This window comes from Oryx dammah, unplaced genomic scaffold (genome assembly GCF_014754425.2).
Source record: "Oryx dammah isolate SB20612 unplaced genomic scaffold, SCBI_Odam_1.1 HiC_scaffold_25, whole genome shotgun sequence".
Classification (NCBI taxonomy): Eukaryota; Metazoa; Chordata; class Mammalia; order Artiodactyla; family Bovidae; genus Oryx; species Oryx dammah.
This window is the reverse complement of record NW_024070209.1, coordinates 10,481,742-10,621,776: the sequence shown is the minus strand read 5'-3', so window position 1 is coordinate 10,621,776 and position 140,035 is coordinate 10,481,742. Positions and strand designations below refer to the sequence as shown.

The 140,035-nt window shown below is 46.9% G+C and overlaps 1 protein-coding gene across 3 annotated transcripts; it reads left to right on the top strand.

Annotated features, from left to right (window-relative positions):
* Window positions 1-21,831: 21,831 nt before the first annotated feature.
* On the top strand, window positions 21,832-132,541 carry TET3 (tet methylcytosine dioxygenase 3). 3 transcript variants are annotated; one of them, XM_040223847.1, is made up of 12 exons: window positions 21,832-22,249; window positions 24,249-24,973; window positions 40,263-40,319; window positions 74,653-76,774; window positions 100,235-100,325; window positions 107,257-107,350; window positions 114,601-114,809; window positions 116,270-116,420; window positions 118,921-119,010; window positions 119,517-119,654; window positions 123,886-124,222; window positions 124,722-132,541. In XM_040223847.1, exons 2-12 carry the CDS (start codon window positions 24,671-24,673, stop codon window positions 126,506-126,508), a joined length of 5,379 nt encoding a protein of 1,792 aa, XP_040079781.1. In that variant the 5' UTR covers window positions 21,832-22,249; window positions 24,249-24,670; the 3' UTR covers window positions 126,509-132,541. The 3 variants fall into 3 exon arrangements, with proteins under 3 accessions (XP_040079781.1, XP_040079783.1, XP_040079784.1); XM_040223849.1 differs by lacking the exon at window positions 21,832-22,249 and having other exon boundaries at window positions 23,920-24,973; XM_040223850.1 differs by lacking the exons at window positions 21,832-22,249; window positions 24,249-24,973 and adding an exon at window positions 39,865-39,952.
* Window positions 132,542-140,035: the final 7,494 nt, after the last annotated feature.

Below are 140,035 nucleotides of genomic sequence, written 5' to 3'. Positions count from 1 at the left end.
CTGCAGTTCAAGCGTCAAGGACAGTTTACTGTAAAGAGAGAAAAATACATGACTGTCTAGAATTGAAGTGCTTCACTGAAAGAAGCCTACAGATCCACGATTCATCAGGATCGGGATTCCTGCACTGAGCCCTTAATAGCTGCACAGGCCCACGAGAAAATGAATGAGCTTGGGACCCAGAGTGTCCCAGAAGACACAAACCTGCGTTTCCCCTGATACTTGGGAAAACAAATGTGAGACTGGTTTCTAATAGATGTGTGATGTTTTGAAATAGCACAGCATTTCTTTATGCTACTTAAAAAAATTTTTTAACAGCTTTATTGAGGCAATTCACATACCATACAATTTACCCATTTAAAGTGTTCAATTCTGGAGTTTTTAGTGTTGTCATAGAGTTGTACCACCATCACCACAATCCCAGAATGTTTTCATCACCTAAAAAAGAAATGCCATGCCAATTGCAGTCACCCTCTATCCCCCACTTTCCCACAATCCCCACCCACCTACACCCTGCTCTGGGCAATCAGCAGTCTACTTTCTATCTCTACTGACTGGCCTGTTCTGGACATTTCATGTAAACAGTCACATAATGTGTGGCCTTTTGTGACTGGCTTCTTTCATTTTCAAGGTTTTCAAGATTCATTAAAGTTGTAAAACATATCAGTACTTCATTCCTTTTTATGGCTAAGTATTTTGTAAATATACATTTTATTTATCCACTTATCCATTGATGGACATGCGGGCTCCACATTTTGACTATTAGGAATAACGCTGCTATGAAAATTCATCTACAGGTTTTTGTGTGGACATATGTTATAATTTCCCTTGGGTATATACTGAGGAATGGAATTACTGGGTCAGATGACAACTCCACGTTTCACTTTTTGAGGAACTGCTAGACTTCCGAAATTCCGTGTTACGTTCCCTCCAGCAGTGTGTGAGTGTTCCACTTTCTTCACGTCATCGCCATGTCATTTTGACTATAACCATCCTAATAGGAGTGACGCTGTATCTCACTGCACTTACACTGCACTAACGGCTAATGATGTTGAATGTAACTTTCGTGTACTTACTGGTCATTTGTATATCTTTGGGAAAAACCGTCTATTCAAATCCATTTTTTCAATTGTGTTTTGTGGCTTTTTATTGTTGAGTTGTAAGACTATATATCCTGGATACAAATCCTTATTACATAGATAATTTATTCATATTTTCTCCCACTCTTGTGGGTTATATTTTCAATTGATAGTGTCCTTTGAAGCATGAACGTTTTTAATCTTTATGAAGTCAGATTTATTTTTATCAACTTACTTTGGCATCATGTCTAAGAAAGTTTTGAATAACCCAGGGTCACAAATATCTGCCATGTTTTCTTCTAAGAGTTGTATAGTTTTAGCTCTTACATTAGGTCTGTGATCCATTTTGAGTTAATTTTTGTGTAGAGTTTAAGGAAGGGATTCAACATTGTTCTTTTGCATGCATATATCCAGTTATTCCAACACTATTTGTAGAAAACATGACTCTTTTCTCCCATTGAATTGTCATGGCCAAAAAAAAAAAAATAGTCTTGGCACCATCTTGGAAATCTGTCCCACTTGTTTGTGTGTTTATTTGCCGCTTCAGGCTTTGGACAAGACCAGGGATGAATACAGGATATTAAGTGTGTTTGGAAAGTCAATGGTTTTGGTATTTGAGCTCTGAGGGGCTCAAATGTTTCATTCCTATTTAAGTTTCCAGGAGGCACTAATGTAGAAATCACCTGTAAACCCGGAGTAAGAGCACTAGGTCCCCACCCTTCATTCATTTATTCAGTCATCAACAAATATTTGAGTATCTCCCATATGCTAGAGACCAGGAAGGTAACAGTGAACACAGCACAAGGCAGACCTCATCCTCACCTCACAGAAACTGTCAGCTAACGGAGAGGGTGACAGTCACGGACCAAGTGGTGCAGGTGTAGTGACCATTTCCAAAGATGTGCAGGTGCTCTGTGGCGGCCACAGCGGAGACAGCCAACATAGTCCGGGAGTGTCCCCTACACAAGTGACAACTGCCCTGAAGAGTGAAGTAGCCAGGCAGAGAAAATGTCCTGTGCCAAGGCTTTCGTGTGAGAATGAGGCCTTAGGCCCAGATTGACAAAACTTGAGGTTAATGAGCTTATTATTTAAGAATGCTTTCCTCTCTACACACTTAAAGTCTGAAAATCTGCAAATACAGTGTTTCTTTCCATTTGTAAACATTGCCTTTAGAATGTAAATATTCTCTGAAATGATCAAAGCTGTCAACAGTCTCACCTGAAACAATTTGTCATTTTCCAAATTGGTAGCTGAGCTGGTCTGGTGAGAGTATATATTTTACTTAGGAGTAGTTTGGAACTTTAAGAATGTCGGTAGGGGTAGGTCTGGGTGAAGTGTTTAAATATGGAGATTAGGTCTTCACTGGCAGGCCAGACTGGGTGGGCTGTTCTCAGTCTTGGATTAGACAGGCCCCCAGAGTCAAGTAACTGGGATTAACACATAAAACACATAACACAGCTACATTTCTCTCTGGCTTCAGTTCAGTCCAGTCACTTAGTCGCATCTGACTCTTTGCAACTTCATGGACTGCAGCATGCCAGGCTTCCTTGTCCATCACCAACTCCCAGAGCTTACTCAAACTCATCCATTGAGTCGGTGATGCAATCCAGCCATCTCATCCTCTGTCATCCCCTTCTCCTCCTGCCTTCAATCTTTTGCAGCATCAGGGTCTTTTCAAATGAGTCAGCTCTTTACATCAGGTAGCCACAATATTGGGGCTTTAGCTTCAACATCAGTCCTTCCAGTGAATATTCAGGACTGAGTTCCTTTAGGATGGACCAGCTGGATCTCCTTGCAGTCCAAGGGACTCTCAAGAGTCTTCTCCAACATCACAGTTCAAAAGCATCAATTCTTCAGCACTCAGCTTTCTTTGTAGTCCAACTCACATCTATACATGACCGCTGGAAAGACCATAGCCTTGACTAGATGGACCTTTGTTGGCAAAGTAATGTCTCTGCTTTTGAATGTGCTGTCTAGGTTGGTCATAACTTTCCTTCCAACGAATAAGTGTCTTTTTATTTCATGGCTGCAGTCACAATCTGCAGTGATTTTGGAGCCCCCAAAAATAAAGTCAGCCACTGTTTCCCCAGCTGTTTGCCATGAAGTGATGGGACCGGATGCCATGATTTTAGTTTTTTGAATGTTGAGCTTTAAGCCAACTTTTTCACTCTCCTCTTTCACTTTCATCAAGAGGCTCTTTAGTTCTTCACTTTCTGCCATAAGGGTGGTGTCATCTACATATCTGAGGTTATTGATATTTCTCCCAGCAATCTTGATTCCATCTTGTACTTCTTCCAGCCCAGCTTTCTCATGATGTACTCTGCATAGAAGTTAAATAAGCAGGGTGACAGTATACAGCCTTGACATACTCCTTTTCCTATTTGGAATCAGTCTGTTGTTCCATGTCCAGTTCTAACTGTTGCTTCCTGACCTGCATACAGATTTCTCAAGAGGCAGGTCAGGTGGTCTGGTATTCCCATCTCTTTCAGAATTTTCCAGAGTTTATTGTGAGCCACACAGTCAAAGGCTTTGGCATAGTCAATAATGCAGAAATAGATGTTTTTCTGGAACTCTCTTGCTTTTTCCATGATTCAGCGGATGTTGGCAATTTGATCTCTGGTTCCTCTACCTTTTTTAAAACCAGCTTGAACATCTGGAAGTTCACGGTTCATGTATTGAGCCTGGCTTGGAGAATTTTGAGCATTACTTTACTAGCGTGTGAGATGAGTGCAATTGTGTGGTAAGTTTGAGCGTTCTTTGGCATTGCCTTTCTTTGGGATTGGAATGAAAACGGACCCTTTCCAGTCCTGTGGCCACTGCTGAGTTTTCCAAATTTGCTGACATATTGAGTGCAGCACTTCCCAGCATCATCTTTTAGGATTTGAAATAGCTCAACTGGAATTCCATCACCTCCACTAGTTTTGTTCATAGTGATGCTTCCTAAGGCCCACTTGACTTCACATTCCAGGATGTCTGGCTCTAGATGAGTGATCACACCATCGTGATTATCTGGGTCGTGAAGATCTTTTTGTACAGTTCTTCTGTGTATTCTTGCCACCTCTTCTTAATATCTTCTGCTTCTGTTAGGTCCATACCATTTCTGTCCTTTATTGTGTCCATTTTTGCATGAAATGTTCCCTTGAAGAGATCTTGAAGATCTTGAAGAGAAGTTCCCTTGAAGAGATCTTGAAGAGATCTCTAGTCTTTTCCATTCTATTGTTTTCTTCTATTTCTTTGCACTGATCATTACCATGTGGTAAAACCTGCTCTTCTGGAACCAGAATAATTACCTTAATGGGTTTATAATGCGGATTGAAGTTGTGAAAATTCTCAAACTCTCAGGCTTTTAACATGAGGGAGAAGGTGATAGTTTCAGGTGAAAATTGTTTGTTATATACAAATACAAGAATCACTGGGAATATGAAGCAAGAAATAACATATACTTTGAAAGACTACTACTTAATCTTCAGCTGTCACTTTAAAGAGTAGGCAGTTTCAGTCTCTGGACCACTTTCTCCTTCTTGAAACTTTCCTTTGTTGGTCTCTTCTGGCCTTTCCAGTGCTTGTATCGCCCTTTCTGTCTCTGACTGCCTCGCCTTTCTTTTTCTAGTCTGAAATGTTGGTGCTGCCCGAGGCACCCTTGGCTCATCCCTTATCTCTGCTCACTCTTGTGGGTGATCTTGCATTGGTTTCTATTGCTGCCATACCAAATTACCACCAAGGTGATTTAAAGCAGTACAGATTATTATCTCACAGTTCTGAAGGTCAGAACTCTTACATGGGTCTCACTGGGTTAAAATCAAATTATCTACATGGCTGCATTCCTTTCTGGAGGTTCTAGAGGAGAACTTGTTCTCTTACCTTTTTTGGTCTTCTAGAGGCTGCCCACATTCCTTGGCTTATGGCCCCTTCCTCTTCAAAGCCAGCAGTGTTGCATCTCTGACTCTTCCACCATCTCATCTCTTTCTGACCACAACCAAGAAAGGTTCTTTGCTTTTAAGGGCCCACTTGATTACACTGGGCTCATCTGGATAGTCCAGAATACTTGCCGTCTCAAGGTCTTTAGCCTTCCTTACATCTTCAGAGTCCTTTTTGCTAGTGAGGTAAGATTCACAGGTGCCAGGAATTAGGGTCTGTACGTTGAGGGGAGGAGCATCATTCTGCCTTAGACCTCAAACACTGTCATGGTGCACACTGCTAACATGGGGTGAGGACTCTTTAAAAACTTGGAAATGTTATGGAAAACGTGGATCATTTACAATAGTATAATAGTATAGAGAATTCCTGTATCCCAGTTGCTCATGACATAATCAATCAGCCTAAGATCACTGGGAACAGACCTGTATTTTGGCAAAATCAGATTTATTAACTCACTCAAATGAAGGAACCCACATACCAGGGAAACTATGGGGTGTCTCACCAAACAGACAAGGAGTTAACAGGATTTAGGGTAAGGATAGAATTTAGGTAAAATTTAAAAGAAGCCATGTTTTGATAGACTCAAAGCAAAGCAGGAGTCAACATCTGGTCTGAACTGCACACTAGAGCCAGGTTCATTTCCTTAGGAAGTGCAAAGTTAAGCTAAACATGAAATGTGTTCAGAAGCCCCTTATCTGAGGCTCTGAACCTGGGTTGCAAATCAAGACTGCTTCCCTGTGTCAAAGTGACTTAGATCCTCCTGGCAACAGAAGGGTGTTTCATTTTTACTGCTAAAATTTCAAACAGCAAAGTTTCTGATCCATCATTTTAGAGAACAAGGTTTCCCAGTGAATCAGAAAGCAGTAGTCACACAAAGGAGGGGGGTGGTTATGACACTTTAGCTGCAGCGTGCCCTTGGGGGGAATATTGTTTCATGGTAACTTTGTAGCTAGCCTGGCAGATGTCTGTCCTTCCAGCCTGATGAATGGCAGGGCAGCTTTTTTTCCCTTAGCATGAGCTAATTTTTACTTTTTCACCCACTTCAGTTATCTACTAATAGCCAATTCTGTTTCACTTATAGCCTACTCACCTGGTTTTGACACATGGTTTTGAAGCAAATTACAGGCAGGAAGAGGACTTCTAAAGCTACAGCTATACTGACCTCTGGATATCATGACCTGGACATCCATCATGCTCAGTGTGTATGAGACAGCATCTCATCCCCACCCACACGCTACACCCACCCCCAACCTGAGCTAACAACATCCATTTCTCCTGCTCCCCCATTCACCTAGTTGACTCACCAGACTCTCTGGAGTCATCTTTGCCCCTTCCAGCTACCATCATGCCCTCCTTTTTCACCAAAGTCTACCTGTTCATCCCCGAAACAGTGCAGGTCTTCTCCACACCTTGGTTGTTTCTCTAGTCGCAGGTGTAGTGGATATCGTGGTTGACTCATTCACTCTACCTGCTCTGTCATGGCGCTTACATGGCTTCTTCTCTGCATGGGCATGCCAGGAGTGGCTGGAATGCCCACTCCCTGCCCACACCCTGCCCATCACTACTGCCAGTAATCATCTCTTGCCCAAGATACCTCAACTAAAGTGTGTGTGTCCGGGCTCAGTTGCTCAGTCGTATCTGACCTATTGTGATCCCCCTGGACTGTAGCCCACCAGGCTCCTCTGTCCATGGGATTTCCCAGGCTAGAATACTGGAGTGGGTTGCCATTTCCTCCTCCAGGGAATTTTCCCAACCCAGGTCTCCTGTGTCTCTTGTATTGGCAGGCGGATTCTTTACCACTGAGCCACCTGGGAAGCCCTCCCCTCAACTAAACCATGTGTTAAAAAAGCAGTTTCTAGTTGGGTCTCGGGCCCCACCCCCACACAGCTCTTCCTGTGCAGAAGTATTCCAGCTGCCATGTTTTGATAACCTCATTTCCCACCACTCATTCCATACAAGACTAACATAGGTTCCACAATATGACCTGTGTTTCCCACATAATGCAATTCTCTCTCTCTCCTTCTCACTTTTTCCTCACTCTTTTTGTACTGGAAGACCTACTTATTTTCCCAGTCCCAAGTTCTCTTCCTCCTCTCTCTGTGAGGCTCTTCCCTCACCCCTCACACAAGTAACCAGCCTTTGTACCTTGGGCCCTCTGCTTATTAAACTATGTCAGACTATGTATCAGACCTGAATAAAGTTCTCTCTCCCTCCTGGGCTTTGCCATTCTTGACGCAAACCATCTTAGTCACTTAGCACAGAGCCTGGCAGTTACCTATTTATTGATATTTAGTGAGTGACTAATAGAGACTTGCTCAATAAATGAATGCTGTGGTTGGAGTCATGATCTGCTCTTTCAGAAGTCATTGGGTTTGTGAGCTCCATATCACAATCATCAATGTATGAATTGCTTCGCAAATGTTAAGCACTTTGAGGATATGCAAGAAAATTATGGGCTCAGCCCTCACCTTCCTGTTGTCAAGGGAGCCAATTGATTACTGAATGCCTATTGTGTGCCAGGCCCCCTACTGAACACTTTGTAAATGTTAATCAATCCTCTAAATAATCTTATGAAGGAAGTTTAATATACCAGTTATTATCAGTGAGGAAACAAGCTTGGAATTCAGTAACTCACACATGAGTTGAGTTACTGAATAAGTGGTGGAGTCAAGACTTAAATCCTGGGCCATCCTGATCCTAGAGCCTGTTCTCTTTCCACAACATCAAACTGAATTGTAAGGGAGACAAGTCTAGACTTTCAGAAAAGAAGGCAAACACTCATTTCTTTGGCTACCTGTCTGGGTTACCAGCCAACTTTGGGTGCCTAGGCAGGAAGACCTTCTAGCTTGCCTCACTGCTAGGCGGAGGCTCCCAGGTGTCTTTCTCTCTCTCTTTTTTTTTTTAGTTTTCCAACCAGGGATCAAACTTGGACCCTCAGCAGTGAAAGCATGGTGTCCTAACTACTGGACTGCCAGAGAATTCCCAAGGAACGAGTTTTCTTTTTTTTGGCTCCCAAGTGTATCCTAAATATATATTTGGCCCCCTGGACCCTGAAGAGGCACAGAGATGCTTCCAATGGCCCAGGTTTCCTCTTCCTGGCAACTGCACTTTCAAGGTGGTGAGCCCCTTCAGATGCTGGGCAGTGGGATATATTTAGAAGTTCGAAGGTTCTGGAATGCCTTCCTATCTCACTTACTGGACCATTGCTGTCAGATGGTTCTCCTAAAATGCCTTTAATAATGTTAATATTCTCCTTTAAAAAGGTTGGTGTCTAAATATAGAATGCTATCCTGGAGAGGACTGTGGAATAGAAAAGAAAATTTTAGTGGAAAAACTAGTGAAATCCGAATTAAGTCTGGAGTTTGAATAATAGTAATGCAGCAATTTCAGCTTCTGAGTTTTAACAAATGTGCCATACACTATAAGATGTTAGCACTAGGGAAAACTGGGTAAGGGATATATGGAAATTCTCTATGGAGTTTCTGAAACTTCTCTGTAAATCCAAAATTATTCCCAAGGAAAAGTTCATTTTTCAAAAATGTTGGTGCTCCTTATAAGATGATGACCAGGTTCCTTAACTGGGATTTTGAGGTCCTCCAACCTCATCTTCTCCTACCTCTATGAAAGAACTCTCTGTGCCAGCTCAATGGTTTTCACTGTCCTCTGAACAAAGCCACGCTCTCCTGGTCCCCACGTTTGCCATAGCCCAGCCCTCTGCTGGACTGATGGCAGCCGAAGACTCCATCATGGTCCTAAACTGCAGTGAGGAGCAGGTCACTGTGAACCTGATGAAGCTCTCCTCAGACAAGAAAGAAATGCTAAGTGACTGTTGTATGGGATGTTATCACTATGTACAGCTGTGACTCTGAACTTGTTGCAACTTCCTCTCCTGTCTAATTTGGAGCCCTGTTGCCAGGCAGTTGTGTCAGATGGCTTGCAACTGGGGACCCCAGGGAATGTTACCTGGTATTAGGGACCACTGCAGCTGACAGATGGTTTCTGGGAGATATGAGGAAAGCAGGTAGGAAGAAACCGTGTCACCTTGGGCAAGTCATGACACCTTAGGTTTCCTGCATTGAAAATAAAGATAATCTTCAAGGTCCTAACAGTCTTATGCTTAAAATATTTGCCCTGTGAATGAAGAAGTTGCATGGAATGGAAGGAAGGCTTGGGTTCCAGTGTCACACAAGCCTGGGGTCTAATCCTGGCTGGGCCACAAGGTAGCAGTGCAACTCAGACACTTTCTTAACCTCTCAGAGCTTCTTTTCTTACCTCTGAAAGTGAGACTCTGCACCTACTTTGCAGAGACGTTCCAAAAATTAGAAATACCAGAGATAAACTTCTGGGCACTGAGTAGCCACTCAAAAAATGGAGCCCGCATGTCTGTGGGTGGAGAGATGGGGAGAGCTGGAAAGTCCTTCACAGTCTGTTTCTGAGCTGAGCCTCAAAGGGTGAGGTGAGGGGTGTGATGGTGGCAGGACCTCAAAGATGTGTAGGCAGGTGGGCAGCACAGAGCTAGGAGGGAAGTCACATGAGGCCATGGTGAGGAGTGGATATGATGCGATTCCAAACCTGGGCGAGAGAGACAACATGGCCCACCTGTGATGCAGAACAGACAGTAACAAGTGCTGCTTCCAGCTCTGGGGGGGCTTCATGGGTCACGTGGCTTTCCAGCTGGGCATTAAATGATAGTAGGATTTTCAGAGCAAAAGTTGTTATGAGAATGACTTTGGGGTAAACACCAATGGCAAAGGCAGGGAGCTAAGAGAGAATCCTGTGTCTAGGGGAGGGGAGGCCGTGAGGCTGGAGGAGGACAGCAGTGGACGACGAACTCTCTAAGGCTTTCAGGAGAGCGCTGCAAGAGGCCAAGACTCGGCCGGCCGGCACCGCCTGGGTGTTCGCACCTGCTTCTCCCAGCCCTCAGCACGGGCTGTGTCTGCAAGGCCCAAGCCAGGTGGCCGGGGTCCGGAAGGAGGCTCCGAGGTTCCTGAGGCGCCCTGGCAAAGGGGCTGGCACGAGACTCCGTGTTCAGAAGGCGAAAGGCTGGGAGAGCAGGCGGGCATTCACTGCAGCTTCCTTCCCGCCTGGCGGCTGGCTGCGTTCCCTGAACTTGACCTCAGATGACCTGTGTATTCCCTTCTTGGAAACAGTTGCATTGCCAGGAGCAATTGAGCTCTGTCTGGCTTTCTTTCTCCTTCAGAGCAGGGACTTCGTCTCAGCAGAGTCTGCTCTTTTGCTCTTTCGGCAGCACCCAGCTTTCCCTCCACTGCCCTGCCAGCAGGGTGCCTGCTGTTAGCAACCTGCTCTCCTTGCTTCTTGTCCCCTTTCATTGTTCTTAGGATTGATGGCTTTTAGAGTGTGAGATCATTGATGGATAAAGACCAAGGAGGGGAGGTGTGAAGTCCCCTCCGCCCCCCAGGCCACACAGCTAGTTACCCACTGAGCAAAACCAACTCAGGAGTTCTGACTCACAGGCAATGTTCTCAGTCCTGGCTGTGAGCTGCTTAATTCTGTACTTCTCAAATTCATTAGTGTGTCGAGGTGTGGACCTCGGCTTATCTGCAAGTCTTAATTTGGATTCATGTCAGTGTCTTGAAATTCTTTTGTGAAAAAGTATTTTGGGTATTGTCCTTATTGACAATACCACGTTTGTGTGTTTTGTGGATTGGGTTGGCATGAAAAATAATTCCAAAACTGCCTGGATTTGCCCAGTGTTGCTGATTAGTGTTGTCTTAGGAGACTAAATCCAGTATTAGCCCCAATAAGGGGAAGGAACTGCACCATTTTCTCCTTAGTCAAATGCGTAAGGTATACCCACAGCATACTTATCAAAAGAAAGGGACAGATTTCTAATCAGCATACAATCTAGAAATTAATCCCAAACAGGTGGCTTTGTTCAAAACCTTTTTCAGACTTACCTATTGAGTCAGTTTCTGGGTCCCGGTAGAGAACCAGGCTCTATTCACCACTCAGAAGATTCTGTTGACTGCGCCATAGAGGGTGCTGGGAATAACCCTGGAGAGCAAGACAGACACACACTTACAAGTGACGGCTTCACTTAAAAAATCAACTGTCTTCACTCTTTCTTCAAAAGCTGAATCTCTCTCCTTGTTTCTACAGTTGAGTGATCTCCCATCTCCCAGTCACTCCCTCTCATTCACTGAAGTCTTGGCACTACTCATCTTTCTCTTCAACCCTACTCTTATCATTTTTGTCCAAACAGTCTCCTATCTAATACCTCGGTTTCTCTAATCCACTGACCCCACTACTTATAAAAAAATTCTCTATAATGTTTTCCTTGCCTTTATTCTGCCCTTGTCTACCTTTGATTCCTTGACCCATCATTATGAAAAGCAGCTCTGTGTGTGCCCAGTCACTCAGTCGTGTCTGACTCTTTGTGATCGTGTGGTATTTTTCAGGCAAGAATACTGAAATGGGTTGCCATTTCCTCCTTCAGGGGATCTTCCTGATCCAGGGGTTGAACCCACATCTCCTGAGTCTCCTGCATTGCAGGTGGATTCTTTATCACTGTACCACCTGGGAAACCTATGGAAAGCAACTCTAGTTCTTTTATATTCACTTACCCTGCTGGGTATAACTCCAGACCTTCTCTAGGCCTACAGCCAACTAGCTGAACACGGAAACAGTGCCTTAAATTTATGACAACAACATAATACTCCTGGATACAAGCAGCCAAATCCAGAATGTAACATTCTATAGGGAGAATGAGTTGATTTCATTAACAAATAACTGGTGATTGCTGCTGCTGCTAAGTCCCATCAGTTGTGTCCAGGCTCTGTGCGACCTCATAGACGGTAGCCCATCAGGCTCCCCCATCCCTGGGATTCTCCAGGCAAGAACACTGGAGTGGGTTGCCATTTCCTTCTCCAATGCATGAAAGTAAAAAGTGAAAGCGAAGTAGCTCAGTCGTGTCCAACTCCTCCAGACCCCATGGACTGCAGCCTACCAAGCTCTTCCGTCCATGGGATTGTCCAGGCAAGAGTACTGGAGTGGGTCACCAGTGAATCTGCAAATTAAAAGAAATTTAAGAGTCATAAAAATAGTCTTACCTAGGCTTGAAAACCTTCTTACTTGTCAGGTTTGGTTCTGAACTATATTTCTGGCTGCTTTCTAAAGTTAAACTTATTTTTAAAGGATGGCGAATGAATTCACTGATTGAAAAATACTCAGAAAATAATGTATCTTAGACAAAACCAGTCTCAAAAGAGGAATTACTAAGACATTTAAGCAATAGCCACATAATCTCCCAAGGAGATGGTTTAGATAAGAACATTTATTTTGAGGTGACAGTCTGGGGTATTTGTGTAAAAGGTGCAGGCACATTTTCATGAGAACAAAATTTTAGCTTCCAGAGGCCAGCCACCTTTCAAAGCAAGATGACCAAATGGTCTGAACCAACTCAAATCTATTGGCTACTGTCCACAGCCCATGAGCCCTCAGGCTAGGACTGCCCCAGGCACCCACATTTGAAAACACCTGTCTATAGCATCTCTGAAAACAAGACTGATACAGCTTAGAAAAAAACCTGTCTATTTGCATGAGCTCCCGAGTTGCCAAGGATATTTCATTGATCAAAGATAATTGCTATCATCTGAGTTTCCAGGTTCTCACAAAGAGCACATTCTAATATGCTTTCTATTTCACACAGCACTTTCTCATTTATTCCTTCCTTGAAGCCAGACTTCAGATATTGCATTAAATATTCCCATTTTACAGACAGACTAAGATGCAGTTAATGACTCAGCTAACGCACACAGCTAGAGAGGCCACGTGGGTCCTCCTGAGGAGACCGGCAGCTCCTCCTCCACCAGACCACAGTGGCCTAACTCTTGAGGAAACTTGTGATGACTTATGCAAGTGCATCCCAGCCTGGCTGCACATTATATGCCCACCCAAGAGTGACTAGATATTGCCAACGGCATAAAGCCCAGACCTGGCTCAGCCCATCCCACTGGAATCTCTGGGAGCGGCTTCCTTAAGTTCTCTAGGGCAACTCCAGTGTGAAAGTCAAAACCATTCTGTTAATTGTCATTATTTGCATCCTGCTCTCTCAACAACCTGCTTTCAGGCAGGTTCACTTGTCCTTTTACAGAAATAGTTTTCTATCAATATTTCTCAATTACAGGATTAATATCTATTTGTTGTAGAAATTTTAGAATATGAACAAAAATCATCCAGAGACCCACTGTTAATATTTTTATGTATTCCCTTCCAATCTTTATGCATATTTACTTACAAATTCTTAATAGTTCCATATATACTGATTACTTTGTTTTGACTTCATATGGTAAATATTTTCCAATGTTCCCAAATATTTTTCAAAACACTTTTTTAATATTAAGATATAACATTTTTTTAAAGAGATAGTCCACAATGTTAATGGTGATTAATATTGGACTAATGCAGGTTCTTCTTAGATTTTTCTTTTTGCTCATTTGTGTATTCTTATTTTTCTATAATTAACTTGTGTTTAATTTTAATTTTTAAGTTAATGAAATTATAATAGCTGCATCATGTTATACTGTGCTTATATCTTATGAATTAATCATTCTGTAATGTTGGACATTTAGGTTGTTCCTAATTTTGTTGTTATAAATAAGCCTTCCATGAAGACTCTTGTACCTTGATTTTTGTGCCCCATTTTCCTACCAGTGGGATTATTGAGAGAATGTAAACATTTTGAAGATTATTGATAAGCATGCTAAATTGTTTCCCAAAGGGCATGTGAGTTTATGATCCCATCAGTGGCATATCTTGGGGATGAAAACTGTTAACAATATTTGCAAAATTGAGTACAGTTGACCTTTGAACTACACGGGCTGGGGGGGAGGTTAGGGTACTGACACCCTGGTAAGAAGTCCAAAATCACAATATAGTGTAGTCAACCCTCTGTATCCTTGGTTCTGCATCCTCAGATTCAACCTACCACTGCTGCTGCTAAGTCGCTTCAGTCGTGTCCAACTCTGTGCAACCCCAGAGACGGCAGCCCACCAGGCTCTCCTGTCCCTGGGATTCTCCAGGCAAGAACACCGGAGTGGGTTGCCATTTCCTTCTCCAATGCGTGAAAGTGAAAAGTGAAAGTGAAGTCGCTCAGTTGTGTCCGACTGCTAGCGACCCCATACACTGCAGCCTACCAGGCTCCTCCATCCATGGGATTTTCCAGGCAAGAGTACTGGAGTGGGGTGCCATTGCCTTCTCCGCAACCTACCACAGATGGCGCTATACTATAGTACTGTGTGTGTGTGTATGCGCTCAGTTGCTCAGTCGTGTCCAGCTCTTTGTGCCCCCATGGACTGTAACCCGCCAGGCTCCTCTATCCATGGGATTTTCTTGGCAAGACTACTGGTGTGGGTTGGTATTTCCTCCTCCAGGGGGTCTTCCCGACCAGGGATTGAACCTGGGTCTCCTTTATCTCCTGCATTGCAAGCAGATTCTTTACTGCTAAACCACTAGGGAAGCGCAAAACTATAGTACTTACTACTGAAAAAAATATAGGTTAAGTGGACTTGCTTCATTCAAACATCCTGTATTTTCAAGGGTCAAATGTATTTTCATTTTGTGATCTGTCAGTTTGCTATAATTAATGATGCTGGACTTTTTATATCTTTACCGGTCATTTGCATTTCTTCTTTTGTGAGTGTTGCCTTCTCCCCATCCTTGTGGGTGTCTTTTTTATTATATATCAACACTATAACACTTTTTCTTTTCATTTGTTTTGTAAGTATTTTCCCTGAGTTTATAATTTAACTTGGGTTGTTGACATGCAGAAGGAGTCACTGATTTTATGCTTAGAAATACTTTTTGATTGCTTGATCAGGTAAATAGTTCCATTTTTCTGCTACAGGTCTCAATGAATAAATGCCTGCTTAAGTAAGAGCAATTTTTCTGGTTAAGCAGGATTTTATTGGTCTAGACTAAGAAGCAGCCCAGGATTCCTTGGTGGCTCAGACAGTAAAGAATCTGCCTCCAATTCGGGAGACCTGGGTTCGATCCCTGGGTGGGGAAGATCCCCTGGAGAAGAGAATGGTTACCCACTCAATATTCTTGTCCGGAGAATTCCATGGACAGAGGAGCCTGGTGGGCTACAGTTCATGAGGATGACTCACAACTAACACTTTCACACAAGAAACAGTCCATCTCCTATAGGAACCAGACTTGGAAGTATCAAAACTACTTTAATGGTATACATTCCTTGAACCACCTCACCAATACATGTAAAAAAAACATGTTGGTAGTTCCTACTTTGTAGGAAAAAACTTTTAAAAAGCAAACTAAGACTGCCCCACCCCAAAACTAACAAAAGCCCATTTCCACTCTGTATTAAAAAACAGGGTGGGTCTTAGGATAGAAACTGGGCCTCAGGTAGAAACTTTCTTTCAGGTCAACCCCTATACCTCTACCCTGCCCACTCCCCTGGTCCCATGCCTTGAGTACAGACTCTAATCCTGGGCAGAGTTGCTCTGGCATGTAATATGTGGGGCATACATACACTAGTAACTTACTTGTTGTTTCTGACTTTTGAATTTAACTGGATGCTCTGTATTTTTATTTGCTAAATCTGGCAACCCTAATCCTGAGGTTTCCTTTTGGAGTTGATATTGGAGCCCAACTCCCAGGAGAGCCCACAGAAAACAGTAGATAAACCTGGCATCTCTGGCATACACATGAAGGAATTTACCTACCTGTGTCCAAAGAGGGCTCTCACAGCCAGGAGGCCCCAGAGATGTTCTCCAGAAACCCTACTCATTGACTTTTCTACAGAGATCAGCATCTGTTTGTAAATCTGCTCTCTAAGCCAGGCCGCTGGGGTGGGGATGGGGGGGTGTGTCCACACTTCCCGTACTGAATTGTTCTTCTTCCTCCTTTTTGCAGCAGCTCTGAGGCTCCTCTTGGGCCTGTGGTTCTGGGCAGGCCCTGTTGAGTGCCCACCACTGCCTCACTTATGTACCCTTCCCCCGCTGCACATCCCTGTTCGAATGGGCAATCTGTTTGTTCCCTGTGGCTTCTTTTGCCTTAATGTTCATTTTCTCTCTTATAGGCTTTTGAGTCACTATAAATAATTTGATTGCTTTCCAAAGGCTGGATATTCAAATTCAAGTTTTATTGTGTTTTGAGATGGCTGAATATCATCAGGTGGATGTAGGTGATGACCTAGTCATGCCACCATTAAGACAGTCCTAGAGATTGGCAAGAAGACTGAGACATCAGCTGATAACACCCTGCCTGGTTTAGCAGATAAATAGTGCAATGTTGGGAACATAGAATAGCTCCCCAGGAACAAGGCTAGAGTGACCTGGAATGACTCGATCTATTAGCACAGGTGTTTCAAAGAATGCCTTGCCCAGCTTGAGGGACACCCGTGTCCTTTTTCTCTCTAACCTTCTTATCCCTAGTCCTTGCAAACTTCTATTAATAAGGCAGAGCTTCTCAATCTTTAGAGCACCTATGAATCGCAATGGCTGAGTGGGAAGAATGTGGTCTCTGGTAGGGGTTTTGAGGATTTGTCCCCCTGCATTGCACAGTTCGAGCAAATGGGGCTTGACCTTCACCCGTAAGAGGATTTGGGGAAGGGGTGTCTCAAGGACAAAAGGAGTTGATATCAAGTTCAGGTCTCAAATGGGACAAGTAGGCCCCTGCTCAGCAGGAAGTGGGATGGGAGGAACATACAGAAATAGTTAATGAGACAAACTGGTGGAAGTTGAGCCAGCTCAGCTCCTTCTGTGAAACCTTTGCTCTTCTCTAACTAGATTCTCAGGATCTGTAGTTCAGGAATTTCATGATTTTTATACCACACGTATATTCTGTGGCTTCCTCCCCTGTTCAAGGATTCGATGCTGACATTTAACCAAGAGGCAGATCTAGGAGCTGGGTGCAGCCACTCTCTACTCCTGAACCCTGGCCTCTATGTGCACTGCTTCCAGGTCTCTCTGTGGACCAGTCCCACAGGGGCCCCAAATGGAACATGTCCTTGCTGACCTGATGTAGCAAACTGCTCCTCCTCTGGGCCCCTTGATGCTACCGTCTACCCTACTACTCTTCCAGAAACTTCCTTGCCACCTCTCCTCCAATCAGTCCCTTCCTGTTATTTGATTCCCTAAATCTCTCCTATACATACTTCTCTTTACCCTACTCCCACTACCCTAAGGGAGACCATTGCTTTTTTGTCACCAGGGATCCTGCAACCGCCTTCCAGCTCATTTCTCTGCCTCTGTTCCAAGACCCCAGACAGCAGCTGGCACTGGTCAAGATATGGTCCCTGTCCACTGCACTGTGGATGGGACAGACTGACTCATGATGTGATCGGTGGGCTCAATCTTGAAAGATCAAAGGCTTCCTGGAGTGCCACCCGAGTTTAGCCAGGAAGGATGAGGGGGAATGAATGGCAAGAAGCAGGAAATGCTTCAGCTGAAGCTATGCTGTCTTAGTAGTTTTATGAGGCAGGCCCTTAATGACACATATACCCTGAATCTCTTCCTTTTCTGGATTCTTTTTCTATTTACACACTAATTTCTACTGAGTTTGCCCCACTGTCACTTACGTCTCCCACCATGCTTCCCTCAACTCAGGTTTCTTTCACCCTGGCCTAAATCTCTGAACACGCGTAGTGGGAGGAATGACAAACCATTAGAGTGGAAATCTCAAATATATGTCCGTAGGAGGCAGAAATGCTCCAGAAATGGGCAGCACTCGTTTCATTAACACATACCTCAAAGGCACACACATCTATCTCACACATCACACACATACTTTTCCCCATGTATTAGCTATTAGTGTTATTAACCAAGTATTTCTGCTTCTCCTTCCAGGCACATGAAAGCATCGCACTATGGCATTCCCCTGCCCCATTGTGACTTGCTTTGGCCAATGAAATCAGAGCAAAAGTGATCTATGTTACTTCCAGGTAAGTGCTTTAAGAGTTCACTCTCAATTTGCCCCACCCCCATCTCCTGCTTTCTGAGTTGAGGAGGCAGCACTTCTAGTAGCAGCAGCCAGAGTCCCTAAGTGGCTATGGAAAACAGAGCTCCTGTTGATCTCCAGAAGATACATTTCGTGATGGAAACAGAAAACTGTCAGACCAGTGAGACCTGGGGATTGCTTGTTACCCTACCACAATCTAACTGATCCTGATTGATACACACAGTCAAACCAAGGTTTGGGGGCACCAAGGCCTTTATTCCTGTTGGGTATTCAGCATCTTGAGTCTCTGAGTCAATCAAAGTTCCCATTCTCCTGCCCAGTTCCCTTAGGTTGGAATATTTTTAGGTTATTTAATCTCTTTTCCATTATGAAGGGGACCCTTGCATGTTCCTTGTAAGAGTAGAACAAGGAGTCTATTTGATTGAACCTAAATTCAAAATGAAGTCACAGAAATAGCTGTAAAATACAAAAGCAGGGTTTCCCTGGTGGCACAGTGGATAAGAGTTCGCCTGCTAATGCAGGGATCATGGGTTCGATTCTTGGTCCAGGAAGATTCCACATGTCGTGTGGTAGCTAAGCCCATGCACCACTGAGCCCCTGCTCTAGAGCCTGTACTCTGCAACAAGAGACGCCATGCAATGAGGAGCCCGTGCACTGAAACCAAGAGTAGGCCCCGCAACTAGAGAAAGCATGCACAAAGCAATGAAGACCCAGTGCAGCCATTAATTAATTTAAAAAGACACGAAAGCATTTGCTGAGTTATCCAAAAGCATATGTCACACTAACTAGTGCACATCTGAAAGCAACCCACTAACAAATCTCCCTTTCACCAAGAGCGAAATGCCAGTTTCTTCCCCGGAATAGCCCTAGCACCAGTAGGCTAATTTCAAAGGTCCCAGATTGTAGGCCTAAATTACCTCTTTGAGGCCTAGTTCCCTTATCTGAAAATGGTTATAGTAACAACCGGCTTCTCTGGTAGCTCAGATAGTAAAGTATCTGCCTGCAATTTAGGAGAGTAGGGTTGGATCCCTGGGTTGGGAAGATCCTCTGGAGAAGGGAATGGCTACCCACTCCAGTATTTTTGCCTGGAGAATTCCATGGACAGAGGAGCCTGGTGGGCTACAGTCTACAGGGTTGCGAAGGGTCAGATAAGACTGAGTGACTAAGACACACACATAACAATAATAACTATGTCATAGAAAGAGAAGGAAAGTTACATTTACACATCTGGTATACTCTTCAAACAGACTGAGAAAGGGTATGGAAAGGAAAGCTCTATGCAAATGTAAGTTGATAATGTTTTTAACCAACACATGACCAAAGAAGAAACATAAAATGAACTCCCCAGTGCCTTCAGTCTTTAAAACCAAGCTAAAGTGTGGACATTGGGGTGTATTTACATTTCTGCAAAAGGGCCCATAATACAAAGCTCATTCTTCAAATAGGACAAATTGCTTATTACCTAAAAGGGAACGAGTGGTGTCAAATGCCTCAGAGGAGGTCAGTCACATTCAATCATTTGCTGGTTGGGCAAACACCCAGCAGTGGTGCTTCCACGCAGTGACTTCCGGAAGAACCGCGCGCGCACATCCAATTATACCTCTTGTGCCCTTTGCTCAGTGCTGAATTAAGTTCAGTTCATCAGTGGAAGCCCTACTTATTCCCCAGCCCCACCTCCATCCTTCTCCAGCGAAACGCCCCCTGCCAATTATGTAGTGCCAGCAGCCCTTTAGGCTTTTCCCTCTCCAGACGGTATCTCCCTTTCTAGCCCTCCGGCCAGCGGCGCAACCAGGTCCTGACCATATCTGAGCGATTGCCTAAAAGGCTCAGCCCTCGGCCCCTAGGGGTGGGGCCCGCCAAGCCGGTTTATAAATGGAGCCTCCGTGGGTCCGCCTCCTCTAAGCACCTCCGGCGTGATCTTGGCCGGCGCCTAGGTGCTGAAGTAGTTTCTCGTCCGCTTCGCAAAGTTGAGGGTGCAACACCTGAAGGGCTTGTTAAAACAGAGCGCTGCGCCCCACCCCCAGAGTCTCTGCCTGAGTAGGTTTAGGGTGGGGGCCAAGAGCGGGCATTTCTAACAAGTGCCCAGCTGTCGGTGACGCTGCGCAACAGGGACCGCACTTAGCTTCCAGGCTGCCTGGAGACGGAGAGGCTCGCCGGCCACCTCCCCGCCGGTCCCAGCTGCGCTACTGCCCTGAGCGCTGCTGGTCTAGTAGGAATAACCCGGCAGCACAGGAGGCTGCAGCCCTGGGTAGGCAGGGCCTGAGGAATTTGGATTTTATCTTAGGGGCCCCTGAAGGGTTCCTGCAGGTAGGAAAGCAAGCAGGAATAAACCTCGGAAGCCTGTGGGTGTTCGGTGATACCAGGATATTTCATTCATCAGGATCTCCTGACCTCCTTTCTGCATTGAACACATATTGTCTAGGTTTAGGGTTACAACGGTGAAAAGACAGGGTCCCAACCCTCCAAGGGCTCATAGTAACTAGGAGGGAAATGTGCAAACGATTGCAATACAGGTAAGACAACTGATTCTAGGGAGGCAGCGTCGAACTTTTGGGGAGGGAGAGTTGGGTTGGACTCGGAGTCTGAGGAGCTGGAAGCTGTTTCTTGTAAGAACTGGCATTTATGCAGAGACTTGCAGAATGAATGGGAATTTGGCAGGTAGAAGGAGAAACTGGGAAGGGGTTAAAGTGGGAAGGGTTAGGCAGACGGAATGAGCGACAAGACTGCTCAAATAGAAGATTCCAGAGGGAGACTGGGAGCTTGTCTGGTGGGCCCGGTTTCCCTCCCACCTCTCTGGTTGCGCTTCTGTCTCCTTTCTTTGCTGGCCTCTCGTCGGCTGCTGTCCCTCACGAGCTGGTGTTTGCCAGGGCTCAGCCTGGCTGCCTTTCCCTCTCACTCTCCATGTCCACTCCTCCAAACGTGAGGCCTCCTGAGCTGCTCCCTGTTGGGGCCCACGTGTTTCCAGCCCTGGCCTAGCCTCCTCAGCACCACACAGATGTCCTCAGTGCCTCCTGTACTCTATCTTGGTGAGTGGGGCCCTCATCCACCTTGTTACCTAAGCCAGAGGATTTTGTGAAACGCCTCTTCCATATATAGCTGGTGAAGAGTGAGCTGGCACAGTGAATTGCTGGTGCCATTCACCAAGATAGAAAACAAGAGGAAAGATGCTGGGCTCAAATTCTGTCTACAATTCACTAGCTGAGTGACCTTGAGCAAATTAATCTATTTCTTTACCTGTAAAGTGGGTTTCAAGATAGGACCTACCTCACAAGGTTGTTATACGGATTTAACAATAATTGTTATTTATTAAGCACTGTGTTAAGTATTTTATATGGATTCCTTCAGAGTTGATGAGTCCAAGGTCACTCTGCTATTACGTGCCACCTGAGTTTAGCCAGAGCTAGGTCTGGAACCCACAGTTCGCCACCTTCTTCATTGTCACACTATCTGGAGATTGTCTATCAAATAGGGAAATACAATATAATGTTAAGTAAAAAATGGACAACCAATTGCATAACCAGTGTGAGTGCAGCCATCTTTTAAAAAAAGGAAATACTCTCAAGACTAGAAAATGCTAGAAGGAAATACAGCAAACGGTTAAATGTTGTATTGAGGTTATTTTTGTCTTCTAGTTTTCTATTTCCTGTGTTTTCTTCAATATATATAATTTTTACTAAAAATAAAATATTTAAAACATTAAACATTTATTACATTAAAAACAATTACAAGTCCACAAACTGTTCTGTTTGACTGGAAATTACACTCTTCTCAGTTCCAGTCTTAACTTCCCTGAACAGAAATTTTTTCCTACTCTCAAAGGCCAGAGTAGGAAGTAGGTATTGCAGCCCCACCACCCTCCCCACAGCTGACAACCTGGCCCCTCGAGGAGGCTGTCAAAATCAGGTCTGTGGGGAGGGAAGTTCCAGACAGAACGCGGGCTTCTCCTACCGCCTAGGGCTTTCTGGACAGCGCTGCTTGAGATCAATTACTTTTTTCTTCCTCTAAATAAGCGGCCGAATGCTCTTTTTCCAGTTCTGGCTGAGTTGTTAGCTTCAGCCCAGTGGTGACGCCTGCCAGGTACCTGGCTCGGTGAACACCGCCCAAACTGGTCAGGCCAGTCCTTCCGTGGATGTTTCTGCCAGGACTTGCCTGTGTTTGTGTGTGTGTGTGTGTGTGTGTGTTGTGTTAGAGACCCACCCTTCTCCCCAGCAACCTAGGTAGGTGGAAGGTAGCTTCGGGGACCAGCCTGGCAGTGTGGCCAGATGGGTGGAGCTGAATTAATCTAACCTGGAATTTCAACTTGGCCTGCACAACAGGTGAGAGGAAAAAAGCAGCAGAGAGAACGGGCAGTTCGGCAACTTAGAAATACTCTTATGCCTTGCCCCTTGCCCCCTGGCTGGAAAACAGCCCGGGGTGACTTTTCAAAGTCTTTGCGATGGGTTATAGGGCTCGACCCCTCGGAGGCTGTCCGAGCCCCTCCTGAACGCTGTCCTCCTCGGTTACCCTCCGCGACGCGCCCGTTCCCCCTCCTCTGGGAGGCAGGGCGGGGGTATCGGATTAGTCTTTGTTTTCGACGCGAAAGAGCCGAGAGCGGCGCAGGGGAGGCTCGCGATGGCAGGGCCCCGGGGTCCGCCTGGGTAGGGCGCTGGGCTGCGATCCCGGCGAAGGTTCCTGCCGGCTGGCCCTTGGCCTCTGCTCGCGGGGTATCCCCTCCTTGCCCGCTAGGCTGACTCGGTACGCAAACGCGCGATGTCCCCCATTGTCCTGCCTCGGAATGAGCGAGCGGCGGCCAAGAGAGGGGGGTCAGTGGGGCCCGGAGTTCAGAACTCCCAGGGGCACCGGGGCCGTCCCAGGCCGCTCGGCCCGCAGGGAGTGGCAGGAAGTGGGGACACCGAGGCCGGCTCGGCCGAGGGCCTAGGCTGGGAGCTCTGCGTGCCCCACCCCGCGCCGCCCGCCGCGCCCGCTCGGCTGCAGAAGCGCCGGAGGGCGGGGGCGGCCAACCCGAGGAGGGCGGCCGGGTCCCGGGAGGACCGACCGCGGGGGAGGGGAGGTACTGCAGGTGCAAAGGCGCGGCGTCCGGGCCGGGCCCTGCCCCCATCCGCTTCAGGACCGCCCGCGCCGTCCCCTCCCCCTCCACGGAACTCCCCCCCTCGCGCAGCCCCGAGCCCGGCGGAGGGGGCGGCGGCGGGGCCGGCGGGGCTCGGCGGGGCCGCACGTGCGCGCCCTCCCGGGCGGGGGAGTCCCCGGGCGAGCACGTGCCGCGGCGCGCGGGGGGCGGGGAGTCCCGCGGACGCCTTCATTGCTGCTGCTGCTGCCGCCGCGGCCGCCGCTGCCTCTTCCTTCCTCCTGCGCCGTCCCCTCATCGGCCCGGGCGGGGGGCTCCGTGCGCCGAGCTCGGTCGGGCCAGGCGCTCCAGGAGGCGGGCGCCCCAGGCGGCGGCGGCGGCGGCCGCGACGGTGGTGGCGGCGGCGCGGGCCGGGAAACTTTGCCCCTTTGTGCGCTCCGCCCCGGAGGCGGCGGGCAGGTCGGTGCAGTCGGTGCCTTTCCGGCTCCGGGGTGGGGGAGGGGAGGCCTGGGGGGGGGGTCCCGCAGGGGAGGGGACGGTCCGGGGGGTCCCCGCTACTTTGTTGCGGGAGACGAGGCGGGGGTGCTGCGGGTCACGGTGTGGCTGAGCCGGGCGGGGGCGGCGGGGCGGGGCGGGGGCTGCGGAGCCGCCGAAGCCGAGCGGCCGAGGCCCCAGAACAAAGGAGCCCGAGCGGCTGCGCGCGCGCGGCCGGGCCTGAGCCGGAGCGCGCCCCCCTCCCCGCGCCCCCTCGCTGGAGCGGGCTGCCCTCCAGGGTCCGGCCCGCTGGCTGGGCGGCCGGCGCGGGCTACCCCGGGCGCGCCCCACTCCAGGCCGCCTCAGTGCCCGGGGCGCCCGGGCAGCCCCGCCGAGTGAAGCTCTCGGCAAACTTTATTTTGAAAGCTGTGCTCCCTTGGGGAAGGCCCGGCGACCTCCAGTGAGGGGCGTGTGGGAATTTAGGCAAAACTCTCCCAAGCCCGTGGGGGTGGGGAAAAGGACAACTTTCTTAGATATCTCACCTTGACCGCCCCCTTAAATTCGCCGTCCAGGTTTCCTTAACACCCCGTCAGGCCCTCGTCCTGCTCCATCAGGGAGCGGGTGCCTGCCAGAGGTTCTGGACAGAATTTCATGAGAGCAAGCCCGTTCTCTTCCCCCAACTTCTCTTTTCCCAGAAGCAGGAAGAGGGAGCAGAAAGAGTGAAAGTTGTCCCCCAGCCCCGAGTGATGCGCTTCCCCTTTCTGTCTCTTTTCCAGGCTGCGCGCTGCCTTCTCCATCATTCTGACCCGGGAGAGGAAAAGCCAGGAGAACCTCCTCACCCTACCCTGCCCCCGTCACACACCCACCTGCTCACCTCATGCCTGGGTCCAGGGTGGGTGAGGGTGAAGAGCCCACCCAGCCAAGATGATCCCTTCTCTGGGGACTGCCGCTGGTGTCCTCCCCCAGATCCCGGGCCCCGGCAGGTGGGAGAGTGGCCCCCAACTGAGTCCTGTCAGACTGCTGCAGAGGAGGTGAAGAGGGGTTGAGAAGAGGTTCCCGTCCCGCGGCCTGGAGCTACTTGCCTTCGCTCTGTAGATTTTGACTGCGTTAGGAAGAAGGACTTGTTGGTGGCCTTTGCAGGCAGGAAGCTGGACTGTGGCTCTGCCCCAGCACCTATGCCCCCACCTCTGGCAACGTCATGAGTCAGTTTCAGGTGCCCCTGGCAGTCCAGCCGGACCTGCCAGGCCTTTATGACTTCCCTCAGGGCCAGGTGATGGTAGCGGGCTACCCAGGGCCTGGGCTTCCAGTGGCCAGGAGTGAACCCCAACTCCGAGGGGGTGGAGATGGGCGGAAGAAGCGGAAACGGTGTGGTACTTGTGAGCCCTGCCGGCGGCTGGAAAACTGTGGGGCTTGCACCAGCTGTACCAACCGCCGCACACACCAAATCTGCAAACTGCGCAAGTGTGAGGTGCTGAAGAAAAAAGTGGGGCTTCTCAAGGAGGTAAGCTGGGTCTTGCTTGACAGCCCTGTTCCTTCCTTGAGGGTGCTGCATTCACAAGAGTCTTGCTGAAGATCGTTAAGCCCATTCTCCCGTTTTGATCCTCCTGGTCCAACTTTGAGTGGGGCTGTGAATAGGAGCATAGCTGTCTTTAGAAGCTGGTTCGAGCTAGTTTGCCGCGCTTACAATTGGTGGGAGGGTAATCAGGTTGCACAGGGCTTTGAGCTAGCCCTCTCATCCCGGATGTTTGCATTTGACATGGGACAATGGTATCCAGCTTTATCTTTAGAAGTTTTTTGTCTGCTTGAAGCCTCAGATATATTTCAAGGTCATGCTAATGCTTGGGTGATATGGGAGTGATGGTGTCAGGTAAGGGTTGGAGGCTGATGGGTTTGGAAGGAAAAATTTGGAGTGACAGGATGGTCTTATGCTGCCCTGATGGAGTGGGATGTTTCTTTCCCTAAATCTCTTTTTGAGTGCCATCCTTTTGGGGATGGTACCTAAAAATGTTTGGGAATTTAATGAGAAACCCATGGTTTGAGTTCCCATACTAGACAGTACTTGAGGTCAAGGACTTTTTATGCCTTGTGTTCTTAGGGCCTGGCTCAGTTCTTTGGTGTGTAGGAAGCCCTCAGATGCTAATGGCATGAATGAATGTTGTGTGTTTGAGATGCTATCAACCCCAGGAAGGAGTGCTCCCTTAATTGGGAGTTGGGAGGGCAAGGGGAGGAGGAGTTGGAATGAGAACAGAGAGGGGAGAGGAGAGGCCGTGGCACTGCACCGGCCGTCTTTCCTTTGCATGCCGGTGATGGGTTGCCGGCCGTGAGGCTGGTGGCAGCCGCCACAGTGGAGAGTTGGCAGAAGTAGGGACGAGTGAAGTGAAGCAGCTTGGGAGGAGCGCTGTAGCGGCTGAGGTCGCTTCAGGCAGCGGGACTCGCGCTGGACAGAGACGGAGGCCTGCGCTGTCCGTGGGGCTTCCCCGGTTTGCCCCGGATTTGTCCAAGGGTTCGGACGACTCAGGTCCCCTCTCTGAGTCTGTCTTCTCCCTGGGGATGTGGAGGGACTGTGCTTCTTGGCCTTTGAAGCCCTTTCCAGCTGGGCTGGAAACCGCTGTGCTTCTGGGAGCCGGGGCACCTGTGGCTTCGATGGGCTGGCGCCTTGCACTTGGGATTTCCCTGACCGCTGAGTGTCGGAGCTGTGCCGCCAGTTTGGTGGGGCTGTGGTCTTGTGGCTGGGAAGACAGATCCAAGTGTTTTGGTCAGGAAAGTGGCCGTTGCTGGGATGTTTCTGCCCCTTCTCTCCTCTTGTCTGCTCCCTGTGGAAGCTGCATATCACGGGCCAGGGACAGCGATGGGTGCCCTGTTTCCCCAGTCTAAGGTTAAAGTGGACATCTGGATCACATCTGTAGCTCCCCACCCCAGCCTGGGAGGCTGTGTGCAGCCCCTTTATGTTGCTGCTGTTTACGGGGGAGTTGGTATCCTGCTGGCCCAGTGCCCTGTGGTTCGTTTCTGAAAGGGGGCTTGGACCAGGGGTAGGCTTCAGTCCGGGGCATGAGAGCTTTTGTTTCGGTATAAGGAGGACATGCCCCGTCTACTTTGTAAGGCTTGGTTCCTTTGCTTGCTTCCTTCTAGGGTTTATCTCCTTCTTTGCTGCCTTCCTCTCACTTCATTCCTCTCAAACCCTGGGGGATGAGCTTTCTGGGCTGGATGTTCCTAGAGTGCGTGGCTCTTGTGAACCGTGTTTAAGTTCTTCTTTTGGCAGCAAGGAGGTGCACCTGAGTAAAAGGGGCTGGGAGTGTAGCCAGGGGCCTGTCATTCTTGTGTGTAAGCTGCTGCCCTGGGTTGCCAGTGGTCGCGGTTAAGAGAGGCGGAATCTGGCTTGGCTGAGGCTTAGAGTCAAGCCCCTGGATGTTTACATCTCTGTGGACCTTGCCATGGCCGGCTGGCTCTCAAGGCCTGCAGGATTGGGGAAAACGCAGCTGGTGTCCAGTGGTTCCCCCAGACAGAGGGTCCACATGCTGATCTGTGGACCAGTGCGGCCCCATGACAAGTTCTCTGGGTTCCTGCAGAAATGGGAAGGGGACAACGGAGTGAGCTTTGTCTTGAAGCTAACTTTGTTTGATTTAAAGAGCAGAACTTTGTTTTAGGGATAGGTACTTTCTACTTTTTGATGATTGAAAATATACTTTCTTTTATGGAATGGAAATGTTGATAGAAAGTAGATCTATTTTTTTTTTTTCTAAAAAAGAGTCTTTACTTGGCAAAATACAGAATAGTAACGAGTGTCTCTCACCATAATTTTTTTTCTTTAATTGGTCTGTGAAGGCTAAGAGCGTGGGAACCACTGTCCAGACAACACTGCATTTGACAAATGTATTGCTGGCAGAGCTGACAGGCCCTCTCGGCTGTTCCTGAGTGAGAGCCCAGGGAACCACCCGGCATTTACAGCCCCTAGGGGACTGCTGAGACCTTCACCACCAGGTCTGAGCAGCCATGTAAAAGAGGGGACATGTCCCAGTATTTGGGAGGTTGGGAAAGGAGGAAAGCTATACCTTGGAAACAGAACTTTAGATCTTAGCCCCTGCTCTTCAGGTGGGACAAGACAGCATCCCAGGAGCCTCCTGGGGATCAGGCCCTCTCCTTGCATCCGTGCTTCTCCTCTTTGGGCATCCTTTCTTCATGTCCGTCCTGTCTCCACCTCCTCCAGCTTCCTTTGGGACTTCCGCAGAGCTGTCTGCTGACAGCTGCTTTGTGTCATCCTGTAAGAGGGGGAACATTATCTTGATTTTCTTGTCTCCTTCCCTGCTCCTCACTTTTTTACCCAGTGTGGGTAGGTGGTGCTACAGAGCCCCCCTAGTCAGAGACATTCCATATTTTAATACTAGAGGCGACTCCCAGGCCTGTTCCTGTCCACCACAGAGGTAAGTGACTACTTACTCCTCTGGGCCCTAAAGAGAGGTAACACACCTAAAGGAGTTCATTTCTGCAGCTGTGGTCTTCCTTTCTAGTTCCGGGAAGGATTTAGATCCTAGGCTGATGTCAGAGGCTGTTCCACATCCTTTTTTACCTGAGTGGTGGCTTGTAGCACAGTGAAGATGGCTGATTAGAAAAGTAGGCTTTGGTGAGTGTGGAGATGCAGAGCCCAAAGTAAGTGCTGTGCTGCTTGCTCTTTGGAGCATTGGTTTCTCCCCCCCCGCCCTTCACATGTCAGATGGGGTAACCCTTCTTTGTGGGGATTAATTGAGATAAAATATGCAGAATGTCTAGTACATGGTAGGTAATCAGTGCATGGTGACAAAACATTCCTAGAACACCTAGAAGAGAATTAATCTTTATGCATAAAAATTATATATGTTAGTCTCTGAGCTGTAACTGTTTATTAAATGTTTATTTCAAGACATCCCAGCTTACTCATAGAACTGTGGGGCCAGGCAATAGGAGGGAGGAGTTTGCCAGCCTCTTTCCTCGGGGAGGAGGCTGGACATCCAGGAGCAAGGAGCTGGTATGGCCCAGGGCCTGACTGAAAAGTTGCCCATGGGTGAGGGAAGTGAAGGTTTGATAAAGAGGGTAGGAGAAAAACTCCTTGTAAAAAAAACTTTCTGGAAGTATGTATACATGAGGTTAGAAGCGTGAGTGAGAAGTAGAAATATATATGGTGTGTCTAGCCCTCAGCCAGGTAGATTTTGTGGCTGAAACAAAGCTCCATGCCTGTGTTGAGGAAAGATACTTTGGAATTTGGGATCTCTCAACAGTATTGGAACACCTGACCAATTCTTGCCTCACCTGCTCCTGGTTCTGTCTTCCTGAAGATGGGCTGTGGGTGGGGTGTGGTGGGGTGCTGTGGGGTGCGGTGGGGTGGGGGATGCTATCAGGAGGGTAGCGGTTTCCACCAGTGAAGGGAGAATTGACTGGTAAAGTAGAAGTGATGAGACTTTAGAGACAGGGAGCCCATCTCAGCATTTGTGAATCCAGGGAGACACCTGGGCAAGGAGAGATGTTAACCGTAGACCTCAGAAGATTGTTTTTCAGATGTAAACAGTTTTAAACCCCATGGCTACAGACTCTAAAAGGGAAGTTAGCTGGAGGGATAGGACTGCTGACTCAGCAGTCCTAAATGGGGCCCTAAGGAGGAAGGTGGTGGGGGCTAAGAGCTGGACCATCTGTGTGGCTGCTTGGGCAGCTGTCTAGGGAGTGCAGATGGTGAAAGATCATGCTTTTTACATGGAAAGGGGGTGCGAGTCAAGGGTAGTCTGACCCTTTAAGAAGAATATTAGAGTCCAGTGGTCAGAATGTGCTGAGGTGGTGGAAGATGCTCAAGACAATAATAGTGTTTTACATGTTCCCAGTAAGAACATAGAAGGAAAGGGTGGTCTTACAGCTTTGGAGCAGAACTGTGACCGAGAGAAGCCTCTAAGTCCCTGTTTTGCCATGGAGTATAAACTGGGGAAAGGATAAACCATGGCATGTGTGGTTAGGGAGGGAGAGCCAGCTACCCTACCTGAATCTGAGTCCCTACTACACACCTTCAGGTATGCCCAAGGAATGGCATCGTTGTGGAATTAGATGATGACTGGGAGAGAGCCAGAAGACCAGAGACAGGTAGAAGGTTCAGTTTTTCAAAGATATGCTGGGAATTGTAAACCAGTGTCAGTTTTTGCCTATCCTAGAGCAGACTTCTAAATTAGTTATCTTTCATTTCTGCCTGTGCTGGGTCTTTGCTGCTGCACGCGGGCTCTTCTCCAGTGGTGGGCGGGGGCTGCTCTCCAGTCGCGATGCATGGCTTTCTGACTGCAGTGGCTTGCTTTGTTGTGCAGCACGGGCTCCAGGGCCTGTGGGCTCAGTAGTTGTGTCTCATGGGCTTAGTATATGGAATGTTCCCGGATCAGGGATCAAACCCCTGTCCCCTGCATTGGCAGGCAGACTCTTAACCACTGGACCACCAGGTCCTAGAGCAGATTTTTAAAAAGGTGGTTCATGAGATTTAGAAAGACAAACGGTGGGGTCGGGGATACCTGTGGTTCTCTACAAAGCAACTCAAGTTGAACCAGTGGGCCTGGATTTCTGCAGATAAATGATAGTGCTTCCTTCCAGCATCATAGATCAGAGGGCCAGTTTTTTATTTAAAGTTATTCTGAAGAGGTGGAGAAGGCAATGGCACCCCACTCCAGTACTCTTGCCTGGAAAATCCCATGGTCGGAGGAGCCTGGTGGGCTGCAGTCCATGGGGTCGCAAAGAGCCCGACACAACTGAGCGACTTCACTTTCACTTTTCACTTTCATGCATTGGAGAAGGAAATGGCAACCCACTCCAGTGTTCTTGCCTGGAGAATCCCAGGGATGGCGGAGCCTGGTGGGCTGCCGTCTCGGTTCTCACAGAGTCGGACACGACTGAAGCGACTTAGCAGCAACAGCACCATTCTGAAGAGGACACAGGTATAATTATCCTGTTTAGAACTTTTACCAGCCAGTGTGGATCAGGGATTCCATGTTGGGATCACCTGGATCCTACTCCCAGGGATTGTGTCAGTAGTTTGATTGTTCCGGGGAGGACTCCAATTGGGCTGGCGCTCCCCAGGTATATCTAATGTGTAGTTAGAGTGGAACTCCTCTGATACAGATGAAAGCTGATTTGATGGGCACTCGCTTGGACTGCACATCGCTCACCTGAATCTTAGGGGACCTGAATGGATTCCAACCATATTTCCCCCTTGCTGATCAGTGGACTGGCGAAATCAGGATCACCTGGGAGCTAGTTAGAAACACAGAATCTCAGACCTCACGTCAGACTTACTGAACGAGAGCCTGCACCTGAACCACATTCCCAGGTGGTTTGTACGTCCTTGAGAGTTTGAGGAGCCAGTCTGTGGCATCTCTGTGAGTGGGGAAGGGCGTGAGGCGTGGAAAAGGGGACAGAAATAAGTCTTGATGAACACAGGTAAAGTACTCCCATTGCCAACAAGAGTAAGGAGGGTGACCCAACCTATTTTTTACCCTGCAGGCCAGGGAGACAAGAACATCTTGAGATTTACTCCATGTTTGTTCTTGTTTTTCTGGAGTCCTTTTCAGTCTAGTCTTACGAGCTATCAGTAACCCCTTTAAGAACTTGTGTGTGTGTGTGAGTGTGTCTATCTGTGTGTTCTGAGAACAGTTGGGGAAGGGCTCTCAGAAGATGTTTGCTGCTCAGCAGCCTGACTTGGGACGTGCGAGCCCTGTGAGGGAGTGGTAGCTGGTGGTAGTTGTGAACGGCAGGAGCACATCCACAGAACTCTGGGTTTCATGGAACGGCCTGGAGGCTTAGGAGCAGAAGAGATGTGTGCCCTCTCCCTCGGATGTAGGTGGGAGCAGCTATGATCAGTGGGTAGCTGTGTGGTAGTCGCAGTAGTAGTGGTGATGCGATATTGAAGTTGAATGGTGAAACATGGGTAAAGGAGATTGGAGCAGTCTGGAACAGTGGGATTCAGCAAAACTCAATGGAATTGAATCGGAGTAAATCCAAAGTCCTGCACATATTTTTAAAAAAGAAAGAAGTGTACAAGTAAGGATTCCTGGCTTCCCAGCAGGTAGGAAGAGCTGAAACTCTAAAAGGTGTGTTGAAAGCCTGTCTCTAGGAGCTCTGTCAAAGTGGTCACATGCAAAGCAACTGAAAAAGATGGTGTTCAGCTTGGAAACGAGTAAGTAGGGGAACTCAGGCTAAGATGAATCCTGTGTGGAAGAGGGAGTTAGTTCCTTCGTGTCAGGGAATGTGCAGAACTTTTATTCAGTTCAGTTCAGTTGCTCAGTCGTGTCCGACTCTTTGCGACCCCATGAATCGCAGCACGCCAGGCCTCCCTGTCCATCACCAACTCCCGGAGTTCACTCAGACTCACGTCCATCGAGTCAGTGATGCCATCCAGCCATCTCATCCTCGGTCGTCCCCTTCTCCTCCTGCCCCCAATCCCTTCCAGCATCAGAGTCTTTTCCAATGAGTCAACTCTTCGCATGAGGTGGCCAAAGTACTGGAGTTTCAGCTTTAGCATCATTCCTTCCAAAGAACACCCAGGACTGATCTTTAGAATGGAGTGGTTGGATCTCCTTGCAGTCCAAGGGACTCTCAAGAGTCTTCTCCAACACCACAGTTCAAAAGCATCAATTCTTTGGCACTCAGCTTTCTTCACAGTCCAACTTTCACACCCATACATGACCACTGGAAAAACCATAGCCTTGACTAGATGGATTAGTCAGCAAAGTAATGTCTCTGCTTTCGAATATGCTATCTAGGTTGGTCATAACTTTCCTTCCAAGGAGTAAGTGTCTTTATTTCATGGCTTCAATCACCATCTGCAGTGATTTTGGAGCCCAAAAAGATAAACTCTTACACTATTTCCACTGTTTTCACATCTATTTCCCATGAAGTGATGGGACTGGATGCCATGATCTTCGTTTTCTGAATGTTGAGCTTTAAGCCAACTTTTTCATTCTCCTCTTTCACTTTCATCAAGAGGCTTTTGAGTTCCTCTTCACTTTCTGCCATAAGGGTGGTGTCATCTGCATATCTGAGGTTATTGATATTTCTCCCGGCAGTCTTGATTGCAGCTTGTGCTTCTTCCAGCCCAGCGTTTCTCATGATGTACTCTGCATAGAAGTTAAATAAGTAGGGTGACAATATTAGAGCATAGCAATTACAAGCAGGTAGACTGAGTTCATGTGTAAAAAAAAATAGTTGTCTAACATTTATAGCTGTTCCAAGGCTGAAGACCTGGTCTTGTGCCTGCATGGGTCTTTGTAGAGGCTGGGATGTTATGAAGACGTCCTCTATCAGGTGGGGGCTTCCTCATGTGGTGGTCTCTTGCTCAAACTATGTCAAGTGTAGCATATCGCTTAGACAACTACATTGCAGATAAAACCTTGTTCTTAGGCCATGAAGTTTTTGGTCAATCTCTAGACCTAATCTCAGAGCTGGGTGGGAATACGGTCTGTGAACTTTCTGAAAATTTCAGCCAAGTGTGTGAATGTGCAGGGGTGTTTTTCCTCAGGGGAGAGGGTTCGTGGTTTTCAGCAAATTCTCAGGAGTGTTTATGACATCCCAGATTTAAAAAGTATGCTCTACCTGTGCTCTCTGATAGGGATGCCATTAGTCATGTGTTGCTACAAAAATTAAATTTAATTAACATGAAATTCAGTAACTCAGTCACACTGGCTGCCTTTCAAGTGGCTTGTGTGTTATATATATGTGTGTGTGTGTGTGTTTTATCTGTGTGGGTAATTCTACTGGACATGTAGTTGTCCTCCATGGTCTCTAAACCCTCAGTGAAGCCTGTTTCTGGGTTGGGCAAGTAGCTGTCCTGGTTGGCTTATTCTTGGGAGGATTTTTTGGGTTAGGGTCCTTGTTCCCCCCGCCCAAGGTAAGTGGTGAGAGGGATAGGGAAGTTGGGTTAGGGTCCCTGTTCCCAGGGGCAGTGCTCTTTTTTGGGGGGGGTTCTAATCCAAAGCAAAGCTTATTGCTTCTCATTGAAGGCTTGAGCCAAGTTTAAATTATCTGCTGTGGGGAAAAACAATAGGAATGAGGGGTGGCTTCCTATTCGAAGACACTTTCTGAAACTCCCTGGGGGGATGACTCTCCCACCCTCACTCGTGCCCAGCAGCCCTGATGAACCCTGTCTCAGTGTTCTTGCCCTGGCGCAGACCCCACCCTGAGTCAGCGGCTGCCTCTCTGCTTTGGGCCTCTTGTTCTGGAGGAGGCAGTGTGGGGAGTGGGTGAGCTGAAAGACCACTCTGGGGGGTGGGGTCTCAGGAGTTGTCACTGATTCCCGTCCCCCATCCCTTCTTTACAGCCTCCCTGTGGATTGAGGGCGGCATGCTCAGCAGGACAGAAGGTGCTGGAAAGGAATAGGACTCCTTTATGTGCCTTGAGCCCTGCTGCACTTTGGCTGGGAGGGTCCTTTAGGCCTCCGCCTGAGTATGTCCGTGCAGGGCCCAGCTTGCTGGCACACCTGGGGTGGATGCACCCCCCTGTGGCCTTGTCTCCTGTCATTTGCCTAAGAGATCTGATAACCCGAGTTTTTATTAGTCACTGAGGGAGGGGAAAATAAAAGTTGGCACTCAGTGTGGGGTAACTGGCCAGGCCTCTGGTGACCACTGGGGGGTTGCTTGCTTGCTTCAGGGCGCACGAGCTCTGTTCCTGAACTGCTGGTTCTGACCTGTACGCATTCCAACTCCATTGTGCCCACCTCTCCACAGCCGGCCGGGGCGTCTGTGGACAGAATGGTGCGCCTCCCACTACTGGTACAGAGCAATTCTTGATGCTCCACGTGAAAAGGGAGTTGCATGAGGCAGACTCATTTGGGCCCGTTTGTCAGAATGCATGTACCCCCTAGACCCCCACCCCATTTAATTACTGCCAGAGGAATCCTCAGGAAGGGGTGTGGAGATGCCGGGTCAGGAATAAATGACAATGTACCAGACTAGAGTCTGTCCCCTTCTGAGTCTTTCTTGTGGGAAGGACACTGAGTGGCTCTCTCTGGTCTCATTTTGGTTTTTTTATTGTTTTTATTTTATTTTATTCTTTTGGCTGTGCTGCATGGCATGTGGGATCTTAGTTCCCAGACCAGGGGTGGAACCTGTACCCCTTTCATTGGAAGCACAGAGTCTTAACTGCTGGACTGCTGGGGGAGTCCCAGTCTTTTGACTGACTGCTCTGCTCTTTAAGGGTAAGCTCTGGGTGTCCTGGTTCCCTGGTTGATGCTGGGAATGACCCTGGAGCCCTGGAGAAGAGAGAGAATGGCATCTTCTCATGGGGAGGCTGGGTCCAGTCCGGACGGTTGACAGTGCAGGATGGGGTGGGGTGCTGAGAGCCAGTGAGAGGAGAGCTGCTGCTAGAGGGATACGGAGGAGAGGCGGCTTCCTGGAGTGTCTCCTCGGTCCCTGGACCTCGTGTGTCCCCTGTGCCGGGGGAGGGCACTGGCGTCACTTCAGTTTCTGGAGGCAGGATGTCACCTGCTTTGACTGCTAGACCTGCAAGTTGCCTTCCCAGCCTCCTCCTGCACATCTCGCTTGGGACCGGCTGTGTGTGAGGCGCTGCGCTGAGCCCGAGTTGGCGGTAAAGGGGAGGCAGCGTTTACTCTGTCCTTAATGAGCTCACAGTCTGGGCAGGGAGACAAGCGTGGCAACAGATAATTACAGAGCAGTCTGGTAGGGCTACAAGGGAGGGATGCCTTGAGGGCAGAGACCAGTCTTAGTCACTGTTAGGCCAAGAGAGCCCATCATGGAAGGAAAGGGACCTGTTTTGAGAGTTTCAGCAGAGTGATACGTGAAGGATGAGGTGGCGCTTCCGGGAGGAGGAAGGCATCTCCCCTGAAGCTGAGTTGTACAGAGATGCTACTCAAATGCTCGAGACTGGTGGCAGGAGTGTGAAAGGACAGACCACAGGGCACCAGCTGAGGGTGTTCATGAATCTTCAAGGTGGAAGGTAAGACGCTTTGTGTTAATTACTCTTAGAAGGCTTCCCCTGGGGCTGTCCCCAGGTTTCTAAACCACTCAGTATTCCTGTCTCACCTTCTCAATAACCAATTAAGTTTCTGTTATTCTGTCATTCCAATTATTTGCTTGGATCCTGGGACACTTGATGGTCCAAAACTGTTGAATATGGAGTGGGGAGACCCTGACGAAGTTCACAGAATGTAAGATCTTCTTAGAAGCATTTAGCGCAGCATGGGGGGTTGTGGGCAGAGGCACGGCTGCTGCCTGCCAGCCTGGGCGGGGGGGTCTGGGTGCGTCCTGTTTGTTGGCATGGAAGTGTGCAGGTAGAGTTGCTGGCTGGCTGTGCTTTCCCCTCTGACATCACCGGGTGCCCGAGTTCAGTCTGGTTCTCCTGCATCTCCAAGGAGGAACACCTTTTCTTCCCTTGCTGCTGTTCTTCCACCTCCTCGGCTTTCTCCTCCCCGCGATTGCCGTTGACACAGACTTCCGCTGCCAAAGCTAATTGTGAGGCCTGATCAGTGAATGAAGGCAAAGGCAGTTCCCATGACAACCGCAAAGAGTTTCAAATATAGGGGATGATGTGTGTGTGATGGGCTGCAATTACTTGGGTGGAAATTGATGCGTGGACACCAGTGACTTCAAACATAGGCTCCGAAGGTGGAGGGGGTGTTGGGTTTCTTTGGCAGGATCCTTTGTGCGGTGGAGAGGGAAGGGAAGGTCACAGACTTCCCCCACATTGGATTCTAAGTGCCTTCAGTGTGTGGAATGCTGGGCAAAGAAAAAAAAAAACCCAGGGCTTTGAAGAGGCACGACTCTAGCCATTCTGGTTGGAGAAGCAGGATACACAGACAAATAGCAGTACCAAGTGTCAAATGAGAAACATTGGAAGTGTTGTCAGCTGGCAGAGGACTCGGGTAACCTGAGAAGGCTTCCTGGAGGAAGTGGGGCTTGAACTGAGCTTTGAAGTAAAGCCCTGTGGCGAGTGACCTTGTTCAGGACACAGCCATGGCAAGGGAAGAGAAGTCGTCCGTCTACCCCCTGCCAACTCTAGAAGAGGTAGGTTGATAAAATCATAGAGCTACACAGAGCAGCACCACCTGGACTGCTGCCAGTGAGGGAGTGAAGAGGGCCCAATTCAGTCTCCCGATTTCTCTATCTGTAAAATGGGCATTAATAATCCCTATGACATTGGTTTGTCTTGAGGGGTAAATAAGATACGGTACATCGTGCTTCAGTTATGGGGCTTGGCATGGGGTTGCTGCTTGGTTGATCCTCCTATAAAGCCCCCCAAATCTGTATCTGGATGCATCCCCATTTCTTAGTCTTTATATATCTGTGTGAGTTCTGGCCTGTGAGGATCTGTATTTCTGAGGTTCTCTGTGTTGGGGTATTTAGTGGGTTCTGAGAATGAGTTAATCCATTCACCTCTTCCCTAGTGGAGAGGGCTGTGACTCCATTTCTCCTGCTGGGAGTGCAGTGGGGTCTAGGGGTCATGATGGAAAGTGGGGAGAGACCTTCAGCCCCTATGAGAGGGGTCCCAGTTACCTTTGGGTTGGTCATTGTGAAGCCCCAAATACAGAAAGAGGGGCTGATAGAGAGGAGAGCGGGTCAGGTGTGAAGTGTGGGGAGTGTCCCTGCCGGAGGCAGGGTGGTCCCGGTATGTGCCTCTGTGACTCCTTGGAGCCCTAGCATTCCAGGTGCTTCAGAACAGGGCAGGAGGCCAGCGTGGGATGGAGGTGGTTGCAGGTGCGCTGCTTTAGGGACCATGGGCTCTGCTAGTGTGTCTGCAGGCTGCCAGGGGGTGGGCTGGGACCTGCAGTTGGGGTGGGATTTAGTTAGCACTGGGAGGGGGGTGGTTCAAGCAGAGAGTCAGGGTGGCTTGCAGCCTTGTGAGGAAAACACTTGCTGGCTGAACAAGGCTGGGTCTTGGCTATAGTTCAGGTGACAGGTCCTCTCCCAGGAGAGTAAGTGTTCCTCTGATCTCTGGGGACCTCAGAGACCAGACTGACCTGGAGAGTGGCTTCTGCATCTCAGTGCCCAGGCCCCTGCCCTTCCACCCTCCTTGTATAGAAACTCGGCTCAGCACATTCCAGCTCTGTGCAGAGCCTAGTGAGTGGGGAAGATAGGGCCCCTGCCCACGTGGGAGAGACGGCCGTGTAAATAAATAGCTGTACTTGGTCTGACTGCTCTAGAAGAGGCCCCGGGAGGAGTGGGGTGAAGCTCATGGGGGCTAGATGAGCTGGGAAGGCAGCAGTGGGAGGCGACGTTTGGGTTAAACCTTGTATCGTATTAGCTTGCCAGGTGGGGGAGTGGCAGGGGAACCTAGGCAAGGAGCAGCATTGCCAAGTCTCCGAGGCATGAAAATATTACTATTCTCAGACCCGTAGCTTAAAGGGAAGGAGTGTGGTTCAAGTGACCCTGTCCCTCTTTGCATTTCCCTGAGGTAGGCTGGGAGAGAGGGCTTAAAGAACTGGAATGAGACATGCCTGGCTTGGAATTCTAGCTAACCACCCACCAGCTGTGTGTTGACGGGCAAGTAACTTAACATCTCTAAGCCCATTTCCCCATAAGGTCGTGTGTGGAGTAAGTCAGATGAGATGCTCCCACAGTGTGCTGGCACAGGGCCTGGTACGTAGCAGGGGCTTGATAAACTGTGGCAGTCGGAGCAGCAACAGTGTTGATCGTTATTATCCAAGCAGTGTTAGTTGCTCTTATCCAGCAGCAGACTGTGTTTGCGGTGGGTGGGTGGGGCAGGGGTTTTGGGGACCAGGATAAAGGAGGGGACCTCGCTTGGCCTGGCCAAGGTCAGAGCTAAGGAGAGCAGAAGCACACGGCTCAGGACAGTGCCCCTTGGCCTGCTTTGTCACCTGCCTTCCTCCCTGCCCTAGGGAGGAGCCCAGCAGGGCTGCCCTTTGTCCCCAGAGGTGAGGCAGGTGTGGTCCCTGGTGCCTCCTGGAGTCTCCTCACCAGAGACCAGCTTTGCTGTCTCTCCTAGGACAGCTTGTCCCATTCTGAGTGCCCCCTTGGAGCTTCAGGGACGGGCGTAATTGGGCGATGTGGTGGAGTTGGTAGCAGAGCACAATGCTGAACACTCTCACACATCCTGGCTAGTCCCGCAAGCCATATCTGCGAGACAGAAGTAGCACACCACGAGCGCTCAGGAACAAAGCGTGGTAGTGGGGCACCTTCAGTGTGGCAGGCACTGTGAGGCATTTTTTCAGCCTCCTCATAACTGTGTAATGAGGTAGCTGCTATTGCTCACGAGCAATACTAATCTATAAAATAGAACTACAAATAGGCTGAGAGAGATAAGGTACCACCACCAAGGTCCTGCAGCTGGATAGCAGAGCCGGGAACTGACCCAGATGCATGAGTACCAGAGTCCACGTGATGGTTCCCCTCCTAGAAGGTGGAAACTCTGGGGTGTTGGCTACAGGGAGGGCTTGGGGTGAAGCAGGATGTCTCTTGGGTTGCCTAGGAACTGCAGGGCTTTCCTCTCCCCATTCTGTTCTCCTTCAGTCTCCTGGGCATTGCAGCCTTCAGAGGCTCAGAGTCTGGGCTGCCTCCTCTCCTCATGGAGAGCCCTGAATTCTGGGTGTGCCACCTCCCATGGCCTTTCTGAAAGAGGAGGAAACATTGCGAATGGTGGCGGAGGCAATGCTGCCTGGAGGGGGTGGCCTATGTTCAAGCCGCAGGGGTAAGCGATAGTAGGGTTGAGGTGTGGGTGTTTGTGAGCAAAGGAGGGCAAGTCTGACTTGGTGAGGCTTTGAGCCACAGGCAATGTTGGCTTCAAGAGGAAATCTGTTGATGGGAGGTGGGGAGGAGATGACTGCACAATGGTTGAGAGTCTGGTCTTTAGTGCGGGACAACCTGGCTTGGAGTCCCAGAGCTGCTATTTTCTAGCTGTGTCACCTTGGGTAAGTTACTTCACTTATCTGGCCTTATTTCCTCATCTGCAAAACGGGGTAAAAGGTTCATACTCCAAGGCTTTTCTTTTCCTTGGAGGATTGCAGGGGCTGTTGCTTTTATCATAGTGCCTGGCACTGTCCTAGCTGCTGCTAGGATGAGGCAGTTTCCTGGGCCAGAGAGCGGCCTGAAGGGGAATCCCGCCAGCGTCTGCTCGACCCCGAGCGTAGTCAGTCTTTGACCCTGGAGATGCAGAGGATGCCTGTGGGTATTACCTTCGGGTCCTCGACTCTGAAAGAGACGGGGGGTGCCCCGGGATCCCCAGCCTGCCGGGGAGCGGCTGAGGGCCTGGGCCGGAGCCAGCCCGGCTCCGCGGCACCCTTGGCGGTGCCCCCGCCTCCCGGCCGGGCAGGTCCAGCCCCCCGGCGGCCCTGCCCCCGCCCGGCCGGCCGCGGGGATTGGCTGGCGAGCGCGCCGCCCCCTCCACACCAGCCTCGCCGGCGGCGGGGAGGGGAGCCAAGCCGGCAGCTGGCCGCCGCCGCCTCTGCAGTGCCTCCCTCCGTGCGCTCCGGCGGGGATAATGGGAGGCCCGCCGGCCGATGCACCAGAGGAGGCCGGCCGAGGTAGAGCGGGCAGGGCGGGGAGGGACGAGGCCAGACCGGACGCAGGAGGAGGGGCCGAGCCCTCCTGGATCTTGGGAGGGTGGATAGGGGAGAAATGAAAACAAAAACACTCTTGAAGGCGAATGAGTCCATCCACCGCGCGTCTGGGTGGCAGCTGGAGGCAGGAAGATGGTCTCTGCTATCCTTTCTTTCAGAGGCCCCCCTGCCTTCCCATCTCCCCTTCCCCTGCAGCGTGCTGGGAGCAGCAGAAGGGCTTCGCTGCTTTCCTGGTGGTGGCCTGGCTTATCAGTTTCTCCGGCTTCTTTTGCAGGTGGAAATAAAGGCTGGTGAAGGAGCCGGGCCGTGGGGACAAGGAGCTGCTGTCAAGGTACCTTGTGTGTGTGTGTGTGTGTGTGTGTGTGTTAGAGGTGAAGTGTTTGACTGGATTGGATAAAAATAAAGGGTCTCCTCTGGTGATCCCTTAATCTCCCACTGTGTGTGTAGCAGCAGCTGAGGGGGAGGGGCGGCGGGGGTGTAGGCGGCCAATGAATTCTCAGGCCTGTGTGGGTTTTGTTTGGATTCTTTTTGCTTTCTCAGCTGGATGGTTTGGGTGCAGTTGGGATTGGGTTGGTTGAACTGTTTTTTTTTTTTTTTTTTTTTTTTTAAGACACACAACCCACTCCCCACCCTTGCCTCTGGAAATCTCTCGAGAATGTCCCTGGCACTGTTGGTTTGCATCCAATCTGCAGAAATCCCCGGGGTGGGGTGGGGTGGGGGCTGCGGAGGGGGGAGAGTTGCGCTCCTGAGTCTGAAGCTGATAGGGTGTCATTAGTCATGCTGCTGTCACCATGGAGATGGCTGGAGAGGAGAGGAGGTGGTGGGGGTGAGGATATTTTGGGTAGGGTGGGGGCTGATGCAACATCATGACTGGGAATCCTGCAGGCGGTGGGCTGCTGTTACTCTGTGCAGATGGGTGTCTGGGGGACTCGGAAGGGAATGTTACCAGGTGCGTGGGAAGTGGAGAAGGGGATACTGAGCTTCTCCGTGTGGTTGTCTTCAGGCCAGGGCTGGGGTATTTGGGGCAGGGCAGAGTCTGGAATATAAGCCATTATAAGGAAACACAGATGTTCTTCCCAGGTTGGCAAAGGCCAGGATCAGTAGGTTTCCTTGGGCTTTGCCCTGTTTTCAGGGCTGAGGATATGCTGTGAGTTTGGGATTACTCAGCAGTATCTTCTGCTGGCCCAGAGTGAAGAAAACAGAGCAAGAGGCAGCTCAGAGTGGCTGCCTCTCAGGTCAAGAGCAGAGAGGGGCTGGGGAAAGAGAGTAGGGACAGGTGGGAGGCAGGACTGGATGGGACTTCTCCTAGGAGAGTGGAGCCCTTTCCTGCCCCTGCCTCAGCTCTATCTTCCCCTTCAGCCCCTGGAGCCTGTGAGGAGCTGGGGGAGTCTGGCTGCTTGGGTAGCAGGTGGGCAAGCTGCTCATGTCCCCAGATGCCCTTAGATTTTCCTCCTGGGAAATCCTCCTCTGACTTCCTGGGAAAACTATGGGAAGCTCCCTGGAGGTGCTGAAAGTGCCGCCGTCCCTGCCTGGCCGGGATGCTGGCCGGGAGGGCCTCCGCTTTCCCAGGCAGTTTGGGGGTTCCTGGGTGAGGCCGTGGGGTGGATCAGGAACCAGGGTGGTTCCCTGGCCTCCTCCCAGGGAACTTACAGCAAGGAAGTGCCTGAGGGAGGGCAAGAAATTTACTTCTGGGGGAAGGAGAAGAGCCAGGTGGCACTGGCTGCCCTGGAGAGTTGGGCGAGGCTTGGTGAGGCTGCAAGTAGTGGGTGACTGCCTGGGACTAGACCGTGGCAGGCCCCTGAGGCAAGCAGAGGTGGCTGATACTGGCTTTGCTGTGGGTGGGGAGGAGAGAGCTGTGAGCTCACTCCATGCCCTTTATCCAGAGCAGAACCCCCAGGTTCCACCTCCACTTGTGCCCCTGACTGCCCACTGCTATAGCCACCGGTGGTGCTGTTGAGGGCTGTGGACACGGAGATTGTGCGCCTGCTCTGCCCCCACTCTAGAGAAAGCAGGACAAGGGGATGAGGACAGATGGGCCCAAGGAGCGGGCAGCTCCCTCCCTTCTCTGTGTCTTTGGCCTTGTCCGCCAGAGCTTCCCTTTCTGCTGAGAAGAGGGACTGCTGGCAGGTTTGTTTACTCCGGAAAGCACCCCCTCCTGCCTAGCGATGGCTTCTCTTCAGCTTTCTCCAAGTGTGTTCTCCATTCCTCCCTGCCTGCATTGTGCCAGCCCTGCCACCCTGCTGGGATCTCCCAGTCTAATATCTCCCTCCTTAGTGTTGTGGGCATGGAGCAGGGCTGCCTGGGAAAGTAGAGAAGGCCCTTCACCCGTGTCTTCCTCCTTCCCGCTTCTCAGCATGGGGCCTGAACTGGTGGTGTTTTTAAAGCTCTGAGGTGTCTGTGCTTGTTTTTATTGTTGAGTTGTCTCTTGGAAAGTCCTAGCTTCCTCTTGGCCCAGCTTGGGCACTGCCAGCAAGTACTCGGATCTGAGCCCTCTGTTCCTGGTGCCACCTCCCCCCGCCATGTAGTTCTCTTGCATAGTTTAGTGTGGTGTTTCACATATACCCTCGGAGAGCGGTTTTGTGAGATCCTCTTCTGTCAGAAGGTGGTGCTTTAGGAAGATGTGTGTGGTGTGTGAACTCGTTCAGAGCAGTCAGAGACTCTGGGACACAGGGCAAAGGGGGTCTCCCGGGTTGGGGGTTCCCATGGGAGGGGCCCAGGATGGGGAAGCTCCCTGGGTGAAGAATATCCAGCAGCCAGTGGGCTTGTGCACATCTAGCAGGTGCCGAGTCCTGACAGGGTTTCAAGAATATCCGTGACACAGAGTGTGTGCCATGCCCAGCACAGGCTTTTAAAGTTGAGCTTGATGAATGCAGCTGGTCACTATGCTGTCTGGGCGTGTTGCGTGTCTACCTATGATATCCCAAGGAACATGCCGTAGCACAAGCTGTTGTCACCTCCTGCCTCTTGGCAGCCTGGACAAGAGTGAGTGCCCAGAGCCGCAAGCACCAGGCTCTTGGGCTTCCCACGCTGCTCCCACGCTCTGCCCCATGGGAACCCTCGATTGGCTGAGGATGTGTGGAAACTATTTTGGGACTGTGCCCAGGATCTCTGCCTTCTGTCTCTCCTTTGGACCACTGCTCCTTTTGTCAAGGATCTGTGATCCCCAACTTTCCACACACTGTGGGGCACTCCTCCTAGTTCTTTCCTGCCCGCTCTTCCTGCTCTCCAGCCCTTTGTGAGGGTCCAGCGGGAACTCTTCTATCTCTGAGGTATTGTTTACAAGCGGTAGTGAAGCTGGGCAGATGTGGAAGCAGGTGAGCATATCAAGCTAGGCTAGGAAAGGAACCAACCAAGGGGATCTCAGAGTTGAGTTTGAGGATGGAAAGAGAGGGCTTCCCCATGCATAATAAGTACAGTATTAGAGTCCCAGAGCTCAGATCCACCTCCGTTGTGACCCCAGCCATTTTTGAATGTTGTGGGAGATGGGGGAAACTTTGCAGTCCAGGTGGGTGAGTGAGTCCAAAGGAGAGCCTTCCTGCCCCTGAGCTGCCTGTAAGGCCACTGTGATGGCTCCTTGGCCCCCTGGCTGGGCTGGCTGAGGAGGGGCCTAGGTGCTGGGCTCCCTTCAGCTGCAGATGGACATTTCTGCTAGAAATGGTTATTGTGGTGTTGCCAAGTCCCCTCCCATGCCCCTGAGGCTGTAGCAAATGGTTTGGCTGGCTGGGGATGGGGCAGTAAGTGCAGGGAGGGGCCTTGTTTTGGCTTAGTTTTGGGGCCTCTTGTCTTTCCCATCCTGACCTCCTAGGTTTTAGGCCTCGTTTTCTCTTGTCCTCGGGCATCTGGCAGTCAGCTGAGGACTCCCCTTGTTATAAGGCTGTCTGTAGCTGCTAAGGAGGAGGTAGCTTCCTTACAGATTAGTTGAGGAAGCCTTTGGGCAAATAGAGATGGGGGTGGCTGAGACAATTAAAATCTACAGATTATCATGCTGTCCAGAACTGTGACCCTGTCCCCATTCACCTTATCTCTGTTTCTTTCTCCCTTTGTCTTTCTGCATTTACTGTTTACCGTGTTCTATGTATAACACTAGGTCCTGAAAAATAGGAGACATCATTACGATGTGATAGTCACAGTATCACTGGAAGCAGGAGACATTGACTAAATTGCCTAAAACTGTAACACTGAATGGGAAAACCAGCTCTGGCAGTTTTTTTTTTTTTTTTCCCCCAATGCAGTGAACGCTTTTGATCTTTGTGTTTGGGATTGTGAACTTGCCCAAGAGAGAGGAAGCCTCTCGCCCCCCACCAGCCCTAGCTCTTTACATCTACTTTCATCACAGACTCAGTGGACCTCAGGGGACTTTGAAGGAACAATCAACATACCAACTGTGTTTTCAATAAGTTGGCGTTTCTGGGATCTGGCGATTACAGATTAGGGTGGTGGGGTCAAGAAATGGACCAGCTAGGACAATAGCTTAATTCTGAAAGGAAGATGTTGGCTTTAGCTGCGTTGGGTTTGAGATTCAAGAAAAGCTGGAAGGAAATACTGTGCTGGGACCATTTACCTCGAACCCCAAATTGTCTTCTACTCATTCGAAGCAGTAAGCAGCCCTCACTGGTTTAGGAGCGCCCATGAGACCGCTGACTGGGAAGAGGAGGGTGAGAAGTGCAGTTGTGCAGTTACTTTTCCTGTCTGATCCCACCTCTCCTGTTGTTGGGTTCTGTCATTAGCCATTTGGCAGTGCCTGGACTTTAGTCTTCTCTGTAAAATGAAGGTGTTGTTCTCAAACTAATGGGTTTGAGGGTCAGTTTTCCTAATTTCCAAAATATTGCAGACCAAAACAGCTCCTTCTGTACGTAGAGCTGGCAGCTCTCGCCATGCATAGCTCCCTTCAGGGGTTCAGCACCGTCCAGACCAATCTGTGAGCCATTGAACGAGGTGGTCTGGCAAATGTACTCAGGGATGGTGCAGGAAGTTCACCTCCCTGTGCTAGTTTCTAAAGGCTTCCTCTTGGTTCCTGTGTTTATGTTGTGATGAACTGGTGATAACGTTTATGGGTCATTCCTTGAACAGCATTACTTTAGAACTTTGCTTCTGGAAGAGCAGAGGGTCTTTGTTTTGACCCCTCTCTTCCGTACTCTCCATCTTGAGGACAGAGCCACTACTTGGAAAAGTAGAGATCTTGCTACTCCAGAACTCTCTTGGAGTACCTCAAAAGATTTTACTTGCATCATAGCCTCTATAGATAAGGTTGCCTCCTGTCTGTCCTTTTATCTCTGTAAGTCTCAGTTCTGATGGTAGATTGGCGGGACTCTGTGTGTCTGTGTGTGTGTGTGCGCGTGTGCACGTACAGTTAAGGTTGAGGCCAGGCCCCTGTAGTTGCCAGAATAGACTTGGGCCCTGCCAGACTCCAAGGCTCTGTTGCCCTGGCGGGGTACCTTGACTTCTGAGCTTCTTCCACTTGGTAGCTCTTGATAACATAGAGAGGTTCAGCCCCTTTCCCCTGAGGGCTGGTCACAACCTCTGCCCTGATTTCTGTAAGGATGAGTCTCCTAATATTTCTGATAGTTTTGAGTTCAGGAAGCTCCCTCCTACTTTATGTTACTCCCTTAGCCCCCCACACTCTGTAGTTTTTTTTTTTTCTTCTGCTTAAGATCTTTGACCTTTTCATTTAAGATGCTGAAGATTACAGAAAAAGTTAAAATATTAATTGCCTTCTATGCCAGCTGCCTTATCCTGGAGGAGGGGAGGGGAGGGTCTAAGGTGTAATATTGTCATGCCACAGAAATATTCCTTAGGAAGCAGACATTCCAAGGACAGTGAGATTAGGGTCTGAGCAAATCCTGGTTACCTCTATGACCTGGAACTCTTGTGCCCTTGGTGCTTAAGTAATTGGATTTCTCAGTCCCATCTCCAAGCATTTTCCATGTGTAATCCGAACCTCATGGACCTGGCAAGGGAAACAAAGACACTGAAAGGGTTTTCAGCTTGTCGCTGACAGTGAGCTGCTAAGCTCCCGGCCCACTTGACTGAGTTTTCCTGCTTTGCCTCTGCAGCATCCACACCACTCCCAGTGTCCTCTTCCCCGGGAGTCTGCTCTTAGCTTGCGGGTCTTGGTTCCCAACCCTGCCAAACAGATGGAATTTCCAGCAGGAGCTGTTTCCTGCCAGTCCACCTTCCCATGCATTACGGGGAAGGTTCTACCTCTGATTACTGCTGGCCACTCTACAGAAGGCGGAAGAACCCGGGAGGCTCGTAACTCCGGACAGGCAGAAACCCTGAAAGGGATTCAGGCTGATAGCCTCATCTGAATCCCCAGACAGACTCCCTTTGCTGCACCTTCCCCATGGAGCGCGACCCTGGGTTAACTCGTTTCTCTGTTGGCTTGAACAAGTTCAGGCTGGGTGAAGAGGACGCTGCCTGACTGTCCAGGCCCTGCTGGACCCAGAGAGGGGAGACTGTGCCTTCCCAGTTGGGATCATTATTGCCGTGCCCCCGAACTCCAGTGGGGGAATACAGAAATGGATTTTCAGTGGAGTGCTGGAGGCTGTGCCTGAGAGATCTGCACCCTGTTTGCTGGCACTGCCCATGCCTTTCTCTCCTCCCTCTGTGCTCTCCATCCTGGCATGCTCTTCATGGTCTCAGCCCACCCTCACTCTCACCCCTCGTCCTGTGAGCTTAGCCCTGTAGACTAACTGAGGGCCTCTGAGAATGCTGCTTTTCAGAATATGGGCAGAGGCCTCCTTGTGTTGAAATTATCTAGGAGCTTGTAAAAATGCCGTGGGACTGCCAGGCCAAGAGAGCCATCTGTTGGAGTCACACCTTAGGTTCCTGCCACATAATTAGGTGGAGTGGGTGCAGGACGGGTGGGAGTAGGGCCCCTGGAGGTGTGTGTTTGAGCCCCTTAGCAGGTGTGTCTCATAGCATCCTCTTTACTGCCCCTACCGCTTGTCCCTGAGCCGGGTCCTACCCGATGACTGAGCTGTGCCCTGACCTTTGCCCTGTGGCCCTTTTCCCCTGCTGTTATTTCTCCTGGGTTTCCTGTTTTCCAGCTGTGGGTTCCCGGTGGTGTCATTTGGACCCTGGGTAGTAGTTAGGGCTTGGTTCTGGGGTTGTGTGGTTGGAGTGGTGTCTGTCTTGGGACGGTATTGACAAGTGGTCCGGCACAGTCTGAACACCCAGCTGGGAGCCAGAGCCCAGGACTCTGTGTCCAATCCCTGGGAAGCCCCTCCCTCTTACTTTCCAGAGGCTGCTTCCTTCATGTGGGGGGCATCCCTCCTCACTGGAGCTCTGCTGAGGTCTAGGGAAGCCGGATATGGAAGAAGACCTGGGTGGATCAGGGCACTTCAGCCCTCTACACTTGCTCCCCCTCCCACAGCCTCCACCAGGATGGGCAGGGGCCAGGCTTCAACTTGCCTCAGTGGCTGGGCCCTCTGGTCCAGCTACTTTATTGCATATTAGAATCTCTGTGGAGCGTTTAAAAAAGAAATTGTTGGTGTCTAGGCCTCAGCCCCTGAGAATCTGAAGTAACTGGTCTGGGGTGGAGCCCAGGCACCAGCGTTTTTCAGAGCTCTCCAGGTGATTTAAATGTGCACTCAGGCTTGAGAGCTGCGGCCCTCATTTGATTTGGCTTTCCCTGTGTCTCCTATATCCTTGGATTGCCCTGGAATTTTTTTTTTTTCTCATCTATTGATAATTTTAGTGAGACTATTTGCAGGCTCTATTAAGACAGTGAGACATGTCAGACAAAATACTGGGTGGAATGCTCGTTTCCATGAAACTGACCCATAAGTTCATATTAAAGCCAGAACTTTAGAAGGTAGTTCTGTAGCTGATGACAGAAACTAAGTGTTCTCCTTTCAACTTTAAATTTGAAAAAACTTTTTATTGAAGTATAGCATACACAAAAGCACATACTGTGTATAGCTGGTGAGTTTTTACAAAGTAAGTACAGCTGTGTGACCAGCGCCTGAACCGAGAAATGAGCACCCTCACCTCCCTGCCATTGTTCAGTATTTCTGTGGTATTTGCGCAAAGCAGGTGAGGCTGTGCTTAGTACGAGACTGTATACTGGCTTTGGACAGGCTTCAGCTTGTCCTCTGCCAGGAGCACCTTTCCACGCCTGTGTGGGCGTTCCTGAATGGGAGCGGGTTTTGTGGCGATAGGGTGCAGGGCGCAGGCTCCTCCCTGATGTTCCTTTTTACTCTGTCTCCCTTTTACTTCCTTTTCCACCTTGGCCTTTAGGCTTGCCAGTCCTCAATCTTGGCTAAATCCAATAGTCTATAACATTTTGGGGCTTTTATTCGCTTTTTTGATTATACAGATGCTACATGTTCTTTGGAAACATTAGAAAATAGAAATAAATAGAAGGGAAGGAATATGTCCATAATTCACGACCTGGTTAATCACTTTAAACTGGAGTAGCCCTCTACCCTTGACTGTATGCACACTAGACGCTTGTTCTGTGTCGTTTACAAAAAGAGTCATGCTGTATTAGAACCTATTTTCCCCCACAAGATAACGAACTGCAGTTTACCTGTTGAGCAGTTACTGTGTGTGTGTCATGGGGTGAAGTTTTCATAGTTCTCTGTCTCTTGTAGTTCTCATTACAGCTCCAAGGCAGATGGTAACTCCACCTTTCAGATAAGAAAACTGCAGTTCGGAACAGTAGTATGACCAAGGGCCAATGTTTCATAATGGGGTGGAACTGGAATCAAGGTCAGGGATATTCCTCATCCCCCCTCTCCCCGCCCCAGGGATATATTTTCAACATGGTTTGAAGATAAAAGATATTTCTCCTTCACCTACTGATAACATGAATTATGTTAATACAGTTCTTAATACTGAACTGTCTTTGCATTCCTTGAATATACCATAATTGGAAATGGGGAGTTTTTGAAAACATGCTGTTTTGGTTTGTTAACATGGGAGTTTGGAATCTATATTTGTGAATGAGATCGACCTATAATTTTCATTTTGTGTTTTCATTGTCAGATATTGGTATTAGAGTAATGATAACTTCATATAATACAGTGTGAAACTTTTATTCTTTCTTTATGCTCTGAAATAGTTGAAACAATCAACTATTCCATCTGTTCCAAAAAAACAGATTTTTTTGGAAAAAAATCTGATGAAACTGCCTGAGCCTGGTACCTTTTTGAAGGCTGGGTCTTTGCAGCTTCCAGAGTTCTTTCCCTCTGTGGCTGTTGGTACATTTACTTTGTCTTTCCATGAGATCTATTTTTCAGGTTTATTCCTAAGATGCCTATATAGTTATTGCTTTTCAGTTTCCTCAGTAGCTGTGACTTTTTTCATTTTCTTGATTTCTGATGTTGCATATTCGTCTTTTCTCTTTTCCTTCTCAGCTTTGCCAGTTTTCTGTATAAAAGAAGGTAGATTTGTCAGTTGCGCCTTCTGTTTTCTGAAGTGTTAATTTCTACTTCAGTCTTTATTAATGGTCTTTTTCTTAGGTTTATTTGGTATGTGCTTTTTCTAGATTCTCAGTTGGAGCCTTAGGACACTATTTTTTCTGTCTTTTTCTGCTTTTTTCTTCTTTGATCACAAACACATTTAAAAATATGACCTTTTCTCTACGTTGCACTGTGGCCTCATTCTCCAGGTTTTGCTGTTTTATGTCTGCTGGCGTTCTTGGGGAGGTGCTGATGGCTTACCCTGTGGGAAAATAGCAAGTCCCAATGTAGCCTGACTACCTTCCTCCTAACATGGGCCTAGCAAAGAGTCCCTGTATGTGGAAAATGGCAAGACCAGACAATGCAGCGCTTGCTTACTTGTCTCCAAACCCCTGGGAAGGGAACTAGTAATAGTTTATCAGCTTATTAGACAGAACCTGTGGAAAACTTTGTTTTTAAACCTAATAAGCACTATCGGTTTGAATTACTAGGACCAAAGCGTATCCTAAATCCAAATGGAATTTTCGGTAGTATTTAAAAAAACCTCACACATTAGCACCAGAGAAAGTTAGAAGCTGAGAGGAGCAAGAGAGAAATGTTTGACCCAGAGCTCACAGCCTAGCTGAGCTGGCTTAGACTGCAGCTTCAAGCCTTGCTCCTGCTTCTTTCATGCACCTTTAGAAACTATGGCCCAGTTGGTGTCCCTGAGGCTGTGAATAACGTCCTCAGATGGAGAGGATGGTGGAAGACAGGTGAAGCATCCATAGTGCTAGAAGAAACAGGGTAGGCATCTGTCTCCAGTGGTGGTCCACTGAAAATCCATCTCAAGGGTGCTGACGACAATGGTCCCCGCTGGGACAGTGGATCCTCCACTCTCTGAGACCAGCAGGGTGTGAGGCGGGGAGGCCTCTGTACCCAGCCTAGACTTGTTCAAGCCCGCAGAGAAGGACCAGGCCTGGGGCTTACGCTAAAGGGAGACAGTGCAGTACCTTGGCCATAGAGTTTCTCACCCTTTATCTTCACTCCCTAGAGAACAGTCAAGGCCAGGGGGAGGGTTTGGGCAGGGGACAGAGAAGGGATGAACTTCAAGTTCAACCTAGAAACCAGTGGCAATATTACTACTTTTTGCTTTTTTTCCAAATGGAAAAGAAATTTTTGAACTTTAAATAAAATAATACATGCCCATTTAAAGAAATAAAATAATGTCAAAGTATGTAAATCAGAAAATGAAAATCCCTATATCTTTTCCATCACAGTATAATCTCTATTTGCAATTGAAAATGAGTACATGACTCCAAAATGAGCACATGAACTTATTGCCTTTCCTGCAATCACGTGTTTATACCATGCCCATTTTGGGGGTTATGTTTTCTTTTAAATGGAAAATGATTTAAAAATCAAATGTTTAAAACAAATGTTTTAAATAACATTTATAACAAACATTATGTTTTGTTTTAAAATTTTTATTAGAGTATGCTGCTGCTGCTGCTGCTAAGTCGCTTCAGTCGTGTCCGACTCTGTGCGACCCCATAGACGGCAGCACATCAGGCTCCCCCGTCCCTGGGATTCTCCAGGCAAGAACACTGGAGTGGGTTGCCATTTCCTTCTCCAATGCGTGAAAGTGAAAAGTGAAAGTGAAGTCGCTCAGTCATGTCTGACTCTTAGCGACCCCATGGACTGCAGCCTACCAGGCTCCTCCTCCATGGGATTTTCCAGGCAGGAGTACTGGAGTGGGGTGCCATTGAGTATAGTTGATTTAAAATGTGATATTAATTTCTGATGTACAGCAAAGTGAATCAGTTATACATATGGGGTCATTTTTTATTTGCTCATAATATGCTGAGGCCATCTTTCCATGTTAGTACACTTATCTTAACCTTTTAAATGGCTGTGGAATCTTTCATTTTAATGGTTTATTGTAATGAATTATTTCCTTTTGGTGGACATTTGTAGTTCCAATTTCTTGCAATTATAAATAATGTTAGTAGTTTACATATTTGTACATATATTTTGGGGTTATTTGTTCAAGTATTTGTATAGGACAGTATCATATAAATGAAGTTTTAGCTGGCATCACCAAATTACCCTCCAACAGGTAATTTGATAATACCTATCAAATATACTCTCCTACTAACACTGAATGAAAAATGATCAGTTTTTAATTTTTATCAAGTTGGTAAGTGAAAAAAGGATCTAACATATTAGTTTATTAGTGAACTTGAGAATGTTCTATTTATTTATTTATTTAGGCTGCAATGTATGGCTTATGGGATCTTAGTTACCTGACTGGGATTTGAACCCAGGCCACCACAATGAAAAGTACTGAGACCTAACCATTGGACTGCCAGGGAATTCCCAAGAATGTTTTAAATGTTAACCATTTTGTATTTATTCTGTGAATTACCTGTTATATACAGGTACCTGCTTTTACTTTAGAATTTTTTTTTTAATTAACTCATTCATTTTTATTTATGTATTTACATGGCTGTGCTGGGTCTTAGTTGTGGCAGCGGGATCTAATTCCCTGTTGGGAGCTCAGAGTCCTAGCCACTGGACCACCAGGAAAGTCCCTAGATTGTCTTTTTATTGATCCATTATTCATATATTATCAGTATTAGCCTCTTATATTTTGAAAACAATTTGGCCTCTGAGTTTTCTTTCATTGTGTCTGTCAAATGGAATTTGATTTTTGTACAGTCGGAATTCATCAGTATTTTGGCATCCAAGTTTGTATAGTTTTATTTTACATATTTAGACCTCTTTAAGCTGAGGTTTATTTTTGTATATGGTATAAGATAGAGATTGAATTTTCCCCAATAGAAAGTCTGTTATCTCCAATCTGTTTATTAAATATTTATAGTTTTCCAAATGATTTGTAATTCTACCATAAGCACTTTATAAATACGCGTATATTCATGGGCAAACATTTTAGGGCCTCTCTTCCGATTCTGTGTCGATATTTCATTGTTTTAATTATTGCAGTTTTTATACAACGGTTTGGTTTAAACAAGAACAGAAATTCATTTTTTTCCCCAAATGTTTCTTTGGCTTTTCTTTTGCCAAATAATTTCCTTTTCCAAATAGGCTTATAAACAATTTGTCAAGCTCTGTGGAAAATGTTGGGATTTTTCATTTGGGAATGCATGAACTTTATAGATTATTTGGGGGAGACCGGACAGCTTTATATCCAGGGAATAGGAAGTGTATCTCTTTATTGTAGTCTTTTTGTGTGTCAGTCAAAGTTTTTTTTTAACATTTTCTTCAGATAGGTCTTACATGTTTCTTATTTAGCTGCTTCTTTGGATACTGTAGCTTCTGCTGCTGTTGTTGCCAGTACACTTTCTAGCCTGTTGCCGCAGGTTTATTGGAAATGCTCGGGTTTTTGTCAGCTGCTCTGTGATGGCCAAACATCCCCTTGTTTCCTCACTCCCTGTGCACACGGGCTGTACCAGTGCAGCGATGCTTTAGTGCCTGGTGTGAGTGGCGAGTGAGGAGGTGCTCATCTCACTCAATTTTGTTCCCCAGTACCTGGCACAGAGCCTGGCACGCAGTAAATCATTTTAGTAAATGCTGTGAAATCAAATTGGTGACAGAGACAATGAGCTTCACCTCCTCAAAGTGTGACAACCTGGGCCAGTGTGAGGAGCAGAATCTAAAGCAGGTCTGCAAGCTGTGAGGTGGATAGCAAGAAATGGGGTACCTGCCCTGTCCCCACATAAAAGGAAGGTCCTGGACCATTTTCCCACAGGCTGATATCAGGGAGGAACCCTCTGAACCCACACCTCATAATTAACCGTTGACTGACAGCCCACTGCTCATTAATCCTCATTAGCACTAAATAATAGGGAGAGCTGCCTTCGTGGTTCCCAGATACCTGAGGATAGCATAGAACAAACTTAACTGCTCACTGGGGGTGAGGATTCATCAAGGCTGAACACAGAGCTTGTAAGACCACTCACTGGTGATACTGGCTCTGCATCTGTGTGGCTGGTCTCCTTTCTCAAATGTGGTGTCTGTCTTCTGTTCCTCCAGAGTCTACGACACTCTCCTCCCCGTCCACCCCCAGGATTTCTAGGTGAAGTTTATTCCTATCAGTGTGCTACTCCTCCTTATCATGTTTTCATTTTAAGCTTTTACTTATGATTGGGAAATGGAAGTCACCTTTTCTTGGTGGAGCTGTCCAGTGCAAGCCAGTCTGCCTCGCTCCCCTGCCAGTCTTCCCATAACCACAGGTCCCTGATTGCTGCTGCCTGGGAAGGCTGGACCCACCAGGGCCCATGCATGAGGCACCCCCCCACCATCCCTGGGGTATGGGTGCTACAGACCTAAAGACAGAGAGTCCCTGCTGCTTTTAAGCAGAAGTTGCGATTTCTCCCTCTTAGCAGAAAAAAGAAAATGGGAGAGGGAATCAACTTGGCTTGTGCATGTAAAAGAAATAGCAATTAGAGGTGGGCTCTGAGCCGCTTCCCAACCACTCTGTACTGACATGCATCTGGTTCAGTGTGTTACGGAGTTGCATTGACTGCAGCAGTGAATGGTTCTCATTCAGCCTGTGGTCTGTGCTCACCCTCCCCTTCGATGCTCAGGTCGCAGAGGAGATAGAAACCCTTTCTCTGGCTCTTCTTTCTGCTAATTCATTTAAATCCCCCAGAAACAGTGGACCCCAGGGTACACCCATGAGGTTGAGAAGAAGGCAGGAGCACTGCTCTGCACGCCTGCCCCAGTCGAGTCTTACTCCTACTCCCAGTGCCCACCCAGGCAGGAGGAGGCTGCCATGGGCCCTACCTGGGCCATGCTGAGTCCTCAGGCTTCTTGGGGCAGCCACGGCTGCATTTCTGCCAGCTCTGAAGGAGCTGCCCTCTCCGGGTCCTGAGCAGGAACTCTTGACAGATGGGCCTCTGTGAACCCATGGAGTTGTTCCAAGTGCTTTCTCCCAGAGCAGAGTGCATTCTGGCAGTTCAGCTGCTAAGTGGAGCTGCTTAGGGCTTCAGCTCACCTGTTGGAGAAAGCCTTTTCCTAGCCCTGCCCTCATCTACTTGTCGCCCTCTTCCAGAAGTAGAGGCACAGACCGCCAACGGGTGGAGCTGGGTGTGCACCTGGTGGGTGGAAAGAAACTGTTGTTCTCTGCCAACCAGTTAAGACCCTCAGTTTACGCAGGTTCTGAACTAGCTAGGACTTCCCATTTTCTACACTCACCCTCACTCCCGTAAGCTTATTGGAGGGTGATTCTCAAAGAGTAGTTTGAGGGTCACTGTGTGTGAATCCCCTCCATAGACACACAGGGTTGCTATCTGTGGGTGGGACCTGGGAACCTGCATCAGAGGCCAGCTTCCTGCAGGCAATTCCTCTGCCCACAGGAGTTTGAGAAACTGCTGGTCTGTGGAGTAATGTAAAAGGGGCTCTGTTTTTTGGGGCTCCCAGTGCTTGATGATAGCCGAAAAGACATACCTTTAAAGGCTGTGATGGTTTGTGAAAAGGCCAAGTGTTATGCAAACACTTGTGAAAAAACAAGAAAGACTTAAGTGTAAAAGCTATTAAATTTCAGACAAGATCAAACTCTAGGGAGCAGTTAACTTTTTTGTTGTTGATTATAAAGAATGCAAATTCACTATAGAAAAATCAGAAAGTTCAGGTATGCAAATAGAGAAAACGTCTGTAATTTTACCACTCAGAACTCCTGTTAATGTTGTTATAGCTTTTAAAATTTTACAGTCTTTATAAGTCATATTTTAAAAAAATTAAATATCTTTAGTGATTTTTACCCCCTGATTATAAAAATAGTATGTTTACTATAATCTATTTTTAATTGGTATAAAAACTGGTATTTGTAAAATTTTTATCGCTGTATTTAGGTGTGATCTGCACTTCTTTGTGAATATATTTTGATTTGCTTTGCCTATTATTCTTGTGTGTGATTTTTCTTATGAATTCATAAGAGAACTTTATATGTTAATGGTATTAATGCTTCATTGTACCTTGGCAAATGCTACAGATGTCTTAATTTTTTAATGTTTTTATTTTAGTTTGCCATACCTTTTTTTTTTTTTTACATATTTATATAACTAAATCTAATTCTAATAGTTTAACAGTTGGCTTTTTGTTTTGTTTTGTTTTCCTAAGAGAACAAGCACTGCTTTTACATATTTTAAGAGAAATTTAAGATCAAACTGATAGAGACCATTCCTGTTCTTCTCATTTTGTTAATGTCCATTCAGATCACCTGGATGTTTCTGTACAATACATTCTCTAACTCAGCAGGTCTGGGGTGATGCCTGAGAGTCTGCATTTGTAACAAGCTCTCTGGAGATGCTACTGGACCATGCTTTATTTTGGCCCTGCTTTGAGTTTTACAGAATCTTAGTTCCTGACCAGGGATTGAACCTGAACCCTCGGCAGCGAAAGCACACAATCCTAACCACTGGACCACCAGGGAATTCCCTGGACCACACTTCAAGTGTGGTCAGAAGCAAGGGCCAGAAGTTTCCAAGCCTGGCTTATCACAGGGGTACTTAAGGAATATTTTAAGACACTGGGTTTTCTGGGCCTTCTCCTGGAGATGTCAGGCTATGAGCATGTCTGGCTGGGTTCCTTAGAGACAGTCCTTTGGCCCTTCTGAGCCCTTGGATTTCTTGTCTCTAAAAATAGAGAGGTAGGGCTTACCTCACAGGGATCTGGGATAATTAACGAATAAGAAATATCATCATTTTTTATGACCTAGAAAAATAATGTAATAAACAACTAGTGGGCCTGGTACCTTTTTTCAAGGGTAGCTCTCTGACAAATTTCTACTTGTTTCGTGATTGCTGTGCTGTGTTGCTCAGTCGTGTCCAGCTCTTTGCGACCCCATGGACTGTAGCCCGCCAGGCTCTTCTGTCCATGGGAATTCTCCAGGCAAGAATACTGGAGTGGGTTACCGTGCCCTCCTCCAGAGGATCTTCCCAACCCAGGGATCAAGCCCAGGTCTCCCACATTGCAGGCGGATTCTTTACCATCTGAGCCTCCAGGGCAGCCTGTTTCATGATTAGTATTTTCAATATTTCCATGTCTTGAAAATCATCCTTTCATCCATGTTTTCCAAGTTTTTAGTAAAGCAATTCTTAATCACTCATTTTGGTTATATTCTTTTTACATTTCTAATGTAAATTTTTATGTTTTCTGTTAAAAATGATCAATCTTGCCAGAAGTTTGCTTATTTTATTGGCCTTTTGGTTTCCCATCTCTTAGATTCATTTATAGATACCACTACTTTTTGTTTTCTGATCAACTGTTTTTGTCGTTATCTTTACCAATTTCTCTTTCCTGCCTTTTATTTAGTGTTTATTTTCTAGCTTCTTGGATTGAAATCTTTGTTTTCTTCTGACTTAACAAAGGTATTATAGAAGCATACATTTTTTTCTGTTAATAATTATTGTTTTCATTGGTATAATTCACCTTAAAAAACAAAAAACAAAACTCTTGCCGCTCTTTTTTTGTGTTGGGTCTTCATTGATGTGCAAGGGCTTTCTCTAGTTTGGCAAGCAGGGGGGCTGTGATTCTGTGCTCTGGGGTGGCCTCTGTGTTCTGTTGGTGCTTGTGTGTGTGTTATACGTGTTGCTAAAGCTTCAGGCTAGCCCTTTGGGGTGTGCTTTGTATGTGGGGAAGGAGAGGGTCTAGATGGTGGGGAGGGCAGTGGTCTACATTGTGAGACTCTCTAAATCTCCTGACAGCCAGGCTGAAACTGCCTAAGTATCCTCTTCTTTCCTGGACTTCTGCCCTGCCGTTCTCATCCGGTACCCAGGGTGATGTCTGGGGCTCACTGTCCTTCAGTGGCTGGGAGAGCTTGGGCTCTGGTGGGGAGCAAGGACTTGAGTCAGACACCCTGAGTTCTAAAGCCCTTCTTCTGCTACCAAGGAGCCATACTTACCGTTTCCTGTTCCTTGTCTGTAAAACATGGGTAATGTTACCTTTTCACAGAAACTGGAAGAGTTTTAGAGATCTTCTAGTAACATAACTCTTTTAAAAAATATTTTGATTTTGGCACAATTTCAGTAAAGTTGCAAGAATAGTGCAAAGAATTCTTTTCACTCAGATGCCCAAATGTTAACATTTTGCTACATTTGCCATATTCCTTTTCTGTGTCTTTATAATTTTTTGAAAGTAAGTAGCAAATGTGACACCTCTTTCTTCTAAATACTGAATGTGGATTTTCTAAAATCACATAAATAACCACAGTGCAATGATCAAAATCAGGAAATTAACAGACACAACACCAATACAGACTTAATCTACAGACCTTGTGAACACTAGTAACACTGATCTGTCCGACCTTATTCGAATTTTGCCAGTTGTCACAATTTATCTTGCGGGGAGAGATAGCCCAGATCATGCATATTCATTGGCCAGGTCTTTTTAGACTCTTTGTATCTGGAACGGATTCTCAGTTTTTCCTGACATTTTTTTAAAGCAGGTGAGAAATTTGAGGCCCAAATAGATAAAACGATTTGTCTAAAACTTAACAGCCAAACCGCCTTGGAAGAGCTGAGGGCTGGGAGTCTGGTCCCTCTGCTCACATGCTCGCCTGGTCACACACACCATCCAGCTCAGGTGAACACTTCTTTCTCATTTGCCAAGTCCCCAGGCAGAGAGGTGGGGCAGGGCCCAGTTCTCCAGGGAACAGCCTTCTTCTGCATTTCCCTCTGCCCCTCTGTCTGCACTTTCTGCCCATAGCACCCCTCCCTCCCCTTCCCTAGATGGTTTGGTGTTGGCCAGGGATCACTGCCAGAGGTGGTGAAAGAGAGAGCCTTTAAAACTGGTCCAGCCAGCATTACCTCAGGGCAAGTTAGTTACTTAACTTCGTATGCTTCAGTTTTCTCTTGTAAGGATGAAAAACGTAAAACTCTTAGAACATACCTGGAAAGTACTGGTTGATCAAAAAGTTTGTTCGCGGTTTTTCCATAGTTACGGAGCAAATCCATAGAAAGTTATTTATATGTGTGTGTGTGTGTGTGTGTGTGTGTGTGTATATGTGTATGTGTATTTCTCCAGCCTCCGAGTCAAGTAGGAAAAAATGAGTAATTCATACTAAAACACTCTGATAGCTGAAGCCAAATAAAAATATACTTCTAATTTTAAACAAACAGAAAAACTGGTTCAGCCACTGCCACTCCCTTTTGAGAACAGGGTTGAAGAGCAAGTATCTCAGCCTTGGGCAGGGTGTGGCCATCTTCTGAGGAGTGAAGCCTCAGCTGGGAATGTGGGATTAACCCCCCTTGGCAATGTTGTGGTAGCACCCAGACAGTCAGAAGTGGGAGCCCCGGTTATGTCCCAAGGCTGGAGCAGAGCTAGCAGGCCACCTGCCCACCTGCCCCAGGTCCTTCTGTGGGGGTTCTGGAGTGGTCGTTTGTATGGAACAGATAGTTGAGAGTAAGGTTATCTTGCAGTGGCAGCACCCTCTTGTATAATGGGTATTAAAAACATGATTCATTTTTTCAACAAAGTTTAGCTTTTCAAGGCCATGCTTATTGCTTAATACATATTCTTTGTCTCACTTGTTATAATTTTACTGAATCTCTTGCAAACTTCTCCCTGCCCCCCTTTAAATAATAGGGACCTTTTGAACCATCCTACATTTCATGTCTGTGAATATGTTCAACTGTTCAGCAGGATTTATGTCCATGATTCTTCGTTTTGGGGACCTTGGTGTACGCACTTTCAGAGTTCATGTCTTTCTTCCTCAACCCAGAACTCATGGCCACACAATCTTGCTTGCATCTCCTCTCAGAAGTTACAGCCCTGCTCTCCTCAGGGATCCGTCCCTTCAATACTTGGCAGTGGAGTGGAAGATGGTCTCCCCATCTTGATCACCACTTTCCCTGAGCTAAGGGCCACGTTATTATCACTTTCACTCGCAACCCAATGAGGAACTAAGAGGCGTGATAAACGCTCGTGTGAAGGAGTTACTGAGAAGAGTTTTTAAATGAGACTCCTGTTGTTCCTCCATCCTTTCCTTCTGCCTTTGGGCTGGGCTCAGCAGCTCAGCCCTCCCCTCCTGGAACAAGTGTTCCGTTTTTTTAAAACTTCTTGTTGTTGTTTAGTCACGAAGTCATGTCTGACTCTTGCGACTGCATGGACTCTAGCCTGCCAGGCTCCTCAGTCCGTGGGATTTCCCAGGCAAGATTATTGCAGTGGGTTGCCATTTCTTTCTCCAGCTTCTTAGGGAGATAGAAATGAAGATTTTCTCTAAAGGTTTTTTAAAATTAAATTTGAATTTATTGAGATGTAATTTGTATAACATATAATTTCTCCATTTAAAGTGTACAATTCAGTGGTTTTAGTATATTCAGAGAGTTGTGCAGCTATCAACACTATCTAAGAACATTTCTACCATCCCAAGGGCTTCCCTGGCGGCTCAGACAGTAAGAATTTGCCTACAGTGTAGGAGACCAGGTTTGATCCCTAGGTCAGGAAGATCCCCTGGATGAAGGGAATGGCTACCCACTCCAGTATGTTTCCTGGGAGAAACCCATGGACAGAGGAGCCTGATGGGCTACGGTCCATGGGTTCACAAAGAGTTGGAGATGACTGAAGTGACTTAGCACGCATGCCTTTGATATTCTCAGTAATTACACAAAGGGCAGCTTCACTCAGAGATAAACTTATAGTTAATATCAGTTCTTAATGCTTTCATCACATACTCAGAGTCACAGAGTACCTAACAGGTTTATGCTGCGATACACATTGTAGAGATAGTGGTACCTGTCTGCTCTCAAGGAACTTACCTTTGAATGGGGCCCAGGACAGATCCAACATCTATAAAGTCTGTCCATGAGGCTGGGACTGCTCAGTTCACTGCTGTATGCCCAGTGCCTGAAACTGACGCTCAGATAGTAAACGCTCTGTATATATTTGTTGAAGGGATAGGTAAATGAATACTTAATTATATATATTGATATATGAAAAGTATGATTGTTAAAATGTGTTGATAGTATCCACAGGTGACATTTCATAATTCTTTGGGGCTACTACAGCTGTTTTCACTTAAAAAACTCTTACTTTCCCTCTTTTATCACTTGCATGGTTTTACATAGTTCATTCAGTATGGTATTCATTTCCCACTTTACCCAGTATATTTCCTTGGTGTTCATAATTTATGGGTTTTAATGACTGTAATATTCCACTGAGTTATATCATAATTTACTAAACTGTTATCCTTATCTTGAGTTTGCAGTTTTCACTAATATATAGAATATATTTTTTGAAGTTCATATTTATAAAGCTAAGTTCCTTGAAGCAGCATGACAAGATGGAAAGTTCTTTATTGCCCTCGATACATTTATCTATCTATTTGCTTACCTATTCATTTATTTCTGTCGTTTATGTCAAGAGAGAAGACTGAAGTAGTGAATTAGAGAGCCACCCTAGCCTGGGAGTTGGGGGATGTGGGTTTGAGGCTTAGTGGATTGAACATGATTCTGAAGCTAGTGTGCTTGGGCAAAAGCAGAGGTGGGTTGTCCGGTCAAGGAGCCTCCTGTGTTTGTCCCTGTGAGAGAGAAGTAAGGAGAGAATTGTGAAAGAAGGCAGATCTGAAATACTGTCAAGAGGAGCAGTTGACAGGACTACGGTCTGATTGCATATGGAAGCATCAAGAGGAGGACATCAAAGGTGACTGGACATCAAAGGTTTGAGCCAGGATCCCTAAGATAGTGACTCTTTACACGAATTGTAGTAAAGGAATGTTCAGAGGAAGAGTTGCTGGAAAAAGGGAACAGGTGCTGAGTTAGGTTTTGAATGTGCTGGAGTTAAGTTGTACCGAGGTGGAAACATGTGCTGGTTGGAGAGCAGGCCGGGAGCTTGAGGAACAGTCCAGGAGAAAGAATGCTCTTAGGTTATTGGTGCAGGCTGAGCAGTGCAGCCTTGGGTGTAGGTGAGGTTTCCAGGAGGGCAGGGAGCACCTCTGTGGAGGGAGTGAAGGAGGACCGGAATCCAGCAACGTCACAAAAATCTAGAGAGGGAGGTATGGGGGTGGGAGGTGGAGGTCTGCCACAGAGCGGTGGGAGGACTCCTGCTGACTTCCCTGTCACCCCTAACCTCATGGAGGAGAAAATGGATAACAGGGGGGCTGAGGTTTCTATTGCCCTTTTTTCCAACAATGAAGACAGGACTTTGAGATAAATGTGTACAGGACCCCAGATTACTGCATCTTTCAGTTATCTGGGCTAACAGACCTGCAGTGACTGCAGAGAATGAGACTTTGCACTGAGATGTGCTGTGTGATTCCCAGCCTCCCCCCCGCCCCCCCACACACACCCAGGGCTTTAGAATATTAACTTGTTTGTACTCCCCAGTTCCCCCCTTTTCCATTTCCTAACCCGCTGTGTGAAGTCTGTCTTAGGACTGGCCTCCACCAGGCTCCTCTGCCAAAAGTTACTTTTCCTATAGGTTTTTGAGTGGTGGCTTAAGAATTCTTTTTTTGAATTAAAAAAACAAACAAACTTGGAAATCCTCTCAAGTCTTTGAGAAAGGAATGGGTGAGGGCAAACTCACTCAACAGGGGTTCAAGTAGGAGGCTGAAATCCATAGTTATTAGACTCTTCTGCAAATGTGGGCATGCCTTCTCCAAAAGACTAGTACCCTGGTGGTTAGGAGGCCATGGGCATCCAGTATCATCCTGATGTTAGATTTGGGCTTTGCCAGTCACCAATTTCGAGGCTTCAGAGCACGTGCCTCCATTGCTCACCCGCTAAAATGGGGGTTGGGTTGTTGGAAGACTTCAAAAAGTTGTGTTTAAACATGAAATAAGTAAGTGTTACTGAGTAATTGTTATTGCTCAGTTGTGTCTGACTCTTTGCAACCCCATAGATTTGTAGCCCACCAGGCTCCTCTGTTTATGGAATTCTCCAGGCAAGAATAATGGAGTGGGTAGCCATTCCTTTTTCCAGAGGATCTTCCCAACCCAGGGTTGGAACCTGGGTCTCCCGCATTGCAGGTGGATTCTTTACCATCTGAGACACCAGGGAAAGTGCTTTTTTAATCCAGAGGCTAGCACCTAGCACTCAGAACTATTATTAGCTGCTCTCGTCGTCATTGTCCTCTAGTGCTGGTCCTTTTGACACGCTGGAACTGTCATTATGTTTTGTGGGGTTTGGGACACTTTTAGGGAGAGTGCATGGGGCTACTAGTTAAGGATTGGCTCTCTGTCAATGGACTGTGATGTTGGCAAAGTTTCTCATTTCCTTCGCTTTTTAGACTTTGGGGGTAGGAGGTGGGTGGTGAGAACTGCGTATGAGCAGCTGGGTGGGTGGAGCTGTGGCTTGCCTAGCCTGGCTGGGGACTCGTGGGGGCTTTTCTGGCTGTGGGACGTGCACTGCGTGGCTTGGGCCATAGCCCCGGCGGCTGGGGCGCTGTGTGTGGGGTGTGCGAGGTGTGTGTGTGTGTGTGTGGTGTGTGTCAGCGAAGGCGCGCTCTCTCGCTGTCTGGCTGAGGAGCCGCCTCGGCGTCCTGACCTGGTTCTTGTGTGCTGGCGGCCTCCGAGGCAGCTGTTACTCCTTTCGCCAGGCCTCAGATGTGGTCGGCTCCATTTCCTCCCGCTGGCCTCGGCTGGCCGCCGCTTGAGGCAGGGGCTTCCGTCTGGAGAACCGGCAAAGCTGGCTCCATCCAGCCCCTGCCACGGTCGTCGTCATGGGGGAGGAGCGAGCTGCCGCGGGGTCAGCGTGGTAGGGCTGTACTGGGCACAGCGACTTACAGAGGATTTCTGATGGGTGGGGAATCTCAGGCTTGGCACCTTGCCTCAGCCAGACCCAGTCTCCCTCCCAGAGGGCCGCGTGTGTGTGTGTGTGTGTAGCAACAGAAATAGCAAGAAGAAAACGCACCCACGAATTCCTCTCCCTGAGACTCCCCTCTAGTGCTTGTTTAGATGTCTGCATAGTTTATGCAGAGTTTCAGGTTTTTGTAGCTACTCTATTCTTAAGCTTCCCCCCCTCCCAATAAAAATATAACACCTATAATAAATTCTGGAGCCTGTGAACAAGAGAATGTACCCATTCTCTCCTGCCCAGCGATGAGCACTGTTTGCATTCCTGCAGATTTCCCTTTGCTGTTTTGTGTGTGCACAGTTGTGCACTGTTAATAGAATTGGATTCTTAAATTGAGCAGTAATTCCAATCCAATTTTTTTCCACTTCAAATAGTGTAAACACGTCCCCTGTCATTAAAAACCCTCAGAAAGCATCCATTTATAAGTACATTCTTCAGTTTCATTTTTTCATTGAAGACATTTCCCAGTGGTTTTATTAATAATATGTTTTTATTCTTTATCATTTTAAGTAGGCATATCTGCTGATGGAATATTATATGTTAGTTTTTCTCATGTATTATTTGAAACACACTCAGTGTTTTGTATATGTTAAACATATAAAGCATAATAACAAACGCATGTAAACTCCCTACCTGCATTAAGAGCTAGGATGTTGCTAACATCACTGAGACTACCTGGGTATTTTCCCGATCCTCCCCCGCTTCACCTCCAGAGGCAACCACTACCTTGACTTTTGTGTTTATCATTCCCTTGCTTTTTAAAAAAGTTCTGATTATATATGTTTGTATTCTTACACAATACATTTACATATCCTTTTTTTCTTCAAGCTTTTTAGAGTTGATAGACTATATATAGTCTTTCGAGGCTTGCTTTTTTTTTTTTTTACCTTACTCAGTGTAGTCTCTGAGATTCATTCATGTTCCTGTGATTCATTCATTTGCACTGCTGTGTAATATTCCATTGTCCATTCTGTGGTTGGTGAGCCCTTAGACTATTACCATAATTACAAGTAATGCTGCTGTGAACATTTGTGTACACATTTCCTGAGGCACATGTGCAGTGTTTCTCTAGGAGTAGAGTATAGAATCATAGGGTACGTGCATGTTTATTTAACATTAATAGATGGTACCACAGACCTTTCCAAAATGGTTGTTTTGCCCTCTAACAGTGGATCATAAGAAAAAAGTTCCTGCTAAATCTCAGCACTTGGTATCAAACTAAAATACCCTTTCCTAGTGCTTACTCGGAGAAGGCAATGGCACCCCACTCCAGTACTCTTGCCTGGAAAATCCCATGGACAGAGGAGCCTGGTGGGCTGCAGTCCATGGGGTCGCTAAGAGTTGCACACGACTGAGCGACTTCACTTTCACTTTTCACTCTCATGCATTGGAGAAGGAAATGGCAACCCACTCCAGTGTTCTTGCCTGGAGAATCCCAGGGATGGCAGAGCCTGGTGGGCCTCTGTTTGTGGGGTCACACAGAGTCGGACACAACTGAAGCGACTTAGCACCAGTGTTTACTATGTACCTGGTGCTGTTGTAAGTGTTCTTCATATGTTAGTTTCAGGTGACCACCCTGTGAAGTTAGGTACTGTTATTAATCCAGGCATAGGGAGGTCAACTTTTAACCTCAGGTAGACAGAGTGAAGTGAAGTGAAGTGAAAGTGGCTCAGTCATATCTGACTGTGACCCAGTGGACTGTAGAGTCCATGGAATTCTCCAGGCCAGAATACTGGAGTGGATAGCCTTTCTCTTTTCCAGGGAATCTTCCCAACCCAGGGATCAAACCCAAGTCTCCCACATTGCAGGCGGATTCTTTACCAGCTGAGCCACCAGGGAAGCCCAGGAATACTGGAGTGGGTAGCCTATCCCTTCTCCATTGGATCTTCCCGACTTAGGAATCGAACTGGGGTCTCCTGTGTTGCAGGTGAACTGAGCTATCAGGGAAGCCCAGATGAAAAAATGAGAAACGGAGAGGTTAATTAATGTATTCAAGACCACACAACTAGTAAGCAGTGGGGGTAAGATTTTAACTGAATATTCTTGTTCTTAAATTCTTCAACCTGGTTATAAAATAGACTCTCACAGCAGTCTTATATTTCTGTTTACTACTGAAGTTGGATATTTTTTACTTATGTTCATTCCCCATTCGCTTCATAAAAAGAAACATTTAAAAATCATTCCCTTATTGTTGGGGCACTTACGTTATTTGTAAGTTTTTACTATTAATGCTTCCGGGAAAATCTTTGCAATTTTAAAATTTAAAACATGTAATTTAAGCATTTCTTCTGTTGTTTTATTCATTTTGTTTGCATTTCCTTAATGTGAGTTTGCTAGTGCTCATGCTGAGTCACTCAGTCCTGTCCGACTCTGCGACCTCGTGGACTGTAGCCTGCCAGGCTCCTCTGTCCATGGGATTCTCCAGGCAAGAATACTGGAGTGGGTTGCTATTTCCTCCTCCAGGGGATCTTCCTGACCTAGGGATTGAAGCCGAGTCTCCTGCATTTACAGGTAGATTCTTTACCATGGAACCACCTGGGAAACCCTTAAGTGAGTTTGTTGTTGTTATTCAGCCACTAAGTTGTGTCCGATTCTTTGTGACCCCATGGACTGCAGCACACCAGGCCTCCCGATCCCTCACCATTTCCCAAGTCTGCTCAAACTCTTGTCCATTGAATCAGTGATGCCGTCCAACCATCTTGTCCTCTGTTGCCCCCTTCTCTTTCTGCCCTCAATCTTTACTAGCATCAGGATCTTTTCCAGTGAGTCAGTTCTTCGCATCAGGTGGCCAAAAAGTATTGGAGCTTCAGCTTTTTCATCAGTCCTTCTAATGCGTATTCAGGGTTGATTTCCTTAAGGATTAACTGGTTAGATCTTGCTGTCTAAGAGACTCTCAAGAGTCTTCTCCAAAACCACAGTTCGAAAGCATCAATTCTTCAGCACTCTGCCTTCTTTATGGTCCATTTTTCGTATCCGTACGTGACTGCTGGAAAGACCATAGCCTTGACTACATGGACCTTTGTCAGCCAAGTGATGTCTTTGCTTTTTAATACACTGTCTAGGTTTGTCATAGCTTTCCTTTTAAAAAGCAATCGTCTTTTAATTTCATGGCTGCAGTCACCATCTGCAGTGGTTTTAGAGCCTGAAAAGAGAAAATCTGTCACTGCTTCTGCCCTTTCCTCTTCTATATTAGAGTTTAAGAGTTGTTAAAAACGTCTGTGCTCTTTTGGGTTGCCGTGTGGTACCATGCCCTCATCTGTGCAGGCAAGCCGCTACCTTCTAGGAGTTTATGATGATTGGAGGAGGTTAATGAGTGTGCAGTGATGAGCATGGTACTCGGCCTGTCATAAGAATATTCCATCATTATTACACAGAGACTTCTAGTCACTCCTCTTCTTTTCCTTTCTTCCCCCAAACCACAGTAATTACTATTCGATCAGGAGGCATGAACAATCAAGGTCCCGTGCTTCTGCCAGATACGATGACCTCAAGGGATTAGGCCTTGTTTCAGCTTCTTCTCTGAGCATCACCCCAACCATTGAGAGATTTGCTGTATCTGTTCATTTCATAGTAGGAAAAAAGTTAGACTTTAAACTATATTATTGGTATGTACATAGTAACCACAAGAAACAGTACCTCCCAGCACCTCGCAGAGGGACACTCATTTTTACACTGTCCAGTGAGTTTCTGGAAGTTAGGTATAACCCTCTGAGATTTGCTGTCTACAAAGAGAACTTGGATGTGGAGCATGAAGTCAAGGGACTGGGTTAGCCAGTGTACCCACATACACACACCATTCACTCCTACAAAAAGAGGCAAATGTGTACGTCCTCTGGAAGGGTTTCCCTGGAAGTCTCTTTCCCTACTTATAAATGTGTGTCATCAATAGATCCCAGGAGGGGAGAATTCTCTAGAGAGGTGACCAGCCGATCAACTCTAGACAGAACATGCCATGAGTGCAACCCCTGTGGTACTCGAGGGAGTGGGCCGTCCATATGGGGGAAGGAAGGAAAGAATTGGTTTTGCTTGGAGGTGGCTGCTGAACCCTAGAACTGGGGCAAAGGATGCAGCTAGAAAGCAGCTGTCGAATAGCTGCCGGAAGAGTGGAGGAGCTGAGTTGGTAGTGTAGGCATCTGGGAAAGTGCGGGGTTAGGACTTGCTGGCCTTTGTGGAACCTGCCTACAGGCTTGTCCATCCTGGCTCAAAACGCCTTCTCGGACATGTTTCTTCCAACATGGTGTATAACTGCTGGGCGACACGACAGCCCCCGGGACTCTTGGCTCTTCTAATGTCTCCTTTCCCAGAGGCCCTGAGAAAGATAGCCAGTGAGGACTTTGATCTCTCACAGTAATAGTTTTTATCTTCCAGCCTTCCTTCCATTTCCTTTTAATGGAGGATTGCTGATCTGCTTTCACGTGTTGATATTCTGAGTGTCAGGAAAGCCTTGGAAAACCTGATGCCATTTCCACACCTTTCATTGTGTTACGGATAAAAAGAGATGTCTGGGGGTGGCGTTGCATGGTTCTGCAGCCTTGCCTGGTATCCGGGGGGCTCTGGAGCCCCTGTGGTGGGGTTGGGGGTCAGGCTGTTGTTGGATGCCTGACGTCTGAGGGACATCTGAGGGAGGGAGAAAAGCGAAGGCTGTAGAGGAGGAGGGGCATTGGGCCTCGGGAGTCCTGAGCAAGCAGGGCACAGGGCCGAATTCTGACCGGGTTTCCTGGGCCCCTGGAGTCTTCTGCAGATGAGAGTGGCAACTGCAGGTGACGATGCTATACACACATGCCAGCCCTTCCTGAAGCAGGTGACGGGTTAGGTCGCTTTGCTCTGAGAAGGGCATTTATTCTGCCTGTCTTTCAGTAACAACGCCCTGCTGCCCACCGCCTGGTGAGGGGAGCACATACCCCTGGCCTATCCAGGCCAAGTGGGATGGGCCAGAGTTTTTCTAGTGAAAGCAGAGAAGAGACCTGGTTAGACTAGGTGTGTGGGTCCCCGTGAGGGCAGGCCTGTGTTCTGCACTTGGAAGGTGGCTCTGGGAAGGGCAGCACCAAGACCTTCGGGTCCCCCGCCGTGGAAGCAGATGGAGGGGCGGGCCAGGCTGTTCAGGAGCCAATGGCTTTGGCGGCTTTGCAGACCTCTGTGTGTGTGCACTGTGACAGGTGTTGTAACAGAGGAGGGTCCCAGAGTGCCCGGAGACCCCGCAGGCCGCCTCCGAGTCGAGGCTGAAGAGGCTTGCACCAGCCAGGTCTTGGGAGGAAGGAAGCAGCAGCTGACTTTGTGAACACATACTTAGCACTCTGTCAGATTTTGAAGCTGTCATGGAAGCTGTGTCCCCTTGGAGTTTTTATGGGGTAATTGGTCCCCCTCTCTTAGAAAAAGATCTGCAACAGCAGGTGGCCGTGTGTACGATCTGGCTCCGACCTGTGGTGGGCAGGACCGGTCCAGGAAGACTTTATCACGAGGGGTTGATTCTGTTCCTTGTCTCAGCCTTTATCTAATCACTTGCTTCCATAATCACACTTCATTCCCATCTCTCTGCCGTTGCCTTAGTTCAGGCCCTCATCATCCCTGATCTGGACAGCAGCGTGTCTCCTAACTGGCCTTTGGGTCACCAGCCTTCAACTCTGTCTGCAGTCAGTGCTCTGTGGGATCATCTGAATGCCCCTCCCCAAATGTAAATCTGCTCCTGTGTGTCCATGATGTGTGCCCTCCCTATGCCTCACGCTCAGGATGTGCCCAGCTGCTCACCTGCCAGGCCTTCTCATGGTTCTGTGCCTTTGCACAGAGAGTCCCTCCATCTTCCTCCTGCCCCTCCTTGAAAATACCTGCCCATCTTCTGAGTCTCAGCCCAAAGGTCTCTTCAAGAGGAAACCTTTCTTGATAGACACGTCTGCCTTCCCAGAGAGAAGTGGCTCCCGTGCCCCAGGCCCTGGAGAGACTGTTCTCGTGGCACCAGTGCTCTCAAGGGCATTTGTTTATTTGTGGGCCTGTCTCCTGCCTTTTGCCTTATAAACTTCTTGATGTTCCTGAAATATATAGTTCAGTCCATTGTAGGGTAAGAAACCACCCCAGAATTAAGTGGCATGAAGCAGGAATCGTTTTATTAATATTATGCTCATGGAGTCTTGGACCTGGAAGTCAGGAAGGTAACAGCATGGGTAGGTAGCTGGTCTCTGCTCTTTGACGTTGGGGCCTCAGCTGGGAGGTCTCAAAAGCTAGAGGTAACTCAATACAAGGCTGGAATTCTTGCAGGACTCCTTCACTCACTGACTTGGCACGTTGATGCCCACTCTTGGCTGGAACCTCAGCCAGAAAAGTCCAGAACACCTTCATGTGGCCTTTCCAGACAGGCTGCGTCTCCTCACAGCCTGGTAGCGGGTGCCAAGCGTGGGTGTCCGGGAGAACCAGGAGGAAGCTGCATTGTCTTTTATGACAGATTTGAAAACCATGACAATGGGGCTTCCACCACTATCAGAGGCTCACCCCATTTCACTGGGAGGGAAAGAGACCCCACTTCTCCATGGGAGAAGTGTGTGTGGGTGGAGGGCTTGTGATGGCCATCTTTGGAGAATAAAATCTGCTCCCCCCTGTGAAGCACTGGGTGCATACAGATGGCACACTTGAATTCTGAAGGTTGAGCAAGGGTGGTGTGTGAGGAAGAGTCTTGATGGAGGGGTATGAGCAACAGCAGATTGTAGAGAAAAGATGGGGGGCAGCGGCGGGGACTAGGGAGCTACTCTCAAGTTGGACAGTTAAAACGTGTGTACATGCAAGACCCCAACTAGGAGGGGAGGAAGGAGATAGAGTAGAGAGACATTTGTGTTTAGAATTGTGCGGACCTGGTGGCTGGGCACATTGGAAGAACATGGGTGATGTCTGGGTTGGGACCACTTGCGAGAATAGGGGTTGGAGACAGAGCTTTTGGAGGTGGGACAGGGAGTTTGGTCCTTTTGAGAGAGGCTGCTCTCAGTGGGCCTGTAGCATGTTCCAGGGGCTGGAAGCAGCTGGAGGCCAAACTTTAAGGAGCATCCTCAGAGCAGTGCTTGCCACAGCCCAGAGGGGAATGAGAAATGAGGGAGAAAGTGTGGAGGGCTTTAGGGTTAGGGCATGTCTAGCTGGGACTTTGAAAGGGCCTCCATCCTCCTCCCATATTGTCCTGCGTCTTGCTAGTAATCGTCAAGTAACAGCTTGGTTTCCTTTTCAATACCCCCTTGCTTGTTCGGAGGACAGGATTCGGTGCATTTTTTATTGAAGTATTAAAACTTTTTCCTAAATTGAGCCGAAGCTGCCTTTCTCAAGCTTTCCCCATTTTCTGATTCCACCTCTTAGGGCCACTCGAAACGAGTTAAATTTTGTTCCCAAATGATAGGCCCTCAGATGTTTAAAGATCTTCTTGAGTTCGTCGTCTTCAGAACCAGAAGGGACCTGTTTCTCGTGTGGTTTTGAACTGTTCTGCTTGCTCTTCCTCTGTGCCCCCTCACTGCCCAGGCACAGCTGGGCTGTTGCTCTCTGTGCTGTAGGTCCTGTTCCAGGCAGGTCCCATGTGTGTGTCCACCTGCAGATAGGCTAGTGGACTGTGAAATCAACCTGCAAGGAAGAGGGAGGGAGGGATTTGTGTATCTAGTAAGGCTAAACCCTGGTTTGTAAACTTATCATATGTATACAAGAATCTAATGGATCACAGTGTAAAATGTGTTTCTTACTGTCGGTTGCATCAATAGTGAAGAAGTTTGGAGAAACCTTGAGTAGTAAGACCTGTTGAAGTTGTCAAACCACATCACACTGAGTATGCGGAATCAGTAAGCCTTTCCCCCTCCTGATTACTAAGATGTTTTCACGTGCGCTCCTGCTGTGTGCTGCTTCCATCTTTGACTTGCACAGATGTGTTTCAGGACCTTGTTTACCCTGTTAGATCTTTTTCTCTCCTGCCTGATGACCTTTTGGCCTGGTCCTGTCACTTGTCTATTTAATAAGTGTGCCTTCACTATCATTATTAATAAATATGTTGGCCAGGGCAGTTCTGAGGACAGAGCCGTGTGGCAGACCACTGAAGACACCGCACCACCCCCCCACCCCGGCCCCCGCAGCCCCGACTTGTACTCTGGGTGTGGTTATTCAGCTGTTAGTGAGCCAGCCCATCCAGCCCATCATTTCCCGAAGCTGGCCCTCAGAGGGATCACAGCCAACCTCGTGGAACTTGGATGTCTGCAGCCTGATTCGCAAACCCAGGGCCCTGGCAAATAACACAGATGAATGAAGTGCTAATTAATTTGAGCAGTTAATAAATAATCCCTGACTCGTGGCCTTGGTTTAAAGGAGGCAATGTGAATAATGCGGCTGGGCGTGAGCTGGAGAAGTAGTCTGTGCTCAGTTGTAGACAAAGTTGCCAGACAGGAGTGTGGGTCTTCCCAGAATATCTGAGCTTCTTGTGAAATTAGATTTTTTTTTTCCCAAACAAAAACCAAACAAAACATCCGTGGCAGATTTGGCCTGCAGCCCTTGCATTTGTGACCTGTGACCTCCTCATCTCCTGGTCCAGTGACCACATAAAATAAGGCACTGATTTCTTGGGTATAGATGGGTTGATAGCTGTTCTTAAACCTGACTCCTTGATGTCCCTTCAGTTACCCACTCAGGACTCTGACCTGGACTGATCTCACCCAGTGTACTGCAAGTTGGGGATGAGGCTTGCTCTTTGCTCACCTGTTGGCACCTTCTCCTGATGACAAGTTTCTTCTAGGATCACTGGCAGGTGTCAAGAGTGTGTCAGTGGGCTCCCTTGGCTGGGAAAACTGAAATTTAGAGGTTCTTAAAGTCTCCCACCTATCTTTGCTTCACTTTACTCTTACCTATATCTAGTCTTCCTTTTCTTGTCGGTCCAAAGAGTATTTTCCTTCCCTGGGAATTCATAGGCACGAGGGTGGGCCTAACTCTTCCTTGTTCTTCTTATTCACACACCTAGAGTAACTTTTTAAAATCCTTTTAGTTGTTTTGACTATTTTGGAGAAGCCTCTGCTCATACGTTAGTCTTCCTGCCACTGTTTCTGTAAATCCATGCTAATCTCTCATGTTTCTTCTTGGTTGTACATACTTCTTCTGTCTTTTATAGGTAAACATGTAAAATTTGACCACTTCAAATTCTGTACCCTTTGCAGCCACATGAGTGTAGGGTTTAAAGTAGGAAGGAGGGGAGAACAGGGTGTTCAGCCCCATCTCTAGAGGAAAGGTATTGGTTCCTAGTTCCTAGTTCTGAAAGACTGTCTTCCACCAGGGTCAGGGAGAGGCTGATGTATTCCATGGCCTGTGGGCGTATATGGGGGACTAGGCGGGAGACACAGAAGTTATTAAGATTTGGCTCTTGGCTTGAAGGAACTACCATCTGGTGGGGGGAGGCAGCTACTTGGTGTGTGGTAAGTGCTGACAGAAGCATGTGGAAGTTACCGTGGGAGCCACAGGAAGGGAGCACGGGTCAGTCGCCAGCCAGGTCAAAGAGGAGGTGACACCGAGCTGATGCTGGAAGAAGAAGCCAGAGACCCCAGAGAGGCTGGGGATTAGAGCTGCATGTGCAAAGCTCAGAAAAGCATATTAGAAAAGCAGGAAGGGCCTTTGTGGCCAGAATTGGGCAAGTGATGAGAATGAGGTGGGAACCATTAGGCTGGGTCTTCTTTCTGCTCACCTCCCAGAGTGAGCTGTCCCAGTCCTAGCTTCCCAGCACTGCTTTGGAGCCCATGATGCCTCTGCTTGACCATCTAAGGACTCGTATCACTTAACGTCTGCTCAATATACTTTATGTTCTACCTGAGGGACTAATTTGTTTAACTTTTTATTTTGATAGAATTTTAAAACTTACAGAAAAGATTAAAGAAGAATACCTGGGACTCCCATGTACCCAAATTGTTCACATTTTGCCTTATTTGCTTTATCATTTTGTCTGTGTGTGATATTTTAATACATGCATGGATTTTTTCTGAGCCATTTGAGATTAAGTTGGAGATACCGTTTGTCCCTAAATACTTCAGTGTGTATGTGTTCTAAGGACAAGGACATTCTTTTATACAATCATAGAATAATCATCATGTCAGGAACACAGAGATTACTGTGATATGTTCTTATCCACATCCATATTCAAATTTCATCCGTTGTCTCAGTCATGTACTTCATAGCTGTTTTTCCCCAGTCCGTGACCGTGCATTTTGCTGTCCTGTCTGTTAGTCTCACATCAGCTGGGAGAGGTGTTTGCTTTTCTTGTCTTTGAAACTTTTTGGAGAGAACAACCCAGATGCTTTCTAGCCTGCCCTTTAGTCTCAATTCATCTGATGTTTTCGCATGATTGAGTTTAGCTTATATGTTCTGGTTGCAGGTCTGTGTATTATATCCGTCTCCTCAATTAGTGTATCAAGAGGCACAGGATGTTGGTTTGTCCCAGTATGGTGATAACTTTGATCATTTGGCAAAAGTGGTGTCTGCCTGATTTCTAAGTTGCTGTTGTAACTAAGTCATTTTTAGACAGATGTTTCGCCAAGCCTTCATCTGCTATTCGTAGCCTCCACTGATGAGTTTCTATATCCTTTTCTAGCCTTTTCTATGTTTTATTCACATTCTGCTGTAAGGAAGAGCTTTCCCTTTCAGTGGGATGAATTCATGCACACTCGCTTCTGCCTCTTTGCCTTACCTTTAACTTGTTGGGCTGGAGCCCCAGCCCACTTCCTCTTGTGTTCTCCTCCTTCGGTGTCCTTCGGGTGGACATCAGCAGAATAATGGTGGTTCTGGGGATTGGGAAGCAGCTTGGATCTTCTTCCCAGTAAGAACTCGCTTTTCATAGGCATGAATGGCTCGGTGTGGGGCTAAACACGGGCTGTATGGGATGATCAGAGCTTCCTCAGGCCTGGGGCTGAGCTAGGAAGGTCGTCCTGTCTGCCACCTGCGCTCAGCCTGGGCTCGAGTGAGGACAGTAATAGGCCAAGAAAAGAACCGTGGATTCCTTCCCACGAGAAGCCGTGCTGAGCCCTTGTGCAGACTGAATTTGTTAGTCAGAGGTACTCGTCCCCTGCCCATCACACACACTTGGCCCTGCTGGCGTGTTGCCGCGTGGCTGCTTAGTTAGCTTTCTCCTCCTCCTGGCAGAAGGCAAAGGTTCTGGCGTCACTTTGGTCGTCGTTGAAGACCTTTACGTGTGTCCTCAACAGATGCTTGGTTTCAGGGGCCTCTCATCGGTGTGATCAGTATGAGACCCAGCGAGGATCTGAGCAGCATTCAGACGTCCACGTTAGGCTCTCTTAGAGATCTGCTTCTATGGTGCAGCCCGCTGGGAGAGGAGGTGTGGGGCGACCCGCTGAGGCTCAGGCTCTGTCAGAGACAGGGAGAGCAGGGCTAGGTGTGCCTCTCACTGGCGTGGCACAGGACAGTGTGTTTCATGTATCGTGGCTCATCTTTTTTCCTCTTCTTCCTCCTCCCCTCTCTCTCTCTTCAGACAGGCTCAGAGCTCAGCCCAGTTGATGGACCTGTTCCAGGTCAGATGGACTCAGGGCCAGTGTACCATGGGGACTCACGGCAGCTAAGCGCCTCAGGGGCGCCAGTCAATGGTGCTAGAGAACCTGCTGGACCCAGTCTGCTGGGCGCCGGGAGTCCTTGGCAAGCAGACCAGAAGCCCGACTGGGACACGGCCCCAGGACCAGCTCACACCGCTCGCCTGGAAGATGCCCACGATCTGGTGGCCTTTTCGGCTGTGGCCGAAGCTGTGTCCTCTTATGGAGCCCTTAGCACCCGGCTCTATGAAACCTTCAACCGTGAGATGAGTCGTGAGGCTGGGAACAACAGCAGGGGACCCAGGTCAGGGCCCGAGAGCTGCTCTGCCAGCAGTGAAGACCTTGACACACTGCAGACGGCCCTGGCCCTCGCTCGGCATGGCATGAAACCACCCAACTGCAACTGCGATGGCCCAGAGTGCCCTGACTACCTCGAGTGGCTGGAGGGGAAGATCAAGTCTGTGGTTGTGGAGGGAGGGGAGGAGCGGCCTAGGCTCCCAGGGACTCTGCCTTCTGGTGACGCTGGCCTCCCGGCGCCAGTCACCGGGCCACTCCTCAACTCTGAGGTCCCCCAGATGCCTCCTCTGGAGGGCCTGCCCCTGTCCCAGAGCGCCCTGAGCATCGCCAAGGAGAAGAACATCAGCCTGCAGACTGCCATTGCCATTGAGGCCCTCACACAGCTCTCCTCTGCGCTCCCCCAACCTTCTCACGCCACCTCCCAGGCTTCTTGTCCCCTTCCCGAGGCCTTGTCCCCTCCTGCCCCTTTCAGATCTCCCCAGTCCTACCTCCGGGCTCCCTCATGGCCTGTGGTCCCTCCTGAAGAGCACCCATCCTTTGTTCCTGACGGCCCTGCCTTCCCTGCGGCAACTCCGAGAACAGAGTTTCCTGAAGCCTGGGGTACCGACACGCCACCGGCAACTCCCCAGAGCTCGTGGCCCATGCCTCGCCCAAGCCCTGACCCCATGGCTGAACTGGAGCAGTTGTTGGGCAGTGCCAGCGATTACATCCAGTCAGTATTTAAGCGGCCCGAGGCCCTGCCCACCAAGCCCAAGGTCAAGGTCGAGGTGCCCTCGTCCTCCCCGTCCCCGGTTCTCCAGAGGGAGGCGCCCACACCGTCCTCGGAGCCCGACACCCACCAGAAGGCCCAGACGGCCCTGCAGCAGCACCTCCACCATAAGCGCAGTCTCTTCCTGGAACAGGCCCACGACGCCTCCCGCCCGCCGCCCTCGGAGCTTCCTGCTCCTGGCTGGTGGGCGCCACCCAGCTCACCTGCCCCTCGGCCTTCCGACAGACCACCCAAGGAGAAGAAGAAGAAGCCCCTGGCACTACCTGGAGGTCCTGTGGGAGCCGACAGAGCTGGCCCTGGGATCAAGCCCGGTGTCCGGAAGCCCGTTCACATCAAGAAGTCCAGGCCACGAGAAGCGCAGCCCCTCTTCCCGCCTCTGCGGCAGATCGTCCTGGAAGGGCTGAGGCCCCCAGCCTCTGAGGACGTGCAGGCTCGCCCACCTGCCCCCGTCCCCACCTCACAGGGCTCTGTCGTCCCCCTGCTCCCAGAACCTTCTCTTGCGCTATTTGCACCTAGTCCCTCCGGGGACAGCCTGCTGGCCCCTACTCAGGAAATGAGGTCTCCCAGCCCCGTGGCAGCCCTGCAGCCAGGCTCCACTGGCCCTCTTCCCCCTGCTGATGACAAGCTGGAAGAGCTCATCCGGCAGTTTGAGGCTGAATTTGGGGATAGCTTTGGGCTTCCTGGCCCTCCGTCTGTGCCCATTCAGGACCCTGAGAACCAGCCAACTTGTCTCCCAGCCCCCGAGAGCCCTTTTGCTACCCGCTCTCCCAAGCAAATCAAGATCGAATCTTCAGGGGCTGTGACTGTGCTCTCAACCACCTGCTTCCATTCAGAGGAGGGAGGCCAGGAGGCCACACCCACCAAGGCCGAGAACCCACTCACACCCACCCTCAGTGGCTTCCTGGAGTCGCCTCTTAAGTACCTGGACACACCCACCAAGAGTCTGCTGGACACACCCGCCAAGAGAGCCCAGGCCGAGTTCCCCACCTGTGATTGTGTGGGTAAGTCCTTCTGGCTGTCAGGGAAGGGCAAGGGGATGAGGCCTGGTGTGCTTGGATTTCTAGGCTCTGACTTTGATTTGGGAAACATTTGCTGTGTGCCGGCCACCACACTGGGGCCTGTGGACACAGAAGTGAGCACGCAGGCTAGTGGAGAATGCATTGAAGAAAACTGATGGTGATGCTGTGTGGTATATCGTGTGTCAGTGGTGGTGCTTTGTCGTACAGATTGAGGTGAAGGCATCGTGGAAGCCTTCCTGTGGGAGGTGGTGGTGCTTGTGCTGAGGCCTGCAGGGCTGTCCGGTGGAAGGAAGATGTGCTGAAAAGAGGGAATAGCTTGGGGAACAGCTTGGTGGCCGTGACAGGGTAGGGCCTATTTCGATGGCTCTTGGCCTGGGAAAGCAAAAGGGGAGGAGTCTGTGTGGGGATGAACGAAAGGCGGCTTGAGAAGCAGGCAGGGACCAGGTCTTGCATGCAGGGCCCAGGGAGCCACGCTTGGGAGTTTGGCTTAATCTTACTGGTAATATGTAATGAGCTCCTGAGGGTTTTAAAGCACCAATCATCAGCTTGTGCTTCTGAAAGACTATTCTGGCTTGTGGGGAGGAAAGACGGGTGGGGGCCCCTGTAAGAAAGATATTATTGTGAGCCAGGCAAGAAAGAACGAGGGCCTGGACTGAAACAGTAGGTGGGGAGAAGCCGCAGAGTTAGTGGCCTCTGAGGAGGGGGCTGTGGGGGCATGGACAGCTCAGGTCTCTGGCTTGGTGGCAGTGAGCACTGAGAACACACGTTTGGAGAAGTGGCGAGTTCTGTTTGGACAGCCTTAGTTGAAGGGCAGACGGTAGATCGGGCCCTGAGTTATACATTTGGACGTAGTTAATTTCAGGTGATGGTTGAAGCCCTGGTGTGGATAAGAGCACTGAGGAATTGGGTCTGTTTCTGAGCCTTGCCTTCTGGAAGAGAAGCAGGGCACTGGGCCTCTGGAAGGCTGCTCTAGGGGACTTCGCTGTCTTGGGGGAGGTCATGGATGCCTCAGGAAACTCCAGGTCCACTATAGAAGGTGGATATCTGCTACTTGCTGAGCATTCCGTAAAAGATGTGCATGTTTCAGATGTTGGCCAAAAAACGCTGAGCATGTTGGATTGTTGTGATCTTATGATACACTAATAGATCTTAGGAGAAGGCTGTCTTTGCTTGTTTAAATAACACTGTAATGTTTGGTCAGTTGTGTGATTTGTTGGGCTATTGTATCCCAATTGATAAGGAGAAGCTGGGCTGTCCTGCCTGCTCCAGCTATCCCAGACTCCTGGGGTACAAGACAGTGAGTGGGGCTGGCGACAAAGAATCTCTTGGAGAACAAGGAAAAGTTGGCCTCAGTGCTTCCATCCAGGGGTGCACAGATGTGCAGTGTCCTGCCAAAGGCTCACAAACCTGCCCTGAGATTGTGGTTTCCACTGAGGGCCGACCCTCTTCATTATTGGGTCTAATAATGATTTGACTTTGAGGGCCTCTTATTTCCCAGCATTTGGGGGACACTTGTCCTGATCATAGGACATGCGGGTCCCCTTTTGCTCTTCATGTTTGTAGATATCTGGCCAGTCTTCCTTTTGTTTAGGGCTTCATTTGCTGTTTCTCCTCTTCCATGGAAGGAAATATTCTTATATAGGGCTGAGGACATAGTTGATCCATGATAAATGTTTAATTGTGGAGTTCAATGATACAGATATTGGGATAAAATACTATGTTTGGTCAAACTAATTTTTTTTAAACTTGAATTTTAATCCCATCACTTCCCCATGCCTAAAATGAAGGGGATAGTAGTCCCCGGTCACCAGGGTTTATCTGAGCATTAAATTAGTTAATACAGGTAAAGCACTTAGGACTGTGTCTAGCATGTAAGAAGCACTGTAAGAGTACTTAGCTATTATCAAGCCTATCAAGTGCAAAAAAGAGAAGGAGGTAAAAACAAATATTACGAAGGAAAAAAAGTGTTGGCTGTTACTTTATTGATCGGTCATTTATTGTTTACCTAACCCAGTCCTAGTGACCAGTGTGATAAAATTTAAGAGAAATGGTTTAAGGACATCGTGGTCTGCTTAAAGAGACAATGTAAACAATGAAATACCCAGCGGCCCAGTCAGCAGGCATCTGCTAGGTGCCGGTGCTGTTATATGGAAGTGGTTGAACTGCCATAGTGCTCTGAAACACCAGGCTTGGTTGTCATCTTGGAGGGCAGTGCTTTGCTTAGGAAGCTACTTTTCGGAGCTGGGTTTTGAAGACTGTAGTGAACATAGGTGGGGCGACGTGAGAAGGTAGCCACCCTAGCCCGAGGAATTTGTGAGCGTGGTGAAGGAGCAAGCCGCGGGCACATGGTAGACCTGAGCCCTCAGGGTGCGCCTGCATTTCTTAGGCCAGAGGAGCCCCCCAGTGGATAGGACAAGATTCAGCTTGAAGCTCCTGAGCGACAGCAGGGGCAGTAAAGAGTCAGCGTCAGAGAAATCCAGTGTGGCAGTGGTGGCAGCCTGTTGCCGGGCAGGGTTGGGGGGGTGGCAGGGGCAGTGGGCAAGAGGTGAGGGGAGCACCACCACTAGTTCTTCGTTACTCCAATTTGTATTTTATTTACATGTAATACGGATAAAATATTTGTATGCTATCTACTGTTAAACAAACAATTAGAACCAAACCCACCTTGTGTTGTTAAATGGTAAATTGTGGAAAAATGCTGACAATGCGAACAGCAGATACAAAGAATATTTAAATTGATCAGCTCACCTAGGGTTAAAACAAGAATAGAGAGGGGACTTCCCTGGTGGTCCAATGGCTAAGATTCCATGTTCCCAATGCAAGGGCCCTGGGTTCAATTCCTGGCCAGGAACCTAGATCCCATGTGCTGCTACTAAAGATCCTGCCTGTCGCAGCTAAGACCTGGCACAGCAAATAAGTCAACATTTTTTAAAAAATAGGGAAAAGTCTAGGAAGAACTCCATCAACAGTGGGATTAAAATTCAAGTTTAAAAACATCAGTTTGACCAAACATGATATCTCATCCCAATATCTGTATCATTGAATTCCACAATTAAAATATTTATTATGGATCAACTATGTCCTCAGCCCCATATAAGAATATTTCCTTCCCTGGAGGAGGAGAAAGAGCAAATGAGGCCCTAAACACAAGGAAGACAGGTCAGATATCTACAAACATGAAGAGAGAAAGGGAGGGGGCCCCAATTCCTATGATCAGAATAAGTGTCCCCCAACTGCTGGGAAATAAGGGGCCCACAGTCACTTCTGGTCAGACTGTGAGGGACTTTTCTCTCATTATGTTTTCTGACTTTTCTGTAATGAAATATGTATTTTATAACCAAGAAATATTTTTGAAAATGCCTCCTCCTAGAAGTGGCCCAGAAGATGGATTGGTGAAGAGTGACAACCCTGTGGCAGGAGACCAGTTAGGAAGCTGCTGAGAATAACAATAAGAACTACAAGAGTAGTAATAAAGTAGCGGAGGAAAAGCTTGCTCTATTCCAGGCACTGTGCCAAGTGCTGCTTTGCAGGCGCTGCCTCATTTAATCCTCTGTAACATCTATGAGATAGATACTATCAGTAGTTCCATCATAATGATGTTTTTTCATTTCTTGATGTTTCCTGCTTTCTTGCAAAATTAGATTCAAAGACTTTGCCAAGTCAAAGAGCTAGCATGGTGGAAGTAAGATTTGAACCTAAGCAGCTGGACCACTGTGATTACTGTGATTCACTGTGATTAAAATTGTGTCACTGAGAAATAAGTCCAACTAAAATAGTGGTGTTAGAAATGGAAGGGCCGAAGAAGGAAGGATTCACTTGGAAACAGTTTCTGGAGGTGCTGAGGTTTTTGTTAAAGCCTGGACAGGTGGTTTGGCAGAATTCGGCTGGTGTGGTGGAATTTATCTCTGTGAACTCAAGCTTGGGACAAGGGCTAGGAATGAAGCTTGTTCAGTCTGGAATTAATGTCAGGTGGGAACCATCTCATATTCCAGAAGCTCAGCCTCTCAACAGTGGTATGTAGAAAGGTGCAGATGGCAGGAAGCATTTTCTGTAGAAGTGCCAGTGAAATTTGGGGATACCATTAAGCTCCCATAACAGATGATTTACATATGGGAACAACTTTATAAAAACATGGAAAGGTCTTAGAGCATAGCAAAAGAAACCTAATGTTCAAGCTCCGTGGTGATTTTTGCTAAATAAGCAACTTTGGCCAATATGGGCACCACTAGGTAACCAGTAAGCCAAGCACCAAGAGCATCGTTTTGCACTTGTATGGAGATTACAGGTTTTCTGAAGGCGTGGCTGGGATTCATCTCTCCTTGTTCTCTGAATCTTGAAATACTGCAATTAAAGGTACCTTTTGGGGCTTCAAAAAAATAAATTTAAAAGACCTGAAAGGAGATGCTTTACTCCAGAAGGTACTATGATATGTACAGACTTGGGAAAACATGGCCCAAATTGACGTTCTGTATTGAAATATTGGGAGAAGAGAGCACTGATGCATTTGTAGTATTTGGAAGCACACACTGGAGTCTCTTCTAACCACAGCTTAACCCTTCCTGTGACACTCCTGTCAGAGGCAGGATGGCTCACTGCAGTGACTGTTGGCTAGGCCCTTTATGTATTTTATCTCTTCTCAGAAATGGGGACATTCACAGGACAGGGAATGCGTCCAGACGATGTTTTTGTGGGGAAAGCATTCTTGGAGGTTATCTGCCCGTCGTTTTATAGGTAAGGAGACAGGTCCATATCAGCTTTCACATCTTGCCCTGCCGTCTGTGAGCAGCAGTCCACAGGTCACTGGAGACATATAATGACAGCGAAAGCAGGAAGTTGAGGCAGATTTTAGAGGTTGTTTTCATAGGAATGCTGTGTTTTGTTCAGTTGGATCAATACAAGAGAAACATCTCCTTGGCTTCCCTGGTGGCTTAGTGGTAAAGAGTCCACTTGCTGATGTAGGAGATAGACCAGGGAGACCTCCCATGCCCCAGGGCAGCTAAGCCCGCGTGCCACAACTTGGGAGCCTGGGAACCCTAGCACCCATGCTCTGCAACCAGAGAGACCACCTCAGTGACACGTCCGCACGCCACCGCTGGAGAGCAGCCCCTGCTCGCAGCCACTAGAGAAAAGCCTGCAAGGCAGCAAAGACCCAGCACAGCCACAAATACATAAATAAAATTATAAAAAGGAAAGCTGCTGCTTTGCCTGGAACATGGTGAAAGTTTGGATGAGGGGGGAATGTTGTCCAGCAGATGTGGCTGATCGCAGTATCCACGGGGTGACTTCAGTGTGAGCCACAGTTTTGAATGGGAGACGTATCTCTGTCTACAGTGAAGTCTATTTCCTGTAAGTTTTTTGCTGCATCAGGTCCCAGCTGCGGCGTGGGGGAATCTTCGTTGCTTCGTGTGGGAGCTTTCCTTGCGGCACGCAGACGCTAGAGCTGTGGCGCACACGCTCAGCAGTGCTGTGCGAGGTCTTGGTTGCTCTGCAGCGTGTGGCATCAGTTCCCCGACCAGGGAGTGAACTCGTGTCTCCTGCATTGCAAGGCAGATTCCCAGCCACTGGACTACTAGGGAAGTCCCCATTTCCTACAGTTTTTATGAGAATATAGTTCCCTTCTTTGTATGAAGTTTGATATGAAAAAGAACTTCATCTCTTTTAAAAGTCTTCCTGGTGGTTCAGATAGTAAAGAATCTGCCTGCCATGTGGGAAACCGGGATTCAACCGCTGGGTAAGGAAGACCCCCTGGAGAAGGAAATGGCAACCCCTTCCTGTATTCTTGCTTGGAGAATTCCATGGACAGAAGAGCCTGGCAGGCTACAGTCCATGCGGTCTTTTACTGTTTTTTTTTTTTTTGGCAATAGAATATTTGTATACCAGTATATAGTGGGGAATCTGACTGTCTAGTGGGTCAGAGGGGCTCAGAAAGAACTTCTGGATGAAGTTTTGTCTTATCTGAGTTTTAAAGGATACGTAGAAGTTTAGTAGATTAATAGGGAGAAGGTAGAGTGTTCTGGGCAGAGGGACGTAAAGATCATAGAGATGAAAAGCCACATGAAGATGTGGAGATGAGAAAGCAGGGAGAAATACGAGTAGTTCTGGTATGACTGGTGTGTTAGGTGAAAGATTGGGAGTGGCTGGAGAGGAGAGTTTCAGGGAAAGAGGGGATGATACCAAAGGCAGAGAAACCAGTTTGCAAGCCCAGGCAAGAAATAATGTGTGCCTAAAGTAAGAATGGGACTTCCCTGATGGCTCAGATAGTAAAGCATCTGCCTAAAATACAGGAGACCCAGGTTCGATCCCTGGGTTGGGAAGATCCTCTGGAGAAGGAAATGGCAATCCACTCCAGTATTCTTGCCTGGAAAATCCCATGGACGGAGGAGCGTTGTAGGCTGCAGTCCACGGGGTCGCGGAGAGTCGGATACCACTGAGCGACTTCACTTTCACTTTCAGAGTAAGAATGACACTGAGTAGGAGGGAGGAAGAGGAGGGGAGGATAAAAGAAAGAATAAGGAGAATTAACTGATTCAGTGACCTGTTGAGTGTAGCAGTAAAGAAGCAGTCACAGATGACTCCCGAGGTTCCAGGTGGATGGCTGGGTGGTGGTGGTGCCATTCACCAGGATCTGACATACTGGCAGGGAAGCAAGTTTGGGCATCTGCCCTTGAGATGTCTGTAGGACCAGGAGGGGTGCACTTAGTTGGATCTGTGAACTGGAAGTTCTTCAGCTTCCAGTGATGGTAGTTGGAGTCGCAATTATAGACATTTCACCAGGCTGACTATGTAGATCAAGAACAGAGATACTAACTTTTATGGCAGAGAATCTCACACAGGAGGCCCTGAGGGAAGTGTGGAAGAGATATGGGAAGTATAATTGAGGAGAGATTAGGTTAGAACAAACAGATAGTTTTGGAGAGCTAACAGCATCACTGCTGAAGATGGGTCAAGATTTCATGCCAGATTCTTCTTTGTCTTACATGACTTGTTGTTAAATATGCGTGCTCGTCTTTTCAGTTAAATCGCAGGTTCCTTAAGAACAGGAACTGAATGTTGTATTTCTAAAGCATCTAGACTGCTGCTGATTTTATGGTGGTGCTCCACATATTTTGTGGTCAACTGATTGGCCTTATTTTACCTCTGTATTAAGTTCTGCAAAGATATCAGATAGATTTGGGCATAATCTCCTTACCTTTAATCTTTATCATCAGTGAGTGTGCCCATTGTTATGGAAGCATTTCTGTCTGCTACCAGCAGGCCTAGTTTGCTGCTCATGAATTCACAGGCAGATGATGGGGGTTTTAATTTTAAAAATGTTCATCTGGCACACCTGATCCAGGATGGGGCCCAACCATCTGCCTGTGAGAATTTGTAATTACCAGGAGGCAACATTCTAGCAGTTATTGATTTTCATGCAAATGGAATTAGTTACATAAACTTAAGGTGTTTGGCTTTATGTCTACTAAAATTACATCAGGAAGCTGAAGTGTTGCATAGGATTGCTTGGGAAAGACGGGTACAATAAAACCTTTGTGTGATCTTGACACCTATGCATTAGTTATCAACCGTCTCTCTGTCAGTGTTGTAAAGAAAAGAAACGCCTGTGCCTATCTCTACATGGCTATGAGGTTCCCCAGTGGAAAAGTGTGGGTGCCCTGATCTCTGTGTAGAATGGGGTAGAGAAGGTAGAAGGTTCTTTTAGAATTTAAGGACTCCTCTTTCTGTTAGGCAGTAATGAGTAGTTTCTTGTGTTTAATCTCTCTTCCTGATAGCGCAAAGGATACATTACATTCTTTCCCCAGCCTAGTGCAAAAGTGGAACAGAGCATATTTTTCTATTTTGAGAATAAAATTAAGTGCACAGGGCAAAAAAAAAAAAAAAAAAAAAAAAGCGCACCTAGAGCCACATAACTAGCATATTCTCGAAAATTGGATTTTGCTCTCCTGAGCTCTACCCCAGAGCTTTCCACTGTGTATTTTAGGAAAAAACATCATTTCTCTCACTGCTCAAAGTGAGACATAAGAGATTTTACTTTAAGAAGAATTGAGCCATTTCCTTGCCCCGTCACTTTACCTCTGTGAAGAAGGAAGAAATACTACACTGGGCACTAAAAGGAAAAGTGATGACTTAATAGCAAGGTTGTAAAATATTCCTTTTCTGAAATGTGGCGAAAGGAACCAAGACAAAAATAGAAGAGAAAATTTTATCAACTGAAATCTGAAAGTGGCCCCAGTCTTAAACTATGAATTCCAAGGGCTATCTGCCAGCTGACAATCAATTTGAATTGAAATAATGATGACACGAGGTGTATACAACTCCCACTGTTGGGGGGAAAAAAGAGTGGAGGGTCAGAAGGAGTCCGCAGCTTGAAAGGGTGGGCTTAAGACCACCCATGTAGAAGGCGTGCACTTTGGGAAGTCAGAATGCAGATAGGCTCCATTTCCTAGCCTATTCCAGTTTCTGATGGGGTTAAGGTCTGGGGTGAGGATGGTTGGCTGGAGAGTTGAGGAACAATATATTAGGAGCCAGCCTTGTAGCCCAGGGCCAGCAGCACCAAACAAAGGCCATTGTGCAGAGAAAAATATTTGCTGAACCACCTAACCGACCATAGGACTTTATCTTGATCAGAGTGACCAGTCCAGTCCTATATGAGAAAATAAACCAGAATCTTAGCATCAAACCAGAGCACAGCCCATACAGACTGAGAGGCATTGACCCCGGTGAACAGAGAGCATAGAGGTGAAATTCCCCAGATGGCAGCTGTTCACAGCCAGATCCAGATCCTCCTGGGCTGCTGAACTTTTGAGCTAATAATTGAAACCTCTGCAACATCTAATTCTCCAAGCTTAGTTTCTAAGGGAAGAATTTGAGTTAGTGTCCAGGTAAATACAGAAGAATAAGGAGATTCTACCCATTCTGCTTTTAGGCAAATGAGTCTAGACTGGTGACTTCCAACTGAGTGCTGTTTACCTCCTTTTTACCCCAGGGGACACCTGGCAATGTCTGAGGACAGTTTTGGTTATCACAACCAGAGAGGTTCTACTGGCCTCTAGTGGACAGAGGCCAGGGATGCTGTTAAACATTCTACAATGCACAGAACAGCCACCCCCACCTCCTGCCCCTCAATGAAGAATTATCTAGTCCAAAGTGTCAGTAGTGCCAAGGGTGAGAACGCCAGGAGGTAAACTTCCTCCATTGAATGATTAATTAATAAGTAAAAAATCTAATATGTAACCCATTCAGATTCTGTAGGGGAAAGTGGAAAGATTAAATATAATATTCAAATGAAGACTTGCATTAGGAAATAAGAGTTTGAAGAACTGATTTATACCTTCAGGGAAGTTCATTGTGAAACCAGAAATGAAAGATGAGCTTCTAGATTAAAATTACAAGGAAGTCACAAGAGGAATGGATTAAACTGTGCAAGAAGCATAACGTTTCACAAAGCACTTAGAATACACTGGAAGTGGCAAAAAGCAGAATCAGAGTTAAAAAGCAAATCAGTGAGGAAGAGGGACAGGCTTGAAAGATCACTCAAAGTGAGAATAGAAAATAGAAATGAACAGAATCAGAGTGGAGATAAGGGATACAGAAGAGAGACAGAAGGGATCCTCTACACAGACTAGTTCTGTCAGAATATTGGGAACATTTGCTGCTGTTCTCAACGAAATCATGGAACAAATTGAACAAAGGCAGGAGTCAAAGATAAAATAGAAAATGTTTTTGAAATGAAAGAAAATAAATAAAAATCAACAAGTAATGATCTAGGTGAGTTTCAAGATGCATTTCAAGGATGATGGATTTCCTACTAATAAATTAACCAAAAATTAAGTTGGTTATACATACTTGGTTTTTTAAACTTTTTTTTTTTAAAGATATACTTTTTAAATGATCCTGTAATCCCACTCATGGGCATGTATCCAGAGAAAAACATGATCCAAAAGGATACATGTCCCCCAGTGTTCATTGCAGCACTGTTTACAGCAGCCAAGACATGGAAGCAAACTAAGTGTCCATTAACAGAGGAATGGATAAAGAAGATGTGGTTCGTGTATACAGTGGAATATTACTCAGCCATTAAAAGGATGAAATACCATTCACAAAAACATGGGTGGACCTAAAGATCGCCATACTCAGTGAAGTAAGTCAGATAGAGAGGGAGAAATACCCCTTCTATACCTTTTAGAGAAATACCCTATGGAATCTAAAAAGAAATAATACAAATGAACTTACAAAACAGAGACTCACAGACTTAGAGAATGAACTTACGGTTGTCAGGGTTGAAAGGGAGGGATAGTTAGGAAGTTGGAGATGGACATGTACACATTACTACTAATATATTTAAAGTGGATAACCAACAAGGATCTACTGTATAGCATGTGGAACTCTGCTCGATGTTATGTGGCAGCCTGGATGGGAGGGGAATTTGGGGGAGAAAACATTCTCTTAATTGAAACATATATAGGAAGGTATATAAATCTTAAGCATACCTCAGAGATACTGCAGATTTGGTTCCAGACCACTGGAATAAAGTGAGTATCACATTAAAGTGAGTCCCATGGAATCTTTGGTTTCCCAGGGCATATAAAAGTTATGTTTGCCCTATACTGTAGTCTGTTAGGGGTGTAATAGCATTATATATATATAATATATACATACCTTAATTAAAAATACTTTATTGATGAAAATGCTAAACATCATCTGAGCCTTCAGTGAGTTGTAATCTTTTTGAAACAGTAGCATTAAAGATCACAGATTATCGTAACATAAAATAATGAAAAAGTTTGACCTATTGTGAGAATTACCAAAAATCAAAGGAAAGCAAATGCTGTTGGAAAAATTGCACTGATGGACTTCCTCATCTTAAGTTTGCAAGAAAGTTTCAGTTTGTTAAAAAAAAAAAAAAAACACAACAGTATCTGTGAAGCACAATAAAATGAGGAATGCCTATACAGCTTTACAAAAAGCATGTATTTGTGTGACCACATCAAGATCAAGAAACAGAACTTTATTATTTCCCTGGTGGCGCAGTGGATAATAATCTGCCTGCCAATGCAGGAGACACGGATTCCGTTCCTTGTCCAGGGAGATTCCACGTGCCACAGAGCAACTGAGCCCGTGAGCCACGACTCCTAAGCTCACGAGCCACAACTGCTGCAGTCCACATACCCTAGAGCCAGCAGGCTGCAGTTGCTGGAGCCTGTGCTCCAGGAGAAACCACTGCAGTGAGCAGCCTGCACACTGCCACACAGAGTAGCCCCCACTCACGCAACTAGAGAAAGCTTGTGTGTAGCAGCTAAGACCCAGTGCAGCCAAAAATATAAATATATTTTTTTAAGTGGAGTAATCTCAGCGAGGTTTTCTTTTCTGAAATAATTTTGTTTATTTTGGGCTGTGCTGGGTCTTGGTTGCTGAACACGGGCTTTTCTCTAGTTGCCGTGAGCGGGGGCTACTCTCCAGTTGCAACGCACAGGCTTCTCGTTGTGGTGGCTTCTCATTGCAGAGCATGGGCTCTAGGGTGCTCAGGCTTCAGTAGTTGCTGCATGCAGGCTCAATGGTTGCGACTCACGGGCTCCAGAGTGCAGGCTCAGTAGTTGTGGTACACAGGCTTAGTTGCCCCGAGGCGTGGGAGATCCTCCCGGATCAAGGGTAGAACTCATATCTTCTCTATTGGCAGCCAGATTCTTTTTTAAAAAATACTGTTGAGGGCTTCCCTGGTGGCTCAGTAATAAAGAATCCGCCTGCCAGTGCAGGGAACACAGGTTCGATCCCAGGTCCGGGAAGACCCCACATGCCTGGGAGCAGCTAAGCCTGTGCACCACGCTGCAGTTCCTGTGCGCTGCAGCTTCTGAAACCCAAGTGTATAGAGCTTGTGCTGCACAGCAGGAGGAGCCACCACAATGAGAAGCCCGCGCGCCACAACGAAGAGTAGCCCCCGCTCGCCGCACCTAGAGAAAGCCCACGCAAAGCAGTGAAGATCCAGTGCAGCCAAAAATAAATAACAGGTTTTTTTTTGTTTGTTTTTTTTTTTAAGAAACAGAACTTTACCATCACATCAGAAACCTCTGTATACCCCTCCCTAGTCACTTAACACCTGACTCCCTAAATCAAACTCTGGCCTGCAGACCAATTCTGGCTTACAGCTGTGAGCTGAAAACAGAGTTTTTTTTTTAATGTTTTTATATTGTTTTTTAAAATCAAAAGAATAGTATTTCATGATGCATGAAAATTATATGATCAGATTTCAATGTCCATGAAGTCTTCATGAGACACAGTCATGCTCATTTGCTTATGTTCTGTCTGTGGCTGCTTTTGCACTGCTGCTAAGTCGCTTCAGTTGTATCCAACTCTCTGTGATCCCACAGACGGCAGCCCACCAGGCTCCTCCAACCCTGGGATTCTCCAGGCAAGAATACTGGAGTGGGTTGCCATTTCCTTCTCCAATGCATGCATGCATGCTAAGTCGCTTCAGTCATGTCCGACTCTGTGCAGCCCTATGGACAGCAGCCCACCAGACTCCTCTGTCCACAGGATTGTCTAGGCAAGAACACTGGAGTGGGTTGCCATTTCCTTCTCCAGCTTTTGCACTACATTAGCAAAAATGAATAGTTGCTGTAGAGACTGCATGCCCTGCAAAAGCCTTGAATGTTTGCCATCTGGCCCTTAACGTAAAAAGTCTGCTGACTCCTGTCCTAAGGTAGCTACTCTAACCACATTGATCAGCTTTGCCCGCTCTTAAACTTCGTATGTGTGTATGGTTTTATATTCTGGCTTGTTTGGTTCAGTGTTTGTGAGGTTCATCTGTTTGTGTGTAGCAATAGCTCATTGCTATTCCGTTTATTAGTATTATAGTATACATTTAAATGTTATAGTACTTATTTATTATAGTATTAGTATTATAGTATTCCATTTTATGAATATACTACTGTTAATCCATTAGATTGTTGATAGTCTTTTGGGTTGTTTCCAGTTGGGGGTTATTATGAGTCATGCTGCTGTAAGACATTCCTATATACATCCCTTGGTACATGCATGTACACACGTATATGCTACTGTTGGGTGTATATCTAGGACTGAAATGGTATGTGTTCAGCTTTAGTAAGTACTGTCTGTTTTCCAAAGTGGTTGTAGTAGTTTAAACTCCCACCAGTAGTACTTCACATCTAAACCAACAAATGGTATCAATAGGCTTTCTGCCACTGTGGTAGGTGTATAATCATATCTCGTTGTGCCCTTAATTTGCATTTCCCTCATGATTAATGTATGTCCTCTTTTGTAAAGTTCAAGCCATTTGCCCATTTCTCTGTTGTATTTCTTTTTCTTATTGATCAGTAAGAGTTCTTTTTTCTGGATATGAGTTCTTTGTTGGATGTTTGAATTTCGTTTCTTGGGATATTGAGATTAAATGTTTGACTTAAGAATTCTGTGCCCAGTAAAGTTGCCATTCATGTGTAAAGGCTTCATAAAAACATTTCCAAACATGTTAGAACTCAACATTTTTTGGAGGTGAATCAAATAAGTAGCAGATCAGGGAAGTGTCATCTGTGGTGTGAAGGGGCTGGCACTAAACACTAAATGTATTATTTTTCTGAAACAAAAGGTAATGTATTTATTTACACTATACTTGAACTTTGTTTTATATTAAATATCTCTTTTATAATAGAGGGGAAAAACATGTTCACAGCGATACCAACAAAAACCAGGAGGTAAACTGAAGGAAGAAGTATGAGAAATTGTGTAAGGGTGCTGACTCCTTTTTTTCCCAAAGTACTATTAGCATTACTGAAAGCATACTATAGATTGGTGGGGCAGGGGGAAGTAAAGGAAAACACAAAATCCATTTTAAAAGATAGGACAGAAAACCAGGAAATATGGAAAACACAAAATGACAGACAGAAGACCATGCGTAAGTTACAGTAATAAATAGAATCAACTCACTACTGGATTTGATTAATAGCATTAGACAACACCAAGAATACTAACAAACCTTATTTCACTATGGGAAAACAGAAGCATACATTTGTCACTGATTCAAAGCATATTCTATATTCTATAAACCTTGTGAAATCTTTCACCCGTCTGGCACTGTGACTAAGTGAAAGCCCATTGCCACACAAAAGATGCACATATATAATGGTATATATCCTTATGTATGTGAATATGTATGCAAACTAGAAGAATTAAATTCGAGAATATATACTAGTTTTATGGGGCTTCCCAGGTGGCGCTAGTGGTAAAGAACCCACCTGCCAATGCAAGCAGGAGACGTAAGAGACGAGGGTTTGATCCCTGGATCAGGAAGCTCCCCTGGAGGAGAACCTGGCAACCAACTCTAGTATTCTTGGCTGGAGAATCCCTCTGGACAGAGGAGCCTGGCGGGCTACAGTCCATGGGGCCACAAAGAGTTGGACACGACTGAAGCGACTTACCACAGCACAGCACTAGTTCATAACTAAGCATATAACTGCCTCTAAGTCCAGTGTCTTCCCACAGAATATCTTCTCCCCCATAAGGCATCCAGTCAAAGGAAAGATCTATATATATGTATCAGTTCAGTTCAGTTCAGTTCAGTCGCTCAGTCGTGTCCGACTCTTTGCAACCCCATGAATCGCAGCACGCCAGGCCTCCCTGTCCATCACCAACTCCCGGAGTTCACTCAGACTTGCGTCCATCGAGTCAGTGATGCCATCCAGCCATCTCATCCTCGGTCGTCCCCTTCTTCTCCTGCCCCCAATCCCGTATTATGCATATTGGACTTCCCTGGTGGCTCAGACGGTAAAGCGTCTGTCTACAATGTGAGAGACCTGGGTTCGATCCCTGGGTTAGGAAGATTCCATGGAGAAGGAAATGGCAACCCACTCCAGTACTTCTTGCCTTGAAAATCCCATGGACAGAGGAGCTTGGTGCAGGCTACTATCCATGGGGTCGCAAAGAGTAGGGCACGACTGAGCGTCTTCACTTTCTTTCTTTCTATACATATTATATTGTATACATAGTATGCATCGTATGTGTGTATTATACGTACATATATTTTTAATATGTATGTATTGCATGTTTTTAATATATATGTATTAATATATTTTAAATATATATACATAAAATCAGGAAAAGGGATGTAATTAAGAGAGATAAGACTTCTAAAGGACTACTTGGATGCCTTGTAAACTGCAAGGCATCTGTATAGCAAAAGGGAGAGGATTTTCCTTATAGGAAAGGAAGAGAATGCCTTTGGTTTTGCTTGGCACTTGGAGCTGTGTCTGCCTTTGTGTGTTAGTGGCCTTCCCAGAGGATCCTGACCATCTAATTTCCAGGTTAACTTGGTCTCTTCCCTCCCCCACTCCATATATACATCCTTCTTTAATCCTCTCTGTCTTATGGTTCAAAATTGTGTCTATTTGGAGCAAGTAAGTTTTATTCCTTTCATTGTTTTAATACATTTAAACATTGATAGGTTATGGACTGTGCCAGGTACCGTCCATCTCACGTAATCCTCAACAGTTCTAAAATATAGAAACATTGCTTTCACTGCCTAAAGCTCCTAAGTATTGTGTGACTTGGGCACAGTCATCCAGTTTGTTTGGCCGCGCCTAGACAGCAGCTGCGTATTGAGTTCATATTACACTCCAAGTACTGCACTTGGCCCTTTATGTATTTTACACAAGGTGTGAGGATTAGAGAGGCTAGGAAGACAGTTCATCACAGTTGCCCAGGTCTCTGGACAATCTGTGTTCATTCTGCTGTGACATGGTAACAATAAAAATGTGATCCCTGCTTTGATATTTTTGTTGTATGCAAGGTGCTCTGGGAGTCCAGAGGGAAAGAAGAAGTCTAAAAAGGCTTCACAGAAAAGGTGGCATTTAAACTAGGCCTTAAGAGATGAGTTTTCCAAAGAAAGAAAGAAATGAAGGCACTGTTGGCAATGGGAAAAGGTGTTTCAAGACACAGGAGTATTGCATGGTTGTGTAAAAGGAGCTGTACTGACTGCTGCAGAGGCAAGGCTGAGAGGTATGCAGAGATGACTCCTTGTGGACTGTGCTCTGAAATTTGGGTTCTGTTTTCTGTCTGGCATGGAACTGGTCTGATCACGTTTCTGTTTTGAGTCTAACTGGTATTGGGTAGGATGGTCTTTGGAGGACTGAGACCAGTTAGGAGACCGTGACACTAATTCAGAGTGGGAGGAAGCGTCTCCATGAGCAGAAACCGTAAGCAGCAGACACCTTCCATCAGTTAATTCCTCTACTGATGGACACACCATTGCCAGCCATTTGTTTGTTTGTTTTAAACCGCAAATACAACTGAACTCATTTTCACAAACCTAGTCTTATTCTTAATGTGGGTAATGACATAAACACCTTTATGTGTGCATATATACTGATGTATGTGTGATTGTGTGTGCATACTAACTAACACATTATACACGCTATACTGAAATTTGCTTGTTTTCCCACTTGAAATATCTTAGAGGTCATTTTTTTGGTCCGTAAATCTGGAGCTGCTTATTCCTTTTGGTAGATGCTTAGTATTTCATTATATGGATGTGCTATAATGTATTTGTTACACATAATGTATTCTGGACATTTAAGTTTCTGATATTTTGCCATTACAAATAAGGCAGTGAGTATTCTTTTATATACATATCACTTTGTACATATGTACATATATCTGAGTTCCTAGAAATAAATTCTTAGAAGAATTTGACATTCTTTGAAATTACTGAGGCAAGCAGATGGGGCATTTGTAATTTTAATATGTTGCTAAATTACGTTCCATACTGCCTGTTTTCCTGTACCCTAACCAACATGAGGAGTTATCAGACTTTGATGGTGACTCATCTGAAAGGTAAAACTGGTAGTTTATTGTACCCTTACATATGTTTGACCCATTTTCATTCCCTTTCAGAGAACCAGTTTTATCCTTTTTTCTTTTACCTCTTGTATTATTGACCTTACTTCGCTGTAGGAGCACTTGATAATGTTAAAGAAAGCAACCATTTGTCTGGTGTGAGATCCAAGTATTTCTCCCCAGTGTGGTGTTTTGTCTTTTGACTTGACTTTTGGTAGTTATTACTTAAATTTTTCTTTAGTTATATTTATCAGAGTTTGGGGAGTGTCTGTGTGTATTGGCTTCAGAATTTCATCTTATACTTAAAGAAGACCTTCCCATTTCCATGATTATTTTTTTAAAACTCCTTTTTTTTTTTCTTCTAGAACTTGTATAGTTTAATTTTTTGTATTTAAATCTTTCAACCATTTGGAATGCATTTGGGGATAAGGTATTCAGTACAGATCAGATTTTTCCCCAGTTCCAACACTATGCATTAAAAAATGAATCCTTCCCCGATCTTCTTATATATGGGTCTTATCTTACCCAGCTAGACCATAAACTTTTTAAAGGCCCAATTAGTTATTGTTCTGTCTTGCTTTCCCCCTGAAACTGAGCATAATGTTCTACATAGAATAGGTGCAACATTAATTTTTTACCTTTTAAAAGTTGTGAATTCCATATATTGGCAAGTACACAAAACATTCATGTACAGTTTAATGACCATTTATGAAATGAACACCTGTGTAACCACTGTCTGAGTCAAGTAGTAGGCCATTTCCAGTTCCCCAGAAATCCCCTGTATACCTTTGTCAGTCACATTTCTCTCCCATCCCCCAGAGGCAACCACTCGCTTGACTTGTGACAATGATTTCATAGTTTTTCTTTATATGAAGATTGAGCTATATGAAATTGCCAGTGTTTTGTAGGCAAAAAAAATCATTGAATAATTTAATTTAGACCTGTGTATGGATCTCTGTTGGTTGAACCTGGTTTTGAATATTATTTAAATATGGGCTTACCGTATTTATTTTGTGCTGTGCTTCTCTCACTAACTGCGGTGGTGTGGTACTCAGCCATGTTGCTGCAGTTTGTCAGTTCTCATTGCAGGATGTATGCTGTTACATGACTCCACTATGTTTTCTGTGTCTTTCATTGTTGCTGGATTATGGGTTGCTTCCAGTTTTGACTACTGTGAATAATGTTGCTGTGAAAATCCTTGTATGTGTTTTGATGCATGTGGCCAAGAATTCCTCTAGGACAAGCAAATTAGGGTCCCCTGTATAGTGTGTGGTTTGTTTTATTTAAAAAAAAAAAATAAATAAAACATTTTTCCTTGGAGAAATTCTTTTCTTTTTTAAGGGACTTTACCTTATTCATCGGATGTGCTGCGTCTTCATTGCTGTGCGGGTTTTTTCATGGTTGTGGCAAGCGGGGGCTACTCTGAGTTGATGTGCAGGCGTTGCTGTGGCTTCTCTTGTGCAGACCACTGGCGCAGCGGCACACGGGCTTCAGGGTTGCAGCTTCCGGGCTCTAGAGCACAGGCTTGATAGTTGTGGTGCCCGGGCTTAGCTGTTCTGTGGCGTGTGGGATCTTCCTGGGTCAGGGATCAAACCTGTGTCTCCTGCCTTGGCAGGCAGATTCTTTACCACTGAGCCACCAGGGAAGCTCTGTTTTTAAAACTTTTTGTTATGATATAATTTTACATTTATAGAAGAGCTGCAGAGTTGATGCAGAGTTCCTGTGTGCCCTTTACCCAGCATACCCTAACTATAAATGTCTTACGGAATTATGGTACATTTAAAACTAATACCTTAATGTTGCTACAGTACAATTAACTATAGACTCTGGATTTTGTCAGTTTTTCCACTAATGTCCTTTTTCTGTGGTAGGAACCATTGCAGGATACCACATTGTGTTTAGTTGTATGTCTTCCTAGACGTGACACAAAGTTATCAGCCGTAGTACAGTATTTTAGTCTTTGTATAAAGTTCTTTTGTTTATAGCCTTACAGTATCCAGTCAATATAGCATTTTCTAGAGTTACTATTACATAGTCTTTTGTTTCTTTCTCTTAGAAAAATTCATATAAAACTGACCCATGTTGTTGTATGAATCAATTTTTTAAAATTGTGGTGAACTTCATATAACATAAAACTAAGCATTCTAAAGTAAGCAGTTCAGTGATATTCGGCACATTCACAGTGTTGTGACATCACCACCTCTGTCTAATTCCAAAACACTTTCATCACTCCAAAATAAAATCCTGCGCCTGTTAAGTTGTAATTCTCCATTCCTCCCCCCTCCCAGCCTCTGGCAACTATGATTCCCGCTTCTGTTTCTCTGGATTTACCTACTCTGGATATTTCATTTGAATGGAATCATGCAATGTATGTGATATCTTGTGTCTTGACTTTTCCACTTAGCATAATGTTTTTGAAGGTGTCTCCACATTGTAGCTTGTATCAGTAATTTATTCCTTTCTTTGTTAAATTGTGTTAAAGTATGTTTAATATAAATTTTGCCATTTTAATCATTGTTTAGTGCACAGCTTAGTGTCATTAATTACATTCACAATATTATGCAGTCATCACCACTATCTGTTTCTAAAACTATTTCAACACTCTAAACAAACTCTGTACCCATTAGCAATAACTCCTCATTCCTCACTCCTCCCAGCTGCTGGTAACCTCTAATCTAACTTTTTCCTTTATGAATTTGCCTATTCTAGGTATTTCATATAAGTGGGATCATACAGTATTTGTCCTGTGTTTGGCTTATGTCATATCAGGAAGCTTGCACAAGCCTCTTAGGTTTATCCATCAGAGGGCAGACAGAAGGAGCAAGAACAGAAAACTAACCAAAATGATGACATGGATCACAGCCTTGTGTAGCTCAATGAAACCATGAGCCATGCTGTTCAGGGCCACCCAAGATGGACAGGTCGTGATGGGGAATTCTGAAAAAACATGGTCCACCATAGAAGAGAATGGCAAACCACTTGAGCATTCTTGCCTTGAGAACCCCATGAACAGTATGAAAAGGCAAAAGGTGTGACACTGAAAGATGAGGCCCCTGCCCCGGCCAGATCAGCAGGTGTCCATATGCTATTAGAGAAGAGCAGGTAAATAGCTCCAGAAAGAATGAAGAGTCTAAGTCAAAACAGAAACAATGCCCAGTTGTGGATGTGTCTGGATGGTGAAAGTAAAATCCGATGCTGTAAAGAGTATTGTTGCATAGCAACCTGGAATGTTAGGTCCATGAATCAAGGTAAATTGGTAGTGTTCAGACAGGAGATGGCAAGAGTAAACATTGACATTTTAGGAATCAGTGAACTAAAATGGACGGGAATGGATGAACTTAATTCAGATGACTGTTATATCTACTACTGTGGGCAAGAACCCCTTAGAAGAAATGAGGTAGCCCTCATAGTCAACAAGAGAGTCTGAAATGCAGTTCTTGGGTATAATCTCAAAAACTACCAAATGATCTCAATTCATTTCCAAGGCAAACCGTTCAACATCACAGTAATCCAAGTCTGTGCCCCAGCCACTAATGCCAAAGAAGCTGAAGTTGAACAGTTCTGTGAAGACCTGCAAGACCTTCTAGAACTAACACCAAAAAAAAGATGTCCTTTTCATCATAGGAGATTGGAATGCAAAAGTAGGAAGTCAAGAGATACCTGGAATAACAGGCAAATTTGGCCTTGGAGTACAAAATGAAGAAGGGTAAAGGCTAACAGAATTTCGCCAAGAGAATGCACTGGTCATAGCAGACACCTTCTAGCAGCACAAGCGATGACTTTCTGCACATGGACTTCACCAAATGGTCAATACCAAAATCAGATTGATTATATTCTTTGCAGCAGAAGATAGAGAAGCTCTATACAGTCAGCAAAAATAAGACCAGGAGCTGAGTGTGGCTCAGATCATGAGCTCCTGATTGCAAAATTCAGACTTAAATTGAAGAACGTAGGGAAAACCGCTTGGCCATTCAGGTATGACTTAAATCAAATCCCTTATGATTATATAAGTGACAAATAGATTCAAGGGATTAGATCTGGTAGACGGAGTGCTTCAAGAATTATGGATAGAGGTTCATAACATTGTACAAGAGGTGGAGACTAAAACCATCCCCAAGAAAAGGAAATGGAAGAAGGCAAAATGGTTGTCTGAGGAGGCCTTCCAAATAGCTGAGAAAAGAAGAGAAGTGAAAGGCCAAGGAGAAAGGGAAAGATATACCCAACTGAATGCAGACATTAGCAAGGAGAGATAAGCAAGCCTTCTTAAGTAAACAGTGCAATGAAATAGAGGAAAACAATAGAACGGGAAAGACTAGAGATCTTTTCAAGAAAATTAGAGGTGACATGGGAATGTTTGATGCAAAGACGGGGACAGTAAAGGACGGAAGCAGTAAGTGCCTAACAGAGACAGGTGAGATTAAGAAGAGGTGGCGAGAATACACAGAAAAACTGTACAGAAAAGTTTCTTAATGACCTGGGTGACCACAATGGTGCGGTCACTCACCTAGAACCAGACATCCTGGAGTGTGAAGTCAAGTGGCCCTTAGGAAGCATTACTACAAATAAAGTTAGTGAAGATGATGGAATTTCAGCTGAGCTTTTAAAAATCTTAAAAGATACTCTTAAAGTGCTGCATTCAATATGTCAGCAAATTTGGAAAACTCAGCAGTGGCCAAACGAAAAGATCCGTTTTCATTCCAATCCCAAAGAAGGGTAATGCCAAAGAATTTTCATTCCAATCCCAAAGAAGGGTAATGCCAAAGAATTTTCAACTGCTGCACAGTTGTGCTCATTTCACATGCTAGCAAGGTAATGCTCAAAATCCTTCAAGCTAGCCTTCAACAGTACATGAACCGGGAACTTCCAGATGTACAGGCTGGATTTAGAAAAGGCAGAGGAATCAGTGATCAAATTGCCAACATCTGTTGAATCAGAGAAAAAGCAAGAAAATTCCAGAAAAACATCTGCTTCATTGACTACACTAAAGCCTTTAACTATGTGGATCACAACAAACTGGGAAATTCTTAAAGAGATCGGAATACCAGATCACATTACCTGCCTCCTGAGAAGCCTGTATGCAGGCCAAGAAACAACAGTTAGAACCAGACATGAAACAACAGACTGGTTCAAAGTTGGGAAAGGAGTACGTCAAGGCTGTATATTGTCACCCTGCTTATTTAACTTCTATGCAGAGTACATCATGTAAAGTGCCAGGCCAGATGAATCACAAGGTGGAGTCAAGATTGCTGGGAGAAATATCAATAACCTCAGAAATGCAGATCACACCACCCTAATGACAGAAAAAGAAGAGTAACTAAGGAGCCTCTTGATGAAGGTGAAAGAGGAGAGTGAAAAAGCTGGCTTAAAACTCAACATTCAAAAACTAGGACCATGGCATCCAGTTCCATCACTTCATGACAAATAGATAGGAAGAGAATGGAAATAGTGACAGACTTTATTTTCCTGGGCTCCAAAATCACTGCAGATGGTGACTGCAGCCATGAAATTAAAAGATACTTGCTCCTTAGAAGAAAAGCTATGACAAATCTAGATAGCATATTAAAAAGCAGAAACACCACTTTGTTGACAAAGGTGTGTATAGTCAAAGCTGTGGCTTTTCCAGGAGTCATGGATGGATCTGAGTTGGATCATAAAGAAGTCTGAGTGCCCATGAATTTATGCTTTTGAACTGTGGTGTTGGAGAAGACTCTTGAGAATCCCTTGGACTGCAAGGAGATCAAATCGATCAATCCTAAAGGAAATCAGTCCTGAGTATTCATTGGAAGGACAGATGCTGAAGCTGCAATATTTTGGCCACCTGATGTGAATAGTTGACTCATTGGAAAAGACCTTGATGCTGGGAAAGACTGAGGGAAAGAGGAGAAGAGGGTGACAGAGGATCAGATGATTGGATGGCAGTATGGCCTCAATGGACGACTTTGAGCAAACTCAGGGAGATAGTGAAGGACAGGAAAGCCTGGCGTGCTGCAGTACTTAGGGTCACAAAGATGGGACACGACTGAGCAACTGGACAAGAACAGCAGAATGTTTTCCAGGTTCATCCATGTTGTAGCATGCATCAGAATAAATCCTTTTTTATGGTCAGATAATCCATTGTATGGATATATATGTTCATCTGTGTTGAGGGACGCATCTGCTGTTTTCACCTTTGGCTCTCGTGAATATGCTGCAATGAACACTGCATACAGGTCTGTTGGAGTCCTTGTTTTCAATTTGTTTGGGATCCGTACCTTAAAATGGAGTGCTTTGCTAACCTCTGGTTTAGATTATATATAGTGATAAACTAAATGCCAAAGTGGTTAGACCTCAGTCTTGATAGTATATAGTTTTATGAGATTTAAAAATTTTTGCCAACTTGATCTGTGTATAACGGTGTTTCATTGTGATTTTAATTTGTAGTTCCTGATTTCTATTTTAATTTGTATCCTGATTTCCTGAGTTTGAATGTATTTTCACATGTTTGTAAGCCATTTGAATTTCCTGTTTTATAATGTGCCATTCATTTTCCTATTGGTGGTTTGCCTTCCTAAATTTCTGTTGGTGAATTGATGTCTCCAAATGATGTTTACTCTGTTTCTGCAGAACAAATAGTGGAGAAAGATGAAGGTCCATATTATACTCATCTGGGATCTGGCCCCACAGTAGCCTCCATCCGGGAGCTCATGGAGGAGCGGTGAGTGATGCACAGATGTCCAAGGAGAAATGGGCAAGTTGTCGATAGAATGTGCATTTTAAGCACCTCTTCTTTTCACTGCCTTATCCTAGACAGCCTGCAGAAAGGAATCCCTGATACCCAGACTGGGGAAAGTTGAATGTAGGATTTTCCCCGGCTCGTGGTCTGGGTTTCTTTCTGTCTGTAGGTCTGCCCTTCGTATATCCCCCTGTCCCCGCTTTCTCTCTCTTTATTGACAGTTTCCCTTAAAGAAATGGGGTTGAGTGGCTGTCTGTCCTGTGGAGTTCCCAGGGCTGAATTTTGCACTGCCTTTCCTGTGGCATTGTTCAACAGGCTCTTCTGCCCTGTGTCCTGTAAATCGGCAGTTACATCTAAAGGCTTGATCAGAATCTGATTGTTTCTTTCTTTTAAAACTACTTCCTAGGTGATGTTTTGTACTGGGAGGAATGTATGCCTCATATTTGGCCAGTTGGGCACCTGTTTAGACGATCTCCTGAGTCATTTTGACATGATCCTAGGAATTCTTGATTTCTTGTATTTTTATGGGGGAGAAATTATTTAGAAAAGAGACTCCAGGTGCTGGGAGTGCTCGTTTCTCTAGGCCATTTCAAGTAGAAAGAGCCAAGATATATGTGTAGGTTTTTTATTTTTGTTACTGTTTAGTGATTAAATACATTTAAGTTTACGTACATTTACGATTCAACACGAGACTGTAGGGCTTTTACTTAACAGCTCTGTTTTGCTTTTTTAACAGTGAAAGTAGTTTTATATAAATAGAAACTTTTAAATCCATGTGTGTCCATAGTAGATACTAAATACTATGAGTTCCAGAGTGTAGACAGGTAAAATATCTTGGTGATTGAGAACACTGGGACCCTGAAGCTAGACTAAGGTCCAGTCCTGGCCCTTCCACTACTGCTGAGTTCTTTGGTAAGTTGCTTTACTTCTGTGTGACTCGGTTTTCTTATCTACAGAATAAGGATGATAAAAGTATGTACACTGAAGGAGACTTATGAGGATAAATGGAATTAATGTCTGGAAAGCATCTGGTGCTTACTAGTAAATATTACATACGGGGTGTCTACATCATATCCACATGGACTGTGGGTTTTTTATAACTAATGTTTATTAATATTTTAATAGTAAAGTCACAGATTATGTAAGACATAAACATGTTTGCTCATGCATATACATACAGATGTGGAAGGCCAAGGGCTGAGTGGCTTAGAATTTCCAGAAATTTGGGGACCAGATTTTATCTGACCAGTGTAGCTAAACTGATAAATCAACAGGAAACATGATTTTGAACTGCATAACTATAGTGAGGTCCTCAAATGAATAAAAGGTAAGATGGATGGAGGACAGTGATCTACTGTAAACACTCTTAATTATCCTGTAGCATCTGGAAACATTTATATTCATAGTAGCCCATCAGAAAAGCATTTGATTAAACACCCAATCTGTAAATTCAAGCCTGATTGAAAGAGCACCTCTGAGTCCATGAAAATCATCCCAAAGTCTGCAGATTACAAATGCTGGCAAGGATGTGGAGAAAAGGGAACACTTAAAACAGTCTGTGGGCTTCCCTGATAGCTCAGTTGGTAAAGAATCTGCCTGCAATACAGGAGACCCCAGTTCAGTTCCTGGGTTGGGAACATCTACTGGAGAAGGGATAGGCTACCCACTCCAGTATTCTTGGCCTTCCCTTGTGGCTCAGCTGGTAAAGAATCTGCCTGCAATGCAGGAGACCTGGGTTCGATCCCTGGGTTGGGAAGATCCCCTGGAGAAGGGAAAGGCTACTCACTCCAGTATTCTGGCCTGGAGAATTCCATGGACTGTGTAGTACATGAGGTCACAAAGAGACGGACACGGCTGAGCGACTTTCACTTTCAAAACAGTATGTGGGATTGCTGAGAAAAACAGATATCATATTAACACAAATTATGTGGAATCTAGAAAAACAGTTCTGGTGAACTTGTGTGCAGGTCAGGAATCGAGCTGCAGACCTAAGGAATGGACATATGGACAGGGGTTGTGGAGGAGATGGGGAGAGGAGGGTTGGAGGAATTGGGAGAGTAGTGTCGACACACACACACACACACACACACACTACCATGTGTAAAAGAGAGAGTTCATGGGAACCTTCTTTGTAGCACAGGGAGCTCAGCTCCATGCTCTGTGATGACCTAGAGGGTGGGATGCAGGGGTGGGGTGGGAGAGAGGTCCAAAAGGGAGGGGTTGTGTGTATACTTATAGTTGATTCACTTCATTGTACAGCAGGAACTAACACAACCTTGTAAAGCAATTATACTAAAAGAAGACCAGTGTGTGTGGTTTTACACGACCCCTGCATGTGTCCACATGTATATGTGTTGCAGCTTTGAGGTTGGAGTGGGCATTATTTTGGCCAGCTATTTTTGTGAGGAATTTTGACACCATTGTTTACAGGTTGAGGGCTGCAGTGGAGTCAGATATACAGGTTTGATCTGAGATAGTTTTTACATTTGTTCGTTTCTTGGTAACAATTTTATAAGGTTTCTAGATACCTCTCTAAATAACTTTTAGTTATAGAAGAGTATGTTTTGAAATAAGGATTAAGAGATAATGATACAGTTGAGATTTGTCCTTTCCTTTTTTCTCATTGCTTTAAAAATAACAGCCAAGTGTAGATTCTTCAGAAACTGATCCAAGGGAGGAATTCCTCTCAAGACCAGGAATACTTGTGTTTTTCCTCAGCAACTGGTTTATTTTTATCTTAAGGACCTTGTAAATCATGGAACAGATTGTGTTTCCATCTTTATGTTGGCTGTTAGTAAGCTTAGCACCAGATTTGTGTATCCTCATTAAGAGGAACGTAATTTCTCATCTTTGGCCCATGGAAGTCTATGCAGGTTCACCCCTGAGTCCTTCATACGTAACCCTAAGGAGCCTTCATTCGCTTCCTTGATTTCTTATGCGATGAAATGTTCTAGACTCATCTCTTTAAAATATGCATAAGATCCCACTGTTTGCATTTTGCATACAAATGTCATGTCTGTCTGTTTCCCCCTTTACTCTGATTTCATCACCTGTTATTTTTATCACATAGACATCTTCTTAAGCTTCTTCTGCAACAAGGAGGGGAATGAATGATTGCTGAAATGCACCTCGATGGGAGTTTAGTTTGTGAATGATCTGAGCTATCTCTTTCTCTAGACTCCCCCCACTACCCTTTCTCTGCAGGACCACTCTACAGCCAGGAGTTGGCCAAGACGAGGAGGGAAGAAAACGGGATGTTGGTGCTTTTAGCTTATCTGGTAAAGACTTTGGAAGGAGGGGGAGGTTCAAAGCAAGTCCTGAAATGTTATAAAATTTATTAATGGGTTCCATACCTCCAGGTACCCAAGTCCTTGTCATCATAGGTAATTGGAGTCAGGCGTTTAAACCCATGTCTGAGAAGGGCCTGCTGCACAGGGACATGTGACCTGTAACTGGGAAGGGGACTCTCTGCAGCCTAGCAGTTCATTACATGTTCATTCTAGGAATGAAGCACCAACACCCTGCTAGCAAATCCTCTGAGTTTGGGGAGAACTGGTCTCATTAATGTGTGATGGAGGTAACCCCAAAGAATCACAACTTTAGATCAGCAGTTATAAAGCTTGAGCATGCTTCAGGTTTCCAAAGGACTTGTGAAGCACAGATGGCTGGACCCCAGCCCAGGGTTTCTGAAACAGCAGGCCTGGGATGGGACTTAAGAGTCTGTATGCTGGTCCCAGCACCACCTTTGAGAATCACTGGCTAAGACGATCAAGTTACCCTTTAGAATAAAGTTTCAGCCTATCCTTGCAGACTTGACCTTAGGGTCTAGGAGTTCACCTCTATCCTAACCTCTTAATGATAGGCCAGAAACTAAGACATTTAAGAAAAAAAGAGTTAAATCCAGAGTTGTTGGTTGTCTTTAAACACAGAGACAGTCCTGGTTAAAAAAAATTCTGCCTGATTAGACAGTGCTTGGCTCTTTTATTTGCTCTCAAATACAAAGTTCACTGCAAGAAGCATTTCTCATGAGGATAGGACAGTGGGGAAGGTCTTGGTCAGAAAGCCCGAGTCTGTGTCCTCAACTCACCGTTCTGTGGGGAACGATATCCTGTGGGTTTCAGTGAGAGCGGTATGGTTGCTTTGGGTCATTCTTCCCACAGCGGCCCCAGGACACACTGAATGCCCAGATTCTGCGCGCATGGGCCTCTTCCGGATAAATGCTTGTGGGGTTGAAAGTTTTCCAGGAGTCAGATGAGCAGGACTATCTGGTCTTTTCCTCTTCAGCCAGACCACACTATATATAAACTCCCCAGGTCCTGTCTGCAAACACATTCTATAGCATAGCCTGAAAACTTTCATGTAGCAGTTATCAGCTTTTCACTTCATTCCTGAGATCTTGAGTGAAATAGAAAACATTGAACTCAGAGAAACCTTAGATCAGCATTTTCAAAAGGACTTGTTTTCTTTTCCAGTTACAAAAATAAAACATGTCTATAAAAGGCCATTTTTAAAAAGCTTATAGTGAATAAAGCTAATTATCCTCCGAGAAGAAAAAATTTTTTCAAGTTTAATTTTTTTCTAAGCATTTACAAAGATACATGTATGTGATTTGAGAAATTGTGAACAAAATGGGATCATTATACCCATGTTGCTGGATACTTTCTTCTCCACTTAATTTTTTTCACATCAGTACATATAATCCTGTTGAATCCTTTTTGATAGCTACATGGTTTTCCATTACATGGCCATTTATTTAATTATGTTTTATTTAGCCAGTCCTATACTAGATATTTGGGCTTCCCTGGTAGCTCAGTGGTAAAGAATCCGCCTTCACTGCAGGAGACGCAGGTTCGATCCCTGGGTCAGGAAGATCCCCTGGAGAAGGAAATGACAACACACTCCAGTATTCTTGCCTGGGAAATACTGTGGACAGAGGAGCCGGGCAGGGTTTTGTGACAATCCATGGGGTCACAAAAGAGTCGAACACAACTCAGCAACTAAACAACAACAATACTGGATATTTTCGTTGTTTCTAAATTTTCTCCTTGATGCAACAATATCTTGTTCCTAAATGTTGGTGTATTTGTACAAGTTATGTCAGAGATAGAGATTTCTAGAAGTGAAGTGGATAAGATAATTATGTATATGTGTTTGTATAAAGAATATGTAAAACAGTAGTGGTTATGATAGTTATGATACAAATGCCTAGTAATTATGATAACATTACCCTCTATTAAATAATATACTGAAATAATATGCCATGACCAAATTGGATTTATTACAGAAATATAACAATTGTTGGATTTAGACAGTCTGTTAAAATAACATACCTTGTTAATTGACCAAAGGAGAAAAACCATTCTTCTATGTCTGTAGTTGTTTAAAATGTACTTGATAAAATTGATCAATTCTTTTTTTAAAGTTTTTAAAAAATTTATTTATGGCTGTGTTGGGTCTTCATTACTACATGTGGGCTTTCTCTAGTTGCGGTGACTAGGGGCTGCTCTCTAATTGCCATGCATGGGCTTCCCATTGCAGTGGCTTCTCTTGTTGCAGAGCATGGGCTTTAGGGCGCACGGACTTAGTTGCCACTCAGCATGTGAAGTCCTCCCGGAACAGGGATCAAACCCATGTCCCTGCATTGACAGGTGAATTCTTAACCACTGGACCACCAAAATTGATCAATTCTTGATTAAAAATTCTTAGAACAGGAAACCCTTAATAGAGCTCTTCAAAATAAGGGAGTTTCTGTCTGTAGCCCAAAGTTAGCAAGCTGCATGCTCAGGGGTAAGTAGTTGGAAACATTTCCAGGAAAGTCAGGAAATAAGCAAAGATGCCTGCAGGAGCTCTGGAAGCGCTAGCCGGTACAGACAGACAGGAGCCTGAAGTAGAGCCATGGAAAGTGGAAAGGAGAAGCTGGCAAATAACTGTTATTCTCAGATGATACAATATTGTATTAGAAACTAGAAGCTATTAAAAATAAGACAGTTTAGTAAGATGGATGTTTGCAGTGTTATGGGCTCTTCCTTTGTGCCAGAAACTTTGATGGATTGGCCAGGAAGTGCATTCAGGTTTGCCAGCCCCTATTCCCAAATGGACTTTTCGGCAGTGCTTTAAGGCACTCCCAAGCCTAAGAGACAGGAACCATTTTTATGTCCATTTTACAGATGAGGAAACTGAGGCTTAGAGAAGTTCAGCTGTTTGGCCACAGTCTTGTAACAGAAGGGCTGTGTGGGCTGTCAGGCCGCAGCTCTCTGACCCCGTGGCTGCGCTGTAGCCAGCATTGCCCCCGGGGTAGTTGTGTGCCCTTGAGCAAGTCAGTTCGGCTCCGAGGGCCACAGTTTCTTCACCTCTGAACGTGGCGAATCCCTGAGTGTATACATGTGTGTGAGCCAGGGCAGGGGTGTGTGCAGGAACCAGGCGTGTTTACTGTAAGTCCAAGGGGATCTCGGAGCCAGTTTGTACTGGGAGGCCACTTCCCCCTGGCCTCAGCTATCTTTCCTCATTGGTTCAAATGTCATTTGGGGATTGTTGAAAGAGAGTAATAAGGATTTCCCCATTTGTTTTCTTTTGTCTGTTGAATTTTATTGACTTCATAAGTAGCTAAGACTGCTAACAGGGCTGATACAAATGCCTGTGTTGAGCCTTTGGTTTGAGTGCTCAGAGAGAATCATCAGAGACCTTGTGCCCTGGGGCAGGATGGAGCCAGGTGGGCCAGAGGCCCTGAGGTCTGTAAGTGGAGTTGTGTTCTCAGAGGCTCGAACACAGAATAAACGTTTAAATCTTTCTCTACCTTTTCTGTTGCCCCCATAGTAACTAGAAACCCAAGCGGAAAAACCCTGAGACTTGCCTTCTTACCAGGACTCCTTTGTGACTCAGTTGTGCTAACGGTGGCTTCTGTCTTGCTCTCCAGGTACGGAGAGAAGGGGAAAGCCATCCGGATCGAGAAGGTCATCTACACGGGCAAGGAAGGGAAGAGCTCACGTGGCTGCCCCATCGCAAAGTGGGTACGTGTCAAAGCTCCACAGCCCCAACTGGACTGGGGAGTTGGGGGCAGACGTGTGCACTCCCCAGGGAGCTATGAGCCAGCATCTGGTGCTGTTAGGGTCATCTTCCCCTAGCCTCAGCTGTTGGTCCTCACTTGGTTTAAATGCCAGCTCCTGATGTCCAAGGCTGGCCTTGGAGCTTCTCTGGTTGTTATGCTCAACTTGTACTGCCCCTGTGGTTCAGGGCTGCAGAGGAAGGAGATGTGGAAGCTAGCTGGAGACATCATCTTGCTCAACGCTGGGCCCCACCGTGACTCCTCTGCCCACTCTGTGTGCCTTGGTGCTGGGTATCCCTGCCTCTAGTCCATAAGATCTAAGCCTCTGAACACAATCAGGACAGCATTGCATCTGCTGACTTCTGAGCCCCTGTTTCCTGTAGCCTGCATTTCATGGCAGAGGGAGCACCAGTAACTCAGACCCCAGTTTCACCCAAAGTTTTCTGACCCATCCGTCCAGCCCTCATAGAGCACTTTAGAACCACTATGGAACCCGTGCCCACAGCAGCAGCAGATTTATCAGATAGCTGTTTGCTCACTGCTTGATAGGGAGACTATGCTTGGAAACTAGAAGGCTCTGTCCCTGTGTTCAAACTGCTTGTGATGTAGAGACAGCAGGAAGTACAATCATGGAGACTTGAATAATCAAAGTTTAACACTGAGAGGCAGGCTTGGTGCTGTTGAGTTCAGGGGCAAGGGATGTGAGGGGCAGGAGGAGTTCAGGCTGGGTCTTCCAGAGAAGGTGGATAGGCATGGGGCCATATTAAATGGCCGAGGAGAAAGGTGGAAGCATTCCCTGGTGAGGAGAGTTGTGTGGACAAAGGCAGAAAGGTAGGGTGAACATACACTCAGCTCACCGAGTGAAGGATAGTAGTAACATGAGCTTTGTCAGACTCTGTTTTTATCTGGTCTGTATCCCATCCCTTTGCACCTTTACATTTAATGAAAATAATAGGTATCTAAACCTGAACTTTGGAGAAGGAAATGGCAACCCACCCCAGTGTTCTTGCCTGGAGAATCCCAGGGATGGCGGAGCCTGGTGGGCTGCCGTCTATGGGGTCGCACTGAGTCAGACACGACTGAAGCGACTGAGCAGCAGCAGCAAACCTGAACTATCATGTATCTATTTGTAGCCATTTTCAGACAGTAGCACAGAGTGATCTGGAAAAACCTGAAATACATGAGTATTCACAGGAAGAATGTTTTCCCCACCCTTGTGAAAGATGGTCATTACAGTAGGAGGTTAATTATTTCTCTGGCTGATCAGGGTGGGGTGTTATCTCTCCCAGAGAACTCATCAGGGAAGTGGTCTCTTTCCCTTCCTCTTGCTAATTTATGTAGTAATATATGAGGAATTCCAAAGTATCCGGCAAGAAACTAAAGCTCCCTGGGGGGCATTGGCAGACTTTTCAGCTTCAGAAACAGTTACCACCTTAAAGAAAACAGTTGGCTCTGTCGACAGTATTGAGGATAAGAATATGCATCTTAGTCCTCAGACACCCATGGTGAAACTCTAGCTCTTGACCAGTGCTCATGTGTCTCTGCTGAGGGCTGGGGAGGAAGGCGCCCATTTAGAGCTTGAGATCCGTTTCTGGGGCTGTGAGAGGAAAGCAGAAAGAAGGCGGGAAGAATGTGGTCCTCAGAACTCTGGTCCCTCCAGGCTCTGCAGACAAATGCCCAGAGCTGGGTACATGAACGCAGAGCTTTGTCCAGAGGTTGGAATAGCTTGTGGATATCACCAAGCCTGGTGGAGTGCCCATCACCAGTGCCCATCTTCTTTCGTTTTGAAAGAAAAGCTCACATAGAAGGGAATACGTAGTGATGGAGAGGTGAGGAAATTCCACATCTGATGAGTGAGAATGAAATGAGAGAGGAGGGAAATTTTGTTAATGAGTAGAGTGGTAGATCGTAGAACTCTTACAGTGGCAAGAAGACGGCAGTGCTGTGTTTTTTGGTTTCTAACCAAATCCCATAGTGTGGTGAATTTCCCTTAATTTTTGCCTACACAGCCACCAAATACCCTGTGTATTACGGTTGTAGGGCTTGTCTAGAGTTCCACCTCCTTGGAAGCTGGAGAAGGGACAGAGATTCCCTTTCTCTGCCCCCATGTGGAAATGGCCCACAGATGCTAAGGACAGCTTATTCTTCATGGCAGCACAGCCGTGGTCCGTCACCGTTGGGGTGGCAGCGTCCACCTCCCTGGGCTGGGCAGTGCCTCCTGTGCTCTCCCCGCTGCCCTAGCCCAGGTCTAGGTCCTGGGTTTTCTTTCCAGGCAGGGTTCGTGTCTGTGTTTGCAGCCATTACCTTCAGCTACAAGCAGTGTGCCCAACAAGATTTAGATTGAACCAGCTGGGATCTTGGGCGACAAAGCTGAGGTGCATCATGGATGCCCAGCAAATGTGTGTTCAGAGAATGTCTTAAGAAACCAGTGGGGACCGCCCCCCCAAGAGAGCCTGCTGGTAATGTCAGATTTTAAGGTGGCCTCTACAAAGTGTGGAAGTCGGCAAGCGACGCAGGTAGCATTCCAGAGGCTCAGAATAAATGGAGGCACTCCAGACGCAAACGCTGCAGACACGGTAAATGGGCTTTTGGTAGAGATGCTGCTCCGGCCAGCCTGTAATGGTAACAAGTCAGAAGGCAGATACTTGAAGGCCCACTGGCAGCATGGTGGAGCAGGCTTAACTGGGGCACCCCAGTGCTGGAGCTAGGACCGAGGGTGAGTCATGGGGGAACAGATTGGGGTTTCTGCCCGGTGCTCTTTAGGCTCAGTGCTCAGGGGGTCCCTGCCCCAAGTCCAGGTGATTTGTTTATGATCCTGTGATGGCGCGTGAGCCGTCTGGGTTGCCGTGCTCTGGGTGTTGGTATGTTTGCGCCTTACGTTGGCCTTTGACTTCTGCACTTTGTGTATTCTGTCCTGCTGGGTCCCTCCATAGAGTATGGGAACTCCGCTTTGTTACAGCTTTTTTGAGTGTATCCAAAGGCCTGTGAGGGCGTGGCCACAGGGCTGTCTGCTCATGCCTCAGTACATTTATGTGTGACTCGGAGAAGGCAGTGGCACCCCACTCCAGTACTCTTGCCTGGAAAATCCCATGGATGGAGGGGCCTGGGAGGCTGCAGTCCATGGGGTCGCTAGAGTCGGACACGACTGAGCGACTTCCCTTTCACTTTTCACTTTCATGCATTGGAGAAGGAAATGGCAACCCACTCCAGTGTTCTTGCCTGGAGAATCCCAGGGACGGGGGAGCCTGGTGGGCTGCCATCTCTGGGGTCGCACAGAGTCGGACACGACTGAAGCGACTCAGCAGCAGCGGCAGCAGGCACACTTAGGGCTTCCCAGGTGGCTGAGGTCAAGAATCTGCCTGCTGGTGCAGGAGACCCAGGCTTGATCCCTGGGTCGGGAAGATCCCCTGGAGGAGGAAATGGCACCCCAGTCTAGCATTCTTACCTGGAGAGTCCCATGGACAGAGGAGCCTGGTGGGCCACGTCCATGGGGTCGAAAGCAGACCGGCAAGCACAGACTGGAAACCCCTAGGGCACGGCCGCAGTCCGAGCTGTGACAGTGCAGCTGTCTCTGTGCTCTCTAGACGTGTGTCACACATGAGCGTAATTAGCCAGTGCTTTTCTGAGGCAAACTCTAGTACCTACTGTGTGTGCAGATGCCTGTGAAATGCCCGGCTCAGTCTGCAGAAAGCCAGCCGCACAGGGATATGATGATTGGCATTTCATATATTTACTGATCCACAAAAACAATTTTACAAATAATGTTGCAGTCGATGCTTCCACGAAGGGTGGAGGTGGTGGGCACCATTACTGCTGTGGCTCAAAGCAGGAACTCTTGGCCCAGATATGTTTTGTTTAGTATACAAGATGTCCTTTAAATTTTGAAGGAAATTCTGGTACATGCTGCGTTATGGATGAAACTTGAGGATGTCATGCTAAGTGAAATTAAGCTGGTCACTGAAGGACAAATGTACAATTCCACTTATGTGAGGGTACCTGGCATAGTCAAATTAATAGACTCAGAAAGTAAAATGGTTGTCACCATGGACTGGGCTCAGGGGAGAATGGAGGGTTAGTGTTAAATGGGTGGAGAGTTTCTGTTTAGGAAAATTAAAAGTTCTGGAGATGAAAGAAATTCTGGTGATAGTTTATATGACAGCGTCAGTGTGCTTAATGCTAATGAATTGTATACTTAAAATGCTAAATTTTACATTATATATATATTTCCCACCATTTAAAAAATGAATTTTGTGTTCATATCTTTAAAACGAGAGATTTCATATGAAAATCTGGATTTCTGTTTTCTTCCTAAACTGGAAGGGGTTGGTGCACTTGGCTGGAATTCTCACCAGGCAGTGACCCAGGGAGAGAGGTCTGGCTTCCCACATACCCTCAACTCCTTAGTTGCACCTCTGGCCTGCTTTCCTTACTGATATTGCCTGCCTGGTGGCTCCTTCAGCATCAGCCTGCACTGATGTACTCATGAGCAAGCCTGCCTCCAGCCCAGACACCTCCTGACCTCCAGACCCGTTCTGTTGACTCTGCTCAGAATAGCCACCCCAGTGTTCCAAAGTGCCTCCACCTCGGGGTATTCCCTGCTACCCTACCAGGAAACACTGCCCACACTCACCCATTTTTCTGCACCACAGAATGTCATTTAAGACTTGTGCCTGGCCCCCAGCTCCTATAGGGAGGTGGTCCCAAAGTCCCCTTTCTCCTGAAAGTCTCTAGAGTCTGTGTCTTTTCCTGTTCATTCCCCATTGTTCTAGTTCAGACTTTATCCGTTTTGCTTGTCTTATGTCAGTGGCCTCCCCATTTCACCCCTCTCCCAACCATCCGCTCCCCCTTCTAAAGCGTGTAGCTATGAATGTAAGGGACCCCCTGCTTACTTTGTAGAAGCCCTGTCTCAAGTCCTTGTCCCTCCACTTGCCACTCAGAGCCCTTCCCAGTCTTCCCTCTTCACAGGCCCCCACATCTGATCTAGTCACAGAATTCCTTGGGATTTTTGGAGGGGAGATTCAGCCACCTCACTCCCTACTCCTGGACCCTTTGTGCTTTGTGTGAGCCAGGACAGTGTTTAGGGCATGGGTGAAGAGTGAGGTGAGAGCCTGGGTGACTGGACAGCTGGACCCTGAGGAAGCAGAGCAGTACCCCATGGCCTATGCTATTTTTTAGCAGTCTTATTGAGATGTAATTCACATACCATAAAATTCACTCATTTAAAGTACACAATTCAGTGGTATTGCAAATTGTTAAAATATACCTAACATAAAATTTTCATTTTAATAATTTTAAATGTGCAATCGAGTGGCATCACATTCACATTGTTATGCAACCCATCACCACTGCCTATTTCCAAAATTTTCTCATCATCCCATCCTGAAACTCTGGTTGTATTTTTAGGTGTGCCTGGTTATATAGGTTTAACTTTCCACGAAACTACCAAAAACTGTATTTCATAGCATCCAGGCCCTTGCTTTTAAACAAAAAACATGCAGGTATGCACCATTTTCTCTGCAAACATTTTAGGACAATGTAAAAATTTCTGAAATTTTGGCTTATAATTTTATCTATAGATTTTATTCCTTTTGTTCAGTAGTTCAGTTGTGTTTGACTTTTTGTGACCCCATGGACTGCAGCACATCAGGCTTCCCTGTCCTTCACTATCTTCCAGAGTTTGCTCAAACTCATGTTCATTGAGTTAATGATGCCACCCAACCATCTCATCCTCTGTTGCCCTCTTCTCCTCCTGCCCTCAAACTTCCCCAGCATCAGGGTCTTTTCCAGTGAGTCAGCTCTTCACATCAGGTAATTAGAATATTGGAGTTTCAGCTTCAGCATCAGTCCTTCTGATGAATATTCGGGGTTGATTTTCTTTTAAGATTGACTGGTTTAATCTCTTTGCTGTCCAAGAGACTCTCAAGAGTCTTTTCCAGCACCACAGTTTGAAAGCATCATTTCTTTGGTGCTCAGCCTTCTTTTATGGTTCAACTCTCACATCCATACATGACTACTGGACAAACCATAGTTTTGACTATACAGACCTTTGTTGGCAAAGTGATGTCTCTGCTTTTTAATAGGCTATTTGGGTTTGTCATAGCTTTTCTTGCAAGGAGCAAGTGTCTTTTAATTTCATGGCTACAGTCACTGTCTGCAGTGTGTTTGGAGCCCAAGAAAATAAAGTCTATCACTGTTTCCATTGTTTCTCCATCTATTTGCCATGAAGTGTTGGGATCAATGCCAAGATCTTCATTTTTTGAATGTTGAGTTTAACCAGCTCTTTCACTCTCCTTTTTCACCTTCATCAAGAAGCTCTTTAGTTCCTCTTTGCTTTCTGCCATTAGGGTGGTATAATTTGTATATCTGAGGTTGTTGATATTTCTCCTGGCAATTTTGATTCCACCTTGTGATTCATCCAGCCTGGCATTTCGCATGATGTACTCTGCATGTAAGTTAAATAAGCAGAGTGACAATATGCAGCCTTGATGAACTCCTTTCCCAGTTTTGAACCGGTCCATTGTCCCATGTCTGGTTCTAACTGATGCTTTTTAACCTGCATACAGATTTCTCAGGAGGCAGGTATTCCCATCTCTTTTAAGAATTGTCCACAGTTTGTTGTGATCCACACAGTCAAAGGCTTTAGTGTAGTCAATGAAGCAGAAGTAGATGTTTTTCGGGAATTCCCTTGCTTAATTTATGATCTGAGGGATGTTGGCAATTTGATCTCTGGTTCCTCTGCCTTTTCTAAACCCACCTTGTACATCTGGAAGTTCTCGGTTTATGTACTGTTGAAGCCTGCCTTGAAGGATTTTAAGCATTACCTTGCTAGCATGTGAAATGACTGCGATTGTGCAGTAGTTTGAACATTCTTTGGCTTTGCCCTTTCTTGAAGTTGGAATGAAAACTGACCTTTTCCAGTCCTGTGGCTAACTGCTGAGTTTTATTTTTATTCCTAAGTCTACGTAAATCACCAATTACTTAGGTTTTATAGTAGTAATTTTTCATTTTGAAGTTTAATGTTTTTCTTTTCTGAATTACAATGCTCCTTTAGCCTGTGTAGTTGCTGTCGCCAGGGTGTGACACCCCTGGGACCCTGCCCGGAAGAGCTGCACCCTGGGTCTGTTGGGCAGAGGGGAGGGGGGTGTGGCATCCGCCGTGGCCAAGCACAGCCGCCGGCTCCTGTGGTTCCCAGCGCCCCGCCCCGCCTCCCCACAGGTGATCCGCAGGCACACGCTAGAAGAGAAGCTGCTCTGCCTGGTGCGGCACCGGGCGGGCCACCACTGCCAGAATGCCGTGATCGTCATCCTCATCCTGGCCTGGGAGGGCATCCCCCGCAGCCTCGGAGACACCCTCTACCAGGAGCTCACCGACACCCTCCGGAAGTACGGGAACCCCACCAGCCGGAGATGCGGCCTCAACGATGAGTATGTGGATGGTCCCAATGGCGGGGGTGGGACATGAGGTCAGCGCTCTGTGTGTTCTGCAGAGTTAGGACTGGAGTGGAAAGAGTGCCACCCACAGAGCTGGCCTGAGGTCTGACCCTGGCTGGGGAGGGTCTCTTGACTCAGCTTAGCTCTGCTTTCTCCCCCAAATGGGCTCTGAGGCTCTAATAACGATGACAAGTGTGGAAACGTGTGTGAGTGCCCCACTAATATAAGGCATCAGAGATAGTCATAAGACCTATCTTTACAGGATCCTCCCCATTTTTTAAATTAAGGTATTTTTACTTACAGTAAAATTCATCCTTTGAGGTATACAGTTTGAGGAATTTGACAGATGTTTATAGCCATGTAGCCACCACCATGGAGAAGGCAATGGCACCCCACTCCAGTACTCTTGCCTGGAAAATCCCATGGACGGAGGAGCCTGGTAGGCTGCAGTCTATGGGGTCGCTAAGAGTAGGACACAACTGAGCGACTTCACTTTCACTTTTCATTTTCATGCATTGGAGAAGGAAATGGCAACCCACTCCAGTATTCTTGCCTGGAAAATCCCAAGGACGGGGGAGCCCGGTGGGCTGCCGTCTGTGGGGTTACACAGAGTCGGACACGACTGAAGTGACTTAGCAGCAGCAGCAGCAGCAGCCACCACCACAGTCAAGACATAGAACAGCTCCTTCAGCCCCAAACGCCACCATGCCCTCTATAGCCTGGGGCTCCCCTACACCCTTGGCAACCACACACCTTGTTTCCTGTCTATGTAGGGTTGCCTTTATAAGAATGTCACATGAAGGGAACTGTGCAGTGGGTAGCCTCCTGAGTCTGGCTTCTTTTCCTGAGCACAGTGTTTCTCAGTTTCATCTATGGATATGTGTATCAGGAGCTCATTCCTTTTCACCACTGAGTAGTATTCCACCATGTGGATGCTTCACAGTTTGTTTATTCATTCCCCAATTGAGAGGTATTTAGATTATTTCTGAATTTTATTAAGTGTTGAACGGTAATGTCAGTGTTAATTTCTTTAAAGGCCTGTCAGCACCTGGGCCTGCAGGAAACAGGCATGTTCAAACTCTGTGGTTCGCATTATTCTCCTCTTTGAGTGGTCTGTTTTGTAGCTGGTCAAGATATCAAAGTCATGGCAAAGTGTAAACCTGAGTGGGTTTTTGATTAGATCCTTTCAGCCATCTCACACAACCCAGGTGCTTCTCCCAGCAGCAGACTCTCAGACCTTCAGACTCAGGAGTGGGAGCCCAACAGGCTACTCAGAACTGGTCCTCTGCCCACAAGGGTAGAGACTTGGGAAAGGAGTTGAGGGGAGGGAATGATGTCATCCCAATAGTGGGAGTCTGGCGGATGCCAGGCAACAGCAGGGCCTCCCCCTCAGGGAGGGGAAAATTCCAGAACAAAAAATGTGCTTTGGATGCCTAACGTGTTACATGTTGCAGCCGGACCTGCGCTTGCCAAGGCAAAGACCCAAACACCTGCGGTGCCTCCTTCTCCTTCGGTTGTTCCTGGAGCATGTACTTCAATGGCTGCAAATACGCTCGGAGCAAGACTCCTCGCAAGTTCCGCCTCGCAGGGGACAACCCCAAAGAGGTGAGCAGAGCCCCATAGCGAGCCCAGGACCTTCCCACTCACCCTGTTCCACCTGCTGCCTCTAACAGTCCAGATGGCACACAGGATTAGTGCACTGAGGCTCAGATGTGCAGAAAATGGAACTTTCTTTTTTTTTTTTTTTAACTGACCTTATCTTGCAGTGAAATAAGTTATGTGATGTGATGTGGAAGGATATGACAAGTGAAAAATTAGACTTACCAATTACAGGTACCTCAGGCTCTTGCAGTTAGAAAAGTCTCCTTAAGGTTAATGTTCTGATTCCTCATTAGAATGTGGCCCTCTTAAGGGTTATTGCTTCCCTCCATTCTTTGCAAGATATCTTCCTGGGTGTGAGGTGTGGCAGGAAGAGGGGCCTCAGGCCACCTTTTGGCTGATGCTAGACTTCCCTCATCCTGCCTGGCCGCTGGGGACACGCCTCTGTGCAGCTGTTCAGTTGTCCAGGTCATTGCTCTCCCCTGCTGGGGATCTGGTGTGGTCCTTGGGCCCTGGACTGGCATCCACATGGTGTTGCCTCTAGGCCTGAGGCCTCCTCCTGCCCTCCGGAGCTTTTCCTCAACCCAGTAACAACAGGACAAGGGTCTCAGGGTCTCCTCCGCAGGCTGAGCGTAGGCTGGGAGCCAGGAGTGTCCAGCCAGGCTGCCTCCCCCTCTGCCACTTCCCCTCTGTTGCCTTGGTTGGGCAGGCCATCCCGAGGGGCTCTCCCCTTGAAGTCCAGAGGCAAAGCCAGGCACAGGCTGCAGTGGGCTCCCCATCCTGCCTCCCTGCCGAGCCTCCCTCCCTCCTGCCTCTGCTACTGCAAGGACGGGGATTCTGGATCTGGGCAGTACCTTGATCCCACTTTCTACCTTCCAACTCTCTCCAAGCTCCTTGTACCAGAAGGGCTTCCCCCCTTTTCAGGGGGCAAGGACTCCTGGGGTACATTTTTTTTTCCCTAAACCACATATAAATTTCTATGCTCAAACTTCTAAGCTTTGCTTTTCAGAAATAAAAGGAAGCAGCACGTCCAAATTTAGAAGCTCTTTTTTCTTCTCTCAAAGCCAGCTTTTTTGACTGTTACATAACCTAGTCTGAGTCTAATTTGACGCTAGACTTTTATTTATGGCAGCACCCTGCCTCCCTCAGAAGCAGCAAATGCAGTTGCTTCAATGAATGAAGGAGTCTCAGAGCCACCAGGAACTAGGAATTATCATGAATGAAAGCGGTACATGGAAAACAAATATTTTCTCTGTTCCATCAGCTACCATTTCCTGTGCACCTACTAAGTGCTGGGTACTCTGCCCAGAACGTCACAAGTATCTCAGTTAATCTTACGGCAACCTGAGACTCTAGGCACAATTACTGCTCCCTTTACAGGTGAGGCAGATGGCTTGCCTGAGGCTGTGTGGCAGTGATGGTGAAGTCAGCATTTAACCCTGGCCTGTGTTTCCCCAGAGCTCACAGTCCTCACCCCTATGTTGTGCTGGCTTCAGGCCCCCTGTGCTCGTGGAAGCATCTGGAAGGTAGCCGGGGAGGTGCAGTGAGGCTGGCTGGTAGCTCTGCTGCCCCACTGGACAGACAGCTGAGCCATTGGTCTCACCCTTCTATTTCTAATTCTGTGAGTTTGACTTTTTCCTTCCCTCTTCCTCCTCATTCTTCTCTATAAACTCTTCATCTTGTGCTCAAGGCTGGCTCGGACCCCCTGTAGCCCTACTTGGTACCCTCAGAGGGCTAGAGAAAGGCTGTGAATACTTTAAACTCTCTGTTTGGGGGCTGCTTCATCGAGGTCAGCACTGTCTGGTGGAACTTTCTGTGATAATGGAAATGTTCTCTGTAGAGAACAGCCGCAGGAACCACTTGTAGTCACTGAGCATTTGAAATGTGGCTAGTACAGGGGAGGGGCTGAATTCTTTATTTTATTTAATTTTAATTACAATTGACTTATGCTTCAGTAGCCACACGTGGCTTGTGAACTAAACACCTGACATGATGCGCGTCCTAAAGGACAGAACGTTGAGCCTGTCTGTGTACTTCGCTCATGACGGGCACTGGGCCTGGCTGGCCTCAGCCGCCCCTCCCTGCCTCTGTTTACCTGTCTGGGCCACTGCGGGAAGGATCCACACTTGCTGCTCATGCCCGTACACACCTGCCATCCCCCGCTCTGACCGAGGCTGTTGAGCGAGTGCTCAGTAAGAGCAGGAACCTGTGCTAGGTGTTCTGAGCGGCACTGGGCTGGAGCCTAGCAGAGCAGGTGCTTGGTAGTCAAGGCGACCAGACTCTCAGGAGTGTCTTCTCTGGTGAGCTTCAGCATCTCCAGCTTTAAATCAGACCTGGTCCCATACCCTTCCCGGCAGAAACACTGTTAAGATACCTGACGGCCCCTTACTTCTCACCTTGCCACTGGGAGCCCAGCAGAGGTTCTAGAATGGAGGTGGATTTCCAGGGTGCAGAATTTACCAGGCAGAGCTGCTCTGGGGGTGTGTGACTATTCTTGTCTCCACAGGAAGAAGTGCTCCGGAAGAGTTTCCAGGACCTGGCCACCGAAGTTGCTCCCCTGTATAAGCGGCTGGCGCCCCAGGCCTATCAGAACCAGGTACTGGGTCCTGGGCTGTTCTCTGCCCACGTGGCTCCCCATCTCTGCCCAGCTCCCTGCTGTGTGGCAGTGGCAGAGTGGGCTCCTGACGGGAAAAGCCCAGCCAGTGCTACAGCAGCGATGTAGGTCTTTGTTAAGACCTCTTGTTTACACCAGGCTCACCACCCCCCGGACTGTCTTTCCTCTATCCTTAGTCTTTATCTCTGTCCCCTTCATAATCCGCCATGTCCTCTGCTCTGGTTTCTACTGAGGAGGCTTGAGTTTCTCTCACCAGTTACCTCTGCACTCCGTAGATGAGGGAAGGGGGACTTGAGATAACCCAGAAGGAAGTAACCCCTGCAGGGGCTTCAGCCATAAAACCTCCCTCCTGCAGCCCACGTACAAGACAGCTGTGTTCCTTAACCTCCTCCCTCCGTCCTCCCCTCTGTGCCCCTGGCCTCCCCCATGCCAAGTCAGAGCCGTTCATCTCAGGTCGCTTGAGCAGCTCTCCTTGGCAATCTACGCAGGTGACCAATGAGGAAATAGCGATTGATTGCCGTCTGGGGCTGAAGGAAGGGCGGCCCTTCTCAGGGGTCACAGCCTGCATGGACTTCTGTGCCCACGCCCACAAGGACCAGCATAACCTCTACAACGGGTGCACAGTGGTAAGAAAGCCTGTGAGCTGTCACAGCCCCGCCTATGAGATGACCCTGGGAGGGGGCACATACCTGCTCTGTGCGGGTAGGTGGGCTCAAGGCTGGGAGAGACCCTGCCACACTGCCTGCTTCTGCCAACTTCTTTGGGAAATGCAGGGACAGGGCTGGTTTGGGTGGATGCTGCAGAATGCAGCCTCTTGGGCACCTAGTGTGCCCCAGTTAGCTGAAGTGTGGTTCCAGGTCTCTCTGAACACTTGGATTTAAGTCCAAACAGTCTCTTGACTCAATCATTGAGCAAATGTTTATTGTGCCCCAGGTACTGCTCTAGATGCTGGGGAATAAAATGGACAGTGTGCTGCCCAAGTATGTGATACAATGTCCAGTAGCAATGAAGGCTGTGAGGAGAAGATAACGGTAGGGTAAGGGATGAGATGAGCACAGACGCTGTCCTTGTCTGGGAAGGGGCACCTGAGCAGAGATGTGGAGGTAAGGGACCGAATGGGTGGGGGTGGGGGTAGGGGGCTCCAGGACCAGCACAGGCGAAGGCTCAGAGGAGTGAGATTAGAGGGGCAGGCAGGGCTGGGGTTGCAGGGGGAATGGGAGGCTGGGAGGGCTCTGGGTTGTGCTCTGAGTGTGATGGGAAGCCCTGGAAGGCTTTTCAGCTGGGAATGCTAAGATCTCACTTATAAAGTCAGAAGCACTCTCTTGCTCCTGCAGATGGAGAATAAAATATGTTGCAGTAGGGGTGGGTGGGGGAGAACTAGAGCAAGCAGGCCAGGTAGAGGCCGGGACAGTTGTCCAGAGGTGACAGACGGAGCTTGGGCAGAAGTGAGAGTGGCGGTGGGAGTAATTGGACAGGTTTGGGATGATTTTGAAGGCATAGCTGAGGGTATTTTTGCTCATGGCCTGGACATGGGCTGTGTGAATTGCTTGAGCAACTAGGCAAGTGTTAGTGTTATTTACTGAGATGTAGAATATCAGGAGAAGACCAGTTTGGGGTGAAAATCAAGAATTCTGTTTTGACAGACACAGACTCACAGACTTAGAAAACAAACTTATGGTTGCTGGGGAGTAAGGATGGGAGAAAGGAATAGTCAGGGAGTTTGGGGTGGACAGGTACACACTGCTGTATTTAAAATGGGTAACCAACAAGGACCTACCGTATAGGAGAGGAAACTTGACTCAATGTTACGGCAGCCTGGGAGGGAAGGGAGCTTGGGGGAGGATGGATGTGTGTGTATGTATGTATGGCTGAGTCCCTTTGCTGTCCACCTGAAACTATCACAACATAGTTAATTGGCTGTACTGCAATATAAAACTAAAAAGTTTTTTTAAAAATTAAGAAAATTCTGTTTTCAGATGCCTGCTAGATGTCCAGGCGGAGATGTAGAGTAGGCTGGGAAAAGAAGGGTCTAGAGAAATGAAGTTGAGACTAGAGAGCACTTAGTTCATAATTAGGGCCATGAGCCTGGATGCAGGTCCCAGAAGAGTGAGTACAAGATGGAGAAGGGAGGAGGTTTGGGCTTGGGTGGGGCACCCTGGAAGGAGTGATGTGGCTCTCTTCTCTGCTTTTTACCTAGGCCCTGGGAGACAGGGCCCCCGGGGGGCTGTGGGAGAGACAAGGGCACTGGCATGTCCAACTAAAAAGGAACTCCTAGACGCAGTAGCTTCTGCCCCCACGGGATGAACGGCCTAACCCTAGGATTCCACTTCCCCATCTTGTCCCCCTTTCCCATGTCCAAGACCAAAAAGCAAGATGAGGCAGGCTTCTGTCTACACTGCACCTTGAGGACTTCGTAGCTGAAATACAGAGAAGGAGGGGGCCCTGCAGGGTTAGGAGTAGGAAAGGAGCAGGGAAGGAGGACAGACCACTGGGCGATAAGAGCACATTCAGGTTATTTGGATCCCATAGCTTCCAGAATGCAGTGAAAAATAAGTTTTTTCCAAAATGAATAATGGGTATTTTTTCCTACCTGAACAATTATTACAAAAAAAAAATGGAATAATATGAGAAAGTATGAAGTAAAAATTGCCTGATGTCTCATAGATAACCTGTTAGCATTGTGATGGCCATCCATTCAGATACCTGAATATGTGTGTGTGTGCACAGCTGTATACATTTTACACATGTGTATGTGCTGTTCCATGACCTTGCTTCCCTGAACTCAGGAGCATGCGGTGGAGAGCTTTCTGGGCTGGTGGATATCAGTTTACTTCAGCATGTTCTAAGGCTCTGTGTGTGGCTCTGTCACCGTTTACTAGCCAGCCCCCTGCAGATGGACAGTACTTTCAGACTCCTTTCCGTAAACCACAGGGAGGGTGTCCTCAATACAGCTTTGTGCAGTGGCCCCAGGATAAGGACACTTACAGCCTTTGCGTGCTAATTTGGCAGCTTACTGGGCAGCAGTAGGGTTGGTCAGGAGGCAGAGAGGGGAGAGAATGGCCCACAGCTTTATCGGGGATTTCATAAAACGGAATGAGCAAAGCAGGATAAATAAGCTGAGTAAGTTTAGGGTGGATAGTTTGAATAATTTCTTCAGGCTCTGGGCTTTAGAGGTGGTCTCTATGGGGTGATTTAAGACAGGGAGAGTATTTGGTGTGTGAGAGTTTGAAAAAGGAGATGGTTGGGGTGGGATAGTTGGTTTATGTATCAAAGTTGCATTGGCAGGGGGTCATTTGCTGCCTATAGGAATTAGCTAGGCTTCCCAGGTGTCGCTAGAGGTAAAGAACCCACCTGCCAATGCAGGAGACGTAAGAGATGCAGGTCAGTCCCTGAGATGGGAAGATCCCCTGGAGGAGAGCATGGCAACCCTCACCAGTATTTTTGCCTGGAGAATCCAACGGACAGAGGAGCCTGGCAGGCTACGTCCGTAGGGTCGCAAAGAGTCAGACGCAACTAAAGCAACTGAGCATGCAGTCTTAGGGGGAGGGTCAGTCCCTTCAAGATCAAGGCCCCAAATGTTAGAACATCCAAGAATTCAGAAAATAAAATATAGTCAATACAAGAGTAAAAAGAGTAAACAGAAAAAAAATCAGACCACCTTAGTAATCAGAGAAGCATATTCCAGTGGCGAGATACATTTTGATAACAAGTGAAAAGTTTTAAATGAATGGCAAAAATGTCAACAAAAGTGTAGGAAATTTGAAAATTCTGCCAGTGTGAGTGAAGCACTGATGCTAAATCATTTTGGAGCACAGTTTGGTAGTATGTGGCAGTTCTTCATAGTGTTTATCCCAGGGAATTAAGTATCTTAGAAAATTCAGTGAAAGAATAGAAGTATTACTTACGATAGGAAACAATGAGAAACAGGTTTAAATAGTCATGAGGGATTAGTTAAGGCGGTTAACACATTGATATAGTGTGGCTCTTAAGTCGTATTGGGGAAGAATATCTAACATGTAAGAAGATATACTGTGTAAGAAAAGGTTATTCTAAAGCTGTATGCATAATATGGGCTTCCCTGGGGGCTCAGTCAGTAAAGAATCCGCCTGCAATGCGGGAGACCTGGGTTCGATCCCTGGGTTGGGAAGATCCCCTGGAGGAGGGCATGGTAACCCACTCCAGTATTCTTGCCTGGAGAATCCCATGGACAGAGGAGCCTTGTGGGCTACATTCCATGGGGTTGCAAAGAGTCAGACCCAACTGAGTGACTAAGCACACAGCACATGCATTGCATAAATGATCCTATTTAATTATTAAACAACAGTGAGCATGTCTATGACCAAGTATATGTATGGGTTATTTCTAGTGGGTGGGATTATGGAGCTAATTTTCATGTTCTTTGTGTTGCTGTACATTTTCTACCACCAGCACGTACAATTTTCAATTTTAAGAAGAAAAGGAGATGAGTGTTGAGGGCAAGAAGGATAATGGTGGAAGGTCCAAGTTCTGGGTAATGACATGTTCTGGCAGTGATGACAGTGGAGGGCAGAGCACATCTCCCTGTCCTGACCTGGCCCCTTTCTGGCTGTTTGACCCAGAGCCAGTCATCTCATCCCTTCTCAGCCTTATTAGGCAAAGTGAATGGATGTGCACTGAAAACTGTCAAGCAAACTCTAAATGTTGGTGATACCATTGCTGTATAAAGCAAGACAAGTGTGCTTTTTAGATACTCTGAAAAGTGATAATGGATAGCTGGGCTTGGGACTGTCTGGGGAAGGGGACAGCCTTGCATGTGGGCCGCTCAGCCCCTCCCTCTCAGTGTCAGGCCTCCCCAACCCCTCTCTCTGCTTGAGGCAGGTCTGCACTCTGACCAAGGAAGACAATCGCTGCGTGGGCAAGATCCCTGAGGACGAGCAGCTGCACGTGCTCCCCCTGTACAAGATGGCCAGCACAGACGAGTTCGGCAGTGAGGAGAACCAGAACGCCAAGGTGGGCAGTGGGGCCATCCAGGTGCTCACCGCCTTCCCCCGCGAGGTCCGGCGCCTGCCCGAGCCTGCCAAGTCCTGCCGCCAGCGGCAGCTTGAAGCCAGGAAGGCGGCAGCCGAGAAGAAAAAGGTTCAGAAGGAGAAGCTGAGCACTCCTGAGAAGATCAAGCAGGAGGCCCTGGAGCTGGCTGGCATCACCACTGACCCAGGTGTGTGGGGAGAGGGTGCCCAGCAGGGGTGGCACAGTGCCGTCGGGTCAGGGGCCCCTTACCACCCCTCTTCCTGCCTTGAGATAGAATTCCAGACAGAAAAGTACCGGAATCTCTCAGCCATCTGAACCATCAGGTTTGTCAGTCAGCGACAGAGGACCCCAGACCTGATGGGAGGCACCTGGGAGACAAGTGCACGGAGGTCCCCTGTCTTCCCAGAGGGCAGCCGGGTGTCCCCCAGCCCTGATCTCTGCAGCAGCTGGCACAGGGGCACTTCAGTGAGGACAGGTGGGGGTCCGCTTGGATTGGGGGGCCGAGAGCTCTGCCAGCCGCTCTCCCAGGGCTTCCTCGGGGCCAGGCCAAGCTGAGCGGTGCCGGGAGCAAGCCCAGCCTCACGCGTCTTGCCTGCCTGGCTGAGGAAATCTCTCAGGAGGAGAGGAAGCTTCTGTGGCGGTGGTTCTCTGTGCTCCTTCTCTGTCTCACCTCCTGTCTTCCTCAGGCCTTTCTCTGAAGGGTGGATTGTCCCAGCAAAGCCTGAAACCCTCCCTCAAGGTGGAGCCGCAGAGCCCCTTCAGCTCCTTCAAGTACAGCGGCAACACGGTGGTGGAGAGCTACTCGGTGCTGGGCAGCTGCCGGCCCTCCGACCCATACAGCGTGAACAGCGTGTACTCCCACCACTCACACTATGCACAGCCCGGCCTGGCCGCCGTCAACGGCTTCCACTCCAAGTACGCGCTCCCGGCGTTCAGCTACTACGGCTTTCCATCCAGTAACCCGGTCTTCCCCTCTCAGTTCCTGGGTGCTGGTGCCTGGGGGCACAGTGGCAGCAGCAGCAGTTTTGAGAAGAAGCCAGACCTCCACGCTCTGCACAACAGCCTGAGCCCGGCCTACGGTGGTGCTGAGTTTGCCGAGCTGCCCGGTCAGGCTGTTCCCACAGACACCCACCACCCCGCTTCTCACCACCAGCAGCCTGCTTATCCAGGCCCCAAGGAGTATCTGCTTCCGAAGGCCCCCCAGATCCACCCGGTGTCCAGGGACCCCTCGCCCTTTGCACAGAGCTCCAGTTGCTACAACGGATCCATCAAGCAGGAGCCAGTGGATCCACTGCTCCACACTGAATCTGTACCCAGAGAGCCTGGCAAGACGGGCAGAACACCTTTGCCTGAGGCATCTCAGAACGGGGGTCCCAGTCATCTATGGGGACAGTACTCAGGAGGCCCAAGCATGTCCCCCAAGAGGACTAACGGCGTGGGTGGCAGCTGGGGCATGTTCCCTCCTGTGGAGAGCTCTGCCGTTATCCCTGATAAGCTCGGTTCTTTTGGGGGTGCCTGCCTGACCCCTTCCCACTTCCCTGATGGCCAGCATCAGTGGGGGTTGTTTCCTGGCGAGGGACAGCAGCCAGCCCCCCAGCCTGGAGGACGGCTGCGAGGCAAGCCGTGGAGCCCTTGCAAGTTTGGAAGCAACACCTCGGCCTTGGCTGGGCCCGGCCTGACTGAGAAGCCGTGGAGGGTAGGGGCAGGGGATTTCAGCTCCGCCCTGAAAGGTGGTCCTGGATTCCAAGACAAGCTATGGAGCCCCTTGAAAGGGGAGGAGGGGAGGATTCCAACCCCGGGGGCGAGCCAGCTGGACAAAGCCTGGCAGTCCTTCGGCATGCCCCTGGGCCCCAGTGAGAAGCTGTTTGGGGCCCTGAAGTCCGAGGAGAAGCTGTGGGATCCCTTCAGCCTGGAGGAGGGGATGGCAGAGGGGTCCCCAAACAAGGGGACGGTGAAGGAGGAGAAGGGTGCCGGTGGGGCGGAGGAGGAGGAGGAGCTGTGGTCGGACAGCGAGCACAACTTCCTGGACGAGAACATCGGCGGCGTGGCTGTGGCCCCCGCCCACGGCTCCATCCTCATCGAGTGTGCCCGGCGGGAGCTGCACGCCACCACGCCCCTCAAGAAGCCCAACCGCTGCCACCCCACCCGCATATCGCTGGTCTTCTACCAGCACAAGAACCTCAACCAGCCCAACCACGGGCTGGCGCTCTGGGAGGCCAAGATGAAGCAGCTGGCGGAGAGGGCGCGGGCACGACAGGAGGAGGCCGCCCGGCTGGGCCTGGGCCATCAGGAGGCCAAGCTCTATGGGAAGAAGCGCAAGTGGGGGGGCGCCATGGTCCCCGAGTCCCAGCATAAGGAGAAGAAGGGGATGGTCCCCACCCGGCAGGCGCTGGCCATGCCCACGGACTCAGCAGTCACCGTGTCCTCCTATGCCTACACGAAGGTCACTGGCCCCTACAGCCGCTGGGTCTAGGTGCCAGGGTGCCAGGGAGCCAGCGTACCTCAGCGTCGGGCCCGGCCCGAGCTGCTTCTGTGGTGCTTTCGCCCTCACGCCTGGGGGCGGGTTGGGGGTGCAGAAGTCTTTTTATCTATATATACATATATAGATACGCATATATATGTATTTATGGTCCAAACCTCAGAACTGACCCGCCCCACCCTTACCGCCCCTCCCAACTTCCCCAGCACTTTGAAGAAGAAACTACGGCTGTCGGGTGATTTTTTTCGTGATCTTAATATTTATATCTCCACATTGGTTTTTTTTTTTCCCTCCCTTGTTTGGGGGGCTTTTATTTTCTCTTGTTTTTAAAACTCTATCCTTGTATATCACAATAATGGAAAGAAAGTTTATAGTGTCCTTTCACAAAGGAGTAGTTTTAAATTCCATTTAAAATGTGTATTTATTGGATTTTTTTTAAGTGACAATTGTAATGGTAGACGATCGGCAGGAAAGGCCAGAAGCACTCATTCCTGCCCAGTTGGGCTGGGCCCGGTGAGCCTGGCCCTCTTGGGAGCTGACGAGGGTCTCTCAGCCATCGGCCCGTCATGAGCCAAGTGCAGGCTGTAGCCACCCACTGCGTCCCCCTGACAGACACCCTTCCCTTCGGGGAGGGAGCCCTCAGGACGGCTTCCATCCTCTTCAGTAGGATGGGAGAATCTGTAGAGGAACACCTGGGGTCCCTTTTCCAGTCACCGGCTTGGAGTCGGGTACGGGGGGCAGGCGTACCCCAGGCCAGGCACCTGAGATGCTGGCATAGATTTCCCCTGAAACCAGGTGGGAAGTAGATAGCTTCAAGCTTGCTAGTCTCCACACTGAATCCTCTCTGTCCGTTAGCTATCAAGTCACGTGGTACCGTGGTCCCCTCGGCAGCACCTCGGGACGGAGCTGGAATCGAGAGGTTCTCAGGAGCCTTCTTCCACCAAGCTGACTAGCCAATGAATACTGGCTGAAGGAATTTGTCTTAGTGGCAGGTTTTAAAACAAACAAAAAAATGCCTCCAGAGTCGATGCTGATACTGAAAAGGGCTACTGTATCTTTAAGAACAAGAAGTCGAACCCAAGCTGTGAAAAGCTGGCGCAGAGCCTGGTGCTGTCGTGCTGTGCTGGGACTTCCTTGGTCGGGCAGGCCGCACCCGCGGGAACTCCGCACAGCGGTGTGACAGCAGGAACGCATCTCCTTATCCCTGGATTTCACATTGGACAATGGTGCATGCCTCACACCTGAGCCCACCCCCTCCATGCTATCATTTGAGGAGTGGGCCTTCACTTAACAATTTTTAAATGCAAGAGTCAAACGTTTTCAGCAGGTAGCTATGATTTTCCTCCCTATTTGGTGCCATTTCTCTATTTGGTCGTTTTCTCCTTTCCTTCCTCCCCTCTCCACCCACTTGAACATGCCCATTCTAAAATTTCTGGTGCATTTGTTCAGTTCTTTGAAATGAGAATGTGGTGCTTAATTTTTTTGACATTTGTTAAGAGAGGTTGGGCCTGACAGGTAGGAAGCAACATCCGTCGACAGCAAGTCAGACTTCTTGGAGTGTTTGTTCTTCCTGTGGTATTAGCAGAAATGATGTCCAGCTACCCATGTGGGTGTATGTGGTGCGTGAGAGGCTTCAGAAGAACACAGAGGGGAATATGGCCACACAGTGATGGACAGCCAAACCCTGAGATAAACATCAGATATTTATTGAGCAGTTTTATTCAGATGTGGGTCTTCATAAAATGAGTTTAACAATCAGATGACGATGCTAAAGGCAAGTTCCTGAGCTTCCAGGTGCCTTGTGTAAGAGCTGAGAATTGACCCGCTGGGTGTTTACTGTAACTGTTCCAGAAGCACTGGCGGAGAGTCGCTGTGAGATATCCTAAGCATTTATGTGGTCTGGTTTTAATTGTAAATAGTGAAAAAAAATTTTTAAGCACTTTTGCCTAGATTTAAACAGCAACTTGAATAAAGTATGTTTTAACATGTAATTGTGGGAGAAATTGTAAATAGTAGCTGAATATTTAACGTGCTTTGTCTAGCCTTCACTTTTACCATATTCTGTAAAGTTGCATTTATTTTACAGGACAAAAATGAAATATTATTGCTTTTGAAATAAATACCCAAGAGCTTATCAGGATTTCGAATTATTCAGAACTCAGATTTATAGGAAAACCTCTGACCTTCAGTTTGACAAGCTAAAGGAAGCAGAGTCTTTAATGAGCATGCTGATTTTCTAGTTTTGAGGAAAAGTTGGGTCCTTTAAATGCTATTTTGCTTAACGCATCAGTACTCTTATGCAGGTCTCATTTGACTCCGTGCTTAGGTAGATGCGGGGGTGCCTTGAAAACTTCATTTTAAATTATCTTAAACAAGAAATACAATATTTTACAAAACATTTGGAGAATGTGACCGTCTGTATGACCCGGGAAAGCCCCAGGTTGGCTGTTGGTTTGGAAGGTCCCGCGTGTAACCCAGGTGGTTCTGATACTTGGCATGTATGGATCTCCTTGACGTGTGCTCAGTAGACTCTTCCCCTCATCACCCTTTGGTAGCAAAGCCATTAGATGAAAGGAGAAACCAATACAATCTAAAAGCATGTGATGCCTGTCCCTCCCCCCCCGCCCCCCCCCCCCCGCCCCAGCCCAAACAGCCTTTGGTTCATAAATTCTAGATTAGCAAATAGGCTGCTGAGAAGTGAGTCAAGAGGCAGTCTCCATTGGACGTCCCCATGCCCTCCAGAACGGTGTTTCAGAGATTAGGTGGTGCTGTTGCCATGCTCAAGCCCATGCTGATTTTTACACACTACATGTATAACCTACCTCAAATCTCAGTCATTAAATTAGCATGCTTTAGACGTATGTTTAAAAAGTAACTATGCACAGCTCTTTATCCCCTCCCCCTTGCTGCTGAAGGTTTCTTAAAGAGAAAAATCGAATTTTTATTTTTTACGGGCACTATCATTTTTTAAGTCTGAAAGATGATTAACAGACATTTTTATCATGAGAAGAAAAATAAAGCCATTGCAACTAAAGAACCTAACAGCACGACCAAGTTTTAGGAATAATAGTACAGCAACAGGAATGATGGAGCGCTAGAGCCATCTCCCCCAGTGTGCCCTGTCCACGGATGCCATCCACATGCAGTGCAGACAGTTGGTTCTTCTTTTATTTTCCCTGCCTTTTTTGCATGCAAGGACAGTACTTGCAAAGTTTTGTGCTAAGGGTTTTTAAAATTAAAAAATCGCTTTGCGGCAGGTTCTCGCAAAATAACTGGTGCTAGCTCAAGAAACCGTTATCTAACCATCAGAAATCTTGACTGAAGTGTCTCATGGCTTTTGAGGTTTCTTGTTTTTGTTGTTGTTTGGTGTGTTTTCTGGCAGGGCCTAGGTTTCCCACACTCTGGCTTCATGGGTACTGCTTTGCCGTCTCACTGAGGATGACAGGTGCGCATGGAAAGAGATCATACCCGCCCCTCTTGGTCCTTTCACCAGCCTCTTTTGGAAACAGTAGTTAGCAGAGCAAGGGACTTTAAAAGTGCTGAAGCAAGGAAAGAAGGAGCAGATCTTAATTGCTTTGTACCCGGCAGCACTGGGTATGCGAGGATGGGTGACAGTGAGTAGATGGTAACCTGATTCCATTAAGAGAACCCAGCCAGGCTTCATGAAGTTGACCACCGCCAGATCTCACACCAGGGCAGTGCTGCGGAAAATTAAAATGATAGCCCCGACGTGCCTCAACCAGTCTCTCTCCTTTTGTTACTGAAGTGTGTTTTATGGACTAGGAAGCATTTTTATGAATTGAAATAGTCTAAATAAAATGGTGCTATGGTGTTTTAATGTGACTGTCCCTGATCCTGTCCTGCTGAGGTGCTATCAAGGTTCTGAAACCACAACCAACCAAAAACAAGGTGGGCTCCAGTCTCTCTCGGCTTCTTCCCCCGCCCCCCTTTTGGTGCTGTCTCCTTAGACTTCTGTTTACGTGCTAGAACCTGCTCTGAGCAGTTTTTCTGTTTTGTTTTATTCTTCCCTTGCTGGCCAGACAGAAAGGCAAGTCTCGAAGGCAGCCAGCCCTCTTACTGGGGCGGGGAGTGGGCCTGCCTGGCTTGGAGGTGGCGGGCACGCTGGTTTCACATGTGTCCTCTTGGGTTTATCAAGAAAGGAAGCGTGAAGGGGTCTTGGGGGGTTCTTTGGAGGAAGGGGAGTCAGGTGCTCCTGTATCTTCTAATGTGGCGGGCATTCTCATAGCCCACACGGTTTTCTTCCGCTGTCCAGGGTGCTGACTAGATGTCTCTGAGAGTTCCAAAGGTGCTCTGCAGGCCAGGGTGGGCTGGATGGGCCTCCTTCCTCCCCAGCACTGGCCAGGACCGTGGTGGGCAGGGGGCTCATTCCCTTGCTCCTCACAGCCTTTGCCCCAGCATTGCTTCTGCCTCTCATTGGTATCCCCTTGTGTTCAAACTAAAGGAAGGAGCTTTGCTCACTTGGTGCCACTGAGGCTGTTTTTAGTTGGTGCTATTCTAAATTTCTTCTTGGGTCCACAAAAGTTGATATTTTAAAAATTCAACAGGAAGCTCCATTTTGTGTCATCCACTGTCACAATAATTTTTTTTTAAAATACCTCAAAAACAGGACATCATGACAACTTTGGTAAAGTAGATTCCAGGAGGGTCTGATACATACAGGTTGTCCATTTGATGACCTACTTGACCTTGAAGAATCTGGGGTCATTTTATTTTTCATTCTTCAGTTAAAATGGCAGAATGCTTAGAGGAAGGACTGTGGTTGACTTTTATTTTGTTTCCTTTTAAGTTTTGCTTTTGAATAAAATGTGAATTTCCTATGCCCATCTCATTGAGCTTTTTCAGTCATTGTTGCTGTCATTTGAAATGACTCCCTCACAACCTATTTTTATTAACCAGCTGCATCTGCTGTAGTACATGGCCAACTTCAACATACCCTGGACCAACCTGCATATTTTTCAAGTTGCATACCCCCAGCATAGGTTATACAGTCCCGCACGCACTCACACGCACAGGGAGAGTTTTCCATGTGCGAGGCCCTGTCTTGGCACTCCCAGCCCTTCAGCAGAGCTGCCAACAAGAGAAAAGCAATAGGCTTCTTCCCTGAGCAGAGATTGCAGCACAGAAATGCAAGGTCTACAGTTGCTTTTTGCCTAAGAATCAGTGAGAATTGGCCTACTTCCTCGTTTGCTCCTCTTCTGATATCAGGGATGCTTTTTGTAGTGGTGTTGTTCGCTCTCTTTTCTCATTTTGACTACCTGTCATTCAGGGATAACTCATCATTATCACATGAGGATTTTAAAAATTCTATTTGGCTCATTGAATATCCAAATTTTCTTGGTTCCGGTACTTTTTTTTTTTTTCTTTTGAGGGGAAAAAAGGAGGAGAAAAACAGGAGTGATGTAATTTCTTTTTCATCTATTCTAATTAAAGAAACAAGGGCAGGTCATATTGTGGCATATTAATGCATTAGACTTAATCTAGAACCCCTGTAGCTTTTTGATGTGTTTTATTTCTTCTCTCTTTGAATTCCTGTTTGGTTACTTGGCTTCCAATGGAGGTGAACTTAACAACCATACTTGAATATTCCGTCTTGACTTTGTAACTGTGGCTACTTGAAATGAAGTTTATCTGGGGTTGATGGATGAATGGTAGATTTTTGCAATGTCTCAAGGCAATAGGATGTGTATTATTAAACTGTAGATATTCTTAGTACAGTAAATTTATGCGGATAATTTTATTTTGTATAATTTTTACTTTTTTGTTAATATTTTTTCCTCCCACTTTATTGGTTTGCCTCCTGAGCTACCCTCCTTGCCCTCCCTTCTCCCCCAGTGTTTCAGCAGATTTAATTTAGGGTGCCTAGAAATTGCAAGTATGTATCCTTTTTTGATTTGTATTTTATTATAATTTACACAAACAACTGGGTTTGTGAACTGTATTACTCCTGGTATCTTTAAAATATTGTGGGTGTTTTAATAAATTTTATATTTATTTTTTGCACTCAAATTCTGTGTGGCTTCTTTTTCCCCACCTTGAATTGGGCCCAGATTGTGGTATTTAAGGTTCCCTATAATCCCACTGTGGTCCAACTCTCAGGTCCATACATAACTACTGGACAAGCCACAGCTTGAAATCGCACTACAAAAGAATCACATATTATTGATCGCAGACATTTTCAGAGTACTTAAATATAACCATATGTGTGTATAACTTTTAAAATGGAATAAAACAATAATACTGTCCTCTTCATGGATCATAGCCTTATAGTAAAGAGACTTGTGTAACTCAGTGAAGCTGTGATCCATGATGTGCAGGGCCACCCAAGACAGGTCACAGTGAAGAGTTCTGACAAATGTGGTCCACTGGAGAAGGAAATGGCAACCCACCCCAGTATTCTTGCCTGGAGAACCCCATGTACAGTATGAAAAGGCAAAAAGATATGACACCAGAAGATGAGCCCCCAAGTTGGTAGGTGTCCAGTATGCTACTGGGGAAGAGCAGAGGGCAGTTGCTAATAGCTCCAGAAAGAATGATGTGGCTGGCCAAAGCAGGAACGACACTCTGTAGTGGATGTATCTGGTGGTGAAAGTAAAGTCCAGTGTTGTAAAGAACAATACTGCAAAACAACCTGCAATGTTAGGTCCATGAATCAAGGTAAACTGGCTGTGGTCAAGCAGGAGATGGCAAGAGTGAACATCAACATCTTAGGAATCAGTGAACTAAAATGGATGAGAATGGGAGAATTTAATTCAGATGACCACTATACCTACTACTGTGGGAAAATACCTTAGAAGAAATGGAATAGCCCTCACAGTCAAAGAGAGACTCCAAGATGCAGTACTTGGGTGCAGTCTCAAAAACGACAGAATGATCTTGGTTTGTTTCCAAGGCAAATCATTCAGCATCACAGTAATCCAAGTCTGTGGCCCAACCACTGATGCCGAAGAAGCTGAGGTTGACTGGTTCTATGAAAACCTACAAGACCTTCTAGAATTAACACCAAGAAAAAGATGTCCTTTTCATTATAGGGGATAGGAATGCAGAAGTAAGAAGTCAAGAGATACCTGAAATAACAGGTAAGTTTGGTCTTGGAGTACAAAATGAAGAAGGGCAAAGGCTAACAGAGTTTTGTCAAGAAAGTGTGCTGGTCATAGCAAACACCCTTTTCCAACAACCCAAGAGAAAGCTCCACACATGGACATCACCGATGGTCAATACCGAAATTGGATTATGTTCTTTGCAGCCAAAGATGGAGAAGCTCTATAGAGTGAGTAAAAACGAGGCTTGGAGCTAAGTGTGGCTCAGATCATGAGCTCCTTGTTGCAAAATTTAGGCTTAAAGTGAAGAAAGTAAGCAAAATCACTAGGCCATTCAGGTATGACCTAAATCAAACCCCTTATGATTATGCAGTGAAAGTGATAGATATATTCAAGGGATTAGATCTGACAGAGTGCCTGAAGAACTATGGACGGAGTTCATAGTTCTTGTACAGGAGATGGTGACCAAAACCATCTCCAAGAAAAAGAAATGCAAAAAACCTAAGTGGTTGTCTCAGGAGACTTTATGAACAGCTGAGGAAAGAAGAGAAGTGAAAAGCCAGGGAGAAAGGAAAAGAAATAACCAAGAGAATGCAGAGTTCCAGAGGATAATAAGGAGAGATAAGGCCTTCCCTGATGAACAGTGCAAAGAAATAGAGGAAAACAATAGAATAGGAAAAACTAGAGATCTCGTTAAAAAAAATTGGAGGTATTAAGGGAACATTTCATGTGAGGATGGGCATTATAAAGGACAGAAATGGTAGGACCTAACAGAAGCGATTAAGAAGAGATGGCAGGAATACACAGAACTATACAGGAAAGGGCTTAATGACTAGGATATTCACCATGGCGTGGTGACTCACCTACAGCCAGACATCCTGGAATGTGAAATCAAGTGGGCCTGAGGAAGCATTACTACGAACAAAGCTAGTGGAGGTGATGGAATTGCAGCTGAGCTATTTAAAATCCTAAAAGATGATGCTTTGAAAGTGCTGCACTCAATATGTCAGCAAATTTGGAAAACTCAGCAGTGGCCACAGGACTAGAAAAGGTTAGTATTCATTCCAATTCCAAGGAAGAGTTATGTCAAAGAATGTTCAAACTACCATAAAATTTATTTTATTTCACATGCTAGCAAGGTTATGCTCAGAATCTTTCAAGCTAGGCTTTGGCAGTGGTTGAACCAAGAACTTCCAGATGTACAAACTGAGTTTAGAAATGTCAGAGGAACCAGAGATCAAATTGCTAACATTTGTTGGATTATGAAGAAAGCAAGGAAGTGCCAGAAAAACATCTGTTTCGTTGACTAAGCTAAAGCCTTTGACTGGGTGGATCACAACAAACTGTGGAAAATTCTTAAAAGAGATGGAAATACCAGACCATCTTACTTGTTTCCTGAGAAACCTGTATGCAGGTAAGAAGCAACAGTTAGAACTGGACATGGAACAATGGACTGGTTCCAAACTGGGAAAGGAGTACATCAAGGCTGTATATTGTCACCCTGCCTACTTATGGGCAGAGTACATCATGCGAAATGCTGGGGTGGATGAATCACAAGTTCGAATCAATATTGCTGGGAGAAATATAAACAGCCTCAGATGTGCAGATAATACCACTACAATGGCAGAAGGTGAGAAGTAAATAAATAGCCTCTTGATGAGGGTGAAAGAGAATGAAAAACTGGCTTGAAACTCAACATTCAAAAAACCAAGATCTTAGCATTGGGTCCCATCACTTCATGGCAAACAGATGGGAAAACAATGGAAACAGTGACAGACTTTATTTTCTTGGGCTTCAAAATCACTGCAGACAGTGATTGCAGCTGAAATTAAGATGCTTGCTCCTTGGAAGAAAAGCTATGATGAACCTAGACAGGATGTTAAAAAGCAGAGACATTACTTTGCTGACAAAGGTCTGTATAGTCAAAGCTATGGAATTTCCAGTTCAGTTCAGTTCAGTCGCTCAGTCGTCTCCGACTCTTTGCGACCCCATGAATCGCAGCACGCCAGGCCTCCCTGTCCATCAGCAACTCCCGGAGTTCACTCAGACTCACGTCCATCGAGCTAGTGATGCCATCCAGCCATCTCATCCTCTGTCGTCCCCTTCTCCTCCTGCCCCCAATCCCTCCCAGCATCAAAGTTTTTTCCAGTGAGTCAACTCTTGGCATGAGGTGGCCAAAGTATTGGAGTTTCAGCTTCAGCATCATTCCTTCCAAAGAAATCCCAGGGCTGATCTCCTTCAGAATGAACTGGTTGGATCTCCTTGCAGTCCAAGGGACTCTCAAGAGGCGTCTCCAACACCACAGTTCAAAAGCATCAATTCTTTGGCGCTCAGCCTTCTTCACAGTCCAACTCTCACATCCATACATAACCACTGGAAAAACCATAGCCTTGACTAGACGGACCTTAGTCAGCAAAGTAATGTCTCTGCTTTCGAATATACTATCTAGGTTGGTCATAACTTTTCTTCCAAGAAGTAAGCGTCTTTTAATTTCATGGCTGCAGTCACCATCTGCAGTGATTTTGGAGCCCCCAAAAATAAAGTCTGACAGTGTTTCCACTGTTTCCCCATCTATTTCCCATGAAGTGATGGGACCGGATGCCATGATCTTCGTTTTCTGAATGTTGAGCTTTAAGCCAACTTTTTCACTCTCCTTTTTCACTTTCATCAAGAGGCTTTTGAGTTCCTCTTCACTTTCTGCCATAAGGGTGGTGTCATCTGCATATCTGAGGTTATTGATATTTCTCCTGGCAGTCTTGATTCCTGCTTGTGTTTCTTCCAGCCCAGCCTTTCTCACGATGTACTCTGTATACAAGTTAAATAAGCAGGGTGACAATATACAGCCTTGACGTACTCCTTTTCCTATTTGGAACCAGTCTGTTGTTCCATGTCCAGTTCTAACTGTTGCTTCCTGACCTGCATACAGATTTCTCAAGAGGCAGGTCAGGTGGTCTGGTATTCCCATCTCTTTCTGAATTTTCCACAGTTTATTGTGATCCACACAGGCATAGGCTTTGGCAGAGTCAATAAAGCAGAAATAGATGTTTTTCTGGAACTCTCTTGCTTTTTCCATGATCCAGCAGATGTTGGCAATTTGATCTCTGGTTCCTCTGCCTTTTCTAAAACCAGCTTGAACATCAGGGAGTTCACAGTTCACGTATTGCTGAAGCCTGGCTTGGAGAATTTTGAGCATTACTTTACTAGCGTGTGAGATGACTGCAATTGTGCGGTAGTTTGAGCATTCTCTGGCATTGCCTTTCTTTGGGATTGGAATGAAAACTGACCTTTTCCAGTCCTGTGGCCACTGCTGAGTTTTCCACATTTGCTGTCATATTGAGTGCAGCACTTTCACAGCATCATCTTTCAGGATTTGAAATAGCTCAACTGGAATTCCATCACCTCCACTAGCTTTGTCTGTAGTGATGCTTTCTAAGGCCCACTTGACCTCACACTCCAGGATGTCTGGCTCTAGATGAGTGATCACACCATCATGATTATCTGGGTCGTGAAGATCTTTTTTGTACAGTTCTGTGTATTCTTGCCACCTCTTCTTAATATCTTCTGTTAGGTCCCTACCATTTCTGTCCTTTATCGAGCCCATCTTTGCATGAAATGTTCCCTTGGTATCTCTAATTTTCTTGAAGAGACCTCTAGTCTTTCCCATTCTGTTGTTTTCCTCTATTTCTTTGCATTGATCGCTGAAGAAGGCTTTCTTATCTCTTCTTGCTATTCTTTGGATCTCTGCATTCAGATGCTTATATCTTTCCTTCTCTCCTTTGCTTTTTGCTTCTCTTCTTTTCACAGCTATTTGTAAGGCCTCCCCAGACAGCCATTTTGCTTTTTTGCATTTCTTTTCCATGGGGATGGTCCATGGAATTTCCAGTAGTCATGTACAAATGTGAGTTGGACCATAAAGAAGGTTGAGTACTGAAGAATTGATGCTTTGGAATTGTGGTTCTGGAGAAGACTCTTGAGAGTCCATTAGACAGCAAGGAGACCAAACCAGTCAATCCTAAAGGAAATCAACCCTGAATGTTCATTGGAAGGACTGTTGCTGAAGCTAAAACTCCAATACTTAGGCCACCTGGTGGGAAGAGCCGACTCATTGGAGAAGACCCTCATGCTGGGAAAGATTGAAGGCTAAAGGAGGAGGAGGCAGCAGAGAATGAGATGGTTAGATAGCATCACTGACTCAGTGGACATGAATTTGAGCAAACTCTGGGAGATAGTGGAGAGCAGAGGAGCTTGGCATGCTAGAGTCCATGGGGCTGCAAAGAGTTAGACTAGATTTGGCAAGTGAACTAAAACAATTGTAATCTTTTTTCACAGCCTTATCACAAGTTCTGCTGATGCTCTTGTAGACTTCTCAACCTAAAAGAGCTGTTAGTCATTTTATGTCTCCCAGTGTACTCTGAAAACAATAGGCACTCATCATCCTTAAGAAGAAATGAATGAATACCCTTAGTGAGCGGGGGGATCAGCTAAAATACATTCAACACATGGAACTCAGCGCGCATTCTCGTCAGAGACACAAAGACACCACAGGAGATACAAGAGAACCACAGATAGGAGACACTATAGCAGACGTAAAGCTCCATCAAAATCTAGATCCTTCCAATGCCATCCCGACTCCCACCTGCAGAAGCCTTGGCAGATACTAGCTCTCCTCCTCTTCCAAGAAGCCAAAACCCAGGCCCAATTCCCCTTCCCTCCCCTTCAAACGGCATCCTCTATTTTGTCTTTTTTCCTCACACGCATTGATTCCTACTCCTTGGGACGTCTTGCCTCCCCCTGCCCCAACATTTTCTCTGGATTTGCATCCTCTGCTCTGCCTCTGGGACGTGCCTCTTCAACTATCCTCTTTCCACAGCTCCTCCCTCACTGCGTTCTCAGGACCATCAGCCTGATCCTGCTCTGCCTTCAAGTCAGCACTTTGCTCCCCACTTCTATCACCAGCACGTTCCTGCAGGTATAGACAACCTCCTGGTTTCAGCATCCACATTTCTCATTCACTCTATCCTTGTCCCTCCAGAAAAAGCTGTCTTCCAGGCCCGTGATTCTGTCTTCACTGATCTCGCAAAACCCTCCACTCCTGGAATGTGTTAATACCACCGGTGACATCCCTTTATCCCAGAAGCCTAAAGCCCTCCGCTCTTCTCACAGCCCCTCATGTCCTTTAAACATAGATGCCCGGCCCCCCCAGGAGAACAGGTTCAAGCCTCGCTATGACTAGGCTTTCCCTCAGAGGCCTTGTTCAACCACCAGGCCTCAACTATGACCCTAATGCCAAAGTTGTATCTAGAAGCTCAGGATGGCTGTTTGGCAGGGCCAAAGTCTTAACACATCTGCAATTGACCTCTTTGTACTTTCCTGGTGGTCCACTGGTGAAGAGTCCACCTTACAGTGCAGGGGACGCAGGTTCAATCCCTGGTAGGGGAACTAAGATCCCGCATGCCACAGTGCCGCAGGGCAACTGACCTGTGTGTGGCCACGAAAGAAAGCCTGTGTGCCACAGCGAAGACCCAATGCAGCCAAATGTTTTTTTAAATTGCTAACAATAGTAATAAAATTAACCTCTCAAGTCTCTGTCATATTTTCCTCTGGCTGTTGATGGCCCCGTCATTCTGTTGGTCACATCCTAACATCTGCCACAGCTGGATTTTACCTTAGTGTCCTCAATCCGACCTCCCCTTTCCATGATTATTAGCAGTCTACACTGTGCAGTTGCCCAGGCTGCACACTGACTTAGACTAACATGTGGGCCTTGATCATAGGCATAGATTCCCCACAGCCAGGAGAGGACCACAGCAGGGCCTTCTGAAGCCAGGGGCCCAGGCAGAGGCCTCTCACATTTTGGCCTAAAAAATGAGAACTTTCAGGAAGTTTAAGTGACTTTCACAAGACCATCAGCTAGGAAGTGGCAGAACCCAGACTCAAACCAGGTATGTCTGATACAAAAGCGTATGCCCTGTGCAAATATACCCCTGCTTCTTCTGTACCTTAAGAGACATGTATCCAGTGGATACATATTGTTCTCGCTGGCAGGAATCTACCCACAAGCTGAGCTTAAGGCGTGGCTGGCAGCCTGAGGGTCTTCGAGCACAAGAGATGTAGGACAGGATGACTGCAGGAAGACGGGCTTTTCAGAGCTTTTCAACAGGTATCAATATGTGAAAGTCTGCATACTAGCCCCCACTTTATCTTTCCACTCACCTCACTGAAGACAATCTCCTTATCCAGATAATCTTCCTTAAACCAAAAGAGATGATACTATTTCCCAATAACACTCCTCAAAGCTCTCCACTTGGCATAGCTCTCAGGTTAGGGTGCAACACCCTACTCTGTCCGAGGCCCTGCAGGCCCTGGCCCCAGCTCACTCTCTGATGATCTCCTCAATGGCCCCCCCTCACTCGAGCCAAGTGGCTTCTCACACATGAAGGTGCTTTCAGGCTAATGGTAGGGC

Bases quoted from the DNA above. Each gene is read 5' to 3' on its own strand.
- TET3 (XM_040223847.1), top strand. From the start codon at position 24,671: ATGAGTCAGTTTCAGGTGCCCCTGGCAGTCCAGCCGGACCTGCCAGGC. The intron at 24,974-40,262 runs GTAAGCTGGGTC...CTTCTTTTGCAG, and splicing joins AAGTGGGGCTTCTCAAGGAG to GTGGAAATAAAGGCTGGTGA. The intron at 100,326-107,256 runs GTGAGTGATGCA...CTTGCTCTCCAG, and splicing joins CGGGAGCTCATGGAGGAGCG to GTACGGAGAGAAGGGGAAAG.